This window comes from Paramormyrops kingsleyae, chromosome 2 (assembly GCF_048594095.1).
Source record: "Paramormyrops kingsleyae isolate MSU_618 chromosome 2, PKINGS_0.4, whole genome shotgun sequence".
In the NCBI taxonomy this organism is placed as follows: Eukaryota; Metazoa; Chordata; class Actinopteri; order Osteoglossiformes; family Mormyridae; genus Paramormyrops; species Paramormyrops kingsleyae.
The window spans coordinates 26,688,804-26,832,982 of NC_132798.1; the positions used below are offsets into that span (position 1 = coordinate 26,688,804).

Sequence of the window (144,179 nt, forward strand, 5' to 3'; positions counted from 1 at the left end):
AGAGATTCATTTTCACAGCAAAGAATCTGGGGAGAAAATTCAGCATGGATACAGTCACTGTGAATCCCCCAATAATCAAAACCAGCCACGACAACCACCTAGACCCCCTTATATGGGTGGAGGCACTGAGAAAACATGCAAACACACACATATAAGCAGTATGTTTGGCTTGTGAAAAACAGCAGATGTGTTGTGTGGCTTAGTATGGATTAACAGAAAGGATTAATAACAATGTGTAATACTCGATGTCATGTAGGTATTGCATGAGACCATAGTGGCACATACATTTACCGGTAATCAAGAAGCCTTCTTTACGGATCTGCTGCTGGAGCAGGTATACGCAGTAGACACAAGCAAGAAAGCTGGGTAGTAAAAATTAATTTATTCATGAAATGTCACTTTGTACACGTTTAAACAGCTGGGTTTTACTTAAGCTATTCACACATTTGTTATAAATCTAGTCCCAAAGGCAGCAGCAGCTGTGGCCAAATGGAACAAAATTAACCACAAGCAGGGGTAAGTTTGAGATACTTTTCTCAACATAGACTATTGTGTTGTTGATTAAGATCTGCTTTTCTCCCCTCTGTCAGTGAAACCCTCCAGACTGCTGTGGTCATGCAGCATTCAATAAAATTAGCACAGTCTCCTCCATATACATTTTACTTACACCCCCAACTCAAAGACTATAAGGGGGTCATTCTGCTAGTATTCCACATTTCACACTGGCAAATTTTTCAACTGTTGTTCTAGGTCAGGGTACCCATGTTCTTATGTTTTATTTTTATTTTTTTTCACCAATGCCTTCATGTAAATACTTAAAAAGCTTTTGTGAGATCTATGCCTTTCATCTTTCCATTATATTTTCAGTATTTAATGTGCACACTCATATAATCTCCCATCTATTTAATTCAGACAAAATTTATGCCATGTAGTATCATTAAAGGTAAGATTATACTGTCCATAGAAGCATGGATGAACAGGAAGATCTATTTTCAACTGACCTCCAGTGGTGAGGCAGTGTTAGTAGGATGATAATGAAGTACCAGCCATAGTTGGCTTTTTGTCTTTCTGTCCATAAGTCTATCATTACGTTTCCCTTTTTTCACAGCAATAATTTTCCTGAAAGACCATTCACTAAACACCCTGCCCGATCAAAAAAAAAAAAAAGTCTTTGCTGACATGTGGCAGATTCTATTTAATTGGGAGAATTTTTTAAATTGCTTCGCCATACCCTTCGAGGGCATTTGTGGGGATACTTGGATTTTCCATGGTTAGTGTGACATTCGCTTTATATAGTCATATTCTACTGTCTCTTTCTTTTTCTTTTTTGTTCTCCCCATTGCCTCTCCACATTTGCAGAAATGTACCTGTTAGTCAAGGTTTGTGTGCAGGAACCTACAGCCGACAGGTTTTTTCGTGTGGGTGTGCTGAAGATAACGGTGCATATTCATACCCCTACGACTGACTGATCCTGAGTTGGCAGGATATGCACATTGACATGATGAATTCAAACTAATACGAGGATAAACAAGGCAGGGAGAGGACTGTGTGGGCGTTGTTGTTTGGGAACAAAAAATTCAGAATTCTGCTCTCATGTATTTCTCTTGCGAGCAAATCACTTTCCCTGAAAAGTTTAAAAATCTCTGGCAGTAATTGGTGCACTTCTGTGGTCACGCAGGTTGAGTTTGATGGATGGGTACGTTGAACAAACAAAGCTAGAGGAGGCTACTCATAAGCATCTTCTCCTCATTGGAAACACCGTGAAATGGTGTCTGACAGCTGAAGAGAAAAGCTTTGCACTGATAAGAGCCTGACAAGAATAATTGGTTAATACATTTAGAAGCCAACATGAAACGAAAATAAGGTCAAGCAGTTGGAAGAAGAATGGAAATGGAAATGGAAGCATTTCTGTGTTATACAATTATAGTTATACAATTAAACTAGGGACTGCATAGTGGTTGGCAATACACCAGTACATGCAATCACACCAGGACCAACACTGCAATAATCAACTTCTAAAATCATGAGCACACCAGCAAGAAAATAAAATAGTAGCAGATGAGTAAGACTAGCCAAACATGGCAGGTGACCAGATGAGCAGTTTGAGTGTGATTTAAGTATCATATCTGAACATATTCCTCCATGAACTTGAAAGTATAAACTTCAGATTTAACTTAGAAATGTGTACAAATATTATACAGTGTTGATTTTTGCACAGTTGACAAGAATCAAAGATGATTTCACGGAGTAAGAAGGCCTATCTGAAGCCCCAGCTGACTGATTTTGAGGGCCGAGAAGCCTATCACTGGCAGAAGCAAATTATTCTGAGCTATTGTGATGCAACATTCTGTTATGCTCCAATGAATTTAAGTGGCATTTGAATGGGAAAAACCTAATTATGTGATGCAAATTGGAATATGTCTCCACAAAGACCACTTGCCTGAGGATTGTTGGGCTTGTCCAGAGTTTTGTAGTTGCTTATGGACTATAATAATTAAGATTAAAGAATGGAAACTGATGTCTTCTACGTCTTCAGAAGTGAAGGTGTGGTGCAAAAAGCCAGACCAAGGAACCCTATGTAAATATAAAGTGTACTGCATAATACGTTGGTGAGAAATGCAGTTTGGATTTCACAAGCTGCTTGTCCTACTTTTAATCAACTGAATGTTTTGAAGACCTCCCATTTGAAGGCATCACAAGTTTTACAAGACATTCATGAATGTTTGTTTTTTTTTTTCACTGCACCTAAGGGGAGGCTTAGGGAAAAGACACCCTACATTTACTATAGTCCTATTTTTATTTCATCAGTCTGATATTTAATGTTATATTTGAAACAATGGAATTGTTACAAGAAATTTGTTTATTTTACAACTTCTGATAAGCAGAAAATCCACATGCAGTTTTTGATGTAAAAGTGATGCAATATTAAAAGTGACACAAATTAACATTGCGTTGTGAACTCTGTAAAAGTTCCATCCATGCTTCATTAGAACATGTTAAAATGGTCTGGGATGAGTTTCCCGAAGCCTTCTCAACACTGCATTGCTCATAAATGTTATCCTTTAACATACAACTTACGAACGATGTAGTTAAGAAGGCTTTGGGAAACTCATCCCAGACCATTTTAACATGTTCTAATGAAGCATGGATGGAAGCTCATTCAATGTCTTCCAGCTACTCCCAGGGTGACAGAGAGACTCGTGATGATGAGTTTTGGTTCTCAGTTACAGGCAGCACAGGGAACAAGATTAGGGTATGTGCTGTGATATGTTGATAGAACTTTAGCTAAACTACATTTGACCTAGATTCAAAAATAGTGGTCAGGGAGATTATTAAACTTAGTAACTTGTTGTTGCCCTTAACTCATATCAGTACATGTTTAACCTCCAGAGTAATTCTATAAAGTTAAACGATATAATGAGATATTGAAATATTAAATATGAGACAGTGAGATATTAATATGCAGTGCTTAATTTAAAAACTAAATACCTAAATAAAGTTTTTTTGTTACTGTCACTTTACAATCATTACAACTTGAGTATAAGGAGAGTTAAAAAATATACAGATATAGGAAATACATGTAGAAATTAGATCCGTTAAACCCCATCAATAGACTGACCCTCTAAATGTCATGGTCGGTACCCGTCTGGCTCTGTCTCATTTGTTTTGTCCCCATTTGGCCAGCAGGTGTCGCTGCGCATCCTGTTCCCTCTGTCTTGTAGCCGTAGCTACCTAGTGTGCTTCCCTGCTCCCTGGGCCGCCAGAAACCTCTATGGGTTGATTGAGCAGTTCAGAAGCTGACACCCCTTCAGTCATGTGTTCCAGGGTGGCCTGAGGCCTGCCTCATCTAGTGTTTAATTTATTGGATTTTATTTTATCCTTAGCTTTTGGTATTGTTTACCTTTGTCTTTGCTTTCTGTCCCTGTTATTAGTCTACCCTGCCTGTGCCTTGTTGAATTATGTTCTGCTTATGTTCCTAGCCTCTCCTAGTTTAGTTAGCCCTAAGTGTTTACTAATATTTCCTAGTTTCTTGTACTTAATAATTGTAACTTATTTCACTTGTTGCTTGTTGTCCTGTGACTGTCCTAATAGGTTGATTTGCTTATGGTCCACACCTGCCCCTCGTTGTTTGCATGGATTTACGTGCCTGCCCTCATCCAATTCTTTAGTTAGTCATTATGTTTAAGTTGTTTTAGTTATTTAGTCTTTACTTAATTCTTATTTCTCTCATTAAAGTTCTTGACCACTCGTAGTTCCTTTATTTTGTGGTTTATCCATTTTCTACCTGTGTCATGCCACACCGTAACACTTAATAGTAAAATTTTCTATTTACAGTAAGGTTAGAACAAATATCCTATATATAGTTTGATAATCCATCCGGACTGGAGTGGTGGCTCTGAGGTTAGGGATCTATTGGAAGGTAGCTAGTTTGAGTCCTATGAATGCCAGGGTTGATTCTGCTCTGTTGGGCCCTTGATCAAGGCCCTTAACCTGCAATTGCTGCATCCTGGGTATGACGTTAACCTACATCCAGCCCTGCAAGCAGTTCCTCCAACTTACAGGGAATAACTGCCACATGGCTGCACTCAGGTTCTCATCCCTGAGGTGGTTTATCATGTGGTGGGTGTGGCAAAGCACTGTAATCACTGCATGCTCCTTACCTTAATCATTTTTCATACCCACTTGTCCTATGCTGGGTCAGAGGGGTCTGGAGTCTATCCCAGAAGCTGTAGGTGCAAGGCAGGAAATAACCCAAGATGGGGCAGCAACGCATTTCAGGGCACCAATACCAGACAATTTGGGAACTCCAGTTACGTCAGCATATTTTTGGATTGTGGGGGAAAACTGGAGTACCCAGACGAAAGTCTGCGATGATACCAGGAGAACATGCAAACTCCACACACATGGAATCCTGGTCCTAGAGGTATGAGGCAACATTGCTAACCACTGTGCCACCCATAGTTTTGTAGTAAAACTATATGATACACCAATTATTAAATATTGGGACCTTGGGACTCTGCTGTAGTCAGTATAGTTAAACCACTCCAGGTGTGAGGAGGTATGAGTACTGACCACTGAGCCACTGCGCTGCTCCAGCTAAAAAGAAAGATCTAGTAAATTAGGTATTAGGTATTAGTTTAAGATCTCCCTCAATGTGTGTGTTTTGGGTTTGCATGTTCTTGCCATTTTGAGGAGGATTCCTGTAATTCCTGCTCCAGTTTCCTCCTACCGTTCAAAGACATGCAGGCCTGGCTTCCCGCCCAGGAGAGTCCCAGGAATGCTTGTGCCCTTCTGCTTCCTCGGACAGGCTCCAGGTTCCCCTTTGATGTAGATGCTGTACATATATTTAGAGGTTTGTTTTTTTCATGCAAAACCCCAGTGATTTTTATTTGTATTAGGTTAATTTTGCAGAATCAATGAGGAGGCAGAGAAGGATGTTCAGGTTAAGTCGAAGGGTGATGGCAATAGTATAATTCTGCCTGTTCTTCCACCTCCTCATTCTCCTGCTATGAATTGTCTGCAGGGACATACTGCACCAGAAACCCATTAGCAGCTGACACCTTAACCTTGCCGGGATTCTTCCAGGAATGGATTCAGTGAGGTGCTGGAAACATTCTTCATGGTGAACTCCATTGATTGTTTGTCACACCATCCTCCGTAAAGTCTAGACACCATACTGTATGAAAATCTCAGCATGGTGGCTGTTTCTGAGATGCTGCGGCACCAACAATCATGACATTCAAAATTTCTTTTGGGAATATTGCTTCAGCCCCCTACCTTTTCTCACGGACACCTGAAAATGTAAAGTTATTATTTCCCAAATCCAATGATTTTGTGATCTCTGTAGTTTTTGTGATCTCTGTAGTGACAGTATTCCAGCAGCCAATCAGCAAACACTCCTCCAAGCACGAGGATGAGCCCATGTGATACATGTGTTCTTGTATTCTGTTTGTATCACACCTAGTTGAAACTAGATGGTATTCTATTGGTTTAGCCTCTTCATTATGTATTTCCAACTAGTTATTTGCAAACATGGCCAAAAAACATGTTGCAGGTAAATTCATTGTAAAGCTGGGCAACTGTCCAAACTTCTTTAAGAAGGAATTGAATAACTTACTATGCATTATTTCATAGGTCAAAAAATGTAGCATTTGTCATCAGTTCATAAGAATTTAATTGAATTGGTCCCAGAATGCGGTATTATAAGTAACCATGCTAGCTATCATCACATATTTCCTGATGGAGAGAGAGATCCACACACACACAAACACATTTGTATTCATATCTTGAAATGAATGGATTGTGGGGACAATCCATTCATTTCTATGGGCATTACTAACCCTAATCCTTACTATGACAACCATCTATGATAATGCTCTCAAAACAGAAGGTGAATATTAATGGGAAAAAACATGTGAGAATGACCTATATTTTAATACAGATGCATTTCCAACAAAAAAGCTTAATTTCAAAAAAGCTATATGCACAAATGGCAGTAAGACAAGAGAAGGCATTGCATTATAAGTTGGGATTCTAAACAATAATTTTTTAATTGCACAGTATGGCGATTAATGGCAAATACCACATATACCTGTAGGTTGCAGGGACTCAACAGGCAGATCAACACACTATTTAATTCCGACTGCATGATTGATCTAAAATCTAAAACCTATTTGGCAAATGACTAAAAACCACTGGAAGAACATTTAATAATATGAAATATCTTAAGACTTTATGGCATAAGCCTTTAATAAAATGTAGTGATGTGTCTACACATCACTGCATCAGTTCAATAACCACATCACTGATCAGGCCTCAATAATGCTAAAGCATGATATAAAAAATAGATGGGAGATAGAAAAATCAGATGACAAGTCCTATATTCACTTGCAGCCATTTTCCTGATGATATCTATATTCACTTTTCTTTCCTCAGTGGATTACTTACTGGCATGTGGCATGAGCACGTGCTCAGTCGCAGACTGATGATTAAGTCAATGTCCAGAAGCCCTGCTCATTACACTCTTTGCTACGTAATTAAGATAAACAAATGTCTATTATCCCCAAAGGAGTAGTAACAAACCCCCAACTTTGTGCATTTTAACAGGATGATATGTTGTGTAAACAGGGACAGGTTTTCTAGAGTGGAGATAAATGAGTAGATAGAAGTAGAGAAATATTATCTGTTATAGTAGAATAAAAGCCTGATTTGTCTGGAATTCATGCAGACATACAGCACCCTCCACAATTATTGGCACCCCTTGTAAAGATTTGTAAAAAGGTTTAGAAAAAAAATCCACATTTTGGTGAAGCAGCTTCATGTCACACTGAAAAATTAAGAAAAATCCAATTTTATTAACATAAATTTATCTCCAAGAATAAGCAAGAAATAATTATTTTTAATAAAAACACATGTGCCACAATTATTGGCACCCCTGAAAATTATAGTGAACACAGTGTAACTGAAGCATGTTTCCCCTGTAAATTGTACATCTTTGTGATGATTGGAGTGAATAGGAACCTTCAACCATTAATCCATGACTTCCTGATTAACTGGGCTACAAACATGAGGTGACACAGAGACATAGACAAATTCCGTTAGTCATCCATCAACATGGGAAAGATAAGAGAACATAGAAACCAAATGAGGGAGAAGTGTGTTGACCTTCATAAGTCAGGGAATGGGTATTAAAAAATAGCTACTCACCTGAAAATGCCCATTTCTACTGGTAGGGCGATAATAATAAAAAGTGGACAACAACTGGAACTGTGACAAACCTGCCAGGCAGAAAAGTCCCCAAGGATGACTGTTGGTGAATTCCTCCAAAGGTCCTGGAAACCTCGTCAGGGTACATTGCATTATGGACTCTGCCAGGATGCTAAAACTGGGCCGTCATTGGATCTTCCAGCAGGACAGTGATCCTAAGCACATGTCCGAATCAACACAAAAATGGTTAGCTGACCACAGAATCAAGCTTCTGCCATGGCCATCTCAGTCCCCTGACCTGAACCCCATTGAAAGCCTGTGGGCTGAGCTGAAGAGTAGAGTGCACAAGAAAGGGCCTAGGACCATTGATGATCTGGAGAGATTCTGTAAAGAGGAATCGTCTCAGATGCCCTGCTCTGTATTCTCCAACCTTATAAAATGTTATAGGAGACGACTCAGTGCAGTTATACTTACAAAGAGAGGTTGTACAAAAGAATTAAAAGCAGGGGTGCCAATAATTGTATTTTTGTTGAAAATAATAATTTCTTTATGAAGGATTTGTTTTTCTTTCAATATATTTATTTTAAGGAAAGGTTGGATTTTTCTCATTTTTTCAGTGTGACATGAAACTACTTCACCAAAAGGTGGATTTTTACTAACCCTTTTTACAACTCTTTAGAATGTGTGCCAATAATTGTGGAGGGCGCTATATGTAAGTGGTATGACAGCTACAAGGACTGTGTTTTCTAAAGTGCACTTGTGGCTCTCTCCTGTAAATAGAGGTCCAGTTACAAAGAACAAGCAAGAATTTAATTGTACCTTTACCTTATAGTGCATGGGCCATATCGTGGTACTGCTTGGATTGTGGATTTTCATACCAAAAATATAATAAGCTATGCAATATTTTAGTAACACTGTTGGCAAGACTCTGTTTTGCTTTTTCTTCTGCGATCCCAGATGATTATATAGCATGAAGGAGTTGTGCAAATTGGTGGACGTGAAAGTGATCTGGACTAGTGCCTACTTCCCCAAACAGATGGCCTAGCCGTTTTAGCAAACCTTAAGATCCATGATGAATCTGTTCACACAAACCCAGGAGACTGGAACAAGCTAATAAACCATTTATTTTTAGCTGTTGCACATATTCCCATCTCCTCCATGAGGTTTTCCCTTATGAAGTCTTACACAGTCAAAGGCCACAAATAATGTGGGGTATACCTGAGAGCAGCCTGATCACTAGGGGTGCTGTCATGAAATTATTAGGTTTGCCAACAAAATTTCTATTTTCTTCATACGGGGGTAGAAAATGATTGCAATACTGCCTATGGTTGTGTAAATTGTTAGCCAAAAGACACAAGGGCTGTTCATGGTCAGAAGGTAGATGGGGGAGATTTTGACGGTCAGAAGAATGACTTGAGAAATGCAGTCCAGGTATGGAACAAGAAGCAAGGAGGTTTACTAGTAAAACACCCATGCCCTAGCTAGTAGTAAATTACTCGTGCTTTTTTTAAGTTCTAGAATGTTTGCGGAGCTCGATCATTCTTGATCAAGATGGCAAGGTAAGTGGTAGTCTTTTACACAGGGCTGAACTGGAATTAAATATTTGCATTGTAATTTTGGGTCCCCCGCTGTAAATTTTGCTGAGGGATGGGGGCGGGTCCGCCACAATACTGTTAGCGGGGGCGGGGCTGGAGTTCCACAGTTAACACTGACTGCTTTTGACAAACTTTACTGGACGAGAGGGTGGGGTGGTCACCCACGATAATTTTTTCCGAAATTATTTTCCGCTAATACAGACTGATACACTGCTCCATATAAATTTCGCCAACCGGAGGGGGGTGTTAATTGTTATCGTTAACAGCAATTAATGTCAGTTTGTAACAACTATTGTTAGTAAGTGTATTGGCACTAACCAGGAGCGTTGTTTGGAAGATAGGTGATCGATGTGTATATGTAACATTAAAATGTTCTGGCTGTCTACTTTGATGGTACTTGGATGATAGTTTTTTTATTATGGGTCTATTCATTTTAATGAAAAGGCCCATATTACTCTTAACCTAGTAAACTATACTTTCCGAATTTGCACTTAGCAATTGAATTGAACGGAACTCACTTTGGGGCCAAGTCGTAGGGCTAGCCTAGATGGACGGATTGACATACTGTATCAGTTGTCTTTGTTCCCTTGCAAAGTCAAAAAAAAAACTTTATCTATCTATCTATCTATCTATCTTCCGTGAATTTCGGCAATTAATGCAGGTCGTACCGTAGCCTGCACCCAGGCAATGTATATGTCAAAACTTAGTCCTTCATGGTGTGAGGTGTGCTATTACTTTTGTTGGCATTTCGCGTTACCATGGTTGATGTTATTCACGATCAAACACACTAAAAATCCCATAGGAATGCATTAAATGCTAACTTTTGCTAGCATTAGCATATACCTAACTAACCATATGAATAGTAATATGGATTGATCTTTTCATTGCAATGAATAGCCCAATAAGAAGCAAAGCTCCTGCCCAATCCACAAACTCAATGACCCACACACTCCTGACACTACCTAGCGCACCCTAGCAAAGACCTACCGACAGCCTAACAACCACATAGGAACGTCCTAGCAACCATCTACTAATGCCTAGCAACACCCTAGCAACCACCTGGAAACGCTTAGCAACAACCTAGCAACCAGCTACAGACACTGTAGCAACCAACTTGCAGCACCTAGCAACACCCTATCAACCACCTAGAATTGCATAATAACACCATAGTAACCACCTAGCTATGCCTAGCAACCAGCTACTGACACCCTAGCAACCACCTTGCAGCACCTAGCTACCACCTAGCAACACCCTATCAACCACCTAGAATTGCATAATAACACCATAGTAACCACCTAGCTATGCCTAGCAACCAGCTACTGACATCCTAGCAATGCCTTCTGACACCCTAGCAACCACCTTGCAGCACCTAGCAACCACCTAGCAACACCCTAGCATCCACCTAGTATTGCATAGATACACCCTAGCAACCTCCTAGCAATGCCTAGCAACCAGCTACTGACACCCTAGGAACGCCATCCGACATCCTAGCAACCATCTACAATTGCATAGCGACACCCTAGAAACCACCTAGCAACCAGCTAGGACACCCTAGCAACACCTTCTGACACCCTAGCAACCACCTTTCAATACCCTAGCAACCACATACAGTTGCATAGCAACACCTTAGCAACCACCTAGGAACACCTAGCAACCAGCTACAGACCAGCCACTTAATTAGATGCACCAGCTCTACCACGGTCAGCAGAATACACCCATCTCAAAATTTCTTCAGGAATTTTCATTCTAGGTAAATATTATTATTCGACTAAACCGGATTTTGAAGCCATTTGTTCTTTATGAGGTATTCACTGTTATCTCTTTTGCTGTATTGATACCTTTTTAACCGAATGCTGTTTCTTCTCTCACCACTAGGCGAATGGAAAAAGCCGTTTCCTGGACTGACGATAAATACTGGCAAGCCTGGGATAAATGGGATGAAGTAATCGAGTGGGAAGATGAGGAAAAGTCTTCGTCCACAACACTTCCCCATAACCAGGCTAGCTCCTCTAATGGAGGCTTGGATGCTGGCATGGCAGAAGCTGAGCAAGAGAGTCTCCAGCTATATTATCGGAACAAAAAGAAAAAGAGCCGAAAGACCAAAAATCAAACACCGGCAGCAGAAGAAAGGAGAGGTGAAGTTGGCCTTAGTGAACCAAAAGAGGAGGCTGAAGGAGACATGAAGCTGCATCAGGTGGAGGGAGGGAAAATTAATATAAAGCTCACAGATGAAAAAAATGTCAATATAGGAGATATTGACATAGAAATTGGTCTGAGAGAGCTTCAGGAATTCCTCAAAGGCGATGCCCATTTTGACATTGTTGGGCTTGAAATCGGCAATGTCATTGTGGAAGTGATAGAGGATGAAGGACTAGAGACAGAACTAAGTGTGGAAGTCACAGAAGTGGAGGTTGTAAACTGTGACGGATTCCCAATGAACGATGTAGCAATGGAAATCTGTGACATGCAAATGGAGAAAGTGCTACTAAAGCAAGATAACCTCCACGTAAATAAAGCAGGAAAAGTGAAAGTGGCAGCCATTGGTGGGAATGTGGTGGAGGTGCCACTGAAGACCTCCAGAACCTGCCGAAGAAAGAAAAAGAGGAGGCAAAGTTAGGTCAGGCTTCCATTCCTATCTACTGCTGTCAGCATCAGGAACATCAGGCAGAAGTCAAACATCCTTTTCAGACTTTTAACAGAGTATTACTGTTAGCAATTAATAAATAATTACATTTAATGTGGCCAGTTTGAAGTGTGTTCTTTAAGACTGAATATCAGGATGATGAGAGAAAAGTTTTGAGTTTAAACAGTAACTGTCACAGCACAGCATTGGTGCAGATGGGAAAAAGACAATGATCCACGTATGGCTCCAAGAAGCACAAGATTTATTAACAAAACAATACTACTAAGACAAAGGACCACAAGGGGTCATAAACAGATGGAGAAACACTAAGGTAAATAACTAAAGACTTAACTAGGACACTGGACTAACTACAAGAAGTGTTTTAAAAATAAAAAAAAAAACACAGGTAAGGGAATAGAACAAAACCACAAAGAGAAGTTTAAACTGAACCAGGTAAATGCAGCACAACTTAAACTCAAACAGATTCTAATAAATGAACTAAGGTAGGAACTTAAATACACACAGAAAACTGGGGAAAAAAAAGGACAGGTGTAATTCATAATCAATTAACCAATCAAGGGAGGTGCAGTAACAATGTGAAACAGGTGGCACAGAAACTAGGAAGCTTTACGAATACCAAAAAGCTAGGAAACATTAACAGGGAATATAGAGCAAGACTAATCAATTACAAAATCAAAAGGTACAAAACAAATCTCAAACAGAACAGAAGGAGGGTGACCCAGGTGCAGTGGCCTGTACTACGAAGCGGGGTTACTGGCTTATCGGGGTAACTTGTTGGATTTAAGGTACCACAGTTTAAACGGACTTCATATTCCTTCACTTACATTTTGCTCAGACTACCTTAAATCCAACCAAATTATATTTATTTAAACCATATTTTACTGCAATCAGACATTTTGGAAATCCGGGGGGCTTCTACCATTTAACCAACTGCAATGTCAGGAAATTAAAAGCTTTGAAGAAATAGTATTGAATAAAGCAGCTTAAATAATGCACTGATGTCCTTTTCCAAATCCAAATGAAGTGTATACTGCCTGCGAGATATCTCTGAAAGAAAACAAAAGTTTAATGGCACCCCTTATTGTTTATTCCATGTTTAACAAAATTTGACTTGCTTTTGATTATTGATTCAGTTGAATACTTTATATAATTAAACAAATGAAAATGGCATGAACAAAAAAGATGGTACCCTTAATTTCATATTTTCTGGCATCACCTTTTGCAGCAATCACAAATTTGCTTTAAAATTGATCTCTGGTGAACTTGGGGGTGAGAGACACAAAATTACTAATTAAGAATATCAAGGCGAGTGAGCAGTCCAGGAGATGGGACCGTGGTAAACTAGGGGCTAGGAAACACAGCAAACAAAATGCAAAATCCGACCAAGATACTAAACATAAGATCACATAGGTTTATAAGGGCAGCTAGTTGAGTATAGTTGAGTTACAGGGGACGTGCTCAAATGCAGGACAAATGCTGCTTGCTGTAGCAATACGGCAAAATGTGCAATAAAAGCTTACTGATTCATTAGTATAGATCTTATGGTTCAGGATTCTGAACACTTCTGAAAAGTCATGTTATGCTGACTCTGGATACTGCCCCATTGATGTCTCATTTGGCTAGACTACAAACCAGAAACACGAACTAGTCAAACCACATTAAAACCTTTATGAAATATTTTAACAGAATTAGAATTTAGAATTTGGTGATCAAATCGACCACATGCATGTACATGTATAACCATTAATACATTTAACAAAATTAACATTTAAAAATACTTATAAAATAGAATTACTGTTGACTGTGTAAGCCGCCGTTTTGAAATGACATCACTGGGGAAACTCGACCAGATAATTTGCATATATCCCAGCATGCCACACTGCTGTACTGTAATTGTCCTATTTACAAGTCAAATTTTGCTGACCAGGGGCTGGGGTGGTCCCTTTTTTTGTTCAAATCACTCGATGTTATTACGGTATAATTCAGGCCGTTATTTCTTTATGTCAATACTCACTTTTTGCTTAAAACGCAATTTGCCTAATATTTCTTGTACTGAAAATGGACACAGGTCCTAATTACTGGTTTTTGTGACTGCAATCACTCACATTGTTGATAAGCGTTGCAAATTGTTTTGGGCTAGGGGCCCCACGGGCCCCCTGCACCCCAAGGGCCCCTGGGCAGCGGCCCCGCTGGCCCAGTCCGTAATCCGTCCCTGTGTCTTCTCAATTATGCATGAAAAGTTGCAAATCTTTAACAGCTCACTGTTATCTCATTGTCATGTTCACTTTTACTGGAAAATCAATTTAAAGCTGTGATTTAGTTGGTCTTCTTTTTCTCAAGTGATGAAAATGTCTGCTTGTAACAGTCTATGATCAAAGTAAAATCAAATGTGATGGCCCATGTTGACGATGTATAGCCAGCTAAAGTCGCGATGTCATAAGATCGCGATTAACCTGTGATCTCAAGACAACAACTTTATCTCAAGATCACAAGACAAATAAGTTATTTTGAGATAACAAGAAAAAAATAATGATGATGCATGTCCTCTCTGGACTTCCATGCAAAACTGCCCAAAACCAAAAATTATTCTTTTTGAGTTTAACTGCTATCCTTTAATTGTTATTTTGATGCCTACATTTGAAAAATGGAATGTGCAGACAAAGACGGCGTCAAGCGAGGATTCTCATGCTGTGATGCATAGTTAGCCTAGGAAATCTTTGGACATTAAATCTTAATCTGTTAGGGATATGGTACATTTACCAGAAACCCCTGGACTCAATACCAGCAAAAATAACAAGCTGAACACTGCTAGTCCTATAGTGAGTGAATTGAAATGTAAAATCGTGCAAAGAATTCAGGCATTCTTTAAAAGAGAGAAACAACTATTAATGAAAATCCATCAAGCATTTGCTGACACCTTAGAATGTATCAGCAAGCAGATGGAGGATGTGATGAAAAATAAATGAAATGGCAGAAAACAAAGTGGGAAAACTGGAGAAGAAAAATGGTCATGCTTCTTGAAAAATACGAATTTGAGAGTCAGTGGGATTCAGGAGCAGGGGTGACATTAGAGATTATGGGCCCAATGAAAACATATTGTATTAGGCCCCCAACCCAGTTTCCTTATCCCCAGAGTTGAATTGATAATTTAAAATACATCAGAATGTGGCGAAATCTTTGATTTTAAAAGGGTTTACTCAAAGACACATGGCTAGGTTTTGTGATGTTACATTACAGTAGTCCTTTAAGTGGTTTACCATACCAGCTTCTTTTATTTCACTTAATTTGCATTCATATTAAAATTTCCTTAGTGAATATATTGTAGCAAAGAATCAAGAACGCTGGAATAAAAGCAACTAGCACAACTTTATTAATCAACAACAAAAATGCGTGCATTTACATCAAATCTTAAATATACCAATACAAATATAAATGTATAGATATTAAAATCATTTCATGTATGTGTGCAGTTCCCCACTGTTTTCTTTTTCCCCATATGCTGTGAAACAATAAGACCTCCAAATAAAGTTTGCATGCATTTTCAGGCATCTTTTGCATAGTTTGACCAGAGCTGATTTTACTGTGTAAAGATTTTGTGTGTTTTATATCCACTACTAAAGTCAAATTTTGTCTTAGTTTCTGGTACTTACGAAATTGTTACCCTAAATGTTTGGTGGGATACTTCTTCCTACAGTAAAATCCCGTTATGACAGACTTCATGGGACCTGGCAAAACAGTCCGTTATATGCAGAGTTGCTGTTTGGCCAGAACACAACTACAGGGCAACATTTACTCATGCCACACCCCAGCAGACACACTTGTGGTATAGATTATTATATTGTACATGTAGTAATCCAACTTTACCTGACCGGATGCGTGACTATTAATAATCCCGACTACGTATCTGCGCTGGATATCACCGGCACGCCACGCGCCTTGTAGGCGGAACTGCATGTCCGTTATAGCCGAACAGAACTACAGCTAAAAGCGGCCCTGGGGACCAAATTGTTTGTCCGTTAAAAACGAAATTCCGTTATAAGGGGATTTTACTGTATCACATATTCTACATCAGCCATTGTCCGTCAGACATGTCTGCTGCATGATTATGGATGGCATTGCCACCGCTATGCTTACAGATAAAGGAGTTGTGTGAGGCAAATCATAAAAAATGTATACAACCATACTTTATAATGGTTCAGAAATACAGTTTAAACTAGAAGAGCTGTTTCTTCTTCTCTTACTACTTAATTTCATTCCTGCTGGCAATTTCACAACAGGCACATTTTTTCTCACACTGCATCAGAGATGAGGCTATGGAGTGAAACATAAAAAATACTGAGGTAGTAACTTACTACATCGCTAGTACACAAGTATCTTCTTAATATTGTTCTTATAATGACAAACATAGAATTGAATGGTGGGTTAGGGGTGCACCATTGATGGGGGGAGAGTATCGCAGGTGAAGGCTGGAGTCTTCAGTGTCCACTTCTGCCAACTGACGTATTAAATCCAGGTTCTCAGCCAGCTGCATAGAAGGCAGTTGGACTTTTGTCCAATTTGCTGACTGTAATAATTAATCTCAAACCTGATTATAAACAAATGCTATAAACAGAGCTTTTTGGTGGCTGCAAAGGATAGCTGGACGGTCTTTCACAAAACCAAGTTCCTGTAGTTTCTCTTCATTAAGAGGGATCAGAATCACAATTAGGCTGATAATGGTATCCTTTCAATAGTAACCTAATTAAAAATGAACGTCAAAAGCTAATTGATTGTTGTATGGCAAGTATTAGAACTTCACATCTCCTCATATGTCCTTTTCCATTGATGATGCATGTAATAGGTTTGTCTGTCTACAGTAAGGCTAATTAAAAAGTGGTAGGATAATAAAATTCATTTTTCTGTTCCACTGATCATTTTCTCCAAGGACAGATTGTACACCTACACAATTCCAAGAGAAGTACACCTACTTACTGTTTTGCATATTTTAATGATAAGATATTTTCCCTGAAAAACAAATGCTGCTATTGAAGCAAATCCAGAAAATCCCAAATGACTGGTGTCGGCATCATGTGGTCTGTGCTGTCATATGTTGTTGACGTTACGAGACTGAACATTTTCTCATCTCCTTCCCATTTGTGTCTGCTCTAATTTTGTCTGTAAAAAAAAGACACATGATTTACATAGACAACGCCAGACTGGAATGATCTAATACAGAAAACATAACGTAACTCAGTCAACACACTATTTATGTTAATGGACAAGTAACCTGCAAGTTATGAAAATTTGTGCTGGACGATAAAACATAAGTATATAAACCACTAAGCATGCATGAAATACGACCAACTGACACCATGTCATGTCATGAAAATAGTTACGAGGAAGATGGTAGACACAGTGGGAATTAAAGCAAAAGATAAGTGCTCAAAACTGTTCACAGTTCACAACTTAAATCATTACAAAGCTCATTCATTGGCCCTGACCAGCAGTGAAAAGATGAATATTTTCCCAGTTCACATATTGATCACAAGCCAACATTTCTCAATAGTGATAATTTTTCATTTTGGAACGACGCTCTTTTCCTGTGAAGCCCATAAATGATCCTTATGATCTGTACACTGGTATAAGAGCAACTGTTAACCATGATGGGTCTCTTGCCAGAATGTAGGTTTTGCTCTTGTTTACACGTCCTGTTTCAGTAAAGCACTGGTCAGCAAGAGCGATTTCATTGGAGATGGCAGGAGTGTCCCTGTTTGTCACTGACCCTCTCCAAAACAATTTTTTTTTTACTTTAATTTTTCAACATTATCCACAAAGAACAAGGCAGTTAAAAAAAGGATTTTAAAAATTTCCAAATAGTTGTAATAGAGGTAATGCAGGGGTCGGGGTGATGCTCAGTGGGCTAAGCTTCTGTGTCTGTGAGCGGAAGGCTGCTGGTTTGACTCCAGCATCAGCAGAATAGTCACATGTCTGTGGGCCCTTGCACAAGATTGTAGGGGCACCACAGGTGGCAAACCCTGTGCTGATGTGTATCTCATGGGGAGCAGAAAGGGGTAGGCAAAAAGAGAATCCCCCCACAGGGATTAACAAGGTATCATTAGTAATATAGAGTGTAAATTAAACTAAGCACAAATTGTGAGTGAGCCCCCCCCCCCAAAAAAAAACCCAAAAAACAAACCAACGAAATGTCAGTATGAATACCAGCCAGTGTACCTGCGATACTAGTGTATCCTGTAGAAAGTAGACTCTCATGAAGCTCTATGGTTGCATTCTTGCCTGCCATACAGACTCCATGTAGCCAAATCAACATCATCCGGTTGCCATGTTCCTGGTAGCTCTTCAAGCCTGGTGATGTGCATAAGAATGTTACAAAGATTGAATCACAGAAAAAGACTTTAGATGAAACATTTGAGCCAGAGTGTATCTGAAAATCAATCTCACAACTTTTAATTTTGTGGTTGATCCAGTAGGTTTGCGGTTCATAGTGGTTTTTGTGTGTGAGAAACTGTTATTTGTGGTTGATCCAGTAGGTTTTCTATCCTACCTGGCTTCTGAAGAGTCATGCCTGCTCTCAGGTACATATCAGGAACAGGTGAGGCTCAGCAGAAGCCAGGTAGGATAGAGAGTTGTAAGGGAATGACAATTTATGGGACACAGATTTTACTTATTTATTTTTTTGACAAGATGGACATATTTAATTTCTCCTCTCCTAAATCTGAATATTTCTTTGAATACTTTGCCTTATCCCTTAAAGGGGGATGGAAAGCTCATGTGATATGTCACCTGTCCACTGCTCTTCTATGGCTGCAATCTGTGGGCCAGTGAAATCCCAGTGCTGTGCAAGTTTCTTCCAGTCATTGGGCTTCAGCAGGTTGTAGGCCAGGTTCCAGATGGTAGCACGGATCTGCTTGGTCTCTGCACTGTGGTCTAATTTGAATGTCAGTGGAAAGTCGTTGTGAAGGGTTTCATTAAATTCCACATTTGCCTGAAAGGGTAATCAAATCTAGTCACTTCCTGAGAAAGGGCACCCATCCTGTAGCCAAGCAGTGAAACTGAAGGCTTAGGCAGGCCACACAAAGACATTACTAGGTATCAGTGACCTTTTCAAAAACATAATTAATAATCATTATCATTCTTCATTGATCCAGCACAGGATCCCAAGGACCTGGAGGAAATCCAAGCAAAAGACTGAAGAATACCTGGCATATGATGCTAGACCATCACAGGCCACAAACAGCAACACATCACACACTACAGGCAATTCAGAGATTCCGGTTTGCCTAACTGCACATCTAGTAAATGCAACAGCAATAATAACAACTATCATTATTATAATTACCACCAAGGGGAACCACCATTAGGCAATGGATTGAAGGATCAAAGAGAGAAAGACAGCTATTATCCTATAGTCATGGTCCCCATTGAGTAATATAACACACATGCAGGGAAGCTATTTGCCTGAATAATCGATGTAGGTGCCAGCCAATAATAGGCATCACAACACAGTGATAATGAGGAACAGGAAGCCAGCTGTCTATAGCCCCTGGAGGAGGCAAGTCAGTTTCCATTTCTTGGGCTTCCCTGCCAAAGGTGGCTAATGTTGCACAGCAGTAATTGTTCTTGGGTCCATACTGCTCCAATCACGCTTACTTCACAGGTTGGCTGGAACAAATATTATGCTAAACAGGGAGTCCCCTGGATTCAGGTTTGGCCACCTTGCCTCGTATTTCTTGAGAAATCACTTTAGAGCCATGTTTCCCAGTCCGGTCCTTACGGACCGACAGTTGGTCCATGTTTTTGCTCCCTCCCAGCTCCTGGTAAAAACGTGGACTGTCTGTGGGTCAGACCAGACTGGGAGATACTGTTTTATAGTAAGAGCTGAGTGTATCACACTAGCTCACCTTTTTCCATGCAAAATATCTTTCTGCTTTAATGATCATATCCACAATGATGACCATGTTGCCTCTGGCTGCCACTCCCAGTGGTGTCTTTTCTTGCTGCACAAATGGAGAGAGAGTCAGAAACACATTTGCCAGCAGATTGGCCTGTGAAGTATTATCAGGTAAGCAGCCGCAAATAGTGGCAGCCTCACTTTTTACTTTGGCTATAGATGTTCTCAGCAAAATTCTCTGGAAAACTGCGACTGACGATAAATTATTTCATGTTTCTGTTACTTCAAAGTCAAATCAGCAGCATTATATACTTATTTTTCAATTTTTAAGGTGCTCTGCCTCTGAATTTGAACATTGTTGTTACAATTTTGTCCAGCAGATGGCACAAGTTTAGAAAAAATGTATAATGAAAAGCATGAAATTGTGCATATATTAAACTAACTCATGTTCAGCAGGGGTCATTAAAGTTTAATGACACCCAAAAATGCTTAATATTTTAAGAAAATACATTTTGAATTTTTACTGAATTTTAAAGCCCAGTCCCAGACTGGCTTATAAGGATTATAAAGAACCTACTTTAAATGCAGACTTTTTAAACAACCACTGCACAATTTCTGACACACAGAAACCAGTATGAAATCTGTATCATTTCATATGCAGAACCATTTCCTTCATTCTGGGAAGGAGAATAATGATGTCAGGTGAACATTAACACTCTAAGGCTCAGACTTATTTCTTTGGCAAGACAATCCAAGCCTTGGTCACTGTGAATCGACGCTGTATTTTTGAGGTGTTCTTTGTTCCCTTCAGTTGTCAATGTGATCAACAGCTGCTTGTTCCACATTAAACAAATTATTTCCTGTGTCTGTTACTGTCAGAGACGTCAATCACCTGGCATCTTCCATCGTGCTTTGAGCATTTAATGAATACTGATGACAGGCACCCGGGGATTTGTCTGCAAATAATCTGCAGTTCTGATAAAGATCTATGAGGTTGTTTAGAACAAGGGACCGATTGTCTATATGTCAGTAGTTCTGATTACCTTGTCCCGGAGAGATAGGTCTGTATCAGCTTTCAGAATCATTTCCACAACATCAGCCTTTCCCAGCTCTGCGGCAATATGAAGTGCAGTTTGTCCCCTCTAAAGAAAAAACAAGGAAATGTCTCCTGCCCATTTGGTAACCTAAAGATAGGATCCGAGTAAAGATTTACATATTTCCGGAAATAACTGAAACATAATGCAACATAGTGGCGATACAGGCAGAGGGCGAAATCTAACACCAAGGAAAACTCCAGTTTCTGTCTGAGAAAACAAAAATCGGCAGCTGAACATCTTCTTTCAAGCTTCTGAGGGAGCAGAGTGTTCCCTGTGGATTTCACTGTGATGTTACACACATGATCGGTGACGTCGGTGTCACAGCCGGCCTTCAGAAGTGCGTGGATGACCGGAATATGGCAGTTCTTCACTGCCAGGTGAAAGGGAGCCTGTAGATGCTGAAAAGAAGATTGAAACGTATTAGCAGTTTAGGTTAACAGCGACTCTTTTCACAGAGATACTAATAGCGTTTCTTGTGTCGACCAAAGGAGAATGGATAGACGGTTAGTTCAGCTACACTGTGGCTTTTAATGAAGGTGAAATTAACAACACATTCTTTCACACATTTCCTAGACTTCCTCACCTGATTCTGCAAATTCATGTTGGCACCATTATCAGTGAGGAGCTTGACCAGGGAGGTGTACCCCTTTTCTGCCACGGGATGTAAGGCTGCATTCTTAGCCTAGCAAGAACAGTCAGTCTCATTCAAGCTAGCATTATATGATTCACACTGGGGCTTTGATGAAAGACAGCTACACAGCCCTATAAAATGCTTTTTCTCTTTGAACAAGTTGCAAAGAGCCATATCAGTAACATACAGAGCATCTGCTGCAGATCTTAATGCTTTGTGAAGCACAATTGAGAGGTAGTTCTGCTCCATTTATTCCATAAGATTTGATGCTCTATCACCACACAGGCACTCGTAATTAACACCATCATGCTCTCTTCCTAAGTTTTACTGCTGGAAGCCATGGAACTTAATTTAAGAAGCAGTTCAGTATCACTAGTTTCCATTTTTCTTGTCCTCGGGGGAACCAGGTGTCATAAACAGTGCGATTGCACAGAAAAAAACAACACATCAAACATATTTCACCATCAGCTTATTCTGTTACAAGTTGGTACAATGGTAAAGAAGATTTATTACTTATTTCTAATCACAGTGAAAAAGGCACTTTTCAGGTGCTAGATTTATACCTTATTTTATCATGAACATACTATGTCTTAAGCTAGAACTCATCCCAAGATTCCATTTGCTAGTAAACTGTTACCCTGAGAAGACCGAAGGGTCTGTAAGAAAGTACCACATACTGCAGTGACGATATTAGGGTCACAGTCAGCTTCTAACAGTGCTTGGACACAGTCCTCATAAGCACTGTTTGCAGCCAGGAACAGTGACGTCTCTCCTGCCTAGAAGGAATGGGTGTGGTCAGTGACCCATGAACAAACTAAGGTGTTCAAACAAATGCAATAACAAACACAAGGCAGCTTCCTCCTCTGAGGAACATAACTTACCTAGAATGTAACGCACCAAATATGTTACATTAAAAATGTTTTTTTTGAGGATCTGTCTTAGCAACTGCATGAAAGGCCAGGAGAATGATGGTACTAGCACAGCTGGCAATACTGCCAATGCAGTGACCCTACCTTATTGACCTCATTGCGGTTGTCAAAATTCTGAAGTAGGAGCTGAGTAGCATTCAGGTGTCCATTTTTTGCTGCAAGGTGCAAAGGGGTGTTGCCGTTCTATGAATTAACCAGAAACTGTTAGTTATGTGCTGATCCCATGTTTGTTTATCATTAATCAATCATAACAGTTGATGTATTTCATGCACTTTGTTCATGATTTGTACGTGAGTAGTTGAGTAGTTACTGAGTTACTTAGTTACTTGTGCCCCCTAAAGTGAAGTGTTACCAAAAAGACTAACAAAAATGTAATATAATTATAATAGAACTTTTCACTGACAATAAAGATAAACTTTTTATAGCTGTAATGGCATTAGCTAAAGTGCTATTAGTAGCCATAATAGAATAGCTTTCAGCTTCATAAAAATAATAGCAGTATTCATAATCCTTAAATTCTTTAAAGAAAAACATTTTCATGATACTTTTTCTGTACCATGGATGGCTGAACCTTTCTGTAAGTCTCCTTTCTTCAAAATTTCATTTGGATTAAGCAAATTTTTCAGACTGTACAGTATAGCCTAGGCAAGTTTTGCAATATGCATGAAATGTGCTATTGTAGGAATATCAGACAGTTATTGCAGTACTAGCAGCAGTATCAGAACAAGAAAACAGTAAGCTGGATTTTTAAACAAGCTTAAAAAGACCCTTAATCCCTTGGGTGGGATGGATGAACCTGATCTTCCTGCATGGTGGCCATACTGAACGGCTCCTCCAGCAGCAGCTCCATCATGGGCACGCAGCCATGCTCAGCTGCCCGGGAGAAAGCCAGCTTCCCTGACTGAGAGACGAGAACAAGGCTGGCGCTGTAGGTCTCTTCACTCCAGGGTGCACCATCACACCCAGTACAACAGGCTGCCACTGAGAGGATCAAGTGAGTGTCTGGGTTTTCAAAAATAAGGGCCCTTAGAAAAGGTCTCTGACTGTTAGAGTTTCATAAAGAAACAAGATCATTATGTTGCACAAGGGCAGTATTAGGGTCATTTGAACTCAATGCTGAACAAGAAGCCTAATTATTATGGAGAAATGTCTAACTTCTACCCTGCACCTAAACATGTAAGAGCAATTTACCTGGTCCTCTTTATCCAGTTCTTTCATCTGCAAGTCATTTACAATGTATGTCACAATGTCGGTGTGATTATTGATGGCAGCACAATGCATAATGGTCATTCCTTCCTAGAGACACAGTTGAACAGCAGAATCAAACACTAGAAGATTCAAATGTTTTCAATGACATATTTTGGCATGATATCTTAAGAGGGCCTATCCTGCATTGAACATTTAAGACTTCTCCAGGTGGCACTAGGGTTGAATTAAATGTATATAGTGTGCATGATATAAGCTTTGTTTTTTGTGAAATAAAGGCATGTTGTGCATTGGGGAATTCAGCTCAGCGGTTGCACCTGGTTCTCAATTTTCTGGTCAGCCCCAGCCTGTATCAGCAGCTTAAGGATAGCCAGACTCCCAAACCAGGCAGCCAGGTGAGCTGCGGTCACTCCATGCTGTTAGGAATGAATACCAAATCATTCCCTGTCTTTGCAGAAATTGAATAGTAGGAAAGGACAAATAGGTCTCTGTGGTCTATAAAGACTTTTGTCCACAGTATCTCGAAAGGGGCATTAAAACCAATTCACCAATTCAGAAATGGGCGTAAATTATGGGGGGATGGGGGGGGGGGGGTTGTTACCCCATCAGTAATCAAAATCAGCTAATACAACCTCCAGGACCTCAACCCAAAGTTATTCCATTGAACAGAATTTGCCAACTGCATATACTTCATTATAAGATATATTACATTGCTGTTCATGAGGGCTTCTGAGAGACATCTCAAACCAACATGGCCCTCACCTTGTCTTGTACATCTAACTTGGCTCTTCTCTGAAGCAAGAGTTCCACCGCTTCCTGGTTTCTCCCAGCCACGGCGTAGTGTAGTGCGGTTCGATCATGCTGAGGTAACATGCAATCCTTTACTCTTCTTGCACCAGCACTATGAATGCCTTCGTTGCTCACACTAACACTGTACTTCTCAGACCTATGGGGGAAACTCACCACATTCTTTGCATTGACGTTGACACTCTTGCCAAGGAGCTTCATTGTGTCTACATCATTCTTCTTTGCAGCTTCCATATAATACTTTTCAGATTCCAGCACTGCCCAGGTGCACATGAAAAGACATCACATAATACTCTTGACCTGTTATCAGAGTGAAGCTAAACTAGGGAGATAAAGGTGAATGTCAATAAAATACTCCCCGTGTTAAGCAAGTAACTAACATTAGACGGTACACTTGTCATAAACACAGGATTGAGCAAGAATGTTTTATACAATGTGACCAGCCTCATTTGGCAACATTATATGAAAATGTCTATAGCTACACTCAACCCATCAAAAAAGGCTGCAACATGTTCCTGAACTGTAACGCTAATGATTAACATTAGGAATGAGCTACGTTCTGCTGAAACCATTTAGCAATGCCAGGGTATTCTTTCATAAAAGTATAATGTTCAAATACTTGGTAAAATAAGAATTAAATATTTTACAAGCTTTTGTCATTGTACGGTATAGATCAACAAACTCATTATAAAATTATGGCATATTGTTTATTACTATTGTATTCTAAAAGCCACACACAAGACTTTCATGCAGAGGATATAAAATGAGCAGCGGAGCAGAAGCCGCTCGTGCTGCAGGGTCAGCCTTGGACAAACACTGATGTCCTTATAAAGCAGGAATTCTTGTCACACCTCATGGGTGTGCCATCTTAAAAGACATTATTTATTAAATAATGTCATGTTCGTACTTCTCACAACATACATTCATCTGCAGTAACACTGAAATAAAATATGCCTTTATGTTTCTATATATTCGGTTAATGTGCACAGCTAGAGTACTGTATTCAATTATGCAAGAAAACTTGGTAGAGAGAAAACAGATGCTAATTGGTTTTATACATATTATGCTTGAATTGCATATGTACTTACGCATATTTTCATCATCAAAATATCGTCCATCTGTCTCTTCTGATTCTTTCTGCAGTATAAAGTCTTTAAAACCTTTAATATTCTCTGTTTTCATCCAGGTTTTGGGATTCAGGTTTTCCTTGTTCAGAATTCGATCTTTGAAAGCCAAAGCTTTGTCCATTGTGACTCACTCCAAGCACACCACTCTGTGGCTTCTTAGATGTAAAGGGAATTTAAGGAGTCCTTTGTTGATTTTAGAGGCAACCAGATAATTACTTGCCCACACCCTTGTGAAACTTGTTCCTTGACCAACTACATAATTTGGCTCTGAAGTACAGGTGAATTTTGGGGTGTTTTACTCACTTACATTCTGAAATTTTTAATTCAAATAATGCATCAAATGCTTCCAAAGTTATAATTAATTTTGTTTATTCCCAGGTCATCATACACACCATAAAAACTAACCACTTGCAACCATATTAATGGAAAATGCATCCTCATTACAAAGTGACAACAAGATAACAGTATTTATGTGAATTACAACATAGTAAACAAATTTGGCCAGTACTCTGGCTGATTGCTTAACTGTTAATATATAAACTATTTCGTAAATCACATTGCAATATGTACTTTACTGATGTACTCAAGAGTTATACATCTGGCACATAAAGAATTTTTACATACATTTCATTTTTATTGGAGTCATGTGTTTTTATTGAATACATTTCACAGAAAGCAGGTTTACCCATTTTTTATTTTTTACTGCAATAACATATTTCACTGCAATAAAAGTACACATATCTAAAACCTAGGCATTCAAAATACTACAGCATTAATAAGACATGAAATGATACTGAATCCTTCAAGAGAAAAGCACAGAACTAAGACAGCATCCCTCATTTCATTTCATAAACCAAGATACAGCAAGACTACCAAGGTAAAGCTGCAGTGCACAGGTCAGCACAAGTATCATTCCTACGCAAGCACCATGAAAGCTTGCTTCATTATCTCACAACTTATTGCAAACACAATTCCTTAGCAAAACATTCTGTCTAACCTGCTATATAAAATTTTAGTTTGATACGAAATACATAACTTTGATTTTGTACCAATAATAATAATAATGATAATTTTTAAGAGAATAAATAATGTCATAAAGTGATCTAGTGTACATGTGAACTGTCAATAGTTCATTTCTCATTGCACAGTGGAAAAGAAAGTCATTGCCGCGGTTTGATAGTTAAATTAGGTGAGAATCCAACATGTCTACATATGCCGCTTCCCTGAATGATACGGTATGTCGAGTCCAGGATGTAGGCCGATGGGCACTGAGTATCCTGTTGATTTTCCAATTGCTGTTTTCCCACAAACTTTACCTGAAAAACTTGTCAATAGTGTTCAGGGAACCCACAGCTTTGGCTCTCTTATGGGGAGCAGGTGGGGGCGGTGACCCCTCCCTAGGAGGAGGACAGAGAATGGGCAAAGCGCATCAATGTATCTCCAACTGCTAAGTAACCAAGTGTTAAGAGAAACCTCTGCAGACATTCACTGATGTAACATACAGTATGTGAAACACCAGTATTGGACTTTGACCACATGGTCTGCTGGAGTATTTGATTTAGTATAAAAACAAAATGAATCCTTAGACCTGGACAAGGCCGCATATTCAGGTATGATGCAAAAAAAGGAATCCACTCTTTTACATAAAACCACAAATAAATGCTTATGAGATAAACATGCCTTACCGTTTGTGTTTGCCTCTTGAGTCAGAAGCTCTTGATGTGCTGTCAGATCTTGGGAATTCTCTGGAAAATCCTGAATTTCAATTAAAATAAAGTTTGTGATTCTCTGGAAAAGCCTCCCTTGCTTTCCCACACTTTTCACTGTCTAACCTGCTGATTAAATAAAGCAACCTAGCTGCATTTTAAAAGGTTAAAAAATTTAAACAAATAGGAGAAGCACCCCCTGCTGGTAAATTTAAAAAGTGAAGTTTCATTTTGTATTTATTAAAACTCTACTGTACAGAACAAAAATTTTACCATTGACATACGGAAATCAATACAACCTTTGATAATAAACTGATACTTTTATCTTCATTTGCCTATTCCAAGGGGATTTACTGATTTTCTGTTGCCCAGCAAAGCCTCTGAGAATCTTGACTCGTTTTAACTTCAGAGAAAATGTGTATGAACCAACAAGCAAGATCATTGTGGAAAATTAAAATATTGATCTAAGGGGAGATGCTGACCTTTGACTCTGGTGCATGATGGATTGCTGGGTTTGCTCACTGTTACGTGTTGGCCAAGCTCCTGCAGGATACCCTGGCTGAGACAAACGTCCACGTGACGGTTAAAGACGACGAGGTCGGTGGTTTCTTGCGGCACGCTGCAGACAGGGCAGACGAGATTCGGGTTTCGGGGATCCAAACGCGCTGCCTCAGCAGGAGTCTCTCCAACAGATGTGCTTTTCCTGTCATCTCCATGGCAACCATGAGCCTCAGTAACAATGGTGTGAGAAGCGGCGGCACGCCTGCTTGGATCCTGGAAGCCAGAACCCGAAGGTCCAGGAACACAGAGGCTGGGTTCCCTTTTTTCTGTTCGTTTAAATAGCCGTCCACTAGGGGCAGCGGGCCCCACAGGCTGTCTGTCTACATTGGCTTGCGGATGCGTGCTGTTCGGCCCCGAGGCTCCATGGGGTTTGCTGCTGCCCTTCCTTTGATCAGTGACGTCTTGGCTTGCATTACTCAGATGTACCTGCCAGCTCCCTTCTCCTTCCACACAGTCCCCCACTGCGTCTACACTGCCACCTTTCTCCCCGGGTGCGTTGGAGGACCCACTAAGGCACTTGTCCACATGTCTGTTAAACATCTCCAGGTCCATGCTTTCCTGCTCCCTAAAGCACACAGGACACGTGAAGCACTCTGTCCTTACTGGATTCAGTAAGACGTGACCAGTATCACTAACGCCTGGGAATTCCTGCTGATTGGCCTGTAGCCGGAGCCTGTGTGCCCTCTGGAAGAAAGACTCCGGGTTTCTCTTAGGTCCCGACTCTGGCTTTGAAACTTCCTGATTCGTCTGGCCAGTACTGAGCTGGTCAGCCAAACGAAGATTGGCTGCCGGTCGATTGCACAGTGCGTCTGGGTGCATCAGGTTGGAAGACTTCTCTGGACTGACATTAGTGACCCCGTGTTCAAGGCTTATGTGTTGAGTAGCTCCTCCCGATTCTGACTGGCCTGTACGCAGAAAGCCGATGATGCTCTTCTGAAGGGGTTTCTTGTCATCTGTGCTGACAAACCCAGACAGCCGAACACCTATGGGAGGGGGGGGGGGGGGAAAGACTCATAAGAAACTGCTGCCCCATTTACAGGGTATTTAACGATGTATGGGACTCACCCAGCAGAATGCCCACTGAGTAAACAAAGTGAATTTACCCATAAGCCTCAACTTGAGAGGATGGGGGCTAACATGGTCAATCTCAGCCTTCAGGAGATCCTTAGCGGCAGCAAAGATCTCCTCCTCTGTGGATACCACGGATGACAGGGTCAAAGCTCTGGTCTTCACCTCAAAGTTAACATTCTTCAACTTCACGGTCACAGTTTTGCCCTAAAAAAGAAGGAAGCATAAAAGCGATAAGTAATAAGGCCGCTGTTGTTTCACCCATTACACCAGCATACAGGGTCACTGCAGTGTAGCATGTTCCTCTCACCAATGTTTGTCCTTTAATGCTTAAGTACTTGAATCCAGCCTCAAAAAGGCCTACTTATGAGATGGAAACTGGAGTGAGAACCAGCCAATACGACCAATGCGCATGAAAGGCCTGTGTTTGAAAGATGCATGAGGTTCATTCCATGTATTGATTAGAGCAGAGTTTCAAAACCCAGTCCTCGGGGAACCCCGGACAGTCCACGTTTTTGCTTCCTCTCAGCTCCCAGTGCACCTGTACCAGGTATTCAGTGTTCCTGATTGGCTGGGAGCTGGGAGGGAGCAAAAATATGGACTGACTGGGGTTCCCCTGAGGACTGGGTTTGGAAAGACTGGATTAGAGAAGAAACTGACAGAGAGAATAACACTGGCTGGATCACTGTTCTGTGCATGAGGTTAATCTCATTTGTTTAGCATATCGCTAATGAATATTGAAAAATACTTATAGATCTGACAAAGCGCTGGTAATACTAAGGCTTTGTAGGATAGTGACATGAGGTGGCAACCATATTAATGACTGTTCTCATGAGCATTTTCTCCTGCCCTGTTGCAAAAAAAGGAGGCAAACAAACACTATGAAATATCTGAATCTGAATCTTTTTTTATTCACCAAGTACAGAGAAGTACAAGGAATTTCTTTTTAAGCAGGTGGTGTCATGACATAAGCAAATTAAACATACAACTAAAAATCTAAACACAAAGAAATAAGTAGAATAAGGCAAAAAAAATGTAACAGAAATTATCTAACATTGTTTCATGTAATATCTGATGATATTATATAAAATAACACAAGAGGCAGCACTGTACCTTTAGGCCCTCCTTCTGCAGCTCCTGGGACAGGTCTCTACAGAGTCCACGACATAAACCGTACTGTTCCTCTGCATCGCTCATTTCAGCAAATGTCCTGTAGGGGGCAATATTGAAACACCCAGATAAGGAGGGAAAAGAGATAAACAGAAAAACAGCACAGATGATGTTTTCCTACAAAATAACCCTATATTTAATTTCAGAAGCTTTATCACTCATCCAGAATGGAATTTACAGCAGGGTCTTCCAGTAATCTCAAAATATTTAATCTCCTAGAAGATATTAGAAGATCAGGAAATAAAACAACAGGGGAAAAGCAAAAAATGGACAAAAGTAAAACTCCTACAAGTATTCTGTAGGAGTGAAATCAGAGCACAAAGACATTTCTAAAAAAAAATGTCCTGAGGATATGTCGAAAATCATCTTACCCTTATGTATGTGGGAACACACTGTAAAACTATGTCAAATGTACAGGCACAACAATATTTACAGCAACCATCTAATACAAACATGTACGTTTTACCTCAACCCCTACTGCACCTCGTATCACTAATCAATACCTCACTGACTTTGTAAATGAATTAATTAAGATGGCTGGTGGTGAAATTTAACAAAGACATAGAATGGCTGGGATCCCCTGAGCAGAGGTTTGGGAGCCGAAGCAGTGATCTTCTAGTCATCCAACAAGATTTCATGTTTTTGGAGAACAGAAGAAATTCTTGTTAGTTGGATTCAAAGTAGTCTATGGCAAACGTAAGTGAATGAGGATGAAGTCCATTTAATCTGGGATACTTTAAATCTGACAAGCTATCCAGCTTTATGATACAGGTCTCTGCTACTCTATGCTAAGAAACTAAATCATAAGGAAATGTATGTTTTATATGGATACGAAAGGCCAGCCAGATGAAAACACTTGTGCTCCACCCATTCCAATGTACACTCACTAGTGTTCTTTGGGTCACTGTCTCTGCGGGACCCCAGTGAACTTCTCCTTGTAGATACATTTGGGTTTGGGTCTCATCAGAAATGACGATGACCTTTTCATATCGGAAATGTATGTTACCTTCCCTCTAAATGTTAATACTAAGCCGGAAAATCTGATGAAAATGTGCAAAACTGCAAAATACATAATATTTATTGGACAGGAACAGTGCAGTTGAAATGTCTCAGTCAATTTCATGGCAATAATCTGAACGTTTTTGTCAATGTAAATATTTATATTTACCACAGGGTTTCGGATTAAAATATAACTTATTTTCAGTGGTTGCTGTTTATTCTCTGAAAATCAAAGAAAAATAAAATACACATTTACCTTTCTGTGCTCATGCTTTTTCTTTCACCATCCCTGGAAGGGAAAATTTGAAAGGGGTTTAGCCCCTAAATCTGTATAGAACTTAGAAAGACAATACAAATGGGGGTGTAAGATACCAATTACCTTATCTGCCTCTCTCACTACGTTGGCAATCATATTTCCCTACTGCAATCTGCAGAGTGAAGTCTAGTAACGCGTAATAGTAAGAGCAAATTAATGTGCAATTTTCACAAGTGACCTATTCAAAAACAGATTTGTAAATGTTGTGGGAGTGGTGCTTGGTGTCTGATTAATGTTTGACTAATTTGCAGCTTGGGGGGTGGTGTTTGGACAAAGCAGAAGGGCAAGGGGGAGTGGATAGGCAAGAGAGTACTAAAACTGCTTGTGGACGGCAAAAGGCATCTACAGCAATTGTAAACAACTACAGTATAAATGTTACACCAAGATGGCAGGGAAAGTAATTCTCTCTGTTTTGAGATATTAAGCTGTATTCAGTGTGAACTTCAATACCTAAAGGAATCTTTAAATGATACTCCATGGAAAACTGCAATTACTGGATGTCAGTTATTTTAGTGACAATTTGATCATTATTATTGCAAGTCAAGTATACGAGGCCTATTGCATCTAGAGCACATGCAATTTCTCACATTGGCCTTGCTATCTAACTTGGCTGAACAAGTGATTATAACATTGGCAGCAGCCAGCAATCATGCAACAGTTTCCTATGGACAACAGGAAACTTTCCTAAACTGTCAGGAAACTTCAGAAGTAAAATGTTTTAGTATGAGAATCTCTATGGATTGGACATATTTCACTTTCCGGTCGAAAAACATTGGACACACCTCTTGATGAACATGTGAAAATATTTATATTTTCAGGAAAGAGACAGAAGAATATTCCATTGGACCACATGCAGACTTGACAGTAGCTTTGAAATGAATGAGAGCAGAGAATAATGGTGTTTACCAGACTGCAGCACTGTGGTGTCTAACAAATAATGTACTAAATTTACAAACCATATAAAGTACCTTTCCACATTTGTGGATCCCAAGCCTAATGAGATCTGCAGGAAATGATGCCAGGAAGTTTCAGAGAAAAGCAGGGAGAGCAGCGCCCCCTTCTGACGGAGCTCGGCACAGGTGGTGATTCCCAGAGAACTCAGCATCTTCTCAGTCACCTTTCCAATACCTGGCACCTGCAACAAAATAAATAAATAAATAATCATGGGTGCACATAACTGGTACGCAAGTACGCATTCACCTTTAAGAACGATACGTGCGACAATCGATTGTTTGTAAAAGCGCAAATGCGTACTTATTTTATGTGCATTTGTGCTGCTATGACAATACCATGCATTTTAACACGTATACTGCAAATTAAGTCGAGTTAGCATATATTATAAGATTAAAACACATTATATTTTGTTTTCATAGCAGTGCAAATGCACATAAGTACGCATTTGCGCTTTTACAAACAATCGATTGTCGCACGTATCGTTCTTAAAGGTGAATGCGTACTTGCGTACCAGTTATGTGCACCCATGATAATAATGCAGCTTTATGTAGAACACCCTTAAGAAGCTTTCCTTTGATCGACATTTTAGCAGTGTATGTCAAGAACTGTATTAGATTTTCAGGCATGTTCTAATAAAGGCAGCACGATTAAACAGAAGCAAATAAAGTATATAAAGATTCTTAATGCATAACTGCGTAACACAGCATTACCTGTTCAAAATCTTTGGCAAAACCTATGTACATATTTAGTTACTGCTAACTTCAATCAAAAATTCAATATTTTGAACAGAAGTCACTTCTCCAACTATTTATTAAAATGTATCAATCTTTCCAACTGACTTCAATCAATTCTGGCCCATTTCTTTTAGTATAATAGTTTAATCCAAGTCTTGTGACAACATGTGCAGGGTCTCAGGTCTGATCCCAGCCCCGCTTTCCTTCAGCCATCCTGCTGTTGATAGAGTCCCACCTTGCGAATGGGGAGATCCTGGATGAAGTCCATCACTGTCTGCCGCTCGGCTGGGATCCTGTACTGGCCGTTTGGTTTGTTCTTGTCACTGCAAACCTTTGCCAGCATCATATTTGGGGCAATGCCTTAAAAGAAAAAAGAAACAAGGGCGGCATGTTGGCCAGCACTGTTGCCTCACACCTCCAGGACCAGGGTTCGAATCCCACCTCTGCTCTGTGTACATAGGGTGCAAGTTCTCTCTGCATCACACCAGCTTCATCCGGGTCTGATTTCTTCCCCGAGTCCAAAGACATGCAGCTAGGCTAATTAGCGTCTCTAAATTTCCCACAGTGTAGGGTTTTGTCAGTGTGTGAGCCCAGTGATGGACTGACATCCCTTCTGGGGTGTACCCCTGCCTGGTGCCATATGCCTCTTGGGATAGGCTCCAGTCCCCCCTCCAAGCAGTAAAAAGTATGCACTCCCCAAATAAGGCAAATAAGGGTCTGACTGACCAGGAGAGGGTAGCACAGTCTCACCTGCACTGGCTGTCAGTGCCGTCTTCTGCTCGATCCGGAAGCGCATCTCTCGCACCGCCTCTTCGGCGCTCGTCCCAAACACGACTGCGCCTACTGCGTCACAGGGGCTGGCTGATGCAGTGGGACTGTCCTCAAACAGAACCGGGGATAGATCATCGGGCGCTGGCTGCTCCACCGACTCCTTCCTTTCCCCATCGCCTTCACAGAAAGAGCGGCACATTACATAGAAAACAATAATCTCTCTCCAGTTCACTCACCAACCATGCTAAATGAGGCAAACAGGAAGAAAGGTAAACATCAAAAGTTAATGGCAAACGGGTAAAAAGGTCACGACACGTAAATAAATTTCACACAAGCTTTTTCTGGCAAGATTTTAATTATTGGTGGTGTTATTTTTCATCCAGGACTGCAAACAAAACAAATATAAATTAGTTTCAACACAGAGTGAAATAAAAATATTGCCTACTCTCTTGTAAACAACTTTTACACTGCCTGGTGAACTTTGAGCAAAACGCACTGAAGTGCTAAATGCTGAGTGCAGTCCACTGGCACGGCGCCTACTCCTGTCACAGCCTCCATTCTCCTAAGTGAGAATCACCGCGAGGCAGACAGCACTTGCTGCTCAGCACCTGCTGAGCGCAGGAGGTGTGTCCTCATGGAGTCCGGCCAGCTCAGTCTCTGCACCAGGTGATCGGTGACGTCCAGGTATGCCTCATCCAGACTCACGGCCAGAAAGTTCTCATCATATTCCGCGAAGATCTCGCGTACCTTGGTGGTGGGGGTGGTGAGGCAGCAGTAAAAAAAAAAAGAAGAAATCTCTTTAAAAATGTGATTTGTTGTAACACCTCTTAGACTCATGAGTTTCAAGGCTGAGGGATAATTTTTATTTTTAAGACAGTACCTCTAAGCTCACTGCTCTGTACTTATCAAAATTCAGGGGGGCAATGATCAGGTTTGGGCAAAGCTTTTTAGCTATAAAACCAGGCATCGCTGCACGAACTCCAAACTTCCTTGCATGATAATTGGAGGTTGACTAAAAATCAGAAAAAGACAGCAAAACATCAACGCAGGAAAAAAATGTTAAAACAACAAAACATCGACAAGAACAATATAAAACGTTAAAACACAGTGCAAGACTAAAAACTTTCAATTTTGCTTAAATATCAGTGCGACTTGGGCGTGGAGCAGCAGCTTACCAGCATGCTCCAAGAGCCGACTGCCATAGGTTTCTCCTTCAGCTCAGGGCGATCCCTCATCTCCACAGCGGCGTAGAACGCGTCCATATCCACATGCACGATGACTCGACCCAACTCCCGCCCCCTTTCCAGCACAGCCGTCAGCTTGTCTACCTGAAGGTTTTTAGCAGGCCCACCTTAGCCCTCCGCATGCATTCAACTATTACACGCTCCTACCATAACTCTCGCTATGAGAAAAGTCACCTGACGTGTGCCTTTGGGGTCAATTTGACCCCAGGGTAGATATGAGAGATTAACCAGCTTCAGCATAAATAAATCTGAAGCAGACTGGAAGTTTGCACTGTAAATCTAAAGGATGTGTCACCTGTGCCTGGGCACTCTGGAGCTGCTGCTCTGTAATCTGAGCCGCCTGCTTCATCATCCTCCCGATGCGCTGGTTCACCTGCTGTTCCTTCTTCAGCTCGTTTTCATAAAACTTGGAGCCCTGGAAGACAGATACTTTTAATAGCTGCTTAATGATCCTCTGATACAGTGCAGCAGTAGTCGTACTTAGTGGCTAGAGAAGTGCCCTATGCACTCAAGATGAGAGTGAAAAAACAGCTGGTCAAAAACAGATTCTTGGTGTTTTTTAGTCAAGGTATTTCAGTTAACAGGAGGATCTTAGCTCTTGGTTAAATGAAAACAAACCAAAGGAATGTACAGTTCTATTGTCAGTTTTCAGAGTTGTTTTAAATCCCTTCTGACAAGTTTTACTCCATTATTTAATCACAAACCAAGCATTTGTGTTTACGCACACATATTTTCATTTAAAGCAGTGACACTGATACTGGACTAGTAAGGCAGTGTGATGGACAAGTTTAACAGCGTTTGACATAGTATGCGAGACAAATAATTTATTACGTGTGGTTCACATTGTAGCACAACGCCAGTCACGTGACATTCGCCTATTCCCATACCTTTATCACTTGTCAAGATTTAGAAATATTTAATATTTATAGAAAGATTCCTACTGAACGGGTAAATTATGCAAGATTGTATGACTAATAAAGATGTGGAACGACATATATAAATATATAAATATTAATCTTGACAGCTGCAGTATGCTATCTTCTGTTGTATTAAACACGTTTACCCTCAAGATATTCAGAAAGACTTTCGAAATAATTAATGAGGTTTGCATTAGCTGCATAACAGATGGTTTTAGTGAAAGTATAATGTACAGTATAAATTACGTTGCCTATTTGGGGTTGGCTATTTTGTGACTGAAGCAATCCAGTTTGAGCATCATGCTCAGTATTGCAAGAGTTTTTACGATTTCATTTTTTTTTTTTTTACTTATACCCCATTTACCTTGGATGCCTCCATGATAATCTTGTTGATTTTGTCCCGGTCTAATCCCTCCATACCAGCTTTGTTGTCATTAAGAGCCATTCTGGACAGGAAACCGCTCCCCAAAGTATCGGCTGTGTTTTTCGCTTCCATGCTGTCACTTTTTCCACAGGCCGATTCTAGGTGAACTACTGTTTGATGGAACCACAGTATTTTCTTTGTCAGTGCTAAACAGACGTTTTTAAAAAAATATATACAATAAAATAGGCAAGAGTACCTGCTAATGTTGAATAGGCAGACAGTTTAGGCTTTCTCGTCAGCACAACTAAAACCAGTGTCTATATTTCCCTCGTAATACCTATATAATCAAGGAGATGCATCGTATGCTATGTTTCATAAATTCGCAGCATTTGACTAACAGAATTCAATTAGCCAGTGTAACCCACTTAGCATGCTATCTGACAAAGTCAGAGAATACAACAGCCTGTGAAATAAATACGCAAAACGTCAGGTATGATAGTTTGGCTAGAGACAAACTGATTGTCACACTCAAAATGCTGGAGAGAAGCATTTCACATCTGAAATACAATCTAAGTAGCACACCAATTCGCCGGATCGCTCTTTCTTTTTGGGGTTTGAAATCATGTCGTCGTTTCGCCGCTGTTTCTCCCCAACACGCGCCAACATGAAAGTACTTCCTGGATTTCGCGGAGAGACACGCCTCCAAGCTAACGTCACAGCCTCGTGATGCCACAAGCCACGACCCTCAGAACGTATGCGAATCTGCGAGCTTGGAGGAACCTAGAAAATCGCAATTTAATGAACCTATGAATGTGACAACTATGTAAAAGCTTGGCATCCTCACCAGGGTGGTATTCCACAAGCAGGATTTCTCAGTTACCTGGGTTAACTTAAGATAGAACTCATGTTTGTCCAATAGGATTGCTCCTTATCTAAAGTCTTACTAGACGATCATTACTTCTATCTTAAGTTAACTCAGCTAACGGAGAAATCCTGCTTCGTGGAATACCCCAGATTACATCCTGCCAAATGGGCTAAACTCCGCAAACAACGAAACATTAAATATATAAGCGGTTACTACAGGGGCGTTTATTTTAAGTGACATTTTACGCAAAAAGCACATGTAATTGCTTTATTTTAAAATGCGTTGCAGCAAAAAGAGAGGCATGGTGGCTCAGTGGATATCATTGCTGCTTCCCAGAATTCCCTCCTGCGATCAGTAAAGTTAATCATAATCTTTTGGTGTGTGGGCTTTTCATGGTCTCCCAATGTCGTGCAAGATTCCTCCAGATCCTTCCATGTTCCAAAAACACGGGTCTCTAAATTGCCCGCAAAATATGAATATGTGTGCCAAGTAATGGACTGGAATTCCATCCATACTGTACCTGTCTAGTGCTCTTTGCTACCGGAGACACGCGCCAGACACTCTGTGAGTCTGAACAGGAGCAGTGTTTAGAAAAATGGCACCTGGATAGATGGAGCTAGAGTAAAATATACTGCAGTATTCTCAGATATTCTCACATAAGAAAGAAACAACAAAAAATTCCAACCCTCCCAAAGTTCACCGTTTCACCCCTTAACTGCAGTATAATACAGAGTAATTGTGCTTGTTTCAGTCTAACGCTTCCGGCAAACAAAATTTTGTATGTTGTTCAGCCAAGACCAATACTGAGATGAAGATTAAGGAAACGTTACTTGTCCATGCACGCATACCTTACGGTACATACATGTCATACATGTACCACCTGTTTGGAGAATATCCTACTAGGAGAACGAAACAAAGCGCTCGAACTGTTTTAAAAAATTTTCGTAATTCTGAAATATAGTAAGTTATTAAATAATAATTTCAGCCACACTTCTAAAATTTTGACTACGAATCACTTAAATTTTCGATATCCTCCTGAGACCCAAGGAAAAAAGTGTCCTTCAATTGTAGGTTATTTGTCTTTGGAGGAAATAAGATATCTTACAATTTAGATTTTTTCAAATTAATTCTTATTTTAATTTCACAGCATGTCCTCTTTAGTGTACAACAAGAATAAATACGTTTCCCAACATCAGTGAAAAAATAAATGCAAAAATACAATGTACAATACAATGGACATAAATGAATAGGTCGGGTCTCAGGAGGATATATTACGGGGAGTAACACTGGAACCGATGTACTAATTAAGTTTAATACTGTATAATATGCATTTTCTAAGTTCATAGTACGGCTACAGGCTTGGAACCCAAAATGTCCAGTCTCAATTCGTATTCTCCCAGTGAACAAACAATATTATAAAATACTAGTAAATACATATCAGAGAGGTTTATGATAAAATAAATACCAGAAAATCAAATAATGCATCCCAATCGATAGTTTTAACCAGGGCTGTGGAGTCGGTAGATAAATGCTCCGACTCCGAAGTTTCCAAATCTTCCGACTCCGACTCCCCGACTCCTCTGTATGTATATACTATGCTAATGTATTTTCTACATCCATTGAAGGAAAGGAAGGCAACATACATGTCATTTCACCACAGAACTACTGGCTAGGAAGCCAACACTCTACTATAATGCCAGATTAAAGACAAACACAATGAAAACAAGGTTTCAAGGGTAGCGCATAGCGAAGGGGAGCCGACGGAGCTGAGAACACACCAGATGATTTTTCAGGCGTTTGACGCGTGATGACTCGTTGAACGGCCGAAAAATCGGCAGTGCATCTGTAAATGTATGGGGGGCTTTAGGCTAGGTTCACAGTTCCCTGTAACAGTGGAACACGACACAATGGAAAGCGGTGCCGCACCTTACCTGTGCATTACATTCCATATAGTGACGCATACAGTCAATGAAAAGCATGCTTCATGGTTACTTGACATGTTCGTTTTGTGGTAACATTATGCACTGCATGCATTGGGCTTTATTCTTACAGCAGAGAAGTAGTTCATTATGACTGTTTGTGAATTGGGACATTTCAACTTACTTTTTTAATTCCCATTTAAATTTAGTAGGAGTCGGAGTCGGTTAACTTTTTGCCGACTCCGACTCCAGGTATCCAAAATTGTCTCCGACTCCGACTCCGACTCCACAGCCCTGGTTTTAACTTTCCGTTGTTTTATGCCGTGTCTACATTATACAGGTTTGAGGTCAAGTGATCAGTTTTATCCGCGGTGCAAAAGTGTCCTCGTCATTTTCTGGCGACGCGTCGCGCTTGATCTACGTCATATTTTACAAAAACAACAAGACCACCGTCTGACATACCTAATCCATACCTTGCTGTAACTCTTTCACCCCACAGATAAAAAAAAAACCAAAGAACAACAGACATCGTCAACACAGAGCACTACAGACAACCAATTAGATAGGAGAGAAGGACGTAGAAGAAAATGGCGTCTGTTTAGGTCAGTTTCGTCACCTCCCCTAACATCGAGCTCATTACCTCAGAGGTCTGTCAAGGCAGAACCAGTGCGGGTCTAATGTTTCAGTGTTTTCCCTTCAGCCAGGCGTGCATACGCGTTGCTTTTTTGCCCTGCCTTGTCTGATTGACCAGTTATTTGTTGTCATTGGTGCGCTGTGTTAGTATCGTTTAAATGGCCAAATTTATTTCTCGCCTTATCCATTTAGCCACCTTATTCCCCTTGCTGGATTAGATTTTAAGTGCGCGCTCCTTTATTTTCACCTGACTTTCAACGTGAGAAGTGACGCCCGTTTTTCGCGGCAGTGTTTTTATTATTATTATTATTATTATTATTTATTTCTTACTTTTTTGTACTTTGTTTTGAGGAGGCTGGCCAGCTAAATGTCGGATAATCAGAGCTGGAACTCTTCGGGCTCCGAGGAAGATTTGGATACTGAGTTCGGACAGCCTGTTGAGCTTTGTGGGGTTCTCAGTAAGGTAAGGCTGGATAATCTGCTGCGCTGTTGTTCTTATAAAAGGGAGGGGTGCCCACATATAACCAGCTTAGGTACTGTTACAAAGAAGGATGTACGGTATTTAAGTTTTCTCTCATAGCGTAAAGTACTTCATCATTAGTAAAGAAAATCTCAGTAATTTCTGCGGATTTATATACATGTTATAATAAGGTGGACTGGTGCGATGATTACATGTCCATTAAATACAAGCAAGACCCAGTCAGAGTTATGCGCTCTTAATGGTTTATGGAAGCAATATTTATGAAGTTACTGGACATTGGGAAGGCAGCTGCTGTAAATTGTCTTAATATACAAAATATTGATTAGTGTGCACAGTTTCTTGGCAAGCGCTTTAGTTTCACACTGGGTTTTAAATTCACCCGATTCGTAATAAAATTATATGTGCGTTGCGTACAAAGTCCAAAGATCTTGCTGATCCCAGTCTAAAGTCGCCTACCTTGGTGCTATCTGATAGTATAGCTGGCTTTTTATTGCTTCACATTCGTTTCTAGTTGTTGTAACTTAAGTTTTCCCTTCCCTTGTTTCCAAACACCGCAAAATGCCAATCGCTGTCGTCAGATCGAAATTCTAAATTGAAAAATAGCAGATCTGCAGCAACATGATTGTTCAGGCTATATATCTGCTTATATATATATATATATATATATATATATATATATATATATATATATATATATATATATATATATATATATATATATAATCTGCGGAATAGAAACAAATCTTTTTTGTTAATAGTATTATAGCTTGCTCATTGTTGCATTAATTGCAGAATCGCGTTTTATTATAAGGTTAGGAAAAATCATTTTATTATTATTTTTTTATATGTCTCCATTGAGGAATCATTACACTTGTTATTAATAAGGTTAAACAATTATACACGCTGGCACACTTTAACGAAGATTGTGTTTGGACCTGTTTTTCTCATACAATGTTTTTTTTTTTCTGCAGTGGACCAACTACATTCACGGATGGCAGGACCGATGGGTGGTGTTAAAGAACAACACCCTGAGCTACTACAAGAGCCAGGATGAGCGAGAGTATGGATGCAGGGGCTCTCTGTGTCTCAGCAAGGCTGTCATCACGGTGAGGCCCTTGTGGGGGATGTAGCGCAGTTCCGGTGCTTTAATCAGCTTCATTCGGAATTCAAGGTGACAGGGTGCTGCTTCCCTTGCTTAGATTGCATTTACGGTACCCTGGGGGGCGAAGGGAGTGCCTTGCCTAAATCCATGTCTGTGTTTCAGCAGAACAAGGGCACAGTTTAGATGTGATGTTTGTATTGTACATCTAAATAAGGAAATTTATTGTCATGTGCTGTCTCGAACAAATGTATAACTTGGTCAGTGTCATTTGTTAGCCCCTTGTCACGCGTATAATTAGGGGTACAAGGTTACCGATACTAGTTTTCATATCGAGTCTGATACTGTGTACCAATACCTGCAACCAAAACCGCATGATGACATCAGCGATATTCTTAGAGCAAAATAAATGGGACCACAAAAAATCTTTGGGTTGGACAGACTTACAATTAACGATCAAAAAATTAAATGTAAGAAAGAGTACAACAGAATTGCTGCCAGCTGCACTCTGCAACAACCCAGCGAGCAGCAAACAGTAGTGTGGAGTGAGAGAATATCAAACAGTAACTCTTGCAGTGCAGTGAAAATAACATGCTCCTTGCGTTATGATTCTGATCTGTTCCTGGGCTTGATGTTGTACTAAACTTTCTATTGATTCTGGTCATGAAAGAATACACCCAGACATGCTTCCAGTCTCTGTAGTGATCATAAGCATAAACATCTCACAGTGTTTAACAATGCATCCTACAGTGTTTTTTTCTGTTTAACCAAATATTTACTTATTCCGTGACTTATTTATTTATCATAACACATTCATAGTTAATCTACAATATTTTCAAGTTACGATGGGGCTATTGGAACGTAACTCCATCGTAAGTTGAGGAGCATCAATATACTGATGTTGACGGTGAACTTTCTGAATGGCTTTAGCCTGCCCGCAACATTTTTAGATTATAATCATATCTAGCACGTCGATCTGTCATTTCCCGCAGAGAACAGTGATCATCATCCTTAATCAGCCTTCCTGACAAGATTTAACGCAACCTGTTATCCATACATCTCTTTTTATGCTATCTGTTTTTTTTTTCTTGGCAAAAAAATTATTGTGACCTTCTTGGTGCGGTCTGTGTGTCTGTGGAGGGTCATTTCGATATTCTCATTTATCCCAGTATTAAAATATTGCATTTTTTTTTTACATCTCCCATCTGTAATTGGTATCGAGCTTCAGTGATTGTATTGGAGAAAAAATGGTATTGAATTATCCCCAGTTATAATGTTGAGCCCTTTGCAGGGACTTATATTAGAAGTATTATTATAATGCTGTATTGCGTACCAGAACAAAGTCAAAATATTCTGGCGTAATGTCATCTAAATAGTTGCCTGGAGTCAACATGAACTTGATGGCACCTAATAATAATAATAATACTGCATCCCATTAACATATTTTGTCTGGTTATATAAATAATGGAGGTAAAATACAGCAGTTTTCCTCAGCTCGGCTGTAGATGATTAAAGTTTTTGCTGGTAGATGTCCGCATTGATATTGCCAGACTTACTTCACTTTGCAAGTTTGCATCCTCCAGCAAAATGAAATCATTAAGTGACAGAAAACATATGGTCCTTGGTTAATTTACTGCTTGAGGTTTAATCCTTTAAGTTACAATTCGAAAGAGGCTTGTGGGGTGGTTGTGTATTTTAAGGAAGCCTAACAGTCCTTTATTTATTAAGACATTGATACAGCCTGAAACTAAAGCTTTGGTTTTAAATGTATTTGTATGTTCATTTCTGTTTCAAACAATGTCAGTGCTTTTAAAAAAAAAAACAACACTCCTGTTTTCTGGCAGTTAGTTTTGCTTTGTTGATGTTGTTTGAATGTGTCCTGCAGCTGTATTGTGCTCTGGGCGTAGGAAACCTAAACATTGATTTGAGTGACTGGAGGTGGGACTGCACAGTGCTTATTTTGTGACCATGTATGAACCTTATGGATAGATTTCCATGCATAATTGCTGAAATCAGGTGCAGAGCAGGAATTAATTGAAGCATAAGTGGGTGTCTGAGCTTGTGGAATGGTCTTGCTCTTATTTCTGGTTATGATGCACACACAGTCATATATGTTCTGTTTCACCTCTGGGTTGAAAGTGCTGTTGCATAGTTAAAAAGAAAGACATTGGCCTACCAGGTGTAAAGGAACTCAGGATCTCATCAAACCGGAATATGTGGCATTTTGAGTCCCATGTAATCAAGTCACATTGATGGAATATTTCCGTGTTGTGTTCTGGTTTTTCCGCTATGCACAAAATGCATTGTCGTATATGGAGTGTTCCAGCGTTGTCTTAGATTTTAACTTTGAAATTTGAGAAGTTAAAAGCCACAGTATCTGTTCTTACATGAAGGCTTCCATTTTTCACATTTTCAAATCTTTTATGGGAAATAGCTGAAGAGCCATATTAATCTGATTGAGAAAAATATTAAACAGGAACATCCATCTATCCATCCATCTTCTAGATGCTTATCCAGGTCAGGGTCACAGAGGAGGAAAAAAGAACATACATATTAGACAGATATTTAAGATTTTTTTTGATGGACTAAGCAGTTTGATTTAATTATATATAAATATATAATTTCGCCTTAAACCAAATATCTTCACAGACTTTCAGCACTTATGCATTGACTTCGTAAGTGTAAGATGTCTGATCAGTTGTAGCCTAGGTTTGGGATGAGTGTTTTGTGCACACATTAAATTTAGTTTGAAACAATGTTTATTAAAATAGCAACATTGATGTAACATTCTTTTCATTCTTGGTTTTGTGTAACTTTCCCCCCCCCCCCAAAATCAAGCATGGATCAGCTCTGCAGGTTAAAGAGGAACTACATGTTCCATATTTCAGTTTATCCAACAAATTTACTCTTTCAATTTTTACGCACATTTTATAATGTGTTAATTGAGTCGTATATTGGTGAAATTTCTGGTTTGAAGTCAAAGTGGTATTCACTGGAATGGATCTTTGTTTTTTCTCTCAAGACATTGCCTCAGAAAGGAACGTATACATACTTAAATTTTGCTTAACAGCTTTCGTCTCGGTTCAGCTTCCCAGATTGTGATGGCGTTTGTTTTCTGTTTGTGGGGAAAAATAAAAAACCAGGGTAAAAAAAAAAATAAATTACAGCCACGCAGAGACTTTGAGAGGCAGGTGTTCAAAGGCAGTACTAGTCAAAGCCCATATCATCCAACTGAGGTGGGCGGACGGTGAAAGTTGTCAACAGAGGGGTGGTGTGCTACGTTGTTCCTGGCCAGGGTCTGCCTATGCTCAAAGATAAAAAAAAGAGGGCACTTTGAATAGTTTGTGCCTGCTTTTCTATAGCCTTTGGGGATGAGTTTTTAATGTTGCTCTAACAAAACTTATTTTTGACTTATTGGTGAATAAATCCCATTGCCTTTTCACAAAAGTTGCAATTTTAATAGCAGTTTATTGGTTTTGTTATATTCTGATCAGTGGCCTGTACTACGAAGCTGGGTTACTGGCTTATCGGGGTAACTTGGTACCACAGTTTAAATGGACTTCATATTCGTTCACTTACATTTTGCCCAGACTACCTTAAATCCGACAAGTTACCCCGATAAGCCAGTAACTGAATGTTTAAACAATATATTTGCAAGAAAGTAACATCCAATTGGAAATATGCGTTTAGTTTGTTTCTGTGAGATATAAAAGGTGGCACTTGCCTCTAGAGATGCTGATCTGGATGTACTTTTGAAAAGACCAGAAGCAAATGTTGCTTTTCCACTCGCATGCTGAGCCAGAATGAGCCACAGCCAGACTTTCTGCAGGGTGAAAGAGCCTTTATTGTCCGTTATGCTTGTTCTTCTTTGCTGAAACTATCAGAAGTTTCTGATGTGTGTGTATATAATTCATGTAATAAAAAATTACATGAATTATATACATTTACCATCTTGTGGGTACATTTGGTGGTAAGACTTGCTACTTTGTAGCTTGTGGGGACATACTTCAGGGGAATTTGCATGCTCTCTCTGGACTTTCTCCAGCTGCTCTGATTTCCTCCCAGGGGTATGAAGCCATACGGTTAGGTGAAGTGGCTTTCCTCAATTTCCCTTGTGATGTGTGAGTATTTGGCTTGTAATGGACGTGCATCCTGCACGGCGCCTTCCCCTCTGCCTTATTCCACCTGGCAAATGCTCCAGGCTCCCCGTGAACCGTGTATGAAGGGTTGAAGGATAGATGGATAGTTGGATGGTATGCAAGGTGCCTTGCAAAGTAGTCTATATCTAAGAACAATGAATGTTGGTTCCTCTGGTCATCGGTGTTTATCCAGACAGAGTTAAGTGCTTGAACCATGTCCTTCTCAGGGATTCTTCAAGCTCCATTATCTCAATTCACAAAATTCAACGAACACAGCTTAAAGATTAGTTTTAAAAAGGCACTGCGCATGATTCTCATTGATGGCACTATGGATGACCTGTAACTGAGTGTTATGTCAGCAAGCTCTTATTGAAGGCATTCTCTTCTGAAATCTTTCCAGGGGTTGAAAAGGGCCAGTTTTTTTCCCACTTTGGCAAGCATAAAATTACAATGGAAATTCTCCAAGAACTGAGCTTTCCTATGAAAAGCAGATCTGCGTCTGGCTCAGCACAGGCTTGTAGAAAAGTTGAAGATTTAACGTGCATACATTCTTTGCATTCTGCTGGTCTGTAATGGCAATGTGCTGAGGTATTCAGTGTAGTATGCCTTGAATGTTCTTTAGTTGGATTATGTGCTCAGGTATTCGGTAAAGAGAGTGGTAAGGAGCACACACTGATTACAGCGCGTCATTACACCCACCACATGACAAACCACCTCAGGGATGAGAACCTGAGTGCAGCCATGTGGCAGGTGATACCTCAGCACCACACTAGTCCAAATGGACCAGTGTGAGGTTTTTTCTGGTGGCTGCAGTGCCAATCCTGCCACCAACCCCCAAGTTACTCCCTGTAAGTTGGAGGACCTCCTTGCAGGGCTGGTTGTAGATTAACGTCATACCCAGGACGAAGCAACTGCAGGTTAAGGGCCTTGCGCTAGGGCCCAGTAAAGTAAGAACTCCTCGCATGCATGGGATTCAAACCAGCAACCTTCTGATTGCTGCCACAGATTCATAGCCTCAGAGCCATCACTCCATCCACAATACATTTAGTATAGTATGCCTTGAATGTTTTTGGTTGGATTGTTTTCAAATAAATGAAACTTTTTTTAACACCCTGTGATGACCTTGCATTTCAAAACTTAAGTGATTCACTATTGTGTTTACTGCTTCAAAATACAGGTTATGCATTTATTTAATAATTAAAATGTGAATTGAAAAGTCATGACATTTCAGATTTATAAAGACGTTAGCATTTTCTACCTTTTTAAAAGGTTTAATATGTTAATATAAATGCATTGCATTTAATTTTTTGCATGGATGAAAAATAACTGTCACAGGCTAGCTCTGTGTACACTGGACAGGGATCCTGGTGAAATTCCGACAATGAGGTCCTGATGGTTGCCTGGCTCAGCAATAGCAGAGAGCCTAGATTGCATTAACCTGTGCATTTGTAAACTGTCCTGTGTATTTGTATTCTTTTTCTATTTCGTCCCACAGCCAACTACTGCTGTTATGTGTCTCTAAATAGGCCATAGAGTATGACTTTATGTATGTTTCCAGTCTTGGTTTAGCTGCTTGCCCAGCGCCTCCCTCCTTGAAGGTCACATGACCCTTCTCGACCCTGACAAGGATTAGCGGACATAAGATGGAAGGATGCATGGATGAATATTTTCTTGTTTTGAGTGGCTTGAGTGCTCTGACACAAATACAAAAGTGCCAATTCCTTGGGGGACATGTATCCAAACAGCAGGGACTTTCTCGTTGTTTGCGGACTGATGGCATAGGGAATGTGTTCATGAAACATTGCATGTCACGGTTCTCATGAGTACAGATGTTGTAATTTCTGTTTTAATAATACTATGCACCTTAGAGCAACATGAAGATACAAATTCGATTTAATCCTGAAGGTGGGCATTCATATTTCACCTCAAGTGCGTCTTGTTGGTGCACCTTGTCATGCAGCCATTGTTAGCAAGTGCTTATCCAGTTGGGATCCAGTTTGGATCCTGTTTACAATAGTGTAACCCTTAAGGCAAGGCTTGGTTCAACAGCAATCTGTCACATGCACTTACATTTAGACCCTCTCTTTCTCAAAGGCACTTACAATCGGTAATTTACCGGTTTTTCCTGAACCACGTAGCTTTGGACTGTGGGAGGACACCCATAAAAACAATGAGAAAATGAGCTTAACACACGGGCCGTTTTCAATGGGCCAGATCCAGTCACCCAGGCCTGCAGGTGCTGAACACGCTGCACTCTCGTGCTTCCCATGATTTGCTGCCTTCTCCAAATAAACAAAGCAGCGCGCGTGCAGTAGGAGTGTAACAGTGCAGGTATTCGCACGATCTTTCAGTCCGGTGCGCCTATGTACCGAACGAATGTAGCAAATGCATGCAAATGCAATGTGTGTATGTGTTTCCCCCTAGCAACATTCGCAAAGGGGCGGATGAAGCCGCGCCGCTACGCATGTGCGTGTACCTACTAACGTGAAGCTGGAAGCAGGTATTTTTAAAAATGCTGCAACATAAAGGATATTTATTGTTATGCTTTGATTTTTTTTTAAATGATATTTGTTGTACAATTCTAATATGAAGCTGAAAGCTGCTAATATGAATGGAGTACAGATGAGTTACACTTAATTTTCTAAATATGCACCTTAATGGATATTTATTTTATTTTTATTTACTTGAGAGAATTTTTATTATTATTATTTTTATTGCAGCAGTATTGACAGAAAAAAGAAGCAATTTGTTTTGTTTCTTTTACCCTTGCTGTGCCAAAAACGTACTGAGCGTGACTTCAAAACCGAGGTACGTACCAAACCATGATTTTTCGTATCATTACACCCCTAGAGTGCAGATATACCAGCGGTCCATGACCTTTCCCGGGTTGCCTGGTTTCAGTCTTTTTCACTTTAAGAAAAAAGCTCTCTCTCAAGTCTCTCTTAAGATGGTCACTAGGCTGGAAAAAGCAAATAGCACTGGGCTCACAGCGGTTTCTGTGCTGTGCCTGTTTGTCAGTCAGCTGTAGCCGACAGCCCTGGTTCTTACAGGTTGTTGAATTTTACTCTTGAGAAAGTCATGAAGCCTGAAGTATGCATTGCTGTGACTCAGGAAGTGCTCGATGTGTGTGTGGTCTGTCTTTCCTCATACTCCAAAGAATATTTTGTGAAATAATCACGTGCAACACTTATATAATGTACATATATATATTTTTTTTATTTTATTTTTTCATTTGAACTCTCCCCCATCTCGAGCTGGAAGTAATACACTTAATTTTGTGGTAGTTCAGTGCAGTGTTTAGGCATACTTTGAATTTAAACCTGTAACAGGGCCTTGATCTCTTGGACCTTGCTCACAAAAGAACCTCAAGATAAACTGGTTCCAGGCGGTCTTCTTATGTGAGTGCGCGCAAGCTGTCAAACATTTCTTCACTGTTTACGTGATATGTCTGAATAATAAGCACAAGCCTTATAAGCATAAACCCTAACAGTTTAATGTTCGCACTTTTATAACACAATTTTATGATTAAGAAAATCATCACTCAGACAAATCTGTAATGTCTGTTTAGTTTATTGTCAATTCAAGAAAAATACTCCATTTAAAATCAGTATCTGACACATTCTGGAACTCCAAAAGGAGTTTCAAGTTCCTCCTCGTACCACACGCAAATCTTGACTGTTTATTTCATTGGCTCTGAAGCCGAGGTCTATGGATGCATTTCAGGGAGGAGAAGCTTTTGTCTTCCTAGAAACTGATGCACAGAAAAACCTATAATATGTACTATACTGTATAACTGTAATACAAAAATACGCAGAACGAGTGTCCATCCACACTCCATAAAAGAATTCCAGTTTAGTGGTGCTGTGGATTTTCTTGTCTTTGGAATGAATGCAGTTCATTATCTGTGTTTTGCCCCTTGTCGTACCATGTGGTCCAGATGAGCTAATTGTGAGCCCGACCATAAGATTGTTCCCCTGTGATGGCTGTGCTGGTTAAACTCTTATTATTGTTTAAAAGACTCAAGGGGAGAGTAGTTTTCTCAGGCTGGTGGGAAAAACCTGAAATCCTAGGGTAAGCATGGAACATGATTTATGATTGAGCCCAGTGTGAAGGAGACGCCGTTGCTTCTCTTTAGACCCATAATAGTGTGGCTACACTGAAAACATATCATTCAAAGGGATTGGTTGTGTATGTAATGTTTTATGCTGACAATTGCAATACATCAAGGTATTTTTAAAGCCTTTTTTTTCTGTGTGAGGATGATATTTGTAGGGTACTGAGGGTTTGATAAGTTTGAATAATAAGCACAAACCCTATCATCGCCAACCATAACAGTGTAGTTTTCACACTTTTGTTGTCAGTAAAGATTTCCCTATGAAGAATTCTGTAAATGATTAGGTATAGAAGAGATACAGTAAAGATTGTTTTATGTGTCACGGTCAAATTACAAAAATGCCAGCATCTTGTGTTAAACTTGCATCATCACACAAATGATTATTTTTTTTCCAGTATATCAATGTAAAATTTGTGTCCCCAAACCACATGTATGATAAAGTGATGCTAAATCCGCTATTCGCCATTTGCACAAGTACTGGTGCATTGGAATGCTTCTCTTTGCCTGCCCCATCTTGCTCTGTAGCACTGGGGGGGGGGGGGGGGTCACAGCACAGGGTCAGCCAGTATTCAGCACCCCCTGGAGCCAGAGGGGTTAAGGGCCCATGGACATGTGAGTGTTCTGCTGAGGCTGGGGCTTGAACTGGTAACCTTCTGATCACAGGCACAGGGGGCTTAGTGCCGTGAGACACTTACCACCCCCTGTGGGACTTCTATAGATAGTCATACATTTAGAACAGATTTTATCATTTGCTCAGCCTTTAATTATTGTACTGTGATTTGCAATGACAAAATAAAAAAATATGCACATATTAAATAAATGAAACTGTATTTAAGGACTCGATTGCGCATCTTTTACTTATAAGCCTAACTGTCAGTTTAAAGTCTACAGCGGCGAGTGTGACTGGTGTGTGAGAGTATGCCCTGGAAAATATGTGTGCTTTAGTTTCAAACTTCACTTTCTTAAGATGTTTGACCCCCTGCCACTGTACAACAATGCATTCGTTTGAGCACCAGCTCTCCCTTCTTCATTTTCTGGCAGTCAGCACAATAAGCTAGTCACTGAAGTGTCCCATCTCGCAAATCCAGTCCTGGCCTAAGTGTAACCTGCTGCACTCGCTTCGGACTGGGATGGTTCCTGGTCCCAGTCCTGTGGTTGATTTGAACTGCTTAGAAATGGAGAGGGGGGGGGTTCCTGGTTATGGGTTGGAGCCTGAAAGTGTTAACTCTCTGAGAATATAATACTGAAATATAGCCTGCTGTAAGGAAAGGAGTCCTGATGAGCTTAGCTGTAGGGAATGACCATGTATAGAAAATGTATTTTATTCAACCAGCATTTCAGTAAGCTCTAGTGTTAATCCGTTTCTTTTTTTCACCATACAGTGGTACCTTGGTTTGCGAGTATAATTCGAACGCAAACATGCTTGTAATCGAAAACGCTCGTATATCAAAGTGAATTTTCCCATTAGAAATAATGGAAACTCAGATGATTCGTTCCATAACCCAAAAGTATTCATATAAAAATGATTCATACAAAATATAAAGTAAAAATGCATAAATCAAATTAACCTGCACTTTACCTTTGAAAAGAATCGTGGATGGTGTGAGGGAGACGAGAGAGAGGAGAAGAGGAGGGTTATTTTGTAGGACGACTTTCACTATAACTAACGGAATCACTGCTACTGTTGGCTCACTGGAATCTTTTTGCTTTTGTGCAACTAACAAGGAACCCGTCCAGTGACAGCCGCTTTTGCCTCCTTTTCTTTGTCGTTAAACAGATTCATCCCTCGCACTGCTACACCCTTATTTCTACTAAATTTTGACTATATGACTGAGGCACGCTGACTGAGACTGAGCATGGGAGACGATTACCCACAATCCCGCAGCGAGAGAGAGAGAGAACCATCGGCTCAGTTGTGATTACGTGATGCTAGACAGACAAAGCGTATATAATACTCATATTGCAAGACCTCGCTCTTTTATCAAATTAAAATTTATTTTTAAATTTTTGCTCGTCTTGCAAAACACTCACAGACCAAGTTACTCGCAATCCAAGGTTTTACTATATATTGTATCTCACCACAGCATTGCAAAACTGCATGATATCCCCTTTGCTGAATGGTGACACAACTGAAAAAATATAGTTTCCCAAAACACATTATTGGTCTGACTTTAAATACCACCATTATATAGTTTCAGGTTTCACAGACATTTTATCAAAAATCTATTGTTGTTACTAGAAGTGGTTTACTGTTCATAAAACAGGATTCCTGTGATGTAATCCTAAGGTTACTTTCTCTAGTGTCTAAAGGATTTTTTTGTGTGAATTTGTTTGCAATTTTCTCAAAAATATGGATCACAAACCTTGCGAAATGTCACAAGGTAATAGTGAGAGAGTGAATAATTTGTCACAAAACCCATTCACAATCTGTTAAGACCAGAATGTACTTTTTTTTTTTTTTGATAGGATAGTGCCATAAACGCATAATCCCCCCGGGGCACCATAGTTCAAGTACTCATAAAAAAAGGTATTCCTGGCTGCTCAAACCACCAATTTTGTGTGTGAGATGAAAACATTCCTTTGTTAATGGAGGCTGTATCTGAGGATTTTGTGTCTGGAAAAAACCTGCTTCTGCACTTTTTTTGTTTTAGCGTGGTATGTTACTGTTTCTTCCAGCGCTTCATGTACAGCGAAAACACTGGCAATTTTAAGGCAAACAACAACAGCTGCTGTAAAAACACAGTGTTAAGTGACCCTTTCAACTTCACGGACTTATAGGTGGCATGAATTTAAAAACAGAAAGGCAAAACAAAAACACATTTAATGCTTCTGAAGCAGATTGTCCTATAACCCTACAAATTTAGTTTTTCACAAGTTTTGCCTGTCTGCTCCGTCTTATTATAATTAATAGTAATCCTCATCTCCATCATAAGATATTTTGTCTGTGTGCCCTCTACAACAGCCCTGCTAACTTGCATCATTTTCTGCCGCAGCCCCACGAGTTCGACGAGTGCCGCTTCGATATCAGCGTGAACGACAGCGTTTGGTACCTGCGTGCCCAAGATCCTGAGCACCGGCAGCGGTGGATCGACTGCATCGAGCTGCACAAGGTGAGGCCTGCTTAGTGTCAGCATGGAGGGCATCCGAAGCACGCTTTCAGGAAGCATATACCAGACAAACCGAGCCGGCCTGGATCGCCGCGTCAGGTGGTGTGGTGTCAGTGTGTGAGAGTGTGTGAGTGTGTGTCAATGTGTCTGTGTGTGTTTGTGTGTGTGTGTCAATGTGTGTGTGTGTGTGTGTGTGTGTGTGTGTGTGTGTGTGTGTGTGTGTGTGTGTGTGTGTGTGTGTGTGTGTGTGTGTGTGTGCGCGCGTGCGCGCGTCTCTTACTAGGCTCCCACAGTTGGGTTGCTTGTTGAGATTTCCAGGCTTGAAAGGCCTTTCCCCTGTGCAGAGAGTCTAGGGTCTAGCCATGGTGAGCAGAGTGAGATGGCTGGGTGGTCACCGCAGAGACACGCTCTAGTTACTGTTGTTGCACCTTTTGAGGAGAATTTGTAACCCCCACTGGTCTGCATCAAGCTGTATAAATGAGGAAATGAGAAAATGGACCTGAAGTTAAGGAATCCTCTGGTCAGAGGTCGGATGCGTACCAGCTGCATTATAGCCCTAATATTGTGAACATCTCCCTGGCTTGGTGAGTGTAAATGGGTGGGACCAGCCCTGACGGCGATTGTCAGACTGAGAAACATCTAGGCTAAGGGGAAACACATGGTCGTTTCAAGTCTTTTAAACGGAACCATATTTCAGGCTGCTTACATGGAGAGACAAAATGGCTCCCCCTCCCCACCCCAGAGACCCTTCTAGGCTGCTTTGTTTTGATTTGAACTTGAAAGGCAGCCCAAGGCTCATGACTTATTGTTATTTTTCCAGCGCATTGATCGGCGGCCAACACGTGTGCAGCCTGCACGTCCCGCTGTCTGCCCAGGGCCGGTGCTGCCTGCCCCCAGTCCCCACCCGTCCCCAGCCGCAGTGTAGCTTTGCCCCCCATCCCCTCCCTGCCGCTTACAGCCATAATGTCTCCCTGTACGCCACACTGCTAGCACAGGACGGCATGTTTTTTTCCTGCCCATTTATCTCCTCGGCCCTGCTGCAGTTCCTGTCTGCGTGCCAGAGACGGGTCTCTGTGCGGGGGGAATGTGGCGGGATTGAACAGAGCTTTCTGCTGGGAAGGGTTTCGATACATATTTTGAGTTTATTTGGCTTTCTTGTTATTTGTGTATTTGGATAAATAAGTCAAATGTCTTCTAAGTTTAGTTGGAAAACATAACAGACAGCTGTAATTTTACAGGATAGTATTTCCATTGTCATGCTAACATGCTAAATCAACGTAATGAGCATTTACTAGGAGTAATAAGGTAATAGGCTTTCATATTTCGAAACAAAAAAAGGCTGCAATCCCAGACATTTAGACTCAGTTTTAATGGTGCCTTTCCCACAGGAGCCTCCTAGTAGATCTGGTTGCCCAGACTGCATGCTGGCTTCCTTGATGGGCCTTCCATGCTGATCCATCATTTCCAGTGGAGACTGGGTCCATGCCAGCTGGGAAACCTGCTCGATTAGTGCAGTATTTATTCGCCCTTCCCCAGCTTTGGGCATTGGGGAATGTGTTGAAAAGCAGTCTTCAGATGTAAACCAGGTAGATTTACTGCTTGTTTTTCCAGGCTAGCGATCAAAAGGAGATTTTAAGGCAGCTCTCAAATGTAACACAGCCCGAACTGCCATTTGTCCATCCCGATGGCGGTTTTGACATGTGGTCGAAGGTGGCAAATCGGAAAAGTGCATCATGCTGTCAGCAGATAATTGCTGCTTTCTTCACTCAGCCAGCTCCAAAAAGTGTCCTACTTTTCTCAGAATAGCTCCACCGTTGGTCTTGTTATCAATGCACACTCTTGAGATATATATATATATATATATATATATACGTTGTGTTGACTGTATCGCCAGCACAGAACAGCTGTATATGCTGCTCCCTGTTCTCACTGATACAGTTGGCGCTGTGCAGGCTCTGGACATTAAAGATCCCTGTAAATGCTCACCTCAGTGGGGGAGAAATGGGACCAAAGAGCCCACAGCCCTGCAGGCAAGGCAGTGCAACCCCGTGTCCCAGTTTCCCTAACTGCCCCTCCCCCGATAAGCTTGGTCGAGCAACATGGGTCACCTTGTTAGTCTCTGTGCTTGGGTGGTGGGACAGAGTGGCCCGTGTGCAAAATTATGTACAAAACAAAGGCAAGTTTTTTGCTCATTTCAGCAGGCAGCTCTTCCTTTTGTTCATCACTGGAATGCTGTGTGGACTCAAGCACAGAGCGCTCCGTCTGCACACGATGCACTGTCCCTGTCCACACAAAAGATCTTTGTCATGATTTATCAGGTCCGACGGCTTACGAGCTGGTGTGCTGACAACTAAACATTGAGTATATCCAGGGCTGGGTGTAGCACTTGTTGCTTGTCTAGCTTGAGAGCTTCCAGATGTTTTGCTTCCCTGCATGACTGTAAGTACATAAAACCACCTTCTTCACAGCACAACTTGAGTTTCACCCCCACGTTTATAATTTAATGCAAACTTCACGCATGAAGTTTATAGAGTATGGAGTGTATGAGCGAAAAGGTATGTAAATGCTGCCTGGGACCTTCATGCGATTTTCAGGAATCGGACAATTCAAGTTCTATAAACTGGACCTGTTCCTATGAGCCATCGGTATTCCTGTATTTCCAGTGTTTCCAGTGTTTCTCTTGCTGTCCAGCGATGGGCCTTTGAATGTTAACCCTCGTCACTCTGCTCTCATGAGTCAGAAAGTATCAGCTTACAGGAAGTGATTTCTGCACACATCTGCACTTTTCTGATCTTTCTGAACCATGGTACTTTGGACTAATCATTGTATTGAGTTTGTACATATAATTTTTGCAACATCCCGCAGAAGGATTGTGTAACCAAGGCCAGGAGCTGACTGCTACATTATATTTTTTGCTAACAGATGATGGCAAAAGCATTTTTATTGTTGTTTTCTGTTAGCTACAAATATGTATTTAATATTGTATTTGTTTTCTTTAGGCAAAAAAAACCCATTTTATAAACAAAGCTGTCTGGCTAAGCTATGCTCTGGAAAAACTTGATGATCCTTCTGGGCTCATTCGCATAATATGTCATTACTTTCCTAAAAGAACTATCCAAAAAATCTAATGGAAAACCTTTAAAACTCAAACTTATTACTCTCAAACTCATTGTCATCACAGATTACAACAGTCATAGGTATCATGACATTGATTGATTTTTATTTTTTTTTAATAGTCTCTGAAATGGTAAGTTTTTCTGTTTTCTTGTGTATTTTACAAATGAATAGGAAAAGGGCAGGAACGGTGCTGAAGTCTTTGGAGTAGCCCCATATTCATTGGCTCTGGTCTTTGGGGTAGCCCCATATTCATTGGCTCTGGTCTTTGGGGTAGCCCCATATTCATTGGCTCTGGTCTTTGGGGTAGCCCCATATTCATTGGCTCTGGTCTTTGGGGTAGCCCCATATTCATTGGCTCTGATCTTTGGGGTAGCCCCATATTCATTGGCTCTGATCTTTGGGGTAGCCCCATATTCATTGGCTCTGGTCTTTGGGGTAGCCCCATACTCATTGGCTCTGAATGGTGTCAGTTATAGAATGTGGAACACAGGTTTCCAAAATGTACTTACATGAAGCATTGAAATTTTCCTATTTTTCAAAATTGCATCAATACCGAGTTTTCATGTGTTGGTGTTTCTACCAATATGAGTAGTTTAGTTAAAGTTAGCGGGCCCTACTAGGTGAAAGCTTGAATGAGAACTGTAATGGGCAAACACCCCAACATGGGCCGTCAGGAAAACCCGACTCATGGAAACTCGTAGCATAGGGATTTATGTTCTATGGGAGCAAACATGGAAATCACAGAATACTGTAACTTTGAGTCCTGACCATTGTGCTGTATGCATAGTAACAAAAGAGTGCAGAGTATATTGGAAAAATAAAATTAAAAGGTTATAAGTCTGTGTCTGATTTTTTTAGCCAACAATTACAAGAAATTAGTGTAATATATTTTACTAGAGCTTCCGTGCATGTCCACATTAAGGCATCATGGCCCTAATTATTGTGTAGTTTTAAGAAATGATGGTGTTTTTATTATTTTGTTGATAAGACCTTGGTGATGGCCTTCATGTTCCTCTTTGGATGCCTCCTGTTCAATATAATGTGGAGCTATCACTTCTTATATATTCACACCAGACTCAATAATAATAATCAAAAAAGCAACTTAAAACTGAATACAACACAAGAGCAGCTGCAGATAAACATTAAGGCAGCTCACAATAAAACTGGCAAGATTTGTGTAGTGCATTTGAAAATAAAATCTTGCATTGCCCTTGCCTTATGTGAGTGTTTTATCCAAAACCTTTTTGTTTAATTGGGTGAGTTATCCAGTGTCAGTTGGATCACACTGAAGTTGACTTCAGAATCATTATGAAACAGTCACTTCAGATACTTTTGGGAACTCTGAAAACCTGTGGGAAAAGTCTCTGGGACATTTTTGCCACAGATGTGACAGTCATAATTTCATGCTAATTTCATCTGTCTCCTATGTGGTGGTGTGTCAGCCCTGTGAATCACATTTCATTGAGTAAGTTGGTGGGCTACGATTGTGGATGATTCTGTGAAATTTAACCACACTAAAATCCCAATTTGGTTTAACCTCTAAAGAGCCAAGTTCGTGTTCCCACACAGATTCTGTTGCAAGTGGCTTGTTACTATGGCCCACAAGAGAATTTTATATATTAGATTCTATACCACAGGAACTCGAAGAGGGGTTGATCTATTCATATGGACTGGAAAGGCTCTTTTTCCTTAAACAAGGAATAGTTTAATATACAGGATTGATTCAGCACAAAAGACTCATTCTCTTTGGTCACATCTGTATGTTATTAGTGTATGTTATCCATCTGTATTACTGCACAATGTAAACTGTGCAGACAGGCCCATTAATCACATAACAAATTATACTGATGATACTGTCTTAGATTAGATTAATTTAGAGATTATTAATTTGGATTTACAGTCCCCTTCGTTCGTATGTCTGAAAGTTCGTAATTTTAGTCCTATTATCTTAAATTTACGCTCATTCATTGCAAAATATCAGTCAACAATTCTTAATTTTCTTCCAGATTTAGAGACCAGCATTTGGAAATAATTTGCAATCGAAGCACCCAAAGGCAAATTCAGCACTTCTGGTCTTCAGGCAATGTATGGGACAGCCCTCCCAGGATTCCAGTGGACTGTTCCATCTGCATTAAATCAGAATGGTGATACATTAAATGAAGAATGTGCGAAAGAACGAAAATATATTCTTGGAGTTTAGTCAGTTCTTAGGTGGGTGGATGGATGGATGGATGGATGATCTATATAAAATTATTTCTTTTTCTTTTACTGTTTTTTTTTCTATCAGTACATATTCTGTGATAGAAATAAAAAGTGTAAATTGAAATAGTTATACCTTTATTCAGAATTTTTATATGCGCTTTATGCAGTGTATGCTCTTTTGGCTGAGGCGAACATTAACAATGTTATCTAGATGCCGGTCCAGAATTCATAATGTCTCCTACAGTATGTGCATTTATTCTGGGGAAAACGCAGAAAAGGAAAAAAGTCATGCCCACATAAATTTGGGTGTGTGCTGCCCGCCAGCTATCAGGTACAGAGGGCATGGATCCCGTCCGAAATGGGGAAGAGCAGCAGCGGGGCTTGCAGTGTTTAAGGCCAGGTCAGTGCCAGTGATCCGTGGCTGAGTGTGGATCACTGCACATGACGCCGGCTGCCGGCAGACCAGTGTGGAAGTGGCCTCGCACATTCCAGGCACGTGTTAGCCAGGCCAGACTTGCTGGAAGGAAATAGCAGCCTGGATTGGGGGGAGGGAATCATATTAAAAGTAATAGACCTGGTTCTGGAATGTGGGAAGGTGGAAATTAAGATGGTTAAATGCTGATATCGGTTTATCTGTCTCTGAAATCGTAAGGTAGATTTCTAAGAGTGATTTTTGGAAATCCGGGCACTGAATTTTGCTGTTGCAAAGGATCATCTTCCGTTTGCAGGTCCGGTCTCATTCAGAGCCACTGCAAAGCAGCTTTTGGAGTGTAATGAGATTTCTGCAGCCAGCCGCCCCACTCTGGGGGCCTGATGTTGACTAAAACAGGCTCTCGGGGTTGGTACTGGGTTCACTGATAGATGGGAAACCAAAGTGATTAACTGTGGGAAACTGGCTCTGCTGAATCCGTGGCAGGATTGCAGGCTTTGCTGGAACTCTTGTTTTTGACAAATAGTTACCCTCCCCTCACAGAGACAGAATTGGTATGGCTCTCTGGTTCCCCCTGCTGGCGAAATGTGAGCCTGCCGATAGATCTGATTAGTATCAGATAAATGATTAAGAATGTTAGCTACACCTACTTATGTCCCGTTAATGGCATTTGTCATTCAGTGTTTTTTTGTTTTATGTTAAAATGATTATCTTCTAATTGTTGCAATATCATGTATCATTGTATCATTAGCAGCGTATTTTGGACATTAGATCTTTAATAATTTTTTTTTCTGAAAGACTGCCTTTATTTTACCCTGGTTCCTGCAGACTGTCTGAGCCAACCCCAAACTGCAAATTGCTTTAATCGCACATTATAAATAGTCTACCCCCCTGTTCCACATCCCCTTGGTGTCCCTGCATGCATGTAGATTTGAGCCGTTTTCTATGACAGCTCTTGTGCCCTGCAGTGGGTAGGCGCCCCATCCTGGGTTATTCCCTTCCTTGTGCCCTGCAGTGGGTTGGCGCCCCGTCCTGGGTTATTCCCTTCCTTGTGCCCTGCAGTGGGTTGGCACCCCGTCCTGGGTTATTCCCTTCCTTGTGCCCTGCAGTGGGTTGGCGCCCCATCCTGGGTTATTCCCTTCCTTGTGCCCTGCAGTGGGTTGGCGCCCCGTCCTGGGTTATTCCCTTCCTTGTGCCCTGCAGTGGGTTGGCGCCCCATCCTGGGTTATTCCCTTCCTTGTGCCCTGCAGTGGGTTGGCGCCCCGTCCTGGGTTATTCCCTTCCTTGTGCCCCTAGCTTCCAGGACCTCCTGTGACCCTGCCTAGGACAAGCAGGTAGAGAAATTGGATGAAATGGAAATCTTCATAAATTACAGTTAATGCCTTTTTTTGGCTACTTCCAATGGCTCTCTTTCATTGCATGGTTACATAAGTTGACTATGCTTGGCGTAGCAGTCTGGGGATCACTGACGGAATACTATTTCATTCTCCCAGCAGACTGTGTTGTCACATCCTTGAGCTTTATTTAAGGAGGGGACTGAGCTGTTTGAATTGATGTGGGGACTAGGAGTACACACACTACGCTGCTGCACGGCGGGAGTAGCGGACAGCAGTCGTATAGGTGGAATTGGCGCACAGAAAAAAAAAAATTATGTTACGGACAGGAAATGAGAGCCCAGCTAACACAATTTGGACTTAGTCCCCTTCATTCGTATGTCTGAAAGTTCGTAAGTTGAAAGGTTGTAAGCGGAGAGGCATATGTATTGTCTAATGTGGGCCTGATCTCAATGAAGGCTGGTCACTACTCTGATAACTGACGAGGCCATCTGCACCCGATTAATGAGATCAATGTCTGCTTTGCAAAATTAAGTCATTCTTCATCCATACGCAGTAATATCACTATAGCAAAATTAATTAATTGCTTAAAGTAGGGCAAGTTTTGTTCATTCCTTTAACAATTCACATACCGTTCCCTACACTGCATCAGCTTTCTCTTCATTACATCATTTGTAATAATATTTAATAATGCAACCACAGACTGGCTAGATAGCTGACTAGCAGGAAATTATTACAGCAACTACGATAACTGTCCGGATGGTGTATGAAATGAATCGTTAGAAGCATAGCTTTTTTTACGTTGCAGTTTCTGTCGTATACAGAAACAATGTCCCTCGTGACCAGTAACTGTGACATGTGTAGCTGATCTGACCAAGTCTGACATCCACAGTACATTTTTCTGCCATCAGATTTATTGCAGCCTGAGTAACATGCTTTAGGTCATGTAATCTATACAAATGACATATTACTGTATGCTTTCCATGGCTGCCATGCTTACTTGGTGCAAAATGCAGGCAAATGTCAAGACTTAGGAAATATTGGCACAATGACTGATGGCGGGGAGTCTTCTGAGGTGATGCAGTACATCACGGACAGGGAAGCTGTTCCATGGAGCGCCGGGGTGAGTGCCGGTTTTTGGGATGACCTCGCCATCAGCCAATAATAAAGCAGTGGTTCTCAACTCCAGTCTTGGGAACCCACTGTTATTGGCTGATTGAGAGGTCATTCCTAAAATCCACACCCACACCAGCCCTTCATGGATTAGGATCCCCACCCCTCCAGTACGTAATATTTGATACCAGCGCTTTCTTTATGGACTCTCAGTTAAAGGATCAATACTTTCACATGCTACAGGGAGTTAGCCTTTGGTCTCGTATGGAAGCAGTGCCTTTAACCGAGAGGGACTCCCCAAAGGATGGAGATAACCTGCCCACTGCACATGTACAGGGAGAAGGTGGCATTTGAACCCCAAACTTGGAGTGCAGCAGCAGTGCTGAAAGCTGACTCAGTGTGTGTCTCCTTTGAAATCCTAGCTCAATATCCTAACCCCATCTTTCTGTCCACTTGATACATTTAGGTAACAGTACGATTTACTTGAATTACTTGGGTAACAATACGATTTACTTGAATTACTTAGGTAACAATATGATTTACTTGAATTACTTAGGTAACAATATGATTTGCTTGAATTACTTAGGTAACAATATTATTTACTTGAATTACTTGATACATTTTTTTTACATTCAGACAATGCTGTTCATCCTTCAGCTGCCTCAGTAGCTGTAAAACACCGCTGCCACAATGCTTGTCAACAGGACAACCCTAACCCCAACCCTAACCCCAACCCTAACCCTAACCCAATGGAACTTAAAATTCTTTGAAAGTTTAACGTGCATGGCATTATCGGCTAACCTAAGTGTAGCAGACAGCAGTGCATTTATAAATAAATTAAAAACATTAATTCAGGATCTGCCTGTTTATTGAACTGAAACTTAATGCGATAAAGGTGTTTCATGACCATGACCTTTATTTCACCTGAGATCAACAAACCAATGGGTGATTTGAAATGTTAGAGTGACAGTGGCCTTTAAGGTGGGAAATCTTATTGTTTAATTATAAAAGGGACACATTCAAGTGATTTGAATATGTGTTTTATTAGCACAGGTCCTTTCAAGAATGTAATTAAGAAATTAAGCAGCTATAAATGATTAAAGTAAAGGATACAATGTCCCTGTCCAGGATAATAGAATAGAGGCCACACACACACATATATACACATACTTACATTTACACATATACACATACATTCACACATACTATATGGACAAAAGTATTTGGACACACCTCTTAATCACTGAATTCAGATGTTTCATTTTGACCAATTGCCACAGGCGTATAAAATCAAGCACCTAGCAATACAGTTAAGTTTGCAAACATTTGTGAAAGAATGGGTTGTTCTTAGGAGCTCAGTGAATTCAATTGTGGTACTGTTATAGGATGCCACCTTTGCAAGTTTGTGAAATTTCTTCCCTGTTAGATATTCCACGGTCGGCTGTAAGTGGAATTATTGCAAAGGGGAAGGGTTTAGGAAGAGCAGAAACTCAGCCAGGAAGTGGGAGACCACATAAGGTACCAGAGCGGGGTCACCGAGTGCTGAGCCACATAGTGCATAAGAAGTTGCCAACTTCTGTTGACTTAACTACAGAGTTCCAAACTTTCTCTGGCATTAATTCCAGCACAAAAACTGTGCGCTGGGAGCTTCATGGAAATGGGCTTCCATGGCTGAGCATCTGCATGCATGCCAAATGTCAGATGGAGTGGTGTAAAGCACACGGCCACTGGACTCTGGAGCAATGGAAACATGTTCTGTGGAGTGAGAAATCAGGCTTCTCTGTCTGGCCGTCTGATGGACGAGTTTGGTAGATGTCAGGAGAACGTTACCTGCTTGACCGCATTGTGCCAACTGTAAAGTTTGGTGAAGGAGGGGTTGAGTTAGGCCCCTTAGCTCCGGTGAAGGGAACATGTCAAGCTTTAGCATACCAGGGCATTTTGGACAATTCTGTGCTTCCAACTTTGAATGAACAGTTTGGTGAAGGTCCTTTTCTGTTACAGCATGATTCTGCCCCAGTGCATAAAGAAAGGTCCATAAAGACAGGGTTAGGTTAGTTTGGTGTGGAAGAACTTGACTGGCCCCACAGAGACTTGACTGACCTCAACCCCCTCGAACACCTTTGGGATGAACTAAAATGGGGATTGTGAGCCAGGTCTTCATGTCCAGCATGAGTGCCTGACCTCACAAATGCTCTTCTGGATGAATGGGCAGAAATTCCCACAGACACACTCCAAAATCTTGTGGAAAGCCTTCACAGAAGAGTGTCAGCTATTACAGCCACAAGGGGAACCAACTCCACGCCTATGGATTTAGAAATGGCCATGTGTAATGGCCATGTGTCCCAATACTTTTGTCATATATATATATATATGTATATATGTACAGTATATGTATATACGTATATGTATATGTGTGTCTGTGTCTGTCTGTCATGTGTATATTACATTGTGGGGGGCCGCCTTTTTGGTCCATACAAGGCGAAGCTCTCTTTTATTAAAAAAAAATGACTAATCAAAAAACAGAGAATGCTGAAAGTCTTGTGTTTTGTTTGGTTACTTATGGTTAAGGTTAGGGCTGGGTAGGGGGTTAAGGTTGGCGTGTATGCGGTACGGTGTGTTCGTGTCTGCGTATAATTTCTTGTATATCAGAATGCTTTATTAATCCCGGGGAAAATTTTGGTTTTATTGCAGTTGCTCCAGCCAAGAATAGAAATAAATGAGAACAGGGAATTAAATAGACACAATAACAATTAAAATAAAAAAGATAAATAGTACATAAATACCTATGAACAAGATGATGAAAGTGTGTGCAGTTGCCTAAGACACAATAGTTGTCCAAAGTATTCTGCTTTATATTAACATTAATAGCAGCGTAGCTATTTCACAAGTCATTACTGCATAGTTATTTCATAGTGGTCATTATATTGCACAGTTATAATAATAATAGAGCAGGTGTTGAGGGAAATGCACGAGTTATTATTTCAATGTACTAACAACAAATAAACCAGAACTATTGACCCTGAGTGATAGTTGTACAGTTTGATGGCCACAGGGAAAAATGATTTCCACTGCTTCTCTGTGGTGACACATTACAGTATCTGGGTGGTATGAGTCGATTTACTGAAGGAACTTCTATGCTTGTCCAGCATGTCATGAAGTGGGTGGAAGACATTGTTCTGGATGGCCTTTAGCTTGGGCAGCATCCTGCTCTCCGACACTGTTGTCAGAGCCTCCAGCTCCGCCCCCCACCACATCACCGGCTCTGCGGAGCGGTTTGAGTCTGTTGGCATCCACTCTCTTCAGCTTGCTGCCCCAGCACACCGCAGCAAACTGGATTGCACTGGCCACCACAAACTCATAAAACATCCCGAGCATTGTCTGACGGAGGTTAAAGGACCTCAGCCACCTGTCATCCTGTACTGTTCCTCATCAACCATTGCTGATACATCCAGCCACCTTCAGAAAACTACTGAAGGTGGCAGGACTCACTGCAGTAGTTGAAGTCCTTGGTGTAGATGGTGAAGAGGAATGGGGACAAGACGGTCCCCAGTGGGGCCCCAGTGTTGCTGACCACCCTGTCTGATACACACTGCTGTAGACGCACATATTGTGGTCTGCCAGTCAGGTAGTTGATTAACCAGGACACAAGGTGGGCGTCAACTTTCATTGCCATCAGCTTCTCCTCCAAAAGAGCAGGACGAATGGTGTTAAAAACCCTTGAGAAGTCAAAAAACATGACCCTTACAGTGCTGGTTGGCTTTCAAGGTGGGAGTAGATGCAGTTTGCCATGTGATATATTTCTGTGAGGATGGTAGGGACCTACTACATGAGATCTACCATATTGCGGCAAATAATGTTAGCGATGTTTACATTTGGGAAATTAGAAAGCATAGTGTCTAATCAGTAATTATTTTGTATCTTTTGTGCTACATGTGTATGTTTTAGGGCACGTGTCAGTGTCGATTAATTTACTAGTAATCTAGCATTTAACATTGTTTTATGGAATGTATGCCTGCTTGTAAGGGGTTCGATCATTAGCAGTTAGAAAGGAAAAGGGCGGCTTGCTCATTGTTGCCGGAGATCTCTGAGGATCGCGGGGGCGTCTGCTCCACCCCCGACACCCGCCCACACATGAATCGCACCGTGTACAGAGTGCACAGTTCAACGCCGGCATTGACCCACAGGGAAACCACATGGCCCAGGCTGCAGACCACGCCGATCAAATGGGTAACGAGAGAGTGGGAGGTAGAGAGAGCGAAGTAGAGAAAGCGAAGGAGAGTGGGAGAGAGGGAGGCAAAGACGGAGGAAGAGAGAGAGAGAGGGATGGGAACGGCATGACGACCCCCCCAGAGAGCTGATTTCCAGCCCTGCCCCCTGCCCTGTCAGCATCCTCGGTTTCCGTAACGCGGGCGGGCCACTCGGCGCCGGGATGGATCCCGTTCAGCGATGCGAAGACGGCGTGGTCATCCTGCAGGGCTTCCCTCACGTCAGTGGCTCCGGGGACTGAGGCTGCTCGCGGGGGGTCGCGGGGGGGCCGTGGGGGGCGCCCCGCTTTCCCTACTGCTGGCTGCCACCGCTGCTTCTCTGGGTTTTTCCTCGGCTGTGGTGGTGAGGGAAGTCCCCCCCCCCCCTCCTCATTACCACCCTCACTGCACCCCCCCCAGCGATAGCGGCGGCCATGCTTCTGCTCTGAACGGCAGCGATGGTGCGCTCTGCCGGCCCAAAGCGCCGCCGCGCGCTTCTCTGCCTGAGCTGCTGGAATGGCCGACGGGTGGGCTGAGTCTCCTGCATGGCTGCATGCGTGCGCGTCCTGCGCAGCTGGGTGGCGGACTCACTGCGTTCAGGGGACGAGGCCGGCCGGTGCAGTCCGACGCGATCCTGCCGTCTGCGTGGCTGTCTGTGCTCCTGTTGTCTCGGTCTGATGCATCACGCTGTTTTTGTTTGATCTGTGTCTTTCCTCTCGTCTGAAATCAACATACATAGTTGCCATTCACCCACTCTGTGGTTTTGTCTGTCTGCTTTTTTCCTGAGCTAATCGTCAGTGTTTCAGCCTTGGGTCAGTTTTTATCAGAACGTGATTAATGATCTGAAATGTTGAAAAGTCATGAATTTAAAAAGTTGTGCCAGGAGCCTTTAGGGCTAATGCTTCCCTGTGAACTCATAAGGTAATTTTGCATATTTTTATTTAAGCTGCTTTTTTCTTGTGTATTTGAGTGCGCTTTTGCATAATGTGGACATTTTCCCTTACTACTACTGATGTTGCATTTGTGGAGCAGCAAAATTTAGTGACTGGCAGTTGCATAAAGCTCGTTAGAGTTAACACAGGTCTAGGGTATGATATGGATGTGCACCTTGAGGAAAATTCAGTTTTTTCTTTTATGTTGTGATAGAGAAGCTTTGCTGTTCCCATAAGGCTATGATTAATTGATGGGCCGGACTACAGATCCACGACTCTGCACTTCAGTTGGTTTGAAAATAGGAGTCCTTTCATCTGCATATATTCCTTTCATCTTGACTTACTTGTCATTGTTAATGCTGGTGAAGATCCGTAGTATTAAAATAATCCACTTTGAACACGGGGATGTGGCTCACCGCAGTGAAGTGTTAGATAATATGGACCTTTTGGTTTTGGGCTTTGTGTGTGTTATTTTCTTTCACTATTGCGTTGCTTAAGATCAGCACTTTACAGTCTGTATAGCTGTCACAACGCAGCACAGGGAGGTGGATTTAGAAGCAATCGGCAAAAGCCTCCAAGCCAGCTAGAAAAGCTTTAGGCAGTTTACAGTGAGCAGTGCTGGACTGCATGGCCAGGCTGTTCAGTTTTGCATTCTGAGGTCTGTACTGTATTGACTACTCAACTACTTGTATCAGATTATAAAGCAAATAATGGTAGCCTTGCTTACATTTGACTATTTGCAAGCCATAATGTCAGTAATCCGTAGATCTATGTAGTCACAAAGACAGAAGCACTTTGGTCAGATGTGAATAAATGAAAAATCTTTAAGTGCAAGTTCTTGTTATTATCTAAATATATAAATGCAGCATGTTAGGAAACCTAAGCAAACATTTCCTTACTTGTGATGTGTTGGCATATACATTGATCGGTGAGTATGCTAAATTTGCCTTGCTGAAATGTGCATAAAGGTATTCGTCAGTGTTTTTGATTTTGCTTCGATAAAATGAGTACTGTTATCATTTGTAATAAATGTCAAATAATATAATACTTTTATGAGTAAACTTGTAATGATTATAAATAAATAAAGTATTATAAGCAGTGTGACTGACTGACTGACTGACTGGTTACCTTGCAACATCCTCAGCAATCACTATAGTCAATAATTAAATTTATTGGTTTGTTAGCTGGACAGTAATTTCAAGCTGCAGCTTTTTTTGCAGTTAATGAGATCGCCTTTTAATAAATAAAAGAAATGTAACTTATTTAATCTGATTTGACTCCTGTGCTTTTATTATTTTTTTAATTTAATTTAATTTTTTGTTTATTTAAGATTTAGGTTTCAAATATTTATCACAGGTAATATTACCCTGCCTTTAAGCAGACTAGTCTGTGAGTTTTGGTAAGAAACTTAACATGCCATTAAAAGAAGTAAACAACTTATGGAAGCGGGGCCTCTTTCACAGGCTACATTTTACAGTCTCTTGAACCAGACCATTAATCTGCCAAGAACGCCCATTAGCTCTTGGAATCTTTAGGAATTTAAAGCATATGTCGTCGTTTAAGGTATAGCATGAAACACATACATATTTGGCAGTGAAGCACAGGAACTTTGCATCAGTGAAGCACATTGTTATATGTGCAGTACTCTGTGCTCACCATGGATGCTGACATCACTTAGCCTAATTGCATGATGTAGGTACTCAAACAAACAAGTGATGTTAACAAACAGCCACACAGCGGTCAGCTGTAACTCACTGCAGACCTGCTTATGTTGTTATTGCCACCACAACAGTTTAGAATACTAAAGCTTCCTGGCCTTTTACCCCTTTGTATGATTTGTGTTAATCTGTTTTTCTTCACATATGACTTATTTGATTATTGTCTTGGGTTCCTGAGGCCAGTGTCAGTCAATGTAATTTCTATATGTTTTGAAAACAGTGTTTTTTGGCGTGTGTTGCAGTGCAATAGAGGAAGGCCACAATATGCATCTCTGTATGTTTACTATAATGTGCCAAATGATTTGCATCATTATGTGCATTCCAGAAGAAACCCTGGAAGCTGCACATATGGAGGAGAACATTGTAGAATGTAGAATTATTTCTGTCTGCCTGCCTGCCTGTCTGTCTGTCTGGAACCTTTGTTCCATTGTGTTATGTAAGTCTGTAAATGTCTGACCACTGGGCATGGCCTTATCTTAGAGAGCGGAATTGGAAGGGATATGCTGTTACATAATCACCCAGAGCCGCTTTACACAGTGACACCCAGCATTAAAAATTGTTTTAGGCAGACATGAAACAGCGCTGTTCTGCCCTATGCAGACTTGCTGAAAATACTCCTTAGCATATTCCAGATACCTTCTTAGCTGTGTTTATTTCACACTTGACCTGCAGCATAATTCTTACAGATAAATAGTTAGCTTCTTGATCTAAATCCTCTGAATTCATTGGAAAAAAAAATCTAAGTTATCTTACCGGCAGTAAGAAAGAGTCACATACTGTATAAAACCATTGTGTCAATCAGAGCCTTTTACCCTAAGTTGAAATATGGCCTGAATTGCGTACATCCGATATGCTTAGCCCAAGTGAATTATAGATATTTATAGTGCACCTGATAAATGTGGTACTCCACTTGAGCCAAACAGTATGGGTAGTGAAATATAAATATATTCATATATGCCCAGCTTCCCCGAATGATTACATCATTATTTCAAATAATTATTAATATACATAAAATGCATGTCTTAAATTTGTATTTTTTCAATAAAATTCGGTAGTTCTGGGGAATTTGGTTTATCTTTAGGTTCTTCGCTTGATAATACATCAGTTGTTTTGTCCTGTTTTACTTAATCAAATGTAGATAAGGATAAAGTCTTTGGCGCTGTCAAACCCAAGGAGCCGGAGTTGGAGTTAGTTACGTCTGACAAGTAGCATTGAGGCCCAGGGGTCAAAGGTGAGCTTTGCTTTGTGGGCCTGTATCTGCGGTGCACTTGACCCTGGGCTCTGTTTGACTGCAGGCAGAGTCCGGCTATGGCTCAGAGTGCAGCTTACGGCGGCACGGCTCCATGCTGTCCCTCACCTCGGCAGCCAGTGGCTACTCCGCCACCTCGACGTCATCCTTCAAGGTAACGTAAGCGCTGGTACTGTATACGGCGTGGCCGCGGGTCACGTGGCCTGCTTCTTAACTCCAGTGATGAATCATTGGGTTGGTGCGGCTCCACCAGAATGATGGTGTTGGGGAAATAGAGGAAGAGATTATGGCTGTTTGATAATTACTTCTTTGGGTTTAAAACAGCTATAGTGATTCGGTACTTGGCTCATACTATGGCTAATACTGTGTAGCTGTATAGAGCAGTTTAGGTATAAATACAGTGTTTCCAAGCACTGTGATATGCGTGATATGATTTTTTGTTAATTTGGCCCTGAAAATAAATGGTCCAAATTGTTTTTAAAGTATCCTATTATTGTTATTATTGAGCTGATAGCCATTATTCATTTATTTAATCTTCATAATTGTAAGTGTTAATGTCTAAATTCCTAAATTTCCATCCGGATTAATAAAGTATTTATCTATCTAATCTATCCATCTATCTATCTAATCTAATCTATCTATCCATCTATCTATCATATCTAATATATCTATCTAATCTATCTAATCAAGGTAAGGGGCAGTAAGGTTATTTTTTACCTTGATCAGTCTAAAGCCTGACGAATCACAGAGCTATTTAACACCAGCAGACACCCCAAGGCATGGAAGTCGCATATATGAACTGACCCTTCCTATTTGAGGAGTTTCTTAATCAAGCTTGATCAACCTAAGTGAAGACAGCTGTCTGTGTTTTACAGAAAGGGCACAGTTTACGTGAAAAGCTGGCAGAGATGGAGACCTTCCGGGATATTCTTTGCAGGCAGGTCGACACGCTGCAGAAATACTTTGACGCTTGTGCTGATGGAGTCTCCAAAGACGAATTCCAGCGGGATAAAGGTAATTCAGAATAACAGCACAGGTTGAAATAAGGTACTACTTTTCTACTTTACTACTTTTCATCATCAGCTGCTGAAACCTGGTTGTCAGGAGATGAGTCTTGATGTAATAAGCTTTAGCTTCTCCTCTTTCAGAGACGTCTAGCCCTGGTTCTTAAGGAAACAAAGTGCTCACAGAGAAGGTGATATCTCTCCATGTATCAGCTTTCTTGGGGGCTTTATATCCACTGGTTACGCACTAAATAACGTGTCTATTTGCATTTACCTCCTGTACAGTAAGATCCAGTTATAACAGACTTCAATGGACCTGGCAAAACAGTGCGTTATATCCAAAGTCTGTTATATGCAGAGTTGCTGTATGGCCAGAACATAAGTACAGGACACCATTTACTCATGCCACACCCCAGCAGACACACTTGTGGTATAGATTATTATATTGTACATGTAGTAATCCAACTTCACCTGACCAGATGCGTGACTATTAATAATCCTGACTACGTACGTATTTGCGCTGGATATCACCGGCACGCCACACGCCTTGTAGGCGGAGCTGCATGTCTGTTATAGCCGAACAAAACTACAGCTAAAAGCGACCCTGGGAACCGAATTGTTTGTCCGTTATAAGCGAAATTCCGTTATATGCGAGTCCGCTATATGCTTTTTCTGCATGTTCTTAAAGGCGCACGGCCGGGACCATTGGACCTCGTCCGTTATAGATGATATTCCGTTATAAGCGAGTCCACTATAATGGGATTTTACTGTATTAATACTTCTACTTCAGCATTACTCTGTGCGTCTCTTCGCCATTCCTTACACACGGCCCTACAGTCTCATGCCCTTTTATGGGAAATTGCAGGGCGTTTCCCTATGCTAATTAGGACAAACTGGCACGCGCCTTCAGTTACGAAGATGTGGGATTCATCATTCTTAAGAACAAAGGTGCGAACAATTCTGCTACTTAAGAACACGTCATGAATCCGACGTAGGTTGTTCTTAACAAATTTCGTAGGAACATATTTAAGAGAATTCTTAAGAAAATATTGGTGAATGAGACCCAATATGCATATCCTTTAGCAGTTGAATGGTTATTAATCCGACAGCTGCCCGGACCTGTCAAACCTTTCATCTGTATGCAGATTCGCATTCTTACCAAATAGTGGTTTGATGTTGCTTCTGAGCATGTTTACCCAAGGCTCGTACACTCTCTTCACCTGTACTTCAGTACCTGTAGATTACTGTGTCAGCAGTAATCTAAAATTGACTACCAGTCCTCTTTGTTACACCTGTTTCTACACCCATACTCACATAGTTGTCATTCTGTCCTCCTATCAGATAACTGACTATTGATATTTATGAAGCTTATCAGAATAAAAACCGGCACACCCTGTGGACTTCTAGGAGACAGTTGAAGTTTCGCAGTACTGCTAATGAATATGGTGGAATTAGTGTTGCACTTTTTCGGTTGATTTTTATATAGTTGTTTTACTAGGTTCTTGCTTCTGCTTACACTTGTGACTGGGCATTCATTGAAAGCTCAGTCTGGCTGAACTTATGCCTAGTCAGCTCCTGAGCAGCTGTAGGCCTGATGTTTGCCACACTTGTACATTGCTTTGGACCAAAGCATCTCCTAAATAAATGTAAACATATAGAACATTATTGTGTAAGTTTATAACGGTTATCCAAAGATAATGATCGATTTAGTTCTATTGAATTTTTTTGTTTATACATACTGCCTTTCCCAAAGTTGTTTCGCCAGTGCCTTTAAACAAAGAATTAGCAATAAGAACAGCATGTTTTTTTATGGTCTATTCACATGCACATGCAGTGTAATCAGGGAAGGGTTAGGACTGCAGGAGTTAGATTAGTTAGATTTGCAGAGCCTTGGTCCTCATAGATACTCGAAAGAGCCCTGCCTCAATTCCAGTAGTTCTGTAATTCTATCCCCATAAATCCCCTCTTGATTGCAGTTTTTTAACCTTTTTATAATTCAGTGTTTGATGATTCAGGTGATTTGCAAGAAAGAGTGAAAAGGCAATGGAAGGGAATTGTTGTTTTGCTAATTTAAATACGTTTAATACAGAAGCAGTTTTCAGCATTGCCTTAGGAAATGAGATATCACTTGGCCCCTGAATAGCCTGACTTCATTACAATATGTGTTTCTATTTTTGTTCTTAAATGTTAAAACAGCGTCTCTCTAAAGCAAAGATGCAGAATGAACTATGGTCCCTTACCCATAGTAATGGAGAAGTGCGCATTTGTGTTCTCTTTCTGGACTAAACTGTATATTTGCTTTACTTCAGTAAAATATCATGCTTCCATCCCTGTGTCCGTATTTCCTTGCCATGTGGCTCCCGCCACAGTCACACAGTATAAGAACATGTGCTCTCTTTTTAGTTGTGGAAGATGATGAGGACGACTTCCCAAATACACGTGCTGATGGGGAGTTCCCACACAACAATAATGGCAGTAAGGAAAAATGTAAGTAGGACATGGTAGAGTTGCTGGTCCTGAACCATCTCCTTTTGTTTACAGAAAGCTTTGCATTGTTGCCGCATACATCGTTTGTGTCATTCATTATCTTCATGGTCTTACCAACTTAACATCTTTGAAATGTGTCACTCCTCTGCCTTATTTCCGTCAGATTTTTTAATACTCTGATGGCTTCAATGTGCAATTTTGTTTACTTTTTTATATAAGAAACTGAACAAGCCAGCAGTTCATCTCTGTAAGAATGTGGTTCATAATGCAGGTCTCACTCAGTTCAACCAGGTGTGTAGCAGATGCTAATCCCCCAGCGACAGGCACCACAGCACATGCTCTCGCACGATAGTGAGTCTGGCTTTTCTTTTCACCCCATCCATTCAGTGTTTCCATCCGTGAACCCCAAAGGAATCAACGGGATTGACTTTAAAGGCGAGGCAATCACCTTTAAGGCCACTACTGCTGGGATCCTGTCTACTCTCTCGCACTGCATCGACCTGATGATGAAGCGGGAGGAGAGCTGGCAGAAGCGGCTGGATAAGGTACAGGCAGCATCTCTGTGGATGGGGTGTGGTTCACCTCCACCTGCCATGCCATGTCGATCGTGGTGATTCACATACACAGATTTGCCGAAGTAACATTCTGATGCTACTACAATTTTTAATTCTGCGTTACATCCATAAGACAAGGGGGGGAAATTACCTTGAAATATAGCTAGTATTTCTATTCTTCTAAAACGAATGTCCTTTGCGTGTTAGGTGTGCATCAGACAAGACACATTTGTCCCAAAAAAAACTAGAGCAGGATTGTGGATTTGTGAGTTTGTCGTCATTCTTTTTCATGAAACCGAAAGATCTTTGCTTGCGTTGCTTTTTTAATAACTCATAAATTGCATTGCATTGTGGGGGTGTGTGATTACATTTACACTTTGGCAAAATAACAAGCTTGAAAACTTAATGTGGAGGTCTGATGAAGATTAGTCAGTTCATTGTTTATTTAGGTCTCTATATATTGTTATTTATGTAACAGAATTTTTTGACGCAGTCAATGCAAGTGGTGCACAACTGAGTTGTATATCTGACAGAGCAGTAACACTTCAAGCAGGTGTTCAGTGTGTTATTGCCATTATTGTGGACAGTCTTACATTTTCTGCACTTTATGGGGTCTTAACATTGGTTTTTGTGGCATTGTTTGAGGTGACACTTGTAAAATCACCTGGCAATAGTGTCTGACCTTTTTGTTGAAATGTGTTCGCTTGTGTGTTGCTATTTTAGTAGACACATTCAAGATATAAAAAAATAAATTCATTCATAGAGCTTGAAAGACAGCCTTTCAGCCTTCCAGTCTTAATTCCCCTCCTCTTTCAGTTGTGTGCAGCATTATGATCAGTGATACATCTTGACAGATCCTGACTGAAAATGTGGGTATCTGTGACACCCAGATTACCAAAATGAAAAAGATAGATCATGAAAATGACATATGGCTATGAGTGCAACGTAATACTATCTTAGTGTTACATAATACTCATTTAGTTTTGAGAGTCCAAAATTCACATCATGCAACTTTAGGAAATGTGCTGAACAGACTTGTATGTAAATTAAAACAACCTTTTTTTTTTCTTTTGTGACATAAGGGTTGAGTTGGCCTGAAAAGACTTCTGCTGTGGCTTTTTCACCCTTATACGTTGATTTCCCCCCCCCCCCCCATCATCCTTACCAGACATCTGAAATGTCTTACACCGCCTCGTTACCTGCTCGCTAAACCAGTTGTTCCACCCTCTGTGCAAACAAAACGCATAAAAACCTTGACGCAAGAAACGTTAGTGAATTACTTGAGAGATCACAGAGAAGGCAAAGCTGACGTAGGCCAGCTCGCTCTGGTCTCCCTCGTCAGTCCTCCTTTGTGGATCGAGAGTATGGCAGCAGTTTCACCTACTGGAAATTCATCAGGAAAACCCTCTTGGTTGCCTCCCTGGAAGACCAGGTTGTGGTGGGCAGTGGAGACGCTGAAATCTGACAACCAGACGTGGATTCCTCTCTGCACTAAGAGCCGCCTGTATGCAGTAGGTTTTAGGAAGGCATTACCCTGTCGAGGACAGGGCGAGTGGAAATATGAGATGTACTTGTTCTGTGTTTTGAATTGTAATGTTTATGCAGTTTAAAAAGTGTTTTGAGAAAGAAAAATGATTACTGTGGGACATTACCCATGAAAGCCTAGTAGCTGACCTCCATGGTGAACTACACAGGGAAGTTTTTATCTGATGAAGCAGACAGCTAGGGTGCCCTTGCCCTTTTACAGGAAGGGGAGACTGGGTGCCCTTGCCCTTTTACAGGAAGGGGAGACTGGGTGCCCTTGCCCTTTTACAGGAAGGGGAGACTGGGTGCCCTTGCCCTTTTACAGGAAGGGGAGACTGGCCGAGGACATCCTCGTGCTGGAATGGTTTGCTTCTCTCTTGCTAATCGCTCAGTTCTCCAGCTCAGGAGGAGTCTGAAGTTGTCCCAAATGTTTTATCTCTGTAGGAAATTGAGAAAAGGAGGCGGGTGGAAGATGCTTACAAGGCCGCTGTGATTGAGCTGAAGAAGAAGTCCCACTTCGGGGGTCCTGATTACGAGGTGTTTACTGATTATGCCTGGGAAGAAAGACTGCTTTTTTATATGAGCCGGTCACATTTTATGCTTATTATCTTGAATTATTTTTACTTTTAACACGTCCATTTCTCAATTTAAATATTTACTCTTCTCTGGTCATTTCCTAAAATGTGTTGCTTTAATATGCGGTCAAAGGGTAAACATTAATGGCACTTGTTCCACAGGAGGGACCAAACAGCCTGATCAATGAAGATGAGTTTTTTGATGCTGTTGAAGCTGCCCTCGACAGGCAGGACAAAATCGAAGAACAGGTTATACTGCATGTTTTATTTTATGGGCTTTATATTGTGTTATTAATGCCAAAATGAAATCTGCACCTCTGGCTGAATGAACAATTAGCACTGTCTAGTTCTTCATTAATACTGATGGAATAATTGTATCAGTAATGAAAAGAGTAGATTTGCATTTTTTCTGTTACTGTTTGTTTAGGCAGTTAATATTTGGCAGTTTCATCGTAGGCTTTACTGAGTGCACCAGCAATGAGCAAAGAGGGTGGGCTATGCTTTTAATGGAAATATCACAGAATTCCCGTTTCAAAAACTGGACACATTGACAGAAGATGGTCAGGAATGCATACATATAAAAATCAGGAAAATACTGACAATTTTTCAGAGCCAATTTTAAGATTGTATTCAGGATTTTTCTGTCAGTAATGTTCCCAAGCAGTTGGATGTTCAAATTTTAAAGTAATTATAAATACGTCTGATGGCTCGCACAGTGCCAGTCTGAGAAGTCCAGGATACACCGGCCCACGGCAGTGCCTTCCGGGGATGTCTATTCCTCCATTGGCAGCCACAGATTTGCTCAGAAGGTATGATCTTTATATATATATATATGTATAGATATATAGATATATGCATGCTCATGTGACAAGTGTCCTTATTCATCATTGTAAGATTCTGATTTGGCTAAATGTGGGTGATTACATGTCAGTCTTTGGAATCTCTAGTTGTAATTAAACACTGATTAAATGCAGTCAGTAGGCGCCATGCAAGATAAGCCAGTAGACCTCAGTCCTGGATTTCTGACTTTGATTAATTAAGGGCTATTTAGTGTGCACCCCTTTTCCAGAGGCTACCTCTTAGAGTTGCCCCCCACTTTCCAGTGGACTTTGTGTTCCTTTCCTGCGGTGCCTCCCCGTTTCTCACCCCTTGCTCTGCTTTTTTGTCTGTACTCCCTCTGTTTCTGTCATATAGCCCTATACTCGTTCCCCCTCCATGTCTTCTGTTGAGCTAGTCAGTGCCTCTGATGATGTTCACAGATTCACCACGCAGGTACTGTATCCGGGGCGTTCCGCTGTGCCTGCCATGCCGCCCCCAGCCCGCCTGACCCCAGTCTGCGGATTAGGCCCTCCTCTACCTCGCATGCATTGTTTTTTGCATTCCTTTTTAATCCCTTTGTTAGAACACAAACCACTTCCGCACCAGTTGAACTAGTTCAGAAACATGGTGATTTTATGGTGTCAGTTTTATTCTCACTCATGTCCTACCTTAACCTCTTCACTGCTTTTTTCCAACTCCTCCAGTACAGTGTGCTTTTCTGCTTTGTCTGTCTATTTTATACATTTACTGAAAAGTTTATTAAAAGCATCTCCTTTGAAATACAATTCCTTGACTTTGAAGGCAATATGCAGTAGGTATTAAAATCAAAATCAAGCCACATAAATGGTTAAATTCCAGTTTAAATGAATTTGAAGGGCAACAGTAGTATAAAAGAGTCTAAAAAAAAATAAAACTAATAAACCAGTGTATCTGAATTTAATTATTTCAAAAATATGGAATTTATATTAATTTGAAGTATCAATCTGAAAAGTTGCAGATCATTTGTTTTGGTGCCCTAACATATTTCTTACAGGCATGTGATAATGAGAATGCTTCACCCGGTTAGATCCCCTTGCCTTGTGTGTGGTCAGATTTTTATTAATGGGAGAGTGCTTCTTCCAGATTCCCAGTCTGGAAAAATCTTTTCCCCAGTGGCATGCAGAAACACAAAAAGGCAAATGCATTCATTATGAACCTGTTTGAGCTTTTTTTTTGTTCCCTTTCGCTTTTGCAGGTGGAGGAGATGGTGCAGAATCACATGTCCTACTCTCTCCAGGATGTTGGTGGAGATGCTAACTGGCAGCTGGTAGTGGAGGAGGGGGAGATGAAAGTGAGATCAATCACTGCTCAGCTGATGTACCTTCACTTAATTACTTGTTGCTCAGAACTGGCCTGATATCACCGGAATCACCAGCAGTAACTCTCCTCCCCTTTCACGAGTACCGCATGCTGAGGGACATAGTGGTACTCAGAAGTAACCACCTGTCTGTTAAGACAGCTTGTACAAGGGTGTCTGCTCTGAAAATAAATCCATGTTTGTTATTCAGAACAGTTTATCCAGAACATGAACATGGTAATCTTAAAGCTGTAATAGGACACATAGGGCACAGTCCAGAAGTCTGGTCTGGTTAAGTTCCAAAAGGATTAAGTCTTTAGTTTTTGTAATATCTTGCTATTATGCTATTATTACGCTAGCCAATCCTAGGAAACATGGGCAAAGGAGAACCTTGGATAGGAGGTCAGTCCAGGCCACGGTCACACATATTATGGGAAATTTGGAGACGACAGTTCACCAAACTGCATGTTTTTGGACTGTGGGAGGAAACTGGAGCACCTTTTGGAAATACATCAGTATATAAGATGTTTTTTTTATTTACTCGCCGGTTATGTTTCCAAAGCAGGAAATTAAATGTGAGTTAGATTCCAGGGCGTGTAACGCAAAACCCTGCTGCTCTCAGGTGTACAGACGTGAAGTGGAGGAGAACGGAATTGTCCTGGACCCTCTGAAAGCGACACATGCTGTGAAAGGGGTGACCGGCCACGAGGTCTGTCACTACTTCTGGAACACAGATGTCCGAAACGACTGGGAGAGTAAGTTCACCGCACCCTCTGGCAACCTCAGTATGGGTAACCTGTGTGGAAGGAATGTGACGTAAGCATTCTCTCATTTCAGCAACTGTGGAGAACTTCACTGTGGTGGAAACGTTGTCCGAAAATGCCATTATCGTCTATCAAACTCACAAGGTAAAATACCCATAAAGCTGTATTTTTGGATGACTGGTTAATCACAGATCAAATGGCTCTCATCTTACCCAGTTAACGGTTGCAAAACAAAGAATTAAATGCTTGCTACAGGTAGATTGTTGTAACTGAATTATGCTTGTCTGTAGGTGTGCATGTGTGACTGAGTGGTGGGTGAGTGTACCTCGCGATGGGATGGCACACTATCCTGGGTTGTTCCCAGCTTTGCGTCCATAGCTTCCGGGATAGTCTTCGGAGTCCCCGCAACCCTGAATAGGATAATCGGTTACACAAAAAAGATGGATGGATGAATGGATTGTACTTCTGCTGAATGAAAAATGAGGGACACATATTTAGTAGGATAGGAATGTATTCAGTAACGTATTCTTGCTTTTGTTATCAGCCTGTAGATCTTTTTGCTTATAAGGTGGTTGATGTTTCAGTTTGAGTTCCCAGATAAATATTTTGGTCTCTTTTATAGCGGGTATGGCCGGCCTCCCAGAGAGACGTGCTTTACCTGTCCGCAATCCGGAAAATCCTGGCCACTAATGAGAACGACCCAGACACATGGCTAGTCTGCAACTTCTCTGTGGATCACGACAGCAGCCCGGTGAGTGATACTGTCAAAGTGCTTTTCTCACAAGGTGGGCCCCAGTCGTGTAGGCGTGACGCAGCGCTGCCTTACTGTCATGGTGCACAGGGATGCTTTTCCTCAGATCTATAGAAACAAATGAATAAATGAACAATTAGAAATTTCTCTCATGTTGGCGGCACTTTGTCGTGGTATTACTACATGCTGGCAGGTGCCCTTATACAGCTGGATAGAATTTACCATTGAAATGCTGCTTTTAGAGAAAACAAGAGACCGGCTGGATGCAGGTAGCCAGTGACCTTCAGCTAATATTCACATTACGATGCAGAAAAAGCAATTACCTTATTGTTCAGTATGTAGAAAGTTACAAAACGTGTCCAACATTTTTGTCTTAATCACAGTAATCCTCAATTCTGAGTCAGTATGGAATTTATAAGCCATTTTTTGTGCTAAATAACACATCAGTAATTATTATGTGTATTATTATGTGGGCATTGTAAAACAAATTCTAGTTTTATCTTTTTTTTTTATATAACTAAATTTGCATTTGTGACCTCCTGACCTCCTCCTGACCTCCTCCTGATTTGGGATTTACTCCTCAGTGTGGAGCTTGCATGTTTTACCCGTGAGATTCCTCGGAGTACTCTGGCTTCCTCTCGCAGTTTGACAAATTGGCATCACCAAATTGCTTATGGCGTATGACTGTTGACTTGTATGTGCCCTGAAATGGACTGGCATCCTACCTGGTGCCCCATGCCACCTGGCATAGGCTCCAGGGCCACCTCCAGCCTGTAGCTGATAAGCAGCATATGCATGTAATATAGTGGGTGAATAAAATAACAGGAGCACGACATGAAAAAGGAATTCAAATGTGAAGCATCTAAATCACAATAGAAAGTGTAGATACAAGATTAGGCTGAATGGCAATTAACAGCATTTGATCATCAGAAATTTGAGTTTTCAAGGCAACATGAGTTTCATGGAGTCCAAAGTCATCAAAAAAAAAACAGCAAAATAATTTAGTCTGTCATGGGGACCAACCCTCAAATATGACGGTATATGTCAAACATGGACATACTGCATTGAAAAAAGCAAACAATAATCAGTAGCATAAGCATACGCTAAACAGGGTGGTCGCTAAACAGCATATTGGTGTAGCTTAGGATGCCTCCAATCTCATTCGGCATCTCCGTAATACATTCCCAACAAAAACCAACGCTGTGAGATTCACAAATGTGGCATTTAAAGCAGGGCTGCCATTCAGCAAGCTACGTGTAAGAAGAACAAATCCTGAACCTGAAGCGATAGGAAAAAGTTGTATCATTTGAGTCATTGCATGACCGATATGACTGCATTCCCAGGAGGACTGAGGCTGTTTTGAAAGCAAAAAGTGGCCCTACGCTTTGGTATCAATATATTGTTAGGTATTTTTGTTGTTTTTCCAGCCCATGAGTACGTACACACACACACACACACGCACGCACACACACACACACAGTTTACCGATTAGGAAATTCAGAAAATAGGCAATTGGCAGTTATGAATGCGGGCTTGTTATACAACTGCATTTCTTGACACATTATGCTAGGATGAGCTGGTAACTAAAGCTTCTTCTGGTATGGTCATAAGAACATACTGTAAGAACATTAATTTACAAACAAGAGGAGGCCATTCAGCCCATCAAGCTCGTTTGGGGAGAACTTAACTAATAGCTCAGAGTTGTTAAAATCTTATCTAGCTCTGATTTAAAGGAACCCAGGGTTTTAGTTTGCACTACACTAACAGGTAGACTATTCCATACTCTAACTACACGCTGTGTAATTAATTGCTTTCTTAAATCTAGTTTAAAATGTTCTCCCGCTAATTTCCACTTATGGCCATGAGTTCTAGTATTTAAACTAATATTGAAGTAGCCATTTGGCTGAACAGCATCCAGACCTGTTAGAATCTTATATACCTGAATCCCCCTTAGTCTCCTTTGCTGGAGGCTGAACAGATTCAGTTCAGCTAACCTCTCCTCATCGTGAAGAGGATGGTCAACATTGGTTATGATGGATGCTTATTTTATTGCAAACACCTCATTTTAGCAATTTCAATGTAAAAGTTGACCGCCACAATGTTTATCCTGTCACACAGATTGAATGTTTTTCTGTCTTTTATTTTGTGCTTCTAGCCCACTAACAGGTGTGTCCGTGCCAAAATCAACGTTGCCATGATCTGTCAAACCCTTGTCAGCCCACCAGAGGGAGACAAAGAGATTTGTAGGGACAACATCCTCTGCAAAATTACCTATGTTGCAAATGGTAAGTCGTGCTTTGTTAGCAACACAGTGGGTTATCTAGGGTAGTTTTGTAATAAACAGGGGGTTGCTGATTATACATACCTTATACCTCTCTTATGTTCACAGTGAATCCTGGTGGCTGGGCCCCAGCCAGCGTCCTGCGGGCAGTGGCCAAACGGGAGTATCCAAAATTCCTCAAGCGCTTTACCACATATGTCCAGGAGAAGACGGCCAACAAGCCAATCCTCTTCTGATTTGTCCAGGTACATGGATTTTCTAGTGAAAACAGGCTGCAAGATCCATCACACATATATGTAACAAATCGCTTCTAGATTTTCAAATTCATTTCATTATCAGGCCATTCTTACACACCAGTCCTTACTGTTACTCAGCCTTTAGGCTGCATCTCCCAAACACACTTAGACTTTGTAAAAACATTGAATTGTGCAATTTCTCTCATTTCTTGGTGAACGGCAAGGAACTTTTTTGTTGTAATTACACAAGCAGTGGCATGTATATCCTGGACAGCAAGGATATTTTGGTTCAAGTACGAGCTCTAATGTTAAACTGAAACCTAGACCAAAGAATCCAGATATTCAAGAGCTTTATGGTCTGGTTTGCCTTTGACTTTGAATATCCTGGCTTAAATCCAGTGAGAAATGCAACATGAAATGTTTCTTTTTCGATGAGAATGAAAGCTTCAGTCAATCAAGCAGTCAGTTTTTTTTGTATAGCACATTTTCAAAGTCAAACACATTGACCGACCAAAGTGCGGAACAATGAGATAGAACAATAAGAAAAGACAGAGATTGAAACTGATATGTGCAAATAAACAGACAGATACTCAGTACTAATGGTTAAACAAACACAAACAGCTTACACACAATAAGATGGGACTTCCTTACCTTTAGAATCCAACCCCTTTGAATTCTGTTCATGCTGTTTGTGTGATTCTCTCTCTTGTTATACCCATTCATTGTATCTTGAACTGCAGCTATAGAATTAGCTTGACTGAATGCAGGAGGACTGCTTCTATTTCAGGAGCTCAAAGTAGACATTTGCACAGAATCTAAAGTATATTCCTGATTACCTTTTTTCTTGCTCATAGTGCCCTCCTACCACTATTCCATCACCATCTTCTGGTGCCGGCCCATGCAGAGGGGCATGTCCAGCTCAGTGAGCATTCTCCCACCGTGGGTGCCACCTGCCCTCGTACTCTTAGCCCCGCATGAATCAGCACGGACCCTGTGCCCACTGCAGCACAAGCCTCAGCCATGAGCTCTTCCAGACCTTTCAGTGCTGTCAGAGTTTCTTCCACAGAGTCCAGCACTTACATATGTGCTCTCACCATCCTCAGCTGATAAGCAATTCACACACTGCTTCACAAAAACTGGTTTAGTACATCAGTTGCTCAAATATAGTCATGTTGTTTTTGCCAGAATATAAAAACGTATACATATTTAAAGTTATAGTTTATATAAAAATATTTTGCAAATATCAGTTGTGCATGTTGTCCACTCATAATTGTTTTTAGTAAATTTTTGTCTTGTTTTTGGGTTTGCTACAATCACTGATCTCATGGCTTTTTTCCATGCTGCTAATTTTTCTAAAGAAATGTGTTTACCTTTTTTATCTCGATTGCTAGACTTTAGGGCTGTTATTGACCTTTCGACCTTACCTTTTCGTCTCCGTCTCTGGTGAAGATCACACACTTGGTCTGATGGAGGGAGATACTGAAAAGCTTTACACGTTTTTTTTTTTTGTTGTTTTTCAGAAATGTTTACATCTCGTACCTTGTGTAGTTGTAAATGTATCACAGAGATATGTTGAGAGAGAAAGATTCAATAGCTGCAGTCAGGAATATTCAACAAAGTCTGATCTGATGGCTGATTTGATCTTTGAACAAGTGACTAAGAATGGAATTGAAGACGGAAAACAAAGATACAAGCTAAAACTAAAAGCACTGCGGGGTGTTATCCCACTCGGCAAACTTTGGTTTCTTATGAACACTAAAGGCATCACCGACGGCCCTCTTTGGAAACTACCATCTTATTTCGACCATCTTATGTCATCTAGTCACACCTTCCATTCAGCTGTTTGGGTCAGAAGTACAGAAATAAACTAGCGCTTCTAGTGATTTGCTGCATTTATTAAAAGGATATTAGTCACATATCACTTTATTGAATATTTCACATCTAACCTGTAACGATTAAGTAAAATGGTTTTGTGAGACTGTTCAAACCTCCGATGCCTTAGAAAATAAGAGGTGGGTGGAGGTGTGTTTCATAGCATTTAAATCACTAGAGAATTGCCTCAGTGTGTCCTTGCAGGGCATATGATCGATCATGAGGTAACTCTAGCATAAATGTTTAAAAAAGGTAAAAGTTTCCTTTTTTTGGTGAGATGTGCATTCATATGAAGGTGGAAATATTTTTATTAGTTCTTACCTTGAAACCAATTTACAATGTGATTTGGCAATCAACAGGACTGTGTATAAAAACGATGATCAGCCTGACAGAATCAATTGGAAATCTCAGACTACAGATTTTCAAAAATGACACTGAGAGGTATTGTTTTTAATTTTTTAACACAAGTTGTGGGAATTTAGTTGTGTATTTTGTGTTTTTTTGTAATTTGCACTTAATGTAATGTCATTGGAAATTGCGTAATTAAAAGGATTACACTAAAGTGGAGTAATGTGCTTTTTTGTGGCAGGAATTAAGAAAGTTGTAAAAAGCTGTTCATGCATTACATTGAACTCTTAACAGCTACACAGGTCTTATTTGTGTAGTCACTCATGTAAGTTTGAAGCTTTTACTCACTGTTTCATCAATAAAAGTAACATACTCAAAGTATTCTGTAAATTCCCATCCCATGCTGTCTAAAGGAGAAATTAAAATGAATTTAGAGCAACTCCAGATGATGCACTGGATTTGCTTAGTTTTATATTCTAAATATACATAAACTAGGGCAGTCTGACAATTTTCTTAATAGCGAACAAACTCAGAGCAGGCTTAAGTATAGACAGAACAAGAAGAGGTGTGACTAAGATGAACTAACTCATGAGGTAATAAATGAAATTAACAAATAACACTGAAATCAATAATGGTAATAATCCATAAATCAAAATGGTGCTTTACCAATAAAGCAGTGAGTGATTAATGAGCCAAGCTGAAGGCAAATAAAAGAAAAAACAGAGTAAAAGAAAACAGACGGTTAAAGAACTTCTATTTAATAAGCAGAGCTAAACACTTATTTAATCCCCATCAGCTCAGAAAGCGTTATCAGGACCAGCAGACCTCAGCTTTGTGTGATGAAATTTGCACAACCCCAGAATATGCAACCAAAAATTGGATTTAAAAACAGAAGCCTGACAACCATTGAAAATGTCCTTGTTTACTTAAAGGATCCTCTATTTAAGGTTCAATAAAATAAACACAAATTACAAAATTTTCATCCTGTATCAAAGCTTCCTCGCCATTCCCCTTAATTAGGTTCCCCATTAAGGTGTAAATTCTGGGATTCTGTGCAACATCACAGCTGAAGCGCTCACGTTGTTTACAACCAGGAAGGAATATTACAGGTTGCTCTTAAAAATGTTTGCTCATAGGCCTACTATTCTCCTATTTAATTATCACAACACAGTATGCATTAACATCAGGGCCAGTCAATCCTATAGGTGACACAGGCAGCTCCCTAAGACACTAACATGGGAGGGGGCACTGACTTCCATCCATTTTCTGAAACCACTTATCCTATTCAGGGTCACAGGGGTCCACAGTCTATCCCAGAGGCTTTGGATCCAAGATGGGGAACAACCCAGGATGGCCATCAACCTATCACAGGGCACGCACACACACTATTCATACACACATGCACAGCTACAGGCAATTTGGCAACTCCAATTAGCCTCAGCATAGTTTTGGACTGTGAAGGGGAATCTGGAGCACCCAGAGGAAACCCCATGACAACACGGGGAGAACATGCAAGCTCCACACACAAGGATCCATGGCAAAGACAAAAACCCAGGTCCCAGAGGTGTGAGGCAACAGCGCTAATCACTGCACCACCAAGCCACTCCAGGCACTGACTTACCAGCCAACTTCACTTTGCCTTAGATGGGGAGGCACCACCAGTAATGCTCACCAAGGGCGCCACATTGGTTAGGACCAGTGCTGTTTAATGCCATTGAAGAAATAACGTGTTATGGCTTTAAAATGAATGCAATGCATTAACACTTTAACTTTCCCTGCCATAATATAAATGGAACTTTAACTATTTCCTAAATGAAGAATATGTATGTTTTTGGGACCGGTCAGCCACTGCAGGCCTGTAAATGGAATGTGCAATAGTTCTGAAACTACACCAATTCATGTGTCATTAGGACTCACATTACCTGGCATTCACATTTCCTTTTGATCCAACCAGTAATTCTAGATATTGTACAGGTTTGGGGGTGCAAGAGGAGTGAGGATTAGATGGATGGAGGTGTTTTTGTCTTCCATCACCTCATCTGTAAAGGGTTTGACAATGAGACTGAAACACTGGCCATAATAGTGTTTGAAGTTTCACACCTATATATGCACAGCCTGGTGGCCAGTCTTCACATTCCATCAATAAGAACAGAGTGTAAATGTTGAATTAGCAGAGCAATAGCACAACTGCACATAAATTATTGCAATCCATACAACATAATGGGAGGCACACCAGAGTTCAAAAGATGACAAATTGTTGGTGAATGTCTCTCTGGCACATCTGTGGCCAGGACAGCAAGTCTTTGTGTTCAACAGCCACGGTACCCAGGGAAATGTCAGCATACCACCACGAAGGACAGACCACATCCAACAGGAGTAACTGTGAATGGAAGAGGAAGCTGTCTGAAAGGAATGTTCTGGTACTAACCCTAATTATATCCAAAAAACCCAGATTATATCCAAACTCACGGCAGAATTAAATGTGCACCTTGACTCTCCTGTTTCCACCAAAACTGTTCATTGGAAGCTCCATAGGATTAATATTCATGGTTGGGCTGCTATAGCCAAACCTTTGGTCGAACGTCGGTTTGAATGGTGCCAGAAGCTCAAATCTTGGGTTATAGACAATGTGAAACATGTATTATTCTCTGATTAGTCCACCTTCAGTCTTCCCCACATCCAGGAGAGTTATTGGGTGGAGAAGCAGAGTGCAGCACAGGGGTGGATCAGTGATGGTTTGGGCTGCAATATCATGACATTCCCTAACCCCACTACTTGTTTTATATGGGTACGTCACTGCCAAGGATTACCGAACCGTTCTGGAGGACCATGTTCACCTATTCAAACATTGTACCCTGAAGGTGGTGCCATGTAGAAGGATGATAATGCACCAGGACACACAGCAAGACTGGAGACAGAGTGGATTGATGAAGGTGAAAGTGAAGTTGAATGTCTCCCATGACTTGCACTGTCACCAGATCTGAATATTATTGAGCCACTTTGGGGTGTTTTGGAGGAGCGAGTCAGGGAATGTTTTCCTCCATCAGCATCACGTAGTGACCTGGCCACTGTTCTGTAAGAGGAATGGCTGCAAAATGCAGCCCTACATCATACTAATTGTTGTGGTCTTAAACGGGTGTTTCACTGCACAACCTCTGTAGGTCAGCCTATTGTGCAGCCTTCTGCAGACCATTCTTCAGCCCTTTATTCAGCCTGTGATTTGCAAAATACACAGCACAAGCTCAGTTAAGGTCTCATTCATCAAAGTGAGCGTAGTCCTAAACGTGTGCATAGTCCTAAACGTGCATACGATTCATCTGTATGTACAGGCAGAATGGTATTTATCACACATACGTACGAACAGCTGGACAAAATGGATGTCGATAAATTTCAGATTCTAAATGTAACTGTGCATGCATGGCAAGATTAAACACCCTCAATGAATCATATATAGGCGTAGAACTTCAGTATTAACACTTCAAACCACACAATTGGAGAACGTGTTGGAGAAACAGAACCGGTTAAGAGACATATTTCCCTATATCCTTATTATTCAAATCACGGTCCTCAAGGTCCAAGCACTGCTGATTTTCCAGGATTCCTTCACCTGTGAGCCAGCCTCAGACCAATAAGAATCAGTCATTATTAAATTAACTACCTGGGAGAACTGAAAACAAGGCCTGGATTTGGAATCGAGGTCCAGATTTGAAGAACCCAGCCCTATATCCTTATTTCTGTTTGAAATATATTTTGTGCCGGAAGGTTTGCAGTACATAACAGGAAAAGAAAAAGGGAACTTTTTGGCAACTTTACTAGGTGCCTGTCAAAGACAGACAAGGACCTAGCATGTGGACAGATGAAGGACAATTCATACTTCACTTTTCCACATGCGCTTTCAATTCGTCATCAGGATACCGACAGCTGTGGTTAGTGCATGTGTAACCTAGAAACCATGTGCATTGACACCACGTGTGTAAGACAATGGATTTAGGTATTTCCAGTAGGTGGCAGTGTGGACTTTCACATAACAGCGTTCAATGATGAAAGAGTAGAGAAAGAACAGTTGTTGTAGTAGTATCATAGTATGGTGAGAAGCTGTATGAGAGGGTCCCCATATCTAATTTTTCAACTGTCCAGATATTAAAAGCACTATTTCCACCAGTTTGAAATCTTGGTGTAATCTCTGGTTAATTTTGTCATAAGGATTTCAACAGACCTCATTATGCCATATTACTGTAGTATGGCCTAAACCAACTAATAAATTGTTCATAAAAGTTTACTCATTTCACTACAGTGCTTGTATTTGTTGCAAAACGTATGCCATCTCCTGGGGCCTGTACTACGAAGCGGGGTAACTGGCTTATCGGGGTAACTATGCGAGTAACTTTATGACGTGCGGTGTAACTTCGCGATTAACCCGTACTACGAAAGGTGGGTAGGTTTTAGTCGAGACATGTTGCTATGGCAATTTAGGCTAAGTCTCAAAACTGCTCCGAGCAGTTTTTGTTCTTGGTTAAGTCGAGGTTTCCGCGTAAGCCAGCCATATATGAGCACCGCCCCGACCACTACAATTTCTCCGAAGACAATGCAGGTGTTCTGTCATTAGTGTTGTAGTCAAGACCGCCTAAACCGAGACCAAGACATTGCCGAGACTGGAAGGTATCAAGACCAAGACACTGCTGAGACTTGAGGGTACCAAGACCAAGTCCAAGACCAAGACCAAGACCAAGACACACTAAGGCGAGACCAAAACCAAGACTGGTCGAGACCAAGACCAAGACCAAGACCGAAAACAGAATAGGGATAGAATCAACATCACATTACTCAGATCAACTGTAGAGGAAAATGGCATTGCTGTAAAGTGTCATTACTCGTTAAATCAAATTCATGTTGTCCATATGTCCATATGTCTCTCATTTAAAATCTCCCAGATTTGTCATAGTTACGAGGCCTGATGGAAAATAATATTCTCAGCAATGCTCTCCTATAACCATTTTATCAGACCTCGTCAAGGGAAAGAGATGGGATGTACCAGAAAGATGTTCATATTAAGTACCAGGGAGAGAGGCCTCGGGTAAGCTATGAATACGGCTATGGGATGATCCTCTGCTTTGAATTGAAGAGAATGAGCCTCCAGATTGACTTGCACCTCCAAGACCGTGCTTTCTAATGAATGTGAAATACCTAATTTAATTGAATTATAACTATGCTATTAGTGCTGGGAGACAAAAACGATCTCGATTTTTTATCGATAAAAAATAAGGACGATCACGATGATACACACATAAACTGACTATAAAACTCGATCAACCAAATATATACTCCGTTTTAGAGAATGCGCTGAGACAGACAACTCGTTGGCCTATCGAGCAGAGGTTTACTGAACGCCAGCACAACAGGCAATCACCGACGACGTTGTAATTTTGCCCATCCCCCCTTAAAGAAGCAATGGGTGCGTTCGACTGCAGCTGACGCAACGTGGAGTGTGATCTGTCGGCGGCTGCAGGGGTGGAGTATAAACTGACTGCAGCCAAGTCGGACAACATCTACTCCTCGTAGTCTGTGAGACTATGTCTTTATGATAGGTATGTCTGATAGGTATGTCTTTCTGATAGGTATGTCTTTCTGATCGGTATGTCTTTCTGATCGGTATGTCTGATGGATATGTCTCATCAGTATGTCTTTCTGATGGGCATGTCTCATGGATATGTCTTTCTGATGGGCATGTGTTTCTGATTGGTATGTCTTTCTGATGGGTATGTCTCATTGGTATGTCTTTCTGATGGGAATGTCTCATTGGTATGTCTTTCTGATGGGAATGTCTCATTGGTATGTCTTTCTGATGGGAATGTCTCATTGGTATGTCTTTCTGATGGGTATGTCTCATTGGTATGTCTTTCTGATGGGTATGTCTCATTGGTATGTCTTTCTGATGGGTATGTCTCATTGGTATGTCTTTCTGATGGGTATGTCTCATTGGTATGTCTTTCTGATGGGTATGTCTCATTGGTATGTCTTTCTGATAGGTATGTCTTTCTAATGGGCATGTCTGTTTGATAGGTATGTCTTTCTGATGGGTATGTCTGATGGGTATGTCTGATGGGTATGTCTTTCTGATGGGTATGTCTTTCTGATGGGCATGTCTCATGGGTATGTCCTTCTGATGTGTATGTCTGATGTGTACGTCTTTCTGATCTGTCTGTCTGATGGGTATGTCTGATTGTTATGTCTTCATTGGTATGTCTTTCTGATGGGTATGTCTTTCTGATACATATGTCTTTCTGATAGGTGTGTCTGTCTGGTATGTCTTTCTGATGGGCATGTCTCATGGGTATGTCTTTCTGATAGGTATGTCTGATGGATATGTCTTTCTGATAGGTATGTCTGATGGATATGTCTTTCTGATAGTTATGTCTGATGGGTATGTCTTTCTGTTCGGTATGTCTTTCTGATCGGTATGTCTTTCTGATCGGTATGTCTTTCTGATGGGCATGTTTGATCGGTTTGTCTGATGGGTATGTCTGACGATTAACCAAATAAAGCAGCACAACATTACAGTAACTAACAATAAATAAACCACTAACTTACGTGTACTGTTAGAGCATTTATGTAATTTATTTCAACTTTATTTTACCAGTAAATGAACTGAAACCAGTTCTCACTGCTTTATGTACTTTTCGGGAGAAATAACAGATAACGCATTGGAACTTCCTGGGATACAAACGTCATGCCTGTGACTAAAATCTTCAGCCAATAAGGGCAAAGTTGTGTCGTCACAGAGGCGGTTCCAGTTTGTGCTGCACGGTCTGTCTAAAGTCGTCTTGCTCTCGCGAGGATTTTGTACTATGTGACATGGTGATGCGTGGTGACGTTTTGGAACATTTCTTTGCCGACTTCGCTATCATGCGATGTGTATGAAGTGTGTGGACTGTGAAGCACTGTGTCCATTGAGAAAATGTATACAATGTAACGTTTTTAAAGTAGATGCATCTGACTGGTTGCATTTGAATTGAGGCGCGTAATGAATAATGATACTGTTCTGTGAGGATGTGCTGTTTTCTCTTTTTTTCCCCATCCCATCGAGACCGCTATGTCCGAGACCAAGACAAGACCGAGACCAAATAGAGTCGAGACCAAGACAAGACCGAGACCACAAAAAATTGGTCTCGAGACCAAGACCGGTCTCGAGAACTACAGCACTATCTGTCATAAAATACTACCTATCGAGACGTGCTATCGAGCCTTTCTGCGCATGTGCAGTTCCACCGTCTTGGGATTAGGGTTAGGTTTTAGGGGTTAGGGTTAGGGATAATATGTATGAAATGGAGCAATGGCATATAATACGCATACAATTTATTAATTAATAACTGTTACAGTGAAAGTTATTCTGAAAACCCAAGGGGTGTGCATTGTTCCCTGTTGTCCACTGATCAAAGCACACTTAACTAGATGTGCCTGTCTTGTCTAGTTTTAAAGTTATTAACCCATTCATGTATTGTCGACTGCACAGTATACGGATACATTCGAACATTCAAAAATTAATTAAAATTCGCATGTAAAGCAATCTGGGAAACAAATATAGGGGTGTGCAACAGTCGCCATAAGCCCAAAATACTAAACCACTATATGTTGTTACAGCTGAAAGGACCTATTATATTAGCTATTAATGGTACAAATCACAAAATGTTTTGAAGCGGAAAAATTGATGTGCATCGATGTCTGTGTACTGGACATCACAATTCTGTCATGAAAAACTCCCACCTTACTTCCGTAAAGATATTAAAGCCAGAAACCTGAATATGGAATATGAGGCTAACTTAAACGCGGTGAGAGGTTCCTAGTCGTTTTCTCACTACACATATGCTTCTGTTTTGTCCTGTTGTAAATCATTTAATTGTTTGTTAAACAATGGCTCACCTTCTATTAAGTGTCATTGAACAGATACCTTTTTATTATTAGCTGTAAAACATAGAAACACGCTATTAAGTGGATGCTAGACACAACAAATCTTTCATAATGAGTAGAAATATAAATACATAGCCCTACCACTTGACATGATGTTTTATATTTCATCTTTACTTGCTGCCACGTACGCTTTCCACTACTATTGCATTTGAAATCGGATCAGTTATTGTTAACATTAGGTTTGCATTATGAGTAACATTACAGTAATGGAACTTCAGGGAGCATTACATTACTTAGCAGCATACAGGGCTGTCAAGTTTTGAAGACAGGCAAGAATGACATTCCACAGGATGCCTTTTCATTGGTTGTTGTGTTGTATTTTACCCAGATACAATAGTACTATTTTCTGATTGGCTATTGTGTAGGCCCTTTCTTTTTTTTTGATTGGCTGGTAAGTGACAGGCTCTTGGGGCAGATCTTGTCCGACTTAATAAAAAAGAGGCGTGTTTCCGATGGGAAGCGACGTTTTTCTTGACGTTTCGTGACGTTTTCATCCGAGTTCCGACTTGGAGAGAAATAATCGAACGTACCATAATGTCACTCAACTCAGAATTTCCGAGTTCCGAGAGAAAAACGAACGCACCATTAGGCTCCAGCGGAGACACGCTTGTTTTATAGTGAGGCGCTATTAGCCTACAAATTATTTTTCCGCGTGAGAAATACAATGTGTGGCGGGAGTGCGTGACAAAAGACTGAAAAGAGTGACTGTCACTCTCAATGCGTGAAACTTGAGAGCCCTGAGCATATAATAGGTAACTTCTGCATTGTGTCGCATCTGTTAGCCTCTGTAATTATATTAACAGTATTTCTGTTCTTTTCAGAAAACACTTCATAGTCTAATACTCGGTCGTGAGATATTTTAGAGCACGTTTTATGACCGTGAAAATGTACGTATGCATTTTCTTCTTTGTCAATACGTTGTCAACAAGCCTGCCTGCTTTTGTTGGCTGCAGTGGTATTGGACTTTCTTTACAGCGTTGATTTAAACTCCTCATAACCCTGCATAATTAGCATGCAGTCTTCCTCCGTGAAACATACCCATCAGAAAGACATACCAATGAGACATACCCATCAGAAAGACATACCAATGAGACATACCCATCAGAAAGACATACCAGTCAAACGGTGCCTTGCGCTGCCGAACGTGCTCCATTTATGTGAACACGCACAAACTCCAATGCAGTTAACACCGATTTAACAAATCAACTTCTTAACTGGCGTCGTAGTACTGATTAGCCCCGATGGAGTCAACCTGATTTTGTCAACCTGGCGTTCGCAAATTACCTCGGGGTTAAGTCAGATTTGGTTAAACCCCCTTCGTAGTACAGGCCACTGGTCTGGTGGGGGGAAAAAAAAATCACTGCTGTATGCATGCAACCATCCACATCTACAGCCAAATGTAGTACGAACAAAAGTTGCAGTGCGATCATCCCCAGGCCAAAATTACAGGAAAGTGCACACAGAAAAGTATGAACTGACCTTGACACCTGTAATGAGAACAGTGGCAGAGGTGGGGAAGAAGAGCTTTGATCTGATAAAATAAAATAAAATTTAAAAGGATTGCAGCCCACAGATCCCACACCAGTGCCACAGGGGGCAGCCCAAGCACCACGTCAGTGTCACCTCTGGATGGTGAAATAGCTGCCGTCATAGGCGAAACAAACGTCCCTAACAGAAACACAAACGCATTGTTAGAATGGAAAAACAATGCCAAAGACATTTAAAATGTCACAGGATGAATTAAGACCTTTCATGTTTACTAAGTACATATACAGATACAAAAAGACACTTAGACAGGTTGTGCAAATATATTTTCTTTAAAACAGTATTCATGTTTTTTTCCATATATAATTACATTCATTGTATAAAAGAATCTCATACAGTGCAAAAAAATATATATAATGGGCTCGGATTCTGAAAATCATATAAAACTTGTTTATGCTTTGCAAATGTACTATAGCTACAATAAAACCTCACCTGAGTATACAGATCAGTGCAAAAGCAGTTTACTGACTGCAGGCATTTTATTGGCAGGATACGCCAATTCAACTGACTAGCAAAATTGCTCTTATCACAGATTTGACCTGCTGCATTTTATAACACTATATATTAAACCTCTTTATCATGCTAATTTCCATTAGCATGACGACTAAAAGAACGGATCTAGGGTGTCTGAAAGTCATCACAATCGGAGGTCAATTCATTAAACCATTTTGCAAAGAGCCAAGAGCCTGCAGCCATAGCTTGGCGTGTAGGGGGTGCCATTAGATGCTCTTCGTAAAAGTCATTTTGATTTTCCCCATGGAAAATGTGAAATATGCCAATACTTTTAGCTCAAAATGTGTCAGTGTAAAGTATCGTTGACACACACTCAATCATATAGTCCGCCCTCTAGTAAAGAGAGATACAAAATGTAGTGAGATATGTATGCATGAGTAACCAGTTAACTTTTACGACTGTTGTACAAGGTGTCAGCTGGACATCTGTTAGGCAGATGTAATAATATACATCATTATAAATAGGAACTGGGATTATTGGGATAAGAGTGACGCTGCTTAGTGGCCAGAGCACACTGCCGCCTCACTGCATGTGCATGTGGACACACTGGCTGACCTCAGTGCTGTAAAACAATTAAAATGAACAATGAATCAGGCATTAAACCTAGCTAATAAACCCCAGTAAAGCATCAACCTAAGCCCAAATCCAAATGCACCAAGGTCTACATGCTTAAAATTTCAATCATTTGACATTACAAAAATGATTTGGAAACCATCATTCAATTTGCATTTTTGGATACATTTAGAATTCATAATATATTAAAAACACTCTCAAAGGCACATAAATGGCTGCCTCTAAATGGAAGTCATCTCTATTTTCTTTAATGTCCAGGGAATTAGACCTACATTAAAATAAAAAAAATTAATGCTTAAGTTTTACACATGAATGCTACCTTGGAAGTACTCCCATCAGGTGAGCCATTTCAAAAAATTTAAATACTAATAAACTGCTATGTTTTCCTGAGTTAGGCACAAGCATTTTAAAGAACTTGAGAAAATTCACTTATGCAAAATATTTTATGTATAATGCAGTGATGATTCATTTATGATGTAAAATTTCTCAAAACAATACCTACTGTGCCCAGACAAAGTACGCAATCTCGTCCAGGTCAACTGGGTAGTCTGTGAGGTACATGGGGCCCTTATCAAAATACTCCCCTTTGTAGCTTTGCCACTTCCCAGCTGGGAGGTAGATATCTCTCTCCTGTTTCCCCGGCTCAAGAACTGGTGCAACCATGAGATCATCGCCAATCAGGAACTGGGAGTCAATCTTATAAGCAGCCTCATCGTCAGTGGCAATCCACCACAGAGGTCGCACAATGGGGTCCCCAGTGTCTAGAACTTCCCCTGCAAGCTCCAGCACCCTGGGGGCCACCAGTGTCTCGTGGAGCGCTGTGAACCGCTGGGCAATCTGGACAACCTCATCATCGTATTCCCAGGGTGGGATGGAAAACTGCATGGCAGGCATGAAAGCGGAGAGCTCCAGCCAGCGGATGTATAGTTCCCGGTCGGGCAGTCGCCGACTGCTGTCAGTACGATTGAGATACATGTTACCACCGATTGTGCCAGGCAGGATGAACTGGTAGCCCAAAATGCTAATGGTTAACACAGTGGGGATAAGGGATTTGAGGCCCAGCTCGTAACCCCATACAGAATCACGGTCAATGAGGCGAAAGAAGCAGGAGATGTTCTGCGACTGGTACCCGACCCGGAGTTCAGCTCGCTCGTTGAAGGGGATGGCCATCTCTGTGTAGCGGCGAGTGAAGGTACTAGGGTCATGCAGGGGAGCGAAGGTGCTAAACTGCCGGGGCAGATAGCTGGTCTCACCTGCATCGAACTTAAAGGAGGCCACCCCGTATTTGGACTTGAGAGCACGCAGCTGTGAAGCATACCAGTCCCGGGTTTCTGGGTTTGTGAAGTCAAAAATTGCACCTATGCCATTCCACCAGCGCACCAGAGCTGGAAGACTTCCAGTGGGCTCCCGCACAAATAACCCCTTACGCACTCCTTCGCCAAAGTTGGCAGAGTCATAGTTGGCAAAAGGATGAGTCCACAGGGACACAAGAATTCCATCGGCCTTTAGCTGCAGGAACATGGCTGTGGCATTTGGGAATTTAATGGGATCAAAATCAAAATCCCCATAGTTGCTTGTGTAGCAGTCAACCAGCTCCAGGTGGCTGCAGTTGAAGCCATACTTTTGGATGTTAGCTACGTATGTTAGCAAGTTCTCCTGGCTGACTACACTCTTGTGCAGGGGTCCCGTGGACCATATAGGGTGGTGAAACACTGCTTCAGAAGGAACCTTATTGGGCTTGTTGAAGTAGCGCCGGACCATGTACTTATGAATAGAGGTGATGTCAGAGCCAACACAGACTCTGTAGCTGAGCTCGGCATGGCCCTGTGGTCCTTGGAGCAGTTTGTAAGGGCTGTCCTGATATCTAGCCTGAAAGCGCATGGTCTGTGCTACTTCGTCCCAGCCCAAGTGGAACGGTACCGAATCGTTGATCTTAATAGCTACAGCATTAGACGAGAGCCAGTAACGCTCCAGGATGCCGCCAAATTTATGCCGGTTGGAGTAGACGTCACTAGTGATGAAGGGTTCAGGCTCCTGCTGGCCTGCTATGGAGAGGGGCCAATGCTGAGTGGCTCTTTCATCGCCGCCATACCAGTGTGAGCCATTGTAGTCCATGGCGTGTTCCACAGGACGCCCAGGTACCAGCTCCTCCCAGCGCACCCTGTAGCACATCACTGTGTCCCTGGGCCACACTACCTGGATGAAGAAATTGACTTTGCCCACATCTGACCTGTCACAGCTCAGTATCACTCCCTTCTTCGAGCACGAGTCCAAGTCAAGGGTTCCTGATCTGTATTTCCATAGCCAAAGAGAGAGAGAGAGAGAGTCATGCAAGTCACAGGTATTAAACAACTTAAATTCCTAAGAAATCCAAGCAGTAAAGATCTAAAAATGCACGTTTCCATCAGCCTGATTATAGTTCCTCAACCTTTTTTTTTTTTTTTTTTTTTTTTTTTAAAGTTCCTATTCTGGAGTAGGTATTTTTCGCTCAACCAGGAACTACTGGGTATGGCGTATAGCGGTAAACTTTCTTTATAGGTTACCCATGAGCAATTTTGGGTAGAAGCAGAAGTGGAGCAAAAATTGAGTAGATGGATTTTTTTATTTTTTTTTTAATCTCAATTACATTAAATGCATTAACAAATACAATTTTTCTTGCATCTCCATATTTCTGCATAAAAAATAATTGGATAATCAATTCATTTTTGTATAATCTTGACAGTACCAGCGGTGAAACTTGCCAGCACTTAACATAATAACGTTACGTCATGTATTCTGTGGAAGATCAATCTGCTGACCAGATCTGATGATGAATCAAAAACATGTCATGGGCTGCATAAATAAAATGCTATGTGCTGTTGGTTAGAAAGCGCCTGTCTACTTTGTGTAATCACTAATCTCTGTCACATGCTCTTACACCAGCTAGTGTGTAGACATCCTCTGTGTGTCCCAACATGTTAGTTGCAGTTGACCAGTCAAAACTGAACTGCCCTGAGCAGATACTGTTATTGTACATAAAGCAAATTGCTATACATCAGGAATGAACATTTCATCTTCAGTTCACGTTTAGTTGTTCATGAAACGCCAAACAGCAAAAAAAGTTAGTAGTTCCTAAGCATGTTCCTAAGAGATCACTGACACTTCGCAAAGCACAATTATAACCGATGTAAAACAGATTTAATTTCAATAGCAAATAACACTGAAGTGACCAGAGTTACAGCTGAACACACCTGAAAGCCATGCGGAAAACCACGACTCCCGCCTGATTGCGGATGACAAACCCATCCTTATGGAGGTTCAACAGCTCGGTCTTCAACTGGTCAGCCTTCTTCAGGGAAGCCGTGTAGTAGCACCAGGCAGCCACTGCAACAATTAGCAGGACGACACCCAGCATGCCTGCACCTATCAAACGGTGTCCTTCCCTGCCCCTCTTACGCTTGCTGGCCGCAGCGTTTCCTGTAGGGCCTATGTTGCCGCACTCAGCACCACCCAGGACCACCTGATACATGGTGGTGACCAAGTTAGATAAGGTTCTCTTTATAAAAAAAAAATAGAAAAAAAATCAGGCAAATAGACCACGGAACAATGGAACCAACATGTACCAGTGTAGCTCCCAAATGGATGCGAGTGCTGATGTCATTATGAGACCAAAAACTCTCTCTTTGCAGTTTACCAGGCCATCTTCCTTTAAAATTTTCTCCAGCCTTTTGTATACCTGTAGAAAGATAATTATATAAAAATCAATTTTAGTGAGGAAACATGCTGAGAAAATATGCAAATACACAAAAAAATACACAATCAAAAATGCAAAATATACAGTCAGATCCATGTTTATATTTGATACTGTACTGTTTATTATGTAGAATTTGAAGTGAATTTTTTATTTAAAAAAAAAAAAAAAAAACAGCTGCAGTTCAGGTTTTAAAAGCATACGAGCCTAAAGGCAGATTTGAACGTGCAGTAATGCTTTCTTTAGGTTATTCTCACGCAGTGTTTAACCGTTCATTAGCAATTCAGTAACAAACTGATAATCGGAAGAAGTATTACTATAATCCTGCTGCTCTGAATACGATGCCACCTTAGACGATGCAAGCATAGTTCAATCATACTGGGGGACCAGGAGGCATTACTTGTCTGCATCACACTAAATACTGTATGTCTACGGCACTGATACAACCTGTAAATAACTTGAGTGGTTAACAAGCAAATTAAATTTACAGACTCACATACCCCGCAGAGCAAATAGGAGGAGCGAATGCATTTATCTAAAAAAATCCAACTCCGACTAACTCGAAATCAATGAGCACAACTACGTTTCGTAACTTAAAGTAGTACCGTCAGACCATGCCTGCTCCGCTTCTCTATGTAACTTCAGCAGATTCTCTAAGAAAACAACTTCAAGTCCACTATACCCAAACAGAGCAGAATTTTTTTTTATTTTACAATTAAATCCCATGAAAGATAATCCCTGCAAATGTAACAGGTGAATCGTGCAGCACGACACAAACACAGACCCCCTACTTTCGCACAAATACGACCTTCTCTTGTGGCATTTAAACAGGTACAGATTTGTTTCGACGTAATGAAACTATGATCAGTCACAAATACTAACACATAAAAAGGATGCCATTGTATAACTTAAAAGGCTTTACCTCCCCGGCGGCGGAACCCGCACACGACCCGCACAACACCAGGCAGCCGAACCCTTATCGCGTCCGCACGCATCACGTGCTGCAGTGACCTCAGGAAAAGCCGGTCCGACGCCGAAAGGGAGGAGGAGCGGAGCTCGCGCTCCCTCCTGAGTCACGTTTTGTATTGTTAAGCGAACATCAAAGAAATACTCAAGTTCTGTTCTCCCCTTCAAATTCCACACTTAGGCTTGGTTAGGCATTTATTGCATTTGAAATTCTGCCATCTTCATCGCACATTAGGTTTCTGTGTATGTCTTGCAGTACATTTCATTGCTGACATTTCTGGTTCATTTCGCACCTTTTGAGTACGGTAACAGTTGCGATTTTCGAGCTGGTAGTTCGTTATTCATGTGTGATAAATACGCATGAAGTTATTTCTCAAGAAGTTAGCGAAACGAGTATTGTACTAAAGTTCAGAAGTAAACCGCATACGTTTTATCCGGCGTAGGTCTTAAATTAGTTTTATCTGGTGTTAAAAAGTAGTGGCTGTTCTCGTTGGGTGTAATTTTAACAGTTTGATGTTACGATAAATTGAATGTATGTAAATAATGCTATTTTGGAACTTGAAAATAGCGCTTGTCATACTTGTGCAAGAAAAGGAAATATTTAAGTAGCATTTTAATATTCCAGTTAAATTTGGCAACATTTCAGACACGTATTTGTTTAGTTGTGGGAAATCTTTTAACACTTCTGGTTTATATATTTATATATCAATATATTGACGCGATGTCCTTGTCCAAGGTGAAGGAATTGATGTGTATAATCACTAATCTCAGTCACATGGCGTTAGAGCAGCTAATGTGTAGACATCCTCTGTGCCAACATGTCAGTAGCTGCGATTGGTCGGTAGTGTAGCTATAATAAAACAGAAGATCATCATAATCATGATGACTATAGTGGATTAATAAAGAGGTAAAGAGAGGAAAGGGAATCACACGTACTGTGGCGCTTATGCAACATCTGCACGTTGATCTGTAAATTTTAACAACGTGTATCTTAAATTCTGTAACGTATACCGGAAGGGGATACTGCATTGAATTGTGCAACATTATATTGTTATTTTAAAATCAGGTTAATGTGATTTTTACAGAAATGACTATTACATTATTAGATTATTACATGAGTTAGTACATGTTTACATTATACACTGCTGGACAAAAACAAAAATGAGGCAAGCAAGATTTACCACCTTTTATGATTACTTTTCTTTAACAAATACAGGTGAAATAAGCAACTGTTTTGCAATAATATATGCATTGTCTGTAGCCAGTGTGCAATTTAGAAGGGGGTGGCTTTTCCCTTGATTCTTTTTCAAAAACTGAGCCATTTGGGCAAGCTGTCTTACAGCCTTTCACAGCATGCTGCGTCACTTCTGTTCCATTCATGTCTGATTGAAGTCTGAGGATATCCAGATTCCACTGTATACAACTCAGAGAATTGGTCACACATTTCAAGTGACAGAATCTGTGGCACCGAAGGCAGGTTCCTGAAGATCTAAAGTGACAAGAAGTCGAGATGACAGAAGGCTGACAATGACTGTTCAGAAGAATTGTAAGAAGCCTCTGAAAAATTAGCACAGGAATTCAGAAATGCGCAAAATGAGGCTGTTTCACAAAGAACAATTACAAGACAGCTCAAGGAAGTTGGTTTCACATCAAAAAGATGTGCAAGGAAGCCATTGCTGTCCACTAAAAATGTGGCAGACAGACTTTTGCCACTTCATGGTCACCATGATTTTCAGTGGTTTCGGCGTCTTCTCTGGAGTGACGGGTCACCGATGCTCCCAAACGCTGTCTTGGTAGGTCAGGAGAGAAATTCAAACCAGAATGCCTGTCCACCACTGTGAAACATGGCGGAGGTGGGATAATGGTACGGGGGTGTTTTCTGCATCTGGTAATGGTGAACTGGTGCAATATGAGAAGTCCATTAATGCAAATGATTTCTGATGGCAGAATGTGCTTTTTCACTCTCTTGGTGCTAATAGAGAGTTAGATGTAGCGCTTTGTCTTCTTTTTAGCCCTTTCATTCGCTGTAGGAAAGGGAGAGCATCCGTAATTTGAGGTGCATGTGGGCTTTTGTTGTTTTGGCAAAATCCACAATCTGATGCTGATTGTCAGTCTGTCACATTATGTGTGTCTAACCGCTGTAAATAAGTCATAGTGAAAAAATCCCTTGGTCTTTAACATATGAAACTACACGTGCATTATGTCATACTTCAATGCTAGCCTTAACAGTAATACTTATTAATAAGGCTGAGTGTTGGGTTATAATGGTGAGTGCACATATTTGTTAAGTACTAATATTAATTTATTACATAAGAACCAAGATTTATCAGTATCATATACATGTTCTAATACTCATAATCATAAATTCTTATCCGAGTTGCAAATAGGTCTAGCAACAAGCAGATTTTGTTTGACAAATTTTGAAAAACCGCCATGGCTCAAGCGGGGTTTCCTCAGCTGGTTACTTTACTGCTTTTTGTGCTGCAGGACATCTGGCTGGAACTAATGGAAATCAGCGTATGTATATGCGCAGTTTCATCACTCAAAGAAACAGGTGAAAATGTTGCCCTCAGGTGAAATCGTTAAATACCAGAATTCATTATTTAAAGTGGAGAGTAAAATGCAGACTGAGATTACAGAGGTACTAAAGTGTGACAGGTCGAGGTCACAAGGCCAGTTGGGAGTTTTATTTAATTTGCTTTAATTAAACTGCATTATTGGAAGACCAGAAGAGGACAGTATGCCAGTTTATCACAAAGCGTAGCACACACAAAGAATAATTCAGGCACGCAAATCCAGCCAAAGATTACAGTATGTCATTGGATTGTAGGGGCAACGGCCAAAACACAGGAACATGCAAACTTTACACGTGTCGCGATGGGCATAACCCTGCCAGTGCAAGTTTACAGTGCGACCCATTGAACTACTGGAGCTTTCAAAATGAAAATGAGGGTGATGCCAGGGTGAGGAGACCCCTTATTGAAAAACAGTGGATTTCATGTATGCACACCTCCAGGAAACCTTCAGGAATGTTGTATTTCAGTTCTGTAGTGTCTATATTCAACATTCTGGGGGAAAAAACATTAAGAACAAAAATCACAGACAATCTGACAATTGTTGCTGCATTAATTTATTCATATATTACACTACACAGAACAATAACACTGTTAAATACCAGTATGGAAAATGTTTACATATTTAAACCATAATAAAAATTGGTGTAATTCTATGTTAAAAAAGAAACATTTTTTTGTATCCCTTTTCAAATTTAAATGGTGGCATTAATGTACAAGACCCTTAAAACTGAAAACTTAAGGCATACTCAGGCTGCAAACATATCTGAATGTCGAAAATATGAATGTAATTTCAATAAATTAGAGGACAACAGCCAACAAGAAACCCCAAAAAACATAATACAGCCATTTAAAAATTAATCATATTTCTATTCTCCGAGCAGAAAACAAACTTAGAAAAAAAGAAAATAGTTTTTTTTTTTTACATTATAGTTTAGGCAAGTCTCTTTTGTGTTTGTGATTCAGGAGATACCCTTGGCACATGATCTGTACTTACTGAGCTCTCTCTGCATAAGGTAGTGAGATCAGACTGGGAATTGGTTCAACAAAGCCAGCAGAAGGAGAGAAGTCTGTTTGCTTTTATGCAGAATATCAAAACCTTCTCAAACATTGCTTTTCTTAAATGCAAGAGCAGTAAAGCAAAAATATACATATTAATCATAACATAAATAGTGCACATAGAATTTTTTTGCTGTTGCAGTGGAGTATATTAAGCAATAGGAATTACTCTTCCTGCATGTGCTATATAAGTACTTTTAAATAGCTGAGGGGTAATACTGTAAAAACTTTGCAATGGACCATATACAACATGTATTGAAGGAAACTTGCCACATTTTTGTTTGGAATCTGTTACTTTACACAGACTTAGCAGATAGTGTCCTTTATGAGAAACATAAGCTGCTACAGGACTGACTATAGGATAAATACATTCTATAAAAATTTCATATTGCCCTTTGGGTCTTAATATATTCACTAGTGGATTGTGTTTGCCAGTAAACTGTAGACTTTGAAAGTTACAGTAATAAATGGATAGGGGGCGCCAAAACCTTCACTTACTCTTCAGGTTAATTTAAGTTTACAAATGTTCCAAAGAACGTGTTTAAGAAACACAACCTATGGACACTGGATTTTTTTTTTTTTTTTGGGGGGGGGGGGGAATAGTGGGGGTGGGCTGTAAGTTCCCTCAGCTTACAAGCGGATACATTCTCAGAATTATGCAAGAGTGTAATATGACATGATTGGGTTAGATTGGAAGTGTATGTGTATAACGTATGATATAATAAATTTCCCTCTAGTTCCATCACTAGAACTGTTCATTTATTTACAGGTACAACTGATACAACACAGAAGAAAAGCAAAAATTCTATGGCAGAGAGCTTTATCCTTTGACATGTGCAAAGATATACAAAGACATGTGCAGAGATTTCAAAAATAAAAATGATCTCATAGGCTGTTTTGATCATGCTTCTTGAACAAATCTGCAGGTTGGCATTGCTGCCCGGGACCTTTTCTTTTCAGAGCCAGTCATTCCAATGTTATTCAGAATGAATGTTGCATATTTTTCATAATTTCACGGTCACCACCATTCTCAAAATGCTAAATGGCCCAACATAAAAAAAACAACAAACAGAGCACGGAAAGGAAATTTGAGACAATCGCCCATTACATTCTGTAACAGAACTGCAATTTTATACTGGAAAAAATGTTCATCCTCAGAGAGCTTAATGAGTTTCCATTTTACTATTTAAAATAAATATCCAGAATTAGGACTCTGGAATTCCAGTGCTTCTCTCACACACATACTGATACCCAATAAATTTAAATGTAAGAAAAAAATAATAATCTAATTTGCATTTTTTGCCACATGCAGAGTTCAGAGAATTTTTGAAATTTGGTATACCAGGTTTGGTGTACCGCATACTGGTGAAAAATATGACCACTGTGCAATTATAACTAATCATTTGAAGGGAAAGATCCTAGTAAATTTAACTAGTAACTAGTACAGGGGTGAGCAATCTTATCCGCGAAGGGCCAGTGCATATGCAGGTTTTTGGGATAATCTTTAGGTCGGCGGCTCAAACCCAGGTGTGAGGATTCTTCATCCAATCAGTCCTCTAATTAAGTGATTTAATTATAGAGCTGCAGTGACAACCCACATACACACCAGTCCTTTCTGGATAAGATTACCCACTCCTGAACTAGTAGCATTTGCCAGAGACTTTGTTTCTTTTTTAACCTTAGTAAAACTTGTTCAACTTGGCTATAAAAGCTTTAAATAGATAATGTATTATTTTTACCTCTAAGTTATCAACTACCAATTTCTATCTTCTTTACACCATTATCATAAAAAGGTGTGTTTCTGGATTTTCAAAGACTATTGTTGCTGAACATTTCGTTTGAAAAAAGCAAAACATTTCTTTTTCCATTTGCCAATAGCAAGTGGATTTTAGGAAATGCATGCAATGTGCACCTTTCACACCAGTAGGGGAACACATAACATTGAAATGTTTAAATCTGCCACAATTTCCCTCTGATTCCTTTGTTGTAAAATAAACTTCTTATGGACTGTTCACACACCCGGTTTTGCTATACCTACATGAGGTAGGCTTCGTAGTACCAAAAACCAGTTCTTTCATATTACATATCATACATTCAGTCTCAAAAACCTCAAGTGATTCCCCACAAAGTCCCTTTAAAGTTTTCTTAAATAGGGAACTGTTAAATAGTGGAAGCAGCAGGAGTTGTACACTGGGAAGCAAATCCTAAATTAAGCATCTAAACCCATAGTCAAGGCTACTTTGGTTTAATCATGATTTAGGACATTTTTATTTATATATGTCAAAGAAAAGAGTTACATCAGACTTACAATTCATGGCAATTTAGTATTTCTATAACAATGGAGGAAAAGAAAAGTATCCTTCTGTCAAGCGGAAAATTAGTTACATACAATCTTCTCTAAACAATTATTTAAATATTAACAGAATTTAAAAAATCTTCATATGGGGGGGGGGGAAAGAAGTAAAAAGTGCAATCTCTTAGTCCATGCTACAGTGATACTTTCAGTTTAATTCTTACAGATACCCAGAATACCCTGGGGCACCAACCGGCTGAATAATCCTGAGCCATCACGTTTTTCATTCCCGGCTACACACACTCCCTCACTCCTGGTCCATTTTTAAACTTGTACAGATACACAGAGCCTTGGATAAAAGGAAAAAATGACTGAAAGGGTGACTGGCTTTTCATTGTTGCTTGTTCCCAGTATGTCTGTGTTTCCGAAGTAAAAATGTTTCAGCTATTTTGATGGTTGTTTGATGGTTTTTTTCAATATATATGTTATAAACATGATCCTACAGTGTTGGCAAGAGAATGATGCCAGGCAGCCCTCTGTCTGATTCCTCCAAACTTTCCCAACACCAAGAGTGTGTCTCTACCCACTTCTGTTTTTTTCTTTTTATGCAAGTTTTGTACTGATATTTTTTCACGTGATCATCATACAGGTGCCCTGCACCCCAAACCTCCCCCACCCACCCCTGGCTCACTGTTGCCACCCTAGTGGCAAAGTAAACTCACTGCAGATGTGGGGAGTGATGCAAACTACTGGATCTGACAGGCAGCAGAGGAGGTGGCCTGGCAGCAGGTGCAGGTGGGATTGACTGACTTCGGTGGAATGAGGTCCAGGTCCTCATCGTCTGGTATTTCATCTAGCCGATACCCATCTTTCAGCAGCTGGATATTCAAATCCTGGTTGATCTGCTACAAAAGCAAAAGGAATTCCCATATTTATAACACTGCATCAATTGTCTCTATCCTTACAGGTAAAGAGTACTTCTCCAGTGAAGCACATTTAGCCATTAGCAAGTTTATACTTATGCATCAGTTTAGAATAGAAACCAATGGTAAATGGTATCAAGACATTAGTGATAAAGGCTTTTGCACAGATGGGATGTTTTTCCTGGCTAACACTTATTCAAAATGTGCAGAATTAAGGAGCGGTGAAATTAAATGGATGTAATACAGGGCAACACTTTACTTGAAGCAGTCTACATAAGGGTGACATGTAACCGTCATAAGAATGACGACACGTCATGCACATTAATGACACATTATTGATGCTTATGACTGTTGTCATAATGTGTCATTCAGTTCCAAAAACCGAATGACACATTATGACAACAGTCATAAACATCAGTAATGTGTCATTAATGTGCATGACATGTGTCATGTCATTCCTATGACAGTTACATGTCACCCTTATGTAGACTGCTTCAAGTAATGTGTTACCTAATATAGCTAAGGTGGGCAACTTGATATTTTAAGCTAGCTAGCATTTACTGCCTTTATGCTAGTACTACCATACAACTGATGCATTAACTGTGAAAGCATTATTTTGGAGGGAAAACTGACCAAAGTTTCAGGCAGTCTTAATTGTTACAACACGATGCATACCTGTAATATACCTATAAACACTTCAGTACAGTTGAACGATTCGAGTGTATAGCTACCTGGCCATTCAGAAATCTCACCTCAGCCGAGGAATACCCTGATGAAGAGTATCTGGACATGTCAAAGTCATCATCACTGAATGGCAGGGAATAGAAACAAAGTCATTTTTTTTTTTTTTTTTTTTTTTTTAATTATCGTCTCTACTGACAGTTTTTTCATGGAGTAAGTATGCAAGAATGACATACAATAAATTAATAGTTTTACTAATTTTTACTAAACCTTTATACTAATTGTATTGTTTATATACAAATCCAGGAGAATGTATTTACATGACCTTATAGAGGTCATTTCTTTGGGTGAAAGACAATCAAATATGCAAGCCTCAGATTATAATGAATCAGGCATGATTTGTTAGTCATTATTCTAAATATAGAATAATTTTTTTACTGCGTGTGAAGCTTTTAGCAAACAGGATCTACAGGCACATCATGCCTGTAGTCTGGAATATATTTTTCAAGGATCTAGTGGACATTAGTCTTCATGAATGTTTTACTTCTTCTTTGACCAAATCTATATGCATGACCCTGAAGTGATCTGAAACAATGTTTTCAAAAGACCCAAACTTTTAAGTTTCCTAAAAGCCCAGTTTCAGAGTAGGAACCTCATAGTGGTTATGGGAAGGAGATGCTCTGCTACTAGGGGACATGAAGAGAAATAAGATTGGGTTGGAACTTTTATTGTCAGAAAACAAACAAAAGGTGTCGGATATCAACCAGATATATTACGCTCAATTATGGAGGACAACATTTCATCAAATAGGAATAACCTGCGGACATTTAATAGATACAAGATCAAACATTACATACAATCACAATATTTATTAAGGGCTGCGGATATGTCCCAAATTAGAAACTTTCTTCAGCAAGAATGAGTTTGATACCTGTCTGTATCCAGTGCAACCAGTGGCTTCTCATCGGGGCTCTGGTCTAAAGAGGAATAGCCTTTATTGGGAACAACCAGCCTGTTTGGAAGAGACAAAAATTAGACAGTAAAGAAATCAGTACAAGTAGTAAACATTAAAGGGAAAATGGTGAGAGGAAAAGTAAATAACAAAAACTCTTTTACCCCCCAACAATTTAAAGTACTATTTGAACTATCATCAGTTTCTGGTGGATTCTTTGGCTCGTATGTCCAGTAAACGTGCAAAAGATTACTGCATGAAACATAACACTACCATTTATTTTTAAATCTACAAATGATATTAATTTATACGGCTACTTTCATATTTATCTGGTAATTGCTCTGCAGTAAATCACGTTGATGTATGCTATGTATCTTTTAGCCTGCAGCAAAAGGGAACGTGAAATGAAAACAACAGGCCTCACCGTGTCCTGGCCATAACATTGTTCTTCTTAGGCTGCTGGTTCACTGGACTGCCCACGTTCCCATTCTTCAAGGACCCCTTCCTGGCCAGCTCTCTCTGTTTCTCTACCAGAGGAAACACTGTCATTAGACCAAACCTATTCAGGCTTCACACTGTAATGCTGCCACAGTGTTCACGCATCAAGATTGTTACCTGATTTTCTGTGACCTCTTTTCAAAACGCACAGTAATACATTTGGGGAAAAATTTGGAGAAAATAGCTAATCACGATTTTTCTGACAGATATTTCAATACGATTTGATTTGAGATTAAAAAAAAATGTATATATGATGTCTTAAGCTTCAGTTCAATATTCAGTGTGTAATGCACTTAAGACATAGGACACAGCATTATCACATGAGATACAATCAAAATATTAACTCTGTCCTGAAATCCTACAGCTGAAAAGTTTTCAAACGCTGTAGGCCTATGCATTTTATAAAACGCTGAATAAATAGACACAGTTTATTGGCGATTTCATGTTGGTCAAAGTTTCCGCTTTTACTATATAAATTAATGTTATTTTTTTTATACAAATCAATTCTGGTGAAATAATTTTAAAATGTACGTTTTCAGGGTTTGTTCTTACGCCATTTAAACCTAAAATTAACTACATCAAAAGCGTTGGGGTAGTTTACAAACCCTACAGACTATTTACGAAGTAATAAAACTATTACATATATGTAAATGCATGTGAATATGTATGCAGACTTGAATCTAATTGAAAATCTCACTCCAGACTGCTGACCAAAGTTGGCAACCCTGCGTTTTATTTGAAATGAAAAAGTAAAATGTACTGTTTTCGGCAGAAGCGGCTGGTCATTCCGTTCGCGTTGTTACTCCGAAAAATATAAAACAAATATGAGAAAACATAAGTCTCACTTTTTATATCTTTGCAAAATAATAAGACCGCCCATAACCCACTGTAATAGCAATTAAAGTGATCAGTTCTTTTGGTATTTCTGTTAAAGCGAGGCTTTTATTTTATTACCGGTGTGGAATTAAGATTAACTTCACAAGATTAATCTATCGACACCGATACTTAAATCAATGAGTACTAAAATATATGACTGTATTATGGGTTTTATGTATTTTTCGGGGTGACAGCAACTCTGATGCCATGAGGATTACTGACTGTATATATAGTTTTATTGATGGCTGAGCGATATATGCTACTGCGACGTCCCATTAACAAAAACGTATGTGCTGCTGGCTAAAGGAGCTAGCAGCGGAACTCTGACCATGAAATAAGTAGGTAATTCACTTATAGCTCAGCAGCAGTACCAATATTTTTTCGCACCACAAATGTAAAGCTTTCCTCGGGTTTCACGTGTTTGCCGTTTGTGGGCGTATATCAGTGGCATTTGGCCACCTTTGATTGGCGGACATCACTGGCACGCGAGGATCACAGCACTTCTGATTGGTGAGAATGACTGTCGCACAAGGAACACAGCATAAATTTGTAAAACTTGTTCTCATGAAGACCGGGGTTAGACGTGCTGTATGATGCATATCCCAAATCACAGCCTTTGCCAGTGGCTGATCACGTTGTTTGAAATCGTGATTTCGATTTGAACGATAAACCATTTAGCCCTAGTTTCGGGCATTGTAATGCATTCTATATCACAAAAATACACCTAACTAATAATGTACCAAAAATTTTATATTATAATCCCTGGAGAGTCAAAGCATAAGCATGTATATCAGCAATAGCAAAGAAATAATTGCATAACCGTGTTATGGCAGCCGAGTTTGTGATATTATAGAGCCATATCATGTTCTTGACCAAACGTGTTCATGCATTTCATGTTTTAGGAAAGAGATTTTATTGGACATTGTCAAAGCCAACTGTGTAAAGCTGCCCCAGTCCCCCATATTGTTCTTCAATTAATATTAAGTCCTGAATATAACATAGCTAAGAAATAGCTAGATTTTTTTTCCTATTATTTTCCTCAATAATCAATTATAACAATTGGTCATAGAGGTGGAAACAAGGAATTCCAGTAAGAGGCTAATGTCTTCCCACTATTACATGAAATCATGCAATTAAGCGTAACTTAGGCCACCCACCACCAATTCCTTACAGGAATAGATCAGAATGGACCTTTCCGATTTCTTAACACAACATAGACCTTTTTCACAACTTCCGCATTTTTGACCGGAAATACGTAATCGTAGGGTATCTTTACTTCCGCCGGTGTAAAACAAATAGCGCATGCAGCGACCTCTTCTTCTTGCAGTGTACCGGGCTGTTCTTGTAATGCCCAAAAGCAGTCACATCTATCTTTTCATTCCTTCCCTGTTAATGGTGAAGTTCGACGTAAATGGATTCAGGCTATCCGGCGGGATGAAGGACCAAACTTCACAGTTAAAAAGGGGAGCACGTCTGCAGCAGACACTTCACCTCAGACAGAAGCAAACACCGTATTTTAAGCATAAATGACACAAGGCCCAAGCTTTTAAGCAACTAGAGGCATGCCCGAGCGAAACACTGTCAAAAAGAGCAAATGCGAAACAAGCACAAATATTTTAGCCCAAGTTTTTAAAAACGAGAGAAAGCCGTAATCAGCTTAACAGTTTTATTTCATTGTAAAATACAAAAAGTATTTCACCAAACGCGAAGATCCATTGATAGCGGCTCTGAGTTCCGTCGATGTGCTTAGAGTGTTTTATTTAAAATAACACATTTGCCGAAAAGTGCTTCATTACTTTAAAAACGCTATGGTTAAGGGGTTTATTTGAAACATGGCACTAGTCTAATATACCGGGCACTAGTTCCTATAGCTAATAAATGTAATTAGAAAAAACGAGGCCAACTTCTTTAAAATTAAAACACAGCTAAAATGTTTTTTGATGCTTGTTGCTAAATTTTGCTCACTAGTTCCTACAGCTACTCAATTCTTGTTGCCTAAATGATTTACATCACGCTCACACTATTTAAAAATTTCGCTACAACAAAGCGATCCTTATACATTTTAAGTGTTTTTTGATTTAGTTTGATTATCAAACTGTAAAGCCCCACTCTTGGTTGTGCGTTTGTGCAAATGTCCGGGCTTTTCTGTGTGCGTGTGTAGGGTGTTCATCTTGCGTCTAATGTTAAGGTATATATATTTATACTCATTTAAAATAACATATTTTTGTTTGCCTATTAACAAATACATCTAAAGTTTTTCTACCTTTAAACATTAACGCAAGCCGTTAATGTCTTTCCTTTAAAAATTACATGTGGTGAGCAATTCAGTAACAGTTACCTTGATACTTATGGACAAATTCTTCGTGGAAAAATTTGTAGCCTTTATCAAGTTTGCTCTTTCTCGTGACGGAGATTTCCTCCACGAGTTTAGCAACATCCGCAAATGTAAATTTGTCAGATAGGTTGTATATATTCCCTGCTGAATTTTCTCTGATCCCGGGTTTTCTAATGCATTGACGCTTGACCGGAACTAAGTTTACCCTACGATTACGTATTTCCGGTTTTCGTGAAAAAGGTCCATAAAACAACCTCTACACAGGAAATCAGTGATCTGTTAGCCAAACACCTTAGTAGTAAACCCTAATAGTCATCCATCCATTTTCCATACCCGCTTGTCCTATGCAGGGTTGCAGAGGTCCAGAGCCTACCCCAGAAGCTACGGGTGCAAGGCAGGAAATAACCCTGGATGGGGCACCAACCCACTGCAGCAAACCACAAATATTAAACACTAAAATGTTAATTTCAAGTTGATTATCCAGTACAGGGTTATGGTGAGTTTGAAGCCTTTCCCACAAAGCATGGGGCACAGAGGTGGACACCCTGGATGGACTGCCAATCGAAAGGGCACACACACCAAAAGGGCAATGCAGATGCCAGTTTCTCATGTTTTTGGATTGTGCAAGGAGACAGGGAGAACTAACAATTTCCACACGCAGAGCTGCGAGTAGGAACCATACCCATAACAGTGGACGTGAGTGGACAGGGCTAACCACTAGGGATGGCACGGTTCATGAAAAAAAACCGAACCGTTCGGTTCGCTTGTCTCGGTTCGGAGCATGCATGCGTCGCACGGTTCGACGGTTCATGACATGCGCAATGTAGCCTCGTGCCCCGTATGTGACGTCAGTGTGTTTCCCTTTCGCGCGAAAGAATAGGCTATATGCACAGAGCGGTGTGACGTAGTTCCGGTAAAAGTTCAGCCAGCCAAGTAATTTCCGGTAGCCTTTCGTTTGCTGCGTTTAGCTTGTGTTTTCGGCGTTACCACCCAGTCTCTGAAGAAAACATTTAAATTTCAGCCAACCGATAGCACAACATCTGAACACTGTTGTGCGCCTTTGTTGTGTGACTTTATTTAATGTGCGGTTAGGCACTTTGTTAAAGAAAATTAAGTTATCTGTGACAAAGCACTCCAGTGAGTGTCATGCCTCGATCGTCCGCTCTTTCCGTGTGCCACGCCCCCTCGTTAACCCTGTGTGGATTCCCCGTGTTTACCAGCTGTTCCTGATTGTTGTCAAATTTGTCATTACTCCATTGTATTTAGTCCGCGTTTCCGTTTCTTTCTCCAGTCCGGTCATTATATTGTAATTCTGCTTTACCGCTCGTCTGTGTTCCTTTTGCTCATTAAACCCCGCATTAACCCGATCCTAGGTCTCCTCGCCTCTACTTCCCCGGTCAGCCTGCTTCCATGCTGCAATGTGAACATTTGCCATGTTCCTAAAAATTCTGTTTATTGCACAGTGTCTGACCACACAGACCTACAGGCTATTGCCAGATGATCAACATTAGACATATCAACTGGACATATTTTGCACTACTACAGATTGATGTCTTGTACATACACAGAAACTGATTTTATCGATTACTCAAGAACATTCAATATAATTAATACCAATTTTTTTCACGTTATATATATATATATATATATATATATATATATATATATATATATATATATATATATATATATATATATATATAACGAGCCGAATCAGGCTTCATCAAGATAGGTGATCTATCATTTTAACGATCCCCAATTAAATTAACCCCGTGGACCGGACAAATACAAAACGAATGATTAAACATTATATGCGTCTCTTTTTGTATGTTTTCTAAATAAGACCACGTGCCCATACCCAACTGTAATAGCGATTAAAGCGATCTATTCTTTTAGCATTTATGTTAAGGCAAGACTTTTATTTTATTACTGTTCTGGGATTAATAATGTTTAATAATTTTAATAATGTGCTTTAAGTCAAGTCAAATTCAGTTTATGCATGATTACATGATATAACTTTTTTAATACTGTATCCTAAATTGTGGATAATTAAGCTATATATCATATGCTGAAGTACATTTCTGGAGTGTTAAAGATTAAAAGAAAAAATAACAAGAACCGTACAGAACCGAAAACTGTGACCCTAAAACCGTGATACAAACCGAAGCGTGGGTTTTGTGAACCGTGCCACCCCTACTAACCACTGAGATGTGATGCTTACGTCTAAGACTGACGAGTTTCCAGTTGCTGACAGTTTGGTTGTTCATACTGCTGACTGAAAAGCAGCATGACATCAGAAAGCACAACCGCAGAAAATCTATTTAGAAGTACATTGTGTACTGAAACATTTATCACATTTTCCTGTTAGTCTATCCATCCCCTCTCCATGGTGCTGAAACAGAGGTAATGTAATATAAAATGTCATGCTTGTCAATTTATATGTTCAAAGGCCGGCAGTTCTCTCATAAATAAAAATATCAGAAACCTGCTACACAATTTCATGGGCCAAGAACAACTCTATTCTTCTAATGAAAAACTCTATAAACTTGTACCATCCATCTTCAGGGTTGTCAACTAAGCCTGCATGATGTGCAATGTTAATATCCAATCATCACATTGCAAGGACTGAAACAATCAGCTGAAACATTTTTACTCTGTCACAGGAAACAAAATTTAGCAAGTTTCCCAATGTTAATAATTATACCTGAATCCTGAAAAGGAACATGTTAAGAAAAAAAAACAGCCTGAAGCTTACTGCTGCTGCTTTTGCAGGTCTATGGGCTTTCTTTGAGCCAATCATAAACATTCTCATCACTCATAGACACTGAGGAAGGGAAATGCGAACAAGAACTGGTCACCATAAGATATTTGTCTTCCACTGTATGGAAATATTTTGGATTCCAGAGACGATATTAAGCAGAAGTAAGTTATTTGTCAGGATGGCTTTGTGTCTGTCCTCACAACTTGTGCCAACACTGCAAACTTATTTGACAGACTGTTGGTGAGTAATAAGTTCTATTTGGCTATAGTTTATTATGGGTAAATTTTCAACTTCGTTTTTGTTTCGTAGACATTGCAATATTTCTTGCAAAAAATACAAATATCACACTATTTTCTCCCCAAAATTGTGCAGCCCTGCTGGCAGTCAACTCAAAGTTCAGATTTTAAACTGAATTTGAAATGGTAAAGATGTAATACTACTACAGCTCTGGGTCATTAAAGATGCTTGTGAACCAGGACTTGTGAGTGCTAGGCTCCATGACATTAAATATGTGGAAGGATCAAAGTTAACACTTACATATGGGCAGCATGGTTCTTCTGACACACAGTATTTCATGTGAATTTATTTATAATAAATAATAATAATACTAAAATTATTATTATTATTATTATTATTGATACTTTATTGATCCCCTTGGGGGAAATTCTCTTTATGCCTCCCCCATCTTGCTCTCTGTAGATGACAGCAAGGTGGTTGTGAAGGGCAAATACCTATGATTCGATTTCATCATACCTATCTTGATATCGTTTATATAACCTTTTGCTGCTCTAATGTTATTTGTCATTATTTTGGGGAGACAAATCATATCTTGTGACCTACTCTTGTCCTCACAGGGTGATGTCAGATGGTGGTGACAAAGGCAAGTGACGAGGACATCTGAGAAATCATTACTATGGATGCTCTGATGATGGACCAGTAACTGGAAATGACTGGTTTTCACCCTGATGGCTTCTGACCAGCAACCAGCCAATCAGTCTAAATATAACCAATTGTATGAGCTGATGTCTTCTCCAAAGAGACATACATGTAAGAGAAATAGAACGTTAGAAACACATGTGACTAAGTGCGGTTAAGTCAAGTTTCCAAAGAATGCCCAGTTAGAAATGCACTATTTAACATTATTATTGTAATTACAAAACTGGCAAGCATCAACTACATAACATCTCAGTGCTGTCTGTTTATCTCACTTGTTATTTGTCTCAGTCAATTTAGTGACTAGGTTTTGAACTAAAAATGTAACTGATCTTTTTTAACCAATTAGCTAACTTCGTGAAAAAAACAAACAAATATACTTTATATACCATCAGACTGCTAAAAATATTTCACGTTTCACAGAGTAAACAACCCATGGTCTGAATATTCAGTGCATTCGGACAGCGTAATGTGTACATTATGGCTGGAAGAAGTGGTTCCAAAACAGGCTGTACTTTCTGGGGAAATGGTTTGTATTTCCAAAATCCAACATATACCTAGGCCTGTCGCGATAGTCGATAAATCGATAAATCGATTAATCGCACGATAAAAAAAAATGACCTCGATAATTTTTCCGGCCGCGATAATTTCATTTGCATACTTGTTTGTTATCCGCGACTGAATGACAACTCTCGTTTCCTTAACGTAGGAGAAGCGAACCCTCTTGTCAGTTGCATTGTCTTTTGTGTGGGGAGCAGAGCATGTGAGCGGAGCGGGCGGAATTTGGTCAGAGCGCGGAGCGGGTTTTCTAATTAAGGCTGGAGCGGTTGCTTTGTCTCGCTCCAATTTCGCTCCGATACCGCTCACACTACAATTCTGAGGCGTGCCCAAATCTACCCAGAATTCATCTGTACAATTATCAAGACTGTTACAAATTGGCCGAGATGGAATTCGCAAAGTATTTCACAAAGGAAACTGATAAATCATACAAGTGTACTATTCTTATCAAACGTATAGATGACAAGAATGTACAGCAAGAACAACAATGTGGTGAAACTGTTTCAGTGAGTAAAGATTCACTTTGGAATCACTTTTCTCAGAAACATGAGTGTGCTACGCGAACAAGCGGAAGCCAGAGCAAAACGCGTGCAAGTTTTATATGGCTGTAGCATGTCAAGTCTATAAAGTAAAGTATAAAAGCCTATAAAGTAAATTTTGGTAATCAAATAAATTCGTTTTGTCATTCAAAGTAGGTCTAATAAGATTTTTTTTTTTTATTTCACGTAACGTAAAATTTTATTTTAGAGACGTGCTGCATCAACAGAAAAAAATTGAGGAATTTAAAACGTGTCTGTATATTCTTTAGGCTATTAAACCCACTGATTCCTTTATTTTTAAGCCTATTTTTGTGTGGAATGCCATTTCCAACAGAGACTGAGAGTCCATTGCTTTTATTGTTTTTGGTTGTTTTGTTCATTGTTATTGTGGATATTTAAAATGTTTTCCATTTTCAGTGTTAAATAGTCTAAAAATAAACGTTTTTGAATTTTGAAAGGCGTATGTGCATTATTATGCCATTATTATTCTAGATGAAAATGGTCTCAGATCGACAATATTATCGTTTATCGCGATAATTTCTTGGACAATTTATCGTCCAGCAAAATTTGTTATCGTGACAGGTCTACATATACCAACCACACTGAAATTTGCAACTTTGTAAGGATACTCTGTGTACAACAGGTGGTAACAAAACCAATCTTTTTCACTACCTGAAATGTTAGCACTCACGAGGAAACGCGTGGATTATCTGGCCATGCACAGCATCTTCAACATCTTCCTAAGCAACTAAACACTTCATACTGATGGATAAATTCAAAATCTTACGTTTATTATTTAATTATTTTATTTATGCATTTTATGTTTGTATTTGTTGTAAACTGAGTGCAGAAATGTGCAGATATTGACCAGTGATAAATGTTCATTTGTAGACAAAACTTTTGAAACTGTAACAGTAAAAAAAAAAATAAAGCTCATCCCTAAAACGAGTCAGATTCTATGTACAGTATTTCATATTCCTTAATAATTAAGAGCATTATTATAATGCCACAAGCAGTGTTTAATGTAAGTATAGACTTGCTGGTTAAATGGTTAACATTACTACATGCATTCCAAAAAAACATCACAATCTATATTTTGGATTGCGATCATAACCAAAAATCCTGTGATGTGACATTTTGCCCATATCGTCCACCCCTACACCAAACCTATTTAAACTCATTCCATCCAGTTGTGTCCCCCACTGCTCCCCTTCTCTCCCCCCAATAATGTTTTGTGATAGGTATGCTAAAACATTTATGAGAAACATACCTGTTAGTCCAACACTTTAAAGAATCTCTGAACAAAACGTTAAATTTGCAGTAAGATGTGAACAAAAAGTTGTTTGCGGAGTAACTACTCCAAATACATTTGGAACGACCAAATTTAATTTGACACTTGTGAATTCATTTTTTATTTTTTTTTTGGAAATTTTATTCAAAATATTCTACTTGCAGAAAGCGAAAATTCATTAAAAATGTGTTAAAAATGTTTAGTCTGCTAATTATTATTAAACTAAGAAAATTGGAATCAGCCAAGTTCAATATCAGCAGGTCAGTCTTAAAAAAAAAAAAACAAGCAAGCAAACAAATAATAATAAAAAAAAAAAAATCAGCAATCAGGATTGGCTAAGGAAAATGCAACTGGTGCATTGACGGATTCCATTTTCTCTCTCTGACCCGAAACACAGGACTAGGCCCTGATACCTGATCCCGTACTATTTCAGACTGAATGGTCCCTTTAACTTTCTCTTTCATTTTCCCTGTACTGACATTAAATGCCTGCCTTTTGTTTTTGCTCCAACCCAGCCTATTGTTAAAACTCCGGTACCAAAATGAAGTCCCGTTCCCTTCCTTCCATCCCCAAATCCTGTGGTTCTGTTCACCATCCCGCTAGGAGGAAGCTCTACAATAGCCAATGATCAGTGTGATGGGGGAAAACAGCCCCTTAATCCAAAAATACACCTTATTCATGTGTGAAAAGCAGCCATGTCATTATACATTTACTGCATTTTCTTCCTGTTAGATTGAACAGGCTTCTTCAATAGACAAAAATTATATGGAGGACAACAGCCATAGATACTGTGAAGTTTTGTCAGAACACTGACAAAAATGAGAATTATATTCCGCTTTTGTACTTATAACTTTACGTTTTTCCTACATTTTGCTTGTTCTGCAGGTATTTCATAGAAATAAAAGAATAGATTAAAATTATTTAATCAGATGATTTAATTAGGGGGCAGTGAGAGAAAATAAAACTGGTTGAAAGGGACCTAAACCAAGCACAACTAGCTAAAGAATAAAATGTATGATATGTTTTATGTTATATTCTGCATATTGCTGTAATGATTATTTACAATAAACACATTAAAAGGCAAAAGGCTGAACAGGAGAGCAGAGTTACAGAAACAGACGGCTTAATCTGCAGAATGAATATTTGCTACTGAGAAAAAGATTCAAAACAATAGCAAAGACAAAACTGCAGTTGTAAACTAAGCCTCTGCAGCGGTTTCGAATCCAGCTCTAATACCTTGCTTTTCATGGCACAGAGGCATACGGATACGCATGCTTCACACACACACACGGATTCAGCATGACATCACCTAAACGAAGTACCAAGAACACGAACAAAGCTCCCTCCTAACGTGACGCCCTCCCCAGACAGGCACTGTGCCACTCTCACCCACTGTCAAGAAATTCAGGTTTAAACCAAATCCACCAACGCCGCCACATGACCAGCATGCACTGGGAGGCGAGCGGGGGAGAGCCACCATTTGTCTGACAGATCAACGCAAATCCTATTGAGCGTGGAGTTCTGTGCCGCAGATAGAAGACAACCTCGCCTGATACCTTGAAAGGACGACTTAAATTAACATCTGAACATGTTCATTCTCACCACATTAGACCACGGTGATGCCTTTTACTGACACTGAATCTAAATGCTTTGAGGTTATAAATGTGGCACTGGTGTCAAACCCACTCAAACACCTTCTTATGGTTGCATTCCAAACATTACTCATGGGCTATGCTTTTTCCACAACTGTCTTCCCAGGCACACCGAGGAACTAGGCAAAGTGATTAATGTGCCCAAAGCTCTCCCTCAACCTGACAGCTAACACACAACAGAATTTAATATTCCACGCAGAGCAGAGCCATGTCCGTCAAATTTGTTATAGCCTGAGGGTCGGCCATTAATTTAAAAAAGGAAGATTAAGAAATAGACAGCACTGCATTATCCTCCAAAGCGCTCGGCTATTGAACGATCGGTAACGATAAGGAACAGGCAGAAGTCGTCGACCGAGGCACAGCGAGCTCACCTATTTTCATCTGTAGCGGGGACGGTTTGTAGTTCATGGCCACAGACTCCCCTTCCCTCGTGTCAGAGTCACCTTCCAAGGTGGAAGAGGTAGCTGGGTCCTGAAGACAACAACAAATGGGGGAAAAATATATAATCACTCTGAGAACAAGTTATACATGAAGGTAACTAGCAAAGCGATGCTAATTTTGGATTTCTTTATTTAAAGTGAAGTAATTAAAAACTATTCAAATACATGCATAGCGTTTTATCTGGGATAAGTTCTTTGTATTTATATCCATGATAAATTCTATCAACACCTTTATTTACGTCGCTGTTAGTGCCTTATGATTTGATTTTTAAACCCAGGTGAGCCATGTGAACTGGTGAATAATGGTGTAATGGTTCTGAATCCGAGACCAAAACCACGGTACAAATGTTCACAATGTATTGTCCCCCCTCCCACTCCAGCCCACTACCACTGCTGCAGGCACAGCCTGTTGAGTTCTCATCATTTTACCAATGCTGCAAAACAATTTATTTATTTTTATTGACCTTTATTTAACCAGGCAAGACAGATTAAGAACAAGTTTTTTGTAATTTCAATTAACAATATGCCTATAAGACATATAAATCACAAAATAATTATATTTAAAGTTAGGGCAAGCTGTATATTTTGGGTGGGAATTGGCATTGACTGCCTGAATCGATTTTATATCGATATGTGTTTGCCAATTCGATATGTATCACATTTCGTAAGGTTTTACTGAAGAGCATTTCAGGACTACATTTATAGTAAAAGACAAGGGCTATAAAGATACACATTCATCTTGTGCCTTTCGTTTAGTTTATATTGAACTCAGACTCGTATTTTTTTAGAAAACACATCCAACATACCAACTCATTTTAGACTATATCATTTGAGTGTATGCTTTTGCCAGGAAATTCAGACCAGGCTAATAATAACAACAACAACAACAACAACAATATTATTAAATAATAACTCTAAATCCTGTAGTGTGAAAAGTGTTGCAACTGGCAACAAGTGTGGCGACAAGCTACAGCCAATGAAAGCACAAGACAGAGGATGAGGCAAAACCCAAAGGAGGAGGTTAAAAAAAAAGGTGTAAATAGTTCAGTCTGTTTAGAAACTGTAGTCTTAGTGTTCAGGGAAGAATTGTAGAGGTATTCAGTGAAAGTGTACATTTCACACACGTGTGGTTAGTTGTAGCTTTAAATTGAGATGGTGCAGGAAAAGTCTCTACACACACTTACTCATTCATGATAGCTCCGTGCCAACCTCACGCATGTCAGTCTCTTAAAATCAGGCTGTGCGGGCAAGAATATCAGCAGCACCAAATGTGAACTACATAATTTCAGTAACCTACATTTAAATTAATGTTTACAAGTAATGTAACTCTCATACACCTTGAAGAATCACTATTTATAACAGAACTGATTTCCCGCCTCACCCTTACTGGATATTTTGCAAATATCACAGATGTCTTCTAACTGTGTGTCATGTGACTATTTTGGTCCAATCATGATCAAGCTGCCAAGCCTGCAGTAATAGCTAGGCTAATTTCACTAGCTGAAAACCCAGTCATTTTCCCCTGTTTCCCTAGGTATGAACCGGACTGTGGATTTGGAGAATCCAGTTGGTGAGACATGGAACAGTTGCAGGGTGGGTGTTATAGACTTCCATCACTGTGCAAATGATTTCTGGCTATTGAGGAACTGTCGTAAACACTGGCTGAGCTTATAGAAGACAGTGCTGTAGGAAGGTTACGGGAGGATTATGGGGACACGACATTCTTGCTAATAAAGATTGAGACTTCATCTGTCAAAGGCTTTGCAAATGGCTTCCCGCACAGGTAAAAACAGAATAAAATTCAAAAGAAACTGGTCATTAGGCACAGAATGGCAGGCTGGTCTCTTCTGGGATTTAGCTACAGATTCCTTAGAGGTTTAACACTAACCAGGTTTGCATGCAGATGAAGAAACAAATAACTTCATTGAAAAGTTTTGTCCTTCACCACTTCACATTTTAGGGCTTAAATATAATCATAAAATTAAAAAGTATATATTATTATGTCATTATTATTGTTGTGTTCAATTGTACCATGTAAAATATACTGCACTATAATTCAGCTGAAATAAGAATGTGAAGGTTATTTTGTGAATGTTACCAGTATAATACTAATAGTGAGTTATATTTTATATGGTGACAAACAATATTAATAATACTATATTCACTTATTCACAGAGGACCGACTAAGCAACAAACTGTACAGATTAGTGTATAATTAAGAGCATAAAACATTCAACATTACAGTTAGAGAATTGTTCTCTCATGAGTTATAAATCTTAGAGTAACATTATGCATTAACTGCCAATCAAATTCTCAAAAGCTCAGTTTTGCAAGTGTCATATTGTACAATAAAATCCTTTAGTGCACAAAAAGCTCATGGGGAAACAAAATTATTGGTTGCCATCAACAATTAATCCCAAATTCTTTGTGCAAGCTGCACATGTCAGAGATATCAGAGTGACAAAACACAGAGATTCTGCAGTTCTGTTTATCTTTGCTCACTCACGTCCTTTGTTTGGGGTTAGTCACTAAAGCTTAGCATCTCACAACTATCATGTGCGTCAGCGAAAGTCATCCCAGATTCCCAAAGTACCAAGCTGGTACCCAGTTCCTTTTCATGTTTGCGGTTCAAAGGTTTGACATCAAATTTCAAAAAAGTACTATGACAACACAGCAGATAGTTACAATCAGCATATTAATCATATACATTGACACAAAATAATGAAACCTCAGCCTCATTTCAAATACTAACTAATCAAGTTAAGATTAAGGGATTTTGCAGAAAACCGCAGATTCAATCGACAATAAATAAATACACATGGAACTAACAGACTAATATGGAACTGGATGTTGCACTTTCTGATCAACAGAACCCAATCCATAAGACCAATGTCTTCTGATTGTTGTTCGAGATTAGTCATATGCAAATTTGATTATGGTGTAACAGCCAAAAATGGGCATACACTCATAAGATAAGCTTTATTGATCCCAGGGGAAATTCTTTAAAAAGATAACATAAGTGAAGTAAAAGAAAAAATTTAAGTAATAATAATGGATGCATTGACAAATTAAGAGAACAAAGCTTTAATTGCAATCTGGTAGGAATAACTGATGTTTGTAGGTGGCATGACAAGAAATAAAAGTATTCAATATATCATACAAATCACAAAACCATCAAAGAATGATTTAAACAAAGGATAAAGTTATTATGACAGGCTAAGGGAATGCATGCAGAGCTTGTACAAAAGCAGCAGCAGTAACCTTGAAACTGATTTTTTAAACATCTACTAGATGCTCTTGAGAAGGAACAATCTTTAAAATTGCAAAGCTTGCTAGGTTTTGTTCCTTATGATAGAGTAGAAAATGTTTTAGCAAAGCTTAAAGCTCCTTGTGCTATAATGTCTGGACAGTATGAGAAAGCCTGATCTTAACCCACCTGGCTATCGCGGTGCTTGCGGTGTGAGAATTGCATGAACATAACATGTGATGTTGGTATTAATATCACACATCGCCTAGCCCTATATATTACAGCCATTTTTCAAATTCAGTACAAAATGCCCCGCTTCATTCTGGGATAGGCTGCAGACCACCCGTGACCCTGAATAGGACAAGTGGTTACAGAAAATGAATGACTGAATGGCTGGATGAATGGATACCCCGCCTTGCATTGTGATGATGTCATTCAGTGCTGACAACAGTTTTTACGCCAATGGAAAACCAACACAAGCAGTACTAAACTTTTGGGATTCTTTTTTAAAGCACCAAAAGTACGGTACCTGAGCAACGTAGTGCAAGCTTGTGGCAAATAAGGGACATGGAGCAAATGAAAAAGCCACAAGTTGTGAATTTCCAGGGTTCTTTTGACAGAGAGAACTCAAGAAAGATTTTAACTGAATAAAATATGCAAGTTTTCATTCAAATACATGACCATGCAACCATTTAATATGTTTTGTTTGTAACAGTAACACAACACACTTAATTCCTACATACATCCATTGGCTCATCTATTCCTTATCTAACACATAGTTGCAAAAGCCTGAAACCTATTCCAGGAGGCGCTGGGCAAAGGCAGAATTCAGCCTGGATGACTGCCATTTCATTACAGTGCACTCACTCAAACACATGGGCACACGACATGACATCACTGCACCCAAACTGAACAGTGCAACCAGTGGAAACCCAGATATGAAGGGGAAATTGTGAGAATTTAATCCGCAACCGTTAAGGTGCAAGGCCACAGTGCTACACACTGACACACCGTGCTGCCTATCCTTGAAGTGATCCACTGCATGTATTAACTGCATTCCCCACATTTAAGGATGTCCTAGAGTCAACAAAATCAGCGTAACTGTAATGTGATTCAGCCTCAGCCATCTGTGGCCTCCCTCACCCTTCGCATCTACAATATTGTATCTCCTTTCTCTTCTGCTTGTCACCAGCTAACCCATTTTCCACCTGAAATCTCAGAAGTGAGATAGTAAAACATTTTCATGGCACCACACACACACACACAGAGTTTGTAATTATATCTTTGTGGGGACTCTCATTTCTATGGGGAAAACTCTAATTCCAACATGACGACCTTAACCCCTACCCAGCCCTAACCTTAACCATAAGTAACCAAACAAAATGCAAGACTTATGGCATTTTTACTTTTTTGATTGCATTCACAGATCTTTGTGGGGACCTAAAAAATGGTCCCCACAATGTCAAAATAACAGGTTTTCAATTACATCGTGAGGAACATTTGAGACACACACACACACACACACTCAAATTACCAGCAGCTGTAATAAAAAGTCAAGAGCATATGCATTTTCAATGGTTTCCTGTGACTTATTCATTCAAGTGGAATGTCTTTCCAAAAGAGCTGAAAATGGTTTTGACACTGGTAGATGCAGAATCTTAGCAGAATCTGTCATTTCATAGGTAAGCACAAAATGGGCAAAAGCCTGTTTTGTCATTATAGGTTATAACATTCTTAGCAACATATCTGGCATTGTGTTAGCAGTGTACTGATTTAATGCAAATAGTCTTCAAAGAGAACTTGGTCAATACAAGAAAATGAATAAAGCTCAACATAAAAGCAACAGATTCAGAACTATGGCTTGCAGTCGAGAATACAATGAGCAATGTTTACAATTAGTATTGGACACGTTCACAGAGTCATCTGTAGTAGGGGGTAATTTTATTTGATGGAATCACTCCAATACAAAACCAGCTGAGTGACATTTAATTATGCTGAATTCTGTTATGGCCTTAGCTTAAGTCACAAAAGACTTACCATGCATGTAAAACAAATCGTAGATGTCTAATCAGTACATTAGAATCACAACAAACACCCACAAAATCGGTTAAATAGATATCTCAGTGTCATTATCACTAATCATTCTCAAACACAAAGAAGGAATACCGCAATGGTTAAGCCCGTAATACCACAGGCGTCTTTCTTCCCCCACAAGCAGAGGTTTTTTTTTTTTTTTTTTTTTTAAGAATCATAGAGCAGAATTACTTCTCACTGGAAGCCTACACTGGTCTGGAGGGTATTTCAGCAGTTCTTGGTATTCCATTCACAAGATGAGAGGTTAACGTTTCCCTAACCCTGGCACCTCCAGCGAATTTCACTGGGGTGGATGGAGGTGTGTGTGATGAGTGTCCATGTCCACATCCTGTCCCAAATACACAGAAATGAAGCACCCAGACATTTGGAGGAAATGTTAACGTATCCACTGGTTTTGTTTACCTTCATAATGTTTGATGAGTTACAAAAATCTAACAAAGATTTACAGGTAGTTCTCGACTTTATGAGCTAATTCATTGCAAATTATCGCTCATTAACTGAGATCTCGTAAAGCGGAAGGTATTTTCCCATAGAAATGTTATAAAAAATGATGACTTTGGTTCCAGGCAAAAAAAAATATTATACTTTTTTGTCAAATAAACAAAGGAAACACAAATGTATCAGAAGTAAGATTTAATAAATAAAAAAAAAAATGTACATTTAAACAAATCCTTGGAAGGAAATAAACATTTCTTTTCTAAAATGAACATTCACAGTCAGTTCTGGGGACTTTGATTTTCAGCAGATGGGGTGTTTTTTTCTTCACGCATCTCATTCTGAGCTGGGGCAGATCGCTCACAATCCGTAAGTAAAATGAACCTGGAGTATTACTGGGATCAGGTTGGGCTATGAAACGAAGTGGTACAAATCAGGCACCATCATAAAATATGCTGTGAAGTGTAATGCTATGTGCAAGGTACAAATCAGGCATGCAGAGTCAGATATTTTGCAAGCCAAAGGCATCTGAAAAGTTTGTCTTTTTCCCCCACACAAGAGCTTGTTTGTTTGATTTATGCAATATAAACACTCAGTGGTCACTTTCACTAGCAAGTAGGGTATTGGGCCTCCCTTTCATCACCAGAAACACAGGATAGAGGAGTGTGTTCAGAAAAGGCTTCTACATACAACTGTTGAACCAAGCTGTAATTTTTGCACTCATATTTGTCCTGTTAGCTATAATAAATCTAGCCAGCCATTCTCCTGAACTTCCTGATCCTGCCTACAAATTATGCACAGCCACATGATTCGCTATGTAAAGGCGGCTGTTTGTGTTAAGCAAATGTATCCATTAAACTGGCTACGGAGTACAGTATTTAACTGAGGAATATTTAATAAGGTAGTGTTTAAGGGTTTCTCTGGTTACTTTTAAAAAGACTTGTGTGAATGTAGATTGATAATATGCAAATAAAAAGCAGCCATAAAAATATTTCATTATATACAACACCAAAAAACAGCCTTTTTAAAATACATCTGTTCCATTGTGCCTAATAACCAACACTGCTCTACAAAAGCTGGGGAAAAACATGACAATTAACCCTCCGCCTATAACTACATTACACTCTCTACTTAACTACAATGTTACACCACCTCCACTAAAGAGGGTATGCATTGACATCACATTCCCACCAGAAGACGCCCCCTCAGATGGACTGAATGGTAAAACATGCCGGAAGAGGGCTGATTTTAGTCATTGCAGAACAAATGATTGCCTTAAATTAAAGGCAGTTGGACTCGACAGGGATCTGTACAACTTACCAAAAGGATCAGTGGACAATGGACATTATGTAGCCCAGTGGTGTAAAGTACTTGAGTAAATGGACTTCGTTACTGTACTTAAGTATTTTTTTGGCTACTTTGTACTTGTACTGAGTATCAAAAATATAAGCAACTTTTACTCTCTACTCCACTACATTTGTGACTGAATATATGTACTCTTTACTCCACTACATTTGAACGGACGCTTACCGTTACTCGCTACATTGTGATTGCGTGCGACAAGTCAGGATCTTTATCTACCACGGCTAATTTCTTCAAGTATGTCTGGCTGCAGCCTGCAGGAGGGCGGGGTTGGACATCCAACCCCGCCCACATCCAACCCGGCCCATTCGTACCGCGAAAGCCACGCCCTTGTCCAACACGTCTTAAAGCGGAAGCCAAAGCGAACTCGCAGAACGGAATCGTTGTAGTACCTGTTATGTCATTAAGTTAAAAATCTTTAGTATCCCAGTGTAATAACAGTGCTATCTATTATTTATTATTTTGTTTGTTAATGTTTCTGCTAGACACACTATTGACTGTCAATTACTGCACAAAGATTTTACTGTGGGACCCGCATGGTTGTTTGTGGTTGTTTTGCTGCTGGTTAAACGTTTCCATCAGTTAGCTGACTATCTAGCCGACTCACTACCAAAACTATGGTAACTAGGTAAAGACCTTCTTGCTGATAATATAGCTTCCATGTAGTTAACAAGACTTGACACTTAAAGACTTTGAGCGTCATCAGATATTACTGTCTGCTCAAACGACTGTTCAGCTTGCTTCCTATGGGTTACTAGTTATTAGCTAGTTAGCAAAGCCACTGTGGTAGCATCCATTAAGGCTGTGCGATATAGCAAAAATATTTTTATCATGATCATATCAAACGATATTGATAATTATCATGGTGTAATTCAAGTCATTATTTTATTACTATGAGTGCTCCATTTTTGCTTGAAATACCCTTAAGAATTGCCCTTAAGAATTGCCCTTAAAACACCATTAAAGTCAGCTCTGAATTTGTTTTTTTATTAGTTTTTTTTATTGTTTTACCTTTTTTTTGAACATTTGAGTTTGACTGAGACTGACTTTTTGTTCTATTTTCTTCTTCTGCCATTTTGAAACATTGAGGTGTTCAATTTAATGTCTATATTAGGAAATAAAGCCTCATAAATAAATAGTTCCTTGTTTTCCCACATTTCTTGGTGTTCTTTGAGCCTACATTCAGTACGAGTAAAATACTTAAGTTCTTTTAAAATTGGATACTTTACGACTTTTACTCAAGTCTTATTGGAATTGGTGACTTGTAACTTGTAATGGAGTAATTTATACAGTAAGGTATCTGTACTCTTACTCAAGTATGGTTTTCAGGTACTCTTTACACCTCTGATGTAGCCAGGAATCGGTTTCCTGGCAACATATTTTGCAGAAACTTATTTTATCTGGCTAACTGTTACCCATTTTATCTGGCTTTGTGGAGTAGCCCTTTATAAGGGAAACTGGGTTTGTCTTGGCCAGCTAACACTATCTAACCATCCCCCACTATCTGGAACACAAAGCTCATCATCATGGATGTTTTTTAATGAATGCTGACAAAAACTTCAGTTACAAAGAATATTAATCAGGCGCTTAATATTTAAATTGATGAATAGTCAATACATTATATAACTTAAGGTATGATTTTACCCCAAAATCCAACATAACTGACACGAAATGACAACCACAAATCGATGCTTTAGAGCCTGGATTCCACTTGTTTCTACTTGATCCATTAGCTTCTCTTTAGTTTTCAGCAGTTTGTAAAAAGATAGTGGTAACACTTTACGTGATGGAACACAAATACTTAGTAATAACTCAGTTACTAGTGAAGTACAAGTTATGAACAAATATAGGTACTACTTGAGATAAAATAAATAAATAATAATAGATATTATTATTCCCCGTGGGGAAATGGTCTTTACGCCTCCCTCAACTTGCTCTATTTTGTAGAGTAAGCTGTCCACGAAGGGCAGCCACTTGGTGGGACGCCCAGGGAGCTGGGGGTTAAGGGCCTTGCTCAAGGACCCACAGACGTGCTGAGGCTGGGTTTGAACCAACAAACATATCAGTATTTCACTTGTTATTCATGATTTGTTCCATCAGTAGTTCCTTAGTAGTTCCTACAGTAATTCATAAAGGTTTACAGAATTAGATATAGTAAATATAGCAACTGCTTGAGATAAAACATGCATCACAATTCATTAACGATAAATATAAGATCAGTATGTAACTAAGACTTAGTTTGTGGTTAATTAATAAGTAATAGTATAATGCTCAATTATGGTTGCCCTGTTTCCAAGATTGTACAAATCAGTTTAAGAATAAATACGAACTATCAACCCCACAATAATGCTTTTTTCATTTTAGATTAGCATTCAAGATGAACGCTAACGCTGCTACTCAGTCTTTTTGCCACTCAGTGGGTGTGAGCACAGTAACTTCCGCTTACTGAAGTCATGTGCATACCCTCTATTGACTTTGGCAGTATAGAGTACTACCAATGCATTTGGTCTTGTGATTTAAGTTGGGCGGTGCTTCAAATTAGTATGTCAATGAAGCTTAACTAATGATTCAGGAGCCGGGGAATCTGATGAGCAGGGATGGGAGAATTGCGGCAGTGTGCAGCTGATTGGGTTAGAGGTCTGTGCCCATGTACAGAAGATCATGATTTGAAATCCTGTGGCTAGCAGATACTCATATCACCACTGGGCTCTTAACCCAGAGTGTGCAAGGGATTCTGGGAGCCCCTGCCCTCAGATCTTCAAATGTGTTTGTCCAAAAGTGACACACATCACCTAAATAAGTAAATGTAGAATTACTTTGTCAAGTGTCACATTGCTGACCCAGCTTATTTTCAAGAGGATTTGAACATTTCAGATTTTGAGCAGCAGATGTCAGATTGATGCTTGCACTTAATTTCACAGAACTCAATTAAATGATAAGGCTTTGGAGTCCCATCTGCGGCCAACCAGCCATGATAGATTTATAACATAATAGCAGGGAAGATCGTATCCGGTCTATGAAAGTTTTTCTTGAAATAGTTTGAAAGCTACTGTGCTACAGACACACTGTGCCCTATCCTGTGAAGCCCATCCCTGCAACTGTAGCATATGAATTTCACTGTGATCCTCGAAAAACATGTGAAAATAAAACTTGACGGTTGAGAGGGACCAAAGGATTCTGGGAAAAAGATGACATTTTAAAATAATATCTTTCACACATTTTAACCAAGTAAACATATATTAATCATTTCATAATTCAAATGAGTCATACTCAGTAATGAGTAAATTACAGCATACTCAACTAAAAATGTTAATCTATACGTACCTGTGCTATTCAAACAGACATTCCATGTACAGATTTAGAGAATGATGGATCGTACTTGATATAGCTGGAGCAACGATACAATCGGAGAAGATGCTTCAGCCATATGACAAATACCTGAAAATTCTGGCCCTCTGACAAAATTCCACCTTGGGGCTCCCCCCACAGAATATTACGCATAATTTTACATATTATATGGCCCCCTGTCAAGTGCTGGGCCCCCTGAATCTGTCAGGGCATCCATGCCTCTCTCCAAAGCCCCTGGCATCCAGACTGAGAAGGCCATCTTGAAAAGCTGAGTGCATTTACCAGCTTCACTTGATTCAGAAATATTTTCAAATTGCCTCATAATATCAGAAAACACACTCAACTGACAAACTATGAAATCATGTCAAAAATTATTAGGGGATATTAATAGAAGTAATTGTTACAAAGTACAGAACCACAAAATGCAGAGTCCATTTTATAGTAAGGTGAAAGATTATGTCCCATCATTAGGTCACAAAACTAAGGCAGAGAAAGACCTTATCAACTCATTAATAAACTCTAAAATTAATTTAACTCTATTGATATTCGTTGTTAAATTCAAATAAACGCTTGACACTGTTCCAGTTATGCATTTCAATGATTAAATTACAAATAAATCTACGATTACAATTTCTGTAATAATGATAATAATAAACAATAAATATTACAATTATGTTTAGTGTATTTTTAATGCAATTAAAACACTACGTTTAATGCATTAAGTAATGTAGAGAGAATTTAAATCACTATAACTAGGTGGAAATTTTTGAACTAAGGTTACAAGTAAATCCAAGAACTGAAATTTGAGGCCTTTAAAACAGGAACATTACTGTGAACTCATATAACCACATCCTATCGCAGTATCTACATTTCACTCTGAAGACCTAGGCAGGAAAACTACAATGGAATCAATTGCTGCTAAAAGCCCATTTACAATATTGTTATTTACATCATTTTTAAAAATCTGTCCTTAGTCTGAGCTAATACTTTTTAAATATTTCCTTCATCAAAAAAATGCGATTTATTTTATTCAGTTTCCAGTCCAATTACTGTAACATTTCTAATTATTTGACCACTACTTAAAAACAGCTGTAGCTGGGTCAATAAAAAAAGGACACTAACTGCGGAAAAGATTTTAAAATATTAAGGGGAATGACTTTCGGTTCTGTTCATTCAAAGACAATCGGATCAATCACAGAGCTGAAAAGAGCAAAGGAGACGCGCAGTTCCGCCGGTCGTGAAAAGGAGGCTGATGACGCCGACATGGAGGGAGGAATCCCTGCTTACAGTGTAAAGCACAGGCCTACACTCGGGATACTCCACACAAACAATACTGCAACAGGGAGATCAATGCGTAGGGGGATAAAATCACAGGTTTATATGGCTGCAGTGACAGATCACGTATATAAGCCTGTCGACATGAAACAACCCGTTCAAGACGTAAGGGTAAGAGGAGGCGATGAAAGGATGGGTGCACCGTTAAGCAGGATGGATACCTCCGCATAATTAAGCAAAATAATGACAGATCCCTAAATTAAAGAATCGCGAGGATGATTTCCCCGTCTGCCCACTCACGCCTATCGCTTTCTCTTGTTTTAACCCGATATCATGAGATTGGGAACAGCCTCCGCCTAGACGCCTATCCTGGACTGGGAAAAGCAAACCCTGCGCACCCCGATGTAAAACATGATGTGTATGCCTATAGGAACAATGAGGTTAACAAACGTAATATGATAATATTCTGGCAATGATAAACGGTATCCAATACCCGACTCTTGTTAGCAACAACATCGTCTGCAAAACATATTAGTCACGTTGCTTTATTATTTTTTTTACAAATTTACCGGCAATCCACAAACACCCCAGATCTGGGTACCCATTGCATCGCACTCAGTTTAGAGGAGCAGATGGCTGCTGATGCGCAACGACACCGTTTTAATATCGTGCTAAGTCTCTGCTTAATTTACCGCCAACAGTCGTTTTTTTCCACGACATGACAATTATACCGTTAACACGCCAAGCACGAACAAATGTTTTCAGTCGATGCAGCCGTGATGGCAGGCAGCTGGGTGCCGTATAGGAGGCTGCGACCGCACTCACCAGAGGCTGCATCTCCGAGTGAACCGTCGGCACCTGGAATCTATCAATTTCTTCCATCATTTTGGCGGCGCGTTCTTTGTAAAGTTACCTCGTAGCTGCTGATCTACCACGAATGTGTCTATCTGCATACGGGTATATATTACATAAAAGCTGGAAATGGTGGCTGATTGTGAGCTAAATGCGATAGCACGGCTCCGTTTGCTGCTTCATTCCCCCCAGCTCGCACCGGGAACGGCTCACGGCGACGCCTCACTTCCGGGTCCGGGAGCTGCGCTCGGTCCCCGATCTCACGTTATCGCGGCGCCGCCTCTGATGCCCAAGCGCCCTCCGATTACTTATTCATGATTTTCTCCATCTGACTTACTTGTTATTGAACATACAGAGCAGGCAATGATTGTATATTTGCCTGGGAAAAAATCTGATGGCATAAGGGGCGGCGCGAGGGCTATTTTAAGGGGGCTTTAACCTCCCTAAAATGTTCTTTAGCTCCCCCCCAAATAAATGTACACTAATGTGTTTAAATAATATAATATGGGCCATTTCTATCAGATCTCCTAATAAAGGTATGACTCATTTTCATAGATTTCTATAGTGACGCTCCTGGTTGGCATCTTTCGTAGTTGGTTATTAAAATAAGAGACTACGTTAGAGAATTACGTTATAAGGTAGAGGATTAATAAATGGCATGTTTAAAGTACAAATTATATGTTTAGTCACTTAACATTTACATTTATTTTACTATTATAGTGTATTTTCCCGTTCAGCAAATGCTTCTATTGATTCTGACCAATTGCAATATATCTGAAATAGGACAGATATTTAAAACTGTTGTAACCTTTGTTCGTTTCACTTGCCTGCCGTTGAATGCCTATTTAAACAGTGTGGAAGATTCCAGAAATCGACGTAATGCCTTTAGAAGCCCCTGAATGGCAAATTGTTTTAATTATGGGTTAATTGGGAGTACACCTGTGGCTGTATTTAAGCTTCTACCTTTTCAGGCCCTGTCTTGTTGCCCTTGATGCTCCTCCTTTTGGAAGAGTGTTCTCTTCTGGGAGGAAACAAAAATCAGTTTGGACATAACGATCAGTGTTATGTATGGAGGGTGAAGCAAGGGCTGTGACATCTGCAGCAGCAGCATGTTGGGGGGTGTTTTGCTGATGCATTTCAGAAAACAGATGGACCCATGAGAGGTGGATTATCTAGGAATTCTGAAGCAGTGCCTTAAGACATCAGCCACAAAGTTCAAACTTGGTCTCAATTTTATTTTCCAGCAGGACAATGATACCAAGCATGCCTCTGCAACAAAACTGCTTAGAGACAACAAAATGAAAGCATTGGCTGACATGAAGGACTGCTCTGAATCCCACTGAAAATGAGTGGACTGAACTGAAAAAGCATGTCTTAGCTAAGAGGCCCACAATCCTAACTCATGTACAGCCATTTTGTCAGGAGGAATTGGCACAAATTCTAGTAGAGGTTTGCGAGAAGCTTGTGGAAAGCTACTCTAAGTGATTCAGGATATGCAATTAAAAGGCAATGCCACAAAATGCTAATATAGTAGAATATAGGTAAACTTTTGACCAAATTAAATCAATTGTTTCCTCATTTGGAGTTATTTTATTTTCATAATAGCGCGGGTTTTTTTTGTTGGTTTTTCATGTATTTTCTGTCCATCATTGGTTCAGTAAGTAGCACTATTGCAGTATTGGCAGGTTTAATCCTACCCCTGGCTCTGTGTGTGTGACTTGCATGGTCTCTTGTGGTTTTCTGTGCATCTTCTAGGTATTAAAGTGTCTTCCTGTAGTTCAAAACCATGAATTAATGTCTAAACTGTCCTCATTGTGTGCATGTGCCCTGGGAGGGACTGACATCTCATTGGCATCCCACTCCTTGTGTTTCACAGGCTACACACTATTGGATAAGAGAGTATGGGAAATGGACAGAGTGTTTCGCTGTCAGCATGGGCTGGTAGGTTTTAATAGTTATTACTAGATTAGTGATTGCTGAAATCATTATTTTGGAAATGGGTTGATTACAGTATTTCACTTAATATCAATTTCTAAATTCATAAAGTTTTCCAGAAGAAATAAATACTTGGCAACTAAATAAGGTAGCATAAGGAATTTCTGGACCTGAAATTGCCCACTTTGGAAGTAAGAATCTCCTGCACAGTTCAGTGCCCAAACATTATTTTGCGACAAAATGATCGAGGACAATATATACGTCAAAACATAATTGTTTGAAGGTGGTAAGGGAAGGTTAAACTTTAAAGATTGAACTTTTTAAGCTATAATATTACGGTAAGAAATTCTAATGTATTTATTGTTTTATAACCTTCCATAGCTTTGTTTCAGCATCAGCTGCAAAGAAACAATGACTTCTTGTGTAGCTTGTTTACTCCTTAATGTAATGGGTGTCTGAAAGAATTCCTCTAAAATAATTCTGGTGAAAACAATTTCCGAAAGGCTTTTCTACTTTGATACTTAAACTCAATATCAAAAAGTTATATCTGTGGTGTGTTAGATACGAGCTGTGCCACGTTTTCACATTTTCATACATTATTTTATGGCAAAGCAAAGTATTGCACAAAATTTTTGTTTAGATATCGTGTATTTTATGGTCTATTTCTCTTAATTTTGTGTGTAATCATAAAAGCTCAACTATTTGTAGTTCCTTTAGTGCAAGACCATAATAAAGATCTTAAATACGGTCTTTGTACTATGTTAGCATGTACTTACAGATCCTTCAGACTAGGGCTGGACGATTTATCGATTTCAAATCGAAATCGCGATTTGAAACAACGCGATTAGCAAGTCGCAAAAATTGCGATTTAGGATATACATTATACAGCACGTCGGACCCAGGGTTTAAAACTGCTGTGAGAATAGTTTTACAAATTCATGCCATGCTCCCTGTGTGACAGTCATTCTCACCAATTACACGCGCCGTGCTTCTCGCGTGCCAGTTATGCACACCAATCAGAAGTGGCCCAAGAAGGCGTATAGCAAAGGAATGATAAGCTGTTTCAGTCGAAAACTGCATTTTACTTCTCATTTAAAATAAAATGCAGGGTTGGCAACTTTGATCAGTTGCATGGAGTGAGATTTTCTGTTCTGCACACACATTTACATGTATGTAAGTTTTATTACCTTGTAAATAGTCTGTAGGTTGCAAACTGCCTTAACGTTTTTGATGCAGCTAATTTTAAGTTCAGAATGGAATATAGATTTGCCGTAAGATTTGCGTGAGAGTCTGAAAGAGTTTGCAACTATGAACACATACATTTTTTGTTTCACCTGAATTGATTTGTATAAACAATAACCGTATACAGTTGTCGACCAACATGAAATCACCAATAAACGACTTCTATTTATTCAACATTTTATAAAATGCATACTACGTTTAAAAATTTCCAGCTTTACGGTTTCAGGACGGTACAGCCACTCTGTTATGAACATTATGGGTTTTTTAGTGTCATTAGTGTTAGTAACAGCAGCTAACAACACAATAGCGCAAAGGGCTGCATACACCGAAGTAGTTCTTTCTTGTTCATTGGCGTGGGAAAAGGCGGTTCTAGTGTTATTAGGAGGGCAATAAGCGTTACCTGCAAGATCGCTATTTTTATTATATTATAGGCCTATATAATATATATATTAATATTATAATTATAATTGTTTTCATTATTACTTAATTTAACTTAACATCTTTAAATTCTCATCCTTGCATTAGAACGTAGACCAGTTAATACTGATCGATGGTATCTCATGCTGCGTCATGTTTTAAAATGACTACACACTGAATATTGAACTGAAGCTTGACATAAAAAAAATTAAATCGCAAATCAAATCGTAATCGCAATGTCAGAAAAATCGCGATTCGATATTTTCCCCAAATCGTGCAGCCTTATTTCAGACAATCAAGCAAATGATAATTAATGATAATTAAACATAATTTGTTACCTCACATATCCAGGGCTGTGGATGTCCAGTGTGTGTCTGTGTGTTTGGAGTTTTCATGCTTATTTATTGCATGATTTAATGGCATGCGACTTCTGTGAAGTGTTGCCTTTAAATTTCCCTCAGTGTGTGAATGCTCCATGATGGACTGTAATCCTAATCAGCGTGTTTTCCTGGACAGGCCTCAGGCTTGCTGTGAGCCTGTACTTAAGTAGGTCTTGGTAAGTAAATGGAATCTTAAGAACTATGAACAACAATTGCAATAATTGCTATATTGCTATTTCGAGGACATTTTGCATGAGAGTTTTAAGATACAGTTGCAATCAGAAATATTCAAACCCCTCTCAAAAGACATTATAGGTTAATAAAAATATACAACAAAGACACATTGCACAGCTATATAATTATATATGAGATATTTTGGAGAACATAAATTGACTTAAATTTGAGTTCAAATGAAAAATGTAGTCTCACAAATGTGCATGTGCCTTTATAACTGCTAAAACTATTTTTGGTAAGTGCTGACAAGCTTCCTACACTTTTCTATTGGAATGTTTGCCCATTCTTCACATGCAAAAGCCTCCAGTTCATGTTTGATGGCTTCTGCGCTGTATCTTCCACCAATTTTTAGATTACAGTCATCGCTTAGATATAATTTCCCAACAGAAGGCACCAAGTTCCTCTTTAAAATGACCCAGTATTTTTGGGAATCCTTGACTCCAGGTGCACAATCAAGACTGCCAATTCCTACAGCAGAAAATCATCCCAAAATAATCAGTGACCCACCTCCATGCTGGCCATGGGGATGGTATTCTTCTGGTCATGAGCCTGGCCCTTCTCATGCCAGACAATCTGCTGGTCCATGTGTGAAAACAGTTCCACTTAATTTCTTCAGTCCATACCACTCTCTCCCAAAACTAAGCAGGACTATCCAAATTCCTTCTGGGATATTCTAGTCGACCTTTGATGTTCCTTGTGGTCAAGAGGGGAGTGCATCTTGCAGTCCAGGCATTAACTCCTTGTTTGTTCAATGCTTATCTTATTGCTTCCACTGAAACACTTGTTCCAGCCTTCTTCAGGTCCTGCAGGTGTTTTGCGGTAATAGGAGGGTTTTCTCAGTTGTCCTGATTAGGTTGCTAAGGGGTCTTGATGAAATTTTGGGATTCTTATCATGATCAGGCAGGTTTGCAGCTGTGCCATAAGTTTTAAACTTCCTTATGATGCTCCCAGTGGTGTCTTGAGAAATGCCCTTCAAGTGTAACAAAATAATTCATTCTCTAAGCTTTTGTGAAATTTCCTTTGTCTTAATCCTGACTGCAACTCACCTTGACCGTATTCATGCCTGGGGTTCTCAAGCTGAACCAAATAAGGGGTCATTACAGAGTTCCCAAAGGCATAATTATGTCTTCAGGCCATAAAAAATAGCAGAAGATCTTAACAACAGCAATACAATATAGGGACTGAATTAATGTGACATGTCTGTATTAACAAAATATCCCATTATTAAAAAATACTACATCACGCACATTCTTTTTTGAGTTAATGTATCACTCAACTGATAAAGAGGGCATTTAAAAGCACAATCTAGCTCTTTTTAAAAACTTTCATTGGTGAATCTTCACAATATTTGAGGGAGGGTACAGTATTTCTGTTTGCAACTGTAAATATTAAACAAAAATGTAATTTATGTATACACGTACAATAACACACACACAATACAAGTAGGCTGAATAAGAGAGTTAAGCCCTACAAAAAGTTCAAAGTCTGTCCTCAAAATTCTATCCCTGAAAGTGAGTCTGAAAAATGATAAACCTTTGTTAGTAATTTTAGCCAACAAAACAGCAGTCTCATTGGGTTATGACTCTGTGCCCATGATCGGTGGAGTGGCTCTGGTGGAGTGATACTCTTGTTGAGTTCTTACAAGGCCGTTAACCTTAATTGCTGCAGCAACACTGATCCTTGTTCAGACAAAAGCATCTGCTAAGTAAATGTAACTGCTTATAAATTCTTAACACCTTACCTGTGTAATTGAAATTTAATCTGTTATTGGTGCAGAACTCTTGTGCTGGGCCTTAATTTGTGTGTGTTGCACTAACAATTAACAACACAATGTTACAATCAATTAGCACTAACAATTAACGACACAATGTTACCATCAATTAGCACTAACAATTAACGACACAATGTTACCATCAATTAGCACTAACAATTAACGACACAATGTTACCATCAATTAGCACTAACAATTAACAATACCATGTCACCTGTTTTCTTTTTTATTTATCATTATCCACATTCTTCTGATCTCTTCTGCTGTAGGCCATACTTACAGTAGGTAGATAACCCAAACTTTCCTTTCTATACATAGCAAAGTGGTTTACTTGAATAAATTGGAGAAACTCAAATATGATATCAGTAGCATCTATTTATGTTTTGTGTTGAAAATGCACCTGCCAAATCTGAAAGGCATCTGCATTACTACAGCTACAATATGGCCACTGACCAAAATCCTGTACTTTAAAATGGTTTATGAAGTGGGGCTATTCAACACCACTTTGCACATAGAATTAGGTGATCAGTGGTCATTGTCAACACACCACAGCATGCAACAACGAATTGTGTCCTCTGCATTTAACCCATATCTGACTTTCGTGACATAGCAGGGGCCAGCTAATTCAGCGCCCGGGGAGCAGTGCTTGGGGGCGGTACCTTGCTCAGGGTACCTCAGTGGTGCCTTTGCTGGTCGGGGATTCGAACCTGCAATCGTTCAATTACAAGTGCGCTTCCTTAACCATCACGCCACCACTGCCCACCTGCATGATTCAGCATCAACATAGTGAAGGTAAAGCTTTTTACCTATGATTTGTGGAGAAACTCATACAAAAAAATACATTTCCATACATCTTTCATCTGCTTAACCTGGACTAGGGCATGGGGTCACTGAAAAAATTGAAAATTCTTGTACCATGGTTTTCGTGGTTCTGCCTAAAATGACCACCAGGTCGCACTATTGCCCATAAAAAAACTTGTTCCTCACACAAAGTTTCAAGTTTACTTTTTGGTCAGATAAGTTGTGTAACAGTATATCTTTATCTTTTATTTTAATTTGACATTTATCTATTTACAATTGAAATCATTTAATGTTAAACATTTTTGTAGATATTTAATCTATTTCGAAATTTGGAAAGGCTTGGTTGTGTTCCTGGCTTTGTTGCTAGAAAGGACGCAAAAACAGACCAACCACCTTTTGGTATTAATACTTGCTTATTTGCTGAAAAATGCAGGATTAGGATATTAAATCATTTTTCATTTTGAAACAATTCCCACCCAAATGTGTCTTTGAACTGCAATGGGATGATAAATTGCTACATGTGTTGGTCATCTAACCACATGTCCAGCACACTCAGTCCTGGGAAAGGAATAGAACCAAACCCAAATTACACAACATTAAGCTTTGGCCCATTGTTTTTGCCCAGGAGTGTAGTAATGGGGTTAAGTAGGGCAGGAGCTGCCTATCCCAGAATGTACAGAGCATGGGACAGGAGTACAACAGGAACACAGTGATATAAACAGATCAAGCCATTCCCCATCACTGTAAAGAAACAGAACACAGACAGTAATACAATCCTGTTTAAACTGAAATAGAATAAGCAATCAGCAGTATTATTAAAATAGTTTGATTGCACTCAGACTGAGAACAATCAAAATCAAGAACAAAAAAGAGATGCAAGAATTAAAAATGTGGCCCCACCTGTAGACATCTGATGAATGTCTGCTTATTAAATGACCCTGGGAGTGTATGAATTTAATCTAAAGGGAAGATTGTGTGGAAGCCAGCATGTGGCATGCCCAGAAGATTCCAGGACCATATAGCCAGACATAGCACTGCGCTTTGCCGCTTTGTGAAGGCTCCCTTCTGTGTTTTTTTCTCAGTTTCCACACAATGCAACTGTGTAATAGTGATGATACTTGCCACCTCAAGAAGAACGGAACTCTGAGAACTTTGGAAATGGGCCCCAAATCATACCACAAACTATTTACATGACATGTAATAATACAGTTTTTCTCAGTTGCTTTGGTGTATTTCTCACAACAGACTTAACATTTGCATAACAGCGAATGCATTTCTCAAAACACTTAGTGCAAATGGCAAAATATCATGGACGACCAGCAAAAGCAGGTATCCTCTTCAAAATACTTAGTCCATGCCTCAAAAGCAAGTATTTATATCATTGAATATGTCAGTGCCATCAAAATCCCAAGTCCATCAATCATCGTCCATGGACATGTGAGCCAAAATATAAAGTCATGTTATCAATATAAAATTGGCACAATGTAAACATTTTCTGACACAAAACATCTGAATGACAAGGGCAGGAAACATAAAAATAAAAAACACTGATTGCGGGAGATTGATTCAAGAAGAATATTTTATTGATTGCATTGGTATATGGTGACATATTATGCACTGCGATTGCAGTCTAGCAAAAAAATGCATTTCAATGCTTTATGCATAACATATGAAATGAAACAAAAAACAATTACAAAATCAAAAAGGGGAACAATATATACAGACTGAAACTCTAAATGCTTTCTACAGTTGCAGGTCATCCTGTATATTGGGCCACATGTTCTCATCCACATCACAACGGATATCTTCCTTTGCAATGCAGCGTGGAAAGAACCTCCTAGAATGTCTTATCCAGCCTCTGCGGGTGCCTGCTGCTATATCCCCAAACACAGCTTCCATGGCAGCAAGCAGTGTCATTTGTGTATGTGGGTTACGGTCATATACCTTCCACCTCCAAGCTGAGAAGAACTCTTCAGTTGGGTTGAGGAATGGAGAATATGGTGGTAGGAGTTCCATCAGCAACCTGGGGCAGTTGGCAACCCATTCGCTGATTGGGTTGGAGTGATGGAAACTCACATTACCACAAATGATCACATACTTTGGTACATTTTCCTGACCAATCTCCTTTTCAGGAATGAGATCCCTATAGAGGGTGTTCAAGAAGGTCAGCAGATGTTGGGTGTCGTATGGCCCCACAAGAGAGATGCGAGTGTGGACCCCATTGTCCGAAATAGCCGCACACATGGTGATGTTCCCACCCCAAAACCTGGCATATCAACAGTAGCTCTCTGTCCAATCAGATTACACCCATGTCTCCTTCCTTTGGCCAAGTTGAAGCCAGTCTCATCCATGTATATGAAAATGGTGCAGGAATCATTAGTATTGTGAATACATACCAAAAAAGTTTTGTAGAAACCTTTAAAATACACTTGACAGCTAATGATATCTTGTTGAACACTTTTGACTGCAATGACTTACACAATGACAAAATGACAAGTTTGTCTGGAGTGTATGACTATGCAAAAGAGGGCTAGCACAATGCATTTTGATCATAATGACATAAGCAACTGCTGATGTATTATATAGCTGAGAATTGCACATAAGCATCTGCCTGAGTGTACTAAAGCAATTGCAAAATGACGAAAACAACCAGAAATTGCTGTTATGATCTGCACAACTGACTAGAGGTTGTGGGAATTGAACGAGCAGTTTTGAGAACTTCAATTCTGTTGTGAGAAATGCATCAAAGCAACTGAGAAAAACTGTAATAATAACAATAATAATAATACAGCAAAAGTATGATGGACTGAAGCCTTATTTCTGTGGACAGAAAATACTTTTGAAAATGCAAATCATTAATGGTGCTGTACTACCATTGGCTGCATGAAAGATACACATCTTTTTTACATAATGCTGCCAATATTGTGAATGGTGACAGACATGTGATGGGACAGACATGTTATTGCTATTTTAATCAGTAGTCACTATTTACCAAAAGAGGTATGGTTTAATTGACTTATTGTTGACAATAATCAAAGATCTCTATTTTAGAGAGGATAGTACTGAATGCATTTATTTTAAAGAAATATGGTTTTTGAATTCAGGAGCTGGCTCATTGTCATCCATTATAGATTCAGCACACTGGACAGCTTCTGTAATTTAATACAATTAAATAGCTAGATGTTTAATGTACTGTAGGATAGATAGATTGATAGATAGATAGATAGATAGATAGATAGATAGACAGATTAGATAGATAGATTAGATAGATAGATAGATAGATAGATGGATGGATGGATGATACTTGATGCATGTATGACTGTGCTTTAAAAGATACAAATCAATATTAATGTTCAAGTGCAAACTATCCTGAGAGGAAAATCATGAACAGTGAATTGAAGGGCCTGAGGTCCATACACAGAACACTGCACAAAACCAAAACGAATCAATAAAATGAAATGAGCGTTACTTAATGGTGGAAACATTTTAAAGGCAGTTCCCTCTCACAAATACTGATAAGACTTCTGTCCGGAAGGCATCTTTATTGACGTGGGCAGTTTGGGTGTGCTAAACCCAAGTCAATGACTGTGGGGAAAATGGACAAATATTGCAGAACTCTTGCCTCGGTCTGTTAAACTGTCACCAATGAATAATTGTTCACCACAAGTGCATTGTCTAGGGAACTTACTAAGAGTGTAATGTTAATATGTGGATGTCTTTCGCATTGGAGGGAGGACGGAGACAAAGGCAGGGAAAAACCAAGGGACTTCATTAAAGTGAAACATGCCGGGAGAGACAAAAAAAAGGGACCACGAGGGGTCAAAACTAGGCAGGGAGAGCTAGGAGGATGCACAGGGCGCAGGGCAAACAGAGGGGCACAATCAGTTAGTAACATAATACACATAACAATACAATGACCGGACTGGGAAGCTCAGGACGAGGAGGCACTATAAGGGAGCAGATGAGAGGCACCTGGGATCATCCACACGAGGGCTGAAACGAGAGGCAGAGTTAAACGAGGAAGAGGTGTGGCTCGTCAGTACCACACCACGGAGAACACAGGGGAAAAATGCATGCCGGGTGTCATAATGTCATTCCCACATCCATCCATTTTCTGAAACCATTCAATCCCAACTGGGGTTGAGTGGGGGACCAGAGCCTATCCTGGGAACAAACCCTTGTCAGTCACCAACACACCACAGGGCACACACACAATTACAGGATCAATTTAGACTCACCAATCAACCTGCCATGCATGCTTTTGGACCGTGGGAGGAAACCAGTGCCCCCAGTGGAAATCCACACAAACATGGGGAGTCCATGCAAACTCCACACAGAAAGGACCCAGGACTAAACCCTGGACCCTCTTGTTACGAGGCTGCAGCGCTAATCACTGCACCACCGTGCAATTCCCATATCAAAGCAAGGATCCATCCAGCCACGCCCAGTCGCTTCCTGCCCCATTTAATTGGTGGTATAAAAACACCCTGTGTTCAGTTACCACCTTGTGGAGCACTAAATGATCTATCATACAAATAAGCTGGTTTTTGATCTCCTGCCTGCTTTAGCAGTTTTTGCCTCAGTCTGCTGCCAAACAGTAAACATGAGAGAAACAGCATCTTCAGGTTTGCAGATGACACCACCGTGATTGGACTCATCAGCCACGATGACAAGGCTGGGAGCTAAACGACCTGGCTATATCATGGCACACAAATAACCTCTCCCTAAACATCAGCACAACAAAGGAAAGCACTGCTGACTTCAGAAAGATCGTGGAGTTCCACTTCCCAATTTCCATCGATGGAACTCCCCTATCACCATATCACATTACTCATTTATTATTTATACTCATTCTTATACTTTCTTGTCTTGTTTGCACTGCTCTTAGTTTTTCCATCATGAACTTTTTCATTTTACTTTTCATCTGTGCAGTTTTCCCTGATGATTTCTCCAATAAATTACTCATCAGAATTCAGCACAAAGATAACTGTTAAGTTTACTTGGGAGTAAGTGCTGTGCTAAATTAAATCTAATGGAGAATGACAATGATTATTTTTTTAAAGAAAACGCACTTATTTTATTCTAAACAAACTGTCTAGGCTGGTGTGAATTGCTGAAACTTAATGGGAGATATATGATTTGAAATCTTAGAGAGTTTGGGATTACAGTGCACTGTAAGTCACTCTGATTTAATCCACTTGTACTTAGTAACTTCTCATTAGTAATTGTTTCCAGTTAGGTTAATCTGGGTGATCAGTAAGTAATCCCACTGACCATGAGTTTTGAAACCTCAAACATTTTATTCAGAATAAAAACACCCAGGAAGGCAAAATCAATCAGTCCATCCATCCATCCATCCAAATGTACAGCTTCTAAATGCTTCTCCATACAGGGTTGTGTCGGAGCCCCCTAATCCCAGCAGCACAGGGTAGAATGTGAGGCACCACC

At 40.0% G+C, this 144,179-nt stretch overlaps 6 protein-coding genes across 23 annotated transcripts; 2 read left to right on the plus strand and 4 right to left on the minus strand.

Moving 5' to 3' along the window:
- Positions 1-9,198: 9,198 nt before the first annotated feature.
- On the plus strand, positions 9,199-12,039 carry LOC140587700 (uncharacterized). Of its 2 annotated transcripts, none has more exons than XM_072709237.1 (2): positions 9,199-9,266; positions 11,178-12,039. In XM_072709237.1, exons 1-2 carry the CDS (start codon positions 9,259-9,261, stop codon positions 11,917-11,919), a joined length of 750 nt encoding a protein of 249 aa, XP_072565338.1. In that variant the 5' UTR covers positions 9,199-9,258; the 3' UTR covers positions 11,920-12,039. The 2 variants fall into 2 exon arrangements, with proteins under 2 accessions (XP_072565338.1, XP_072565339.1); XM_072709238.1 differs by lacking the exon at positions 9,199-9,266 and adding an exon at positions 9,285-11,052.
- A 3,302-nt stretch (positions 12,040-15,341) lies between these two features.
- Positions 15,342-25,777, minus strand: ankdd1b (ankyrin repeat and death domain containing 1B). 3 transcript variants are annotated; one of them, XM_023824031.2, is made up of 15 exons: positions 25,593-25,777; positions 24,661-24,761; positions 24,460-24,558; positions 24,015-24,113; positions 23,683-23,787; positions 23,288-23,392; positions 22,576-22,674; positions 22,240-22,338; positions 21,515-21,613; positions 21,231-21,329; positions 20,878-20,976; positions 19,845-19,940; positions 18,727-18,928; positions 18,157-18,288; positions 15,342-17,100 (listed from the first exon to the last, which is right to left on the minus strand). In XM_023824031.2, the coding sequence occupies exons 1-15, from the start codon at positions 25,750-25,752 to the stop codon at positions 17,045-17,047; spliced, it is 1,650 nt and encodes a 549-aa protein (XP_023679799.1). In that variant the 5' UTR covers positions 25,753-25,777; the 3' UTR covers positions 15,342-17,044. The 3 variants fall into 3 exon arrangements, 2 of the variants coding, with proteins under 2 accessions (XP_023679799.1, XP_023679800.1); XM_023824032.2 differs by having other exon boundaries at positions 24,661-24,826; positions 25,593-25,633; XR_002839765.2 differs by lacking the exon at positions 15,342-17,100 and having other exon boundaries at positions 18,167-18,288; positions 18,727-18,870.
- A 464-nt stretch (positions 25,778-26,241) lies between these two features.
- Positions 26,242-39,912, minus strand: polk (polymerase (DNA directed) kappa). 7 transcript variants are annotated; one of them, XM_072708770.1, is made up of 16 exons: positions 37,018-37,246; positions 36,692-36,772; positions 36,436-36,605; positions 35,450-35,569; positions 35,086-35,238; positions 34,791-34,922; positions 34,519-34,657; positions 33,890-34,087; positions 33,375-33,499; positions 32,420-32,586; positions 31,392-31,424; positions 30,080-30,176; positions 29,002-29,173; positions 27,820-28,881; positions 27,317-27,386; positions 26,242-27,028 (listed from the first exon to the last, which is right to left on the minus strand). In XM_072708770.1, exons 3-16 carry the CDS (start codon positions 36,565-36,567, stop codon positions 26,944-26,946), a joined length of 2,685 nt encoding a protein of 894 aa, XP_072564871.1. In that variant the 5' UTR covers positions 36,568-36,605; positions 36,692-36,772; positions 37,018-37,246; the 3' UTR covers positions 26,242-26,943. The 7 variants fall into 7 exon arrangements, with proteins under 7 accessions (XP_072564871.1, XP_023679790.2, XP_023679789.2 ...); XM_023824022.2 differs by lacking the exon at positions 36,692-36,772; XM_023824021.2 differs by having other exon boundaries at positions 36,692-37,246.
- LOC111850293 (ceramide transfer protein) lies at positions 39,692-83,896 on the plus strand. 5 transcript variants are annotated; one of them, XM_023824026.2, is made up of 19 exons: positions 39,692-39,821; positions 40,207-40,315; positions 41,305-41,439; positions 52,679-52,795; positions 69,178-69,285; positions 70,007-70,145; positions 72,539-72,622; positions 73,010-73,167; positions 75,145-75,237; positions 75,438-75,524; positions 75,992-76,084; positions 76,470-76,547; positions 77,329-77,424; positions 78,053-78,185; positions 78,268-78,338; positions 78,817-78,945; positions 81,101-81,230; positions 81,335-81,471; positions 82,317-83,896. In XM_023824026.2, exons 2-18 carry the CDS (start codon positions 40,220-40,222, stop codon positions 81,460-81,462), a joined length of 1,875 nt encoding a protein of 624 aa, XP_023679794.1. In that variant the 5' UTR covers positions 39,692-39,821; positions 40,207-40,219; the 3' UTR covers positions 81,463-81,471; positions 82,317-83,896. The 5 variants fall into 5 exon arrangements, with proteins under 5 accessions (XP_023679794.1, XP_023679795.1, XP_023679793.1 ...); XM_023824027.2 differs by lacking the exon at positions 39,692-39,821 and adding an exon at positions 39,848-39,866; XM_023824025.2 differs by lacking the exon at positions 39,692-39,821 and having other exon boundaries at positions 39,873-40,315.
- A 9,557-nt stretch (positions 83,897-93,453) lies between these two features.
- Positions 93,454-99,137, minus strand: LOC111850291 (myogenesis-regulating glycosidase-like). The gene is made up of 4 exons (XM_072708834.1): positions 98,931-99,137; positions 97,881-97,993; positions 97,509-97,777; positions 93,454-96,568 (listed from the first exon to the last, which is right to left on the minus strand). Exons 1-4 carry the CDS (start codon positions 99,001-99,003, stop codon positions 94,777-94,779), a joined length of 2,247 nt encoding a protein of 748 aa, XP_072564935.1. The 5' UTR covers positions 99,004-99,137; the 3' UTR covers positions 93,454-94,776.
- Positions 99,138-102,088: 2,951 nt separating this feature from the next.
- On the minus strand, positions 102,089-132,844 carry LOC111850317 (protein FAM219A). Of its 5 annotated transcripts, none has more exons than XM_023824083.2 (6): positions 132,779-132,844; positions 119,270-119,369; positions 107,880-107,982; positions 107,435-107,515; positions 106,554-106,629; positions 102,089-105,804 (listed from the first exon to the last, which is right to left on the minus strand). In XM_023824083.2, the coding sequence occupies exons 2-6, from the start codon at positions 119,304-119,306 to the stop codon at positions 105,646-105,648; spliced, it is 456 nt and encodes a 151-aa protein (XP_023679851.1). In that variant the 5' UTR covers positions 119,307-119,369; positions 132,779-132,844; the 3' UTR covers positions 102,089-105,645. The 5 variants fall into 5 exon arrangements, with proteins under 5 accessions (XP_023679851.1, XP_072564953.1, XP_023679847.1 ...); XM_072708852.1 differs by lacking the exon at positions 132,779-132,844 and adding an exon at positions 132,151-132,304; XM_023824079.2 differs by lacking the exon at positions 132,779-132,844 and adding an exon at positions 131,925-132,302.
- Between the last annotated feature and the right edge of the window lie 11,335 nt (positions 132,845-144,179).

Bases quoted from the DNA above. Each gene is read 5' to 3' on its own strand.
- ankdd1b (XM_023824031.2), bottom strand. From the start codon at position 25,752: ATGGACAAAGCTTTGGCTTTCAAAGATCGAATTCTGAACAAGGAAAAC. The intron at 24,762-25,592 runs GTAAGTACATAT...GCACCTGGGCAG, and splicing joins TTTTGATGATGAAAATATGC to TGCTGGAATCTGAAAAGTAT. The intron at 18,289-18,726 runs GTGACATATCAC...GCACATCACCAG, and splicing joins CATAGAAGAGCAGTGGACAG to GCTTGAAGAGCTACCAGGAA.
- polk (XM_023824022.2), bottom strand. From the start codon at position 36,567: ATGGAAGCGAAAAACACAGCCGATACTTTGGGGAGCGGTTTCCTGTCC. The intron at 33,500-33,889 runs GTGAGACTGTGC...TTTTCTTTTAAG, and splicing joins GGCACTGACAGCCAGTGCAG to GCATTGCCCCAAATATGATG. The intron at 27,387-27,819 runs GTCAGCATCTCC...ATTGAAATTCAG, and splicing joins ATCATGCACCAGAGTCAAAG to GATTTTCCAGAGAATTCCCA.
- LOC111850293 (XM_023824026.2), top strand. From the start codon at position 40,220: ATGTCGGATAATCAGAGCTGGAACTCTTCGGGCTCCGAGGAAGATTTG. The intron at 69,286-70,006 runs GTAACGTAAGCG...TGTGTTTTACAG, and splicing joins CCTCGACGTCATCCTTCAAG to AAAGGGCACAGTTTACGTGA. The intron at 75,525-75,991 runs GTTATACTGCAT...TGGCTCGCACAG, and splicing joins AGGACAAAATCGAAGAACAG to TGCCAGTCTGAGAAGTCCAG.
- LOC111850291 (XM_072708834.1), bottom strand. From the start codon at position 99,003: ATGCGTGCGGACGCGATAAGGGTTCGGCTGCCTGGTGTTGTGCGGGTC. The intron at 97,778-97,880 runs GTACATGTTGGT...ACCATGTATCAG, and splicing joins TCCATTTGGGAGCTACACTG to GTGGTCCTGGGTGGTGCTGA. The intron at 96,569-97,508 runs GTGTGTTCAGCT...ATGGAAATACAG, and splicing joins GTTTTCCGCATGGCTTTCAG to ATCAGGAACCCTTGACTTGG.
- LOC111850317 (XM_023824079.2), bottom strand. From the start codon at position 131,984: ATGATGGAAGAAATTGATAGATTCCAGGTGCCGACGGTTCACTCGGAG. The intron at 107,983-119,269 runs GTGAGCTCGCTG...TTCCTCTGGTAG, and splicing joins CCCGCTACAGATGAAAATAG to AGAAACAGAGAGAGCTGGCC. The intron at 107,516-107,879 runs GTGAGGCCTGTT...TCTTCCAAACAG, and splicing joins AATGTTATGGCCAGGACACG to GCTGGTTGTTCCCAATAAAG.